The sequence below is a fragment of the Erpetoichthys calabaricus genome, chromosome 9, assembly GCF_900747795.2.
Source record: "Erpetoichthys calabaricus chromosome 9, fErpCal1.3, whole genome shotgun sequence".
NCBI classification, from domain to species: domain Eukaryota; kingdom Metazoa; phylum Chordata; class Cladistia; order Polypteriformes; family Polypteridae; genus Erpetoichthys; species Erpetoichthys calabaricus.
This window is the reverse complement of record NC_041402.2, coordinates 7,770,589-7,914,767: the sequence shown is the minus strand read 5'-3', so window position 1 is coordinate 7,914,767 and position 144,179 is coordinate 7,770,589. Positions and strand designations below refer to the sequence as shown.

The 144,179-nt window shown below is 40.5% G+C and overlaps 4 protein-coding genes across 8 annotated transcripts in view; 3 read left to right on the top strand and 1 right to left on the bottom strand.

The window, feature by feature from the left end:
• ciz1a (cdkn1a interacting zinc finger protein 1a) overlaps positions 1 to 32,163 on the top strand; it is a 104,649-nt gene extending 72,486 nt beyond the window's left edge. Inside the window, exons 12-17 of the mRNA XM_051931696.1 lie at positions 1,759 to 1,872; positions 4,213 to 4,362; positions 16,211 to 16,289; positions 18,160 to 18,281; positions 27,717 to 30,613; positions 31,503 to 32,163. Of these exons, the coding sequence (XP_051787656.1) occupies positions 1,759 to 1,872; positions 4,213 to 4,362; positions 16,211 to 16,289; positions 18,160 to 18,281; positions 27,717 to 28,415 (1,164 nt within the window). The 3' untranslated portion in view covers positions 28,416 to 30,613; positions 31,503 to 32,163. The remainder of the gene's footprint in view (positions 1 to 1,758; positions 1,873 to 4,212; positions 4,363 to 16,210; positions 16,290 to 18,159; positions 18,282 to 27,716; positions 30,614 to 31,502) is intronic.
• An 8,751-nt stretch (positions 32,164 to 40,914) lies between these two features.
• Positions 40,915 to 50,354, bottom strand: bbln (bublin coiled coil protein). Its single transcript, XM_028809123.2, has 2 exons — positions 50,070 to 50,354; positions 40,915 to 41,144 (listed from the first exon to the last, which is right to left on the bottom strand). The coding sequence occupies exons 1-2, from the start codon at positions 50,137 to 50,139 to the stop codon at positions 40,963 to 40,965; spliced, it is 252 nt and encodes an 83-aa protein (XP_028664956.1). The 5' UTR covers positions 50,140 to 50,354; the 3' UTR covers positions 40,915 to 40,962.
• A 302-nt stretch (positions 50,355 to 50,656) lies between these two features.
• Positions 50,657 to 73,990, top strand: cdk9 (cyclin-dependent kinase 9 (CDC2-related kinase)). 4 transcript variants are annotated; one of them, XM_051931985.1, is made up of 8 exons: positions 50,657 to 50,774; positions 61,354 to 61,467; positions 66,428 to 66,509; positions 68,307 to 68,397; positions 69,684 to 69,850; positions 71,736 to 71,907; positions 72,712 to 72,860; positions 72,979 to 73,990. In XM_051931985.1, the coding sequence occupies exons 2-8, from the start codon at positions 61,376 to 61,378 to the stop codon at positions 73,342 to 73,344; spliced, it is 1,119 nt and encodes a 372-aa protein (XP_051787945.1). In that variant the 5' UTR covers positions 50,657 to 50,774; positions 61,354 to 61,375; the 3' UTR covers positions 73,345 to 73,990. The 4 variants fall into 4 exon arrangements, with proteins under 4 accessions (XP_051787945.1, XP_051787942.1, XP_051787944.1 ...); XM_051931982.1 differs by lacking the exon at positions 50,657 to 50,774 and adding an exon at positions 60,850 to 60,994; XM_051931984.1 differs by lacking the exon at positions 50,657 to 50,774 and adding an exon at positions 60,875 to 61,190.
• A 6,718-nt stretch (positions 73,991 to 80,708) lies between these two features.
• Positions 80,709 to 143,931, top strand: fpgs (folylpolyglutamate synthase). 2 transcript variants are annotated; one of them, XM_028809120.2, is made up of 15 exons: positions 80,709 to 80,888; positions 106,949 to 107,077; positions 107,421 to 107,474; positions 111,149 to 111,213; positions 118,532 to 118,646; positions 119,258 to 119,335; positions 124,075 to 124,136; positions 125,107 to 125,209; positions 126,689 to 126,766; positions 128,646 to 128,793; positions 130,192 to 130,296; positions 131,301 to 131,451; positions 131,826 to 131,901; positions 136,617 to 136,683; positions 142,361 to 143,931. In XM_028809120.2, exons 1-15 carry the CDS (start codon positions 80,739 to 80,741, stop codon positions 142,750 to 142,752), a joined length of 1,773 nt encoding a protein of 590 aa, XP_028664953.1. In that variant the 5' UTR covers positions 80,709 to 80,738; the 3' UTR covers positions 142,753 to 143,931. The 2 variants fall into 2 exon arrangements, with proteins under 2 accessions (XP_028664953.1, XP_028664954.1); XM_028809121.2 differs by lacking the exon at positions 80,709 to 80,888 and adding an exon at positions 105,540 to 105,674.
• Positions 143,932 to 144,179: the final 248 nt, after the last annotated feature.

Genomic DNA, 144,179 nt, shown 5'->3' with positions numbered 1-144,179 from the left:
CTGGAATGGATTAATTGTATTTATGTACAGTCTTATGGGGAAATTATGTTCGGATCGCGTCCAGAGTTTTGGAACGAATTATGGTCGTGACCAGAGGTACCACTGTACACTTCTTTGGGTCTTCGTAACACTTAAGAAATGAACGCCCGGCCGGGACGCCCAGGAGGACCGGAGGAGGGCTTGTGGATCCTCCGGAACACGAGGGGGCGTCCTCCCTGGTTGCTGTGGGGGCCACGGGTACAGAGCTTGGAAGCTCATCCCTGTAGGGGCCCGTGGTCACCCCCAGGGGGCACCCCAATGCCTTGGGAGTGTTGGACCTCAGTACTTCCGCCACACCGGGAAGTACTGGGGGGAAGAGACTTGGAGACACCCGGTGGACTTCTGGTTTCACCGCTGGAGCTTCCGCCACACAGGGGTGTGGCTACGAGCCCCAGGATGCAGCTGGAGCCCTTCCAGGGTGAATAAAAGGGGCTGCCTCCCTCCAGTCGGGGGCAAGAGTCAGGTGGAAGAAGGACGAAGCTTGGTAGAGAGGAGTGGAGGCGGTCCAGAGACTAATAAGGCATTGTGTTGTGGCCAGGACTTAAAGGGGTTATTGGTGCTTCGGCACTGGGTATGTGCACTATAAATATGATAAATAAACGTGTGTTGGGTGAAACCATCGTGTCTACCTGTCTGTGTCCGGGCTGTTCCCCACAATCAGTAAAGTGTTTATTCATCTATGCAATGTGACCAACTAACAAAACTTCACTGAGTGGTCCGAGGTGGCCTGAGATACATTTCTCTTGATATTAAATGTTTAGTGTAAGGCCTGTGAATCCTTCATGTTAACAAGGCATTTTACCATCATGTCAATGTGACACACTACACAGATGAATGACTGATATACGGATGTTTTATAAGTGTTACGAAGACCAAATGAAGCCTTTGTTAAGGTCTTGTTACATAAGAGTAAATGATTAACAATTGAATTTTTGCAATACCTAAACTAAAGTTTTACCATTGCTACAAAGGGTAGTGAAGGGTTTTTTTTTGTGTGTGTGTGTAATATATATATATATATATAATTGTCCCAGATGGATGGGGACCCTACCCAGCTGGGACGCCTGGATGGTCCCCGTGATGGACAATACCTCCCCTGGGCCATGAGGGGGCAGCCGCCGGGTCTGCTTATGGGCCACTGGACCGGAGCTGGGACACTCATCCCTACCAGAGTACGTGGCCACCGCCAGGGGGCGCCCAGACAGCTGTGAGATCCTGGATGGCAGCACTTCCGCCACACCAGGAAGTGCTGCCGGAGGAATTCCCAGGGGCACCCGGAGTGCTTCCGGGGGCTCTCTTGACACTTCCGCCACACCAGGAAGTGTCATCAGGGGGAGAACCTGGAGCTCATCCGAGTCGGTATATAAGAGACCGCCTCCCTCCAGAAGTGGAGCCAGAGTTGGGAGGAAGGAGACAAAGCTTGTGAGGAGGGGAGAGGTGGTGAGAAAGAAGGAGTTGGTGGAGGAAGGCATTGTGGTGCTAAAAGAAAATAAAAGAAGTGTGTTTTGGACATTCTGGTGTCTGTCTGTCTGTGTCCGGGGGTATGCTTTCCACAATATATATATATATATATATATATATATATATATATATATATACTGTATAATATATATATATATATATATATATATATATATATATATATACACAGTATATTTACGGGATATATTTCACTGATGTCTTTTTTTCTTAATGGTATTATTCTTATTGTCCATACAGTTGTCCAAGCATTCCTCACGGCCATTCTGTACTGTCTGCAAGCGACATGTCAGAACACCACGCAAGTTTGTTGAGCATATGAAATCTGCAGAACATAAGCAGCGGGTTTTGGAGGTGGGTTTGCTGATTATAAAGCATGAATGTTTTCAACAAACTCTTTAAGTGAAACGTGCAAAGGTGTGAATACTAATTTATCTCATTTCTGACACTCTTGCAGCACTCTGTACTATTGACTTTGAAATAGCTGTTCATATTTGAAAGAAAGATGAATGTTGTAATTTGACCAACTGAGCTCTTCATCAGCACTGCTTGACTGCTTTGTTTCTAAGGCTACATGCACACTCCTGCTTGAATCAGTTGCTATTTTTAGTATGCTTTTTGGTTTAAGTGTTCAAATCAATTTTTCGCATTTTACATCCAGTAGAGCGTGTATACAGTAGACATCTACCCTGAATGTGAACCATATGTGCAAAATTAATCTAATGTGTCAGACGAATGTAGTCTTACAGAGCAAACAACAACATGGTTGCTGCATTAATCAGACATTTTTTTCAGTGGAGTCTTCAGGTTACGATAGTAAGGTGGAAAAACTGAAAATGAATTATCATAGCTGTTAATTGGAGCACAGTTATTATTGCCACCTCTGTTCCTGGTGACCTGTGGACACAAGAGAAATCAGGACTTGTAGGTGCTTTGATTGATTTCAGACAGTGTCCGTCTATGAAACTCTTGGGGGAAAATGTGTTTGAAGTGCTGCCGTCTCTTTTCTTAAAAAACATATGCCATTTAAGGCTATATTGGCTGTTGACTGGCACAAAGTAGTGCACGCTGTCCAGTATCTGTAGTGTCAGCCTGGAAGTGTGATTAACTGTTAGTTTTCTGTGCTAGACCTTATGCCATATTGTAATGAAAGACTATATACTGTACTACTGCCTTGATTATGAATTGATTGGGTACCCTACTGTTTTCTTCAAATGTTTATTAGTGATTTTTAAACTCTTTAAAACCCAATTTTCTGGACCCCCCCCCTCCCCCCCCTTGGAGAATCAGAGATGCAAATCATAATGGAGCAAGGGTATTTGCTAATGCTGCCCATAAACCTAACACAACCTTTTGTGTTTGGTTTTGAATCCCAATTCTGCACAACTCAAATGCAGAAAACACGTGACTCATAGTGTAAGAGCCTATGACTTATTACATCCACTGCTTCATTGTCCTTTCACTGGCATGCTGAGCCTTTGCTTATTTTGATTCTCAATGCACAGTTATAACAAAGGTCACATAAAATGCACAGTGAAATCATTTGGGCTGTGTAAATTACCAGACAATCGTAATGTAAAAACTCGGAAGCAAGCGACATGCAAGTTGAAGTAGTGTCTGTATTGGATTTAGTAGCATATGTGAAAGTATTCTAAACAGTTACGTTTCTATGTACCATTTTTGGTTCACACTTACCTGAAAAGATCAGATCTTTGTTGCATATGGGTGAAAAAACTGGAATCACATCTAGCTACTTAGTGAATGTACCCTGAAAACTCAATGTCCAAAGCCTATTGTGATCTGTTCATATCACACTTACCACTGTTTATGGTTTGTAAGTCTTATTTTACTGCTTAAGGCTCTGGGGTTGACAAAACTGAAATTACGTTATGTTTTAAATATCCTGTGAACATGAATTTGTTTTCTTAAAGAATATGTTCTAATGTATGAGGTCTGACACAAATAAACAAGACTGGGGCTGTAACTATTTTTATTTAACAAATTAAGAAAATTAATTATGATCACCTTCAAAATAGTTCCCTTCTGAGATGACACACAGCTGCATCCAATGCTTCCAACGTTCAAAGCAATTCCGTATTGTCAATTTTCGGAAAGGCTGTTAAGGATATCTGTTGTTTTTTGCTTTCACATCTTCTATCAACAAAAGATGTGTTCCTTTGAGCACTGACTTGTGCCATTCAAAAACACGTGCTTGAGACGTGCACTCTTCATCCTAAGCCTCTGTCAATAATTGATAAGTTTCCATTGTGGATTTCTTCAGTTTCCCAAGAAACTTGATGTTACCTCACTTTTCAATCTTGCTATCTTACATTTTACAAACAAGGGTGAAAAACCGTCTGTGTTTGAACACGCGTCCACTCGTACTGAGTGAAGTGATCGAGTTGAGTCCTTTCTCACTGTGACAAGTTAAAATGTGTTCTAGAACAATCTCTTTGATTCTCCCCTCCCACTCTTGGTTCCCGAGCTCAAGGGTTAGTCTTGTTTTATTTTGTGTTAGAATCTGCCATATTTACAATACAGAATTAAAGGCAAATTGTGGGTTTTTGTTGACTGCAGTGAGTCTTTAATGAAACAGAGGGTGTACTTTATCATAAAGATGTGGGGATGCTACTTAGATGTATTTCATTATTTAATACCAGTCGTAATTTGTTTTCCCCTCTTGTCTGTGTTTAGTTGAGAACTGACTCTCATGGCATCCCAGAAAACCCAGAAGATCTGATTACTGTTGATGCAATTGGGTGTTTTGAAGGAGAGGAGTATTGTGAAGAGGATCCAAGTGAAGAGGAAGATGATGATGAAACCTTTGAAACAGAAACTCAACAGGTTAGTTCACTCTCTTTATTTCATTTACAGACTTAAAGGAAACGTGATCATCTTTTTAGTTACATTGGACATACAAATAAAATGATTTAGATGTAAAAGCTACGAGAAGCTATAGTATAAACCTTTTATATTTTGAATGCAAATATGCAAGACTACTTTCGTTGAAATGTATAAAGCTACTGTTTTCTCAAGGGAAATGCACATTAAAGACTCTATGCAAAAAAAGCAGAAATGGCATCTTTCACCTGGTCACTAATTTATTTAATAGCCATCCCTCGTGGCTTCGCCCATGTATTAGTGAAACAGGACAGTGAGGAGGCCCCTGCCCAGTTCCCCACTCTTGACGTCACGCTGCTCCCCACCCTCCCTGGGCCCGCAGCCTCTGTCTCAGATTAGCGCAAATATATCGCTCCTGCAAGCGAACTATGATACTTAGCGCAATGAGAGAAGTCGCAAAATCAACCGGAATGTTCAAGCAAATTATAGAAAATAAAAGATCTAAATCTGTTGAATAGTTCTCTTGTTTGCTAACTAAGCAGAGTTAAGGTTTCGCCTCAAGGCAGATGTGTGAGTGAGGAAGGCCCCGCAGCCCTATGAGTCTCTCTCGGATTCACGCTAATAAATCGGTACCGCAAGCAAACTATGATACTTAGCGCGATTAGAAAGTCACAAAATAAATGGAATGTTCAAGCAAATTATAGAAAAAAACCCAATCTAAATCCATTAAGTAGTTCTCTCGTGAAAAGTGGACAGACATACAAACGGGTCTGAAAAAACTCTTAAGAAATTCCGCGCTTGGACCACGAAATTTTTTAAACCGTTTCTTAGCGAGCACCTATGGGCCAAGGGTAACCTACATTCCAAATTTCAAGTCCCAAGTCCTTATGGTTCGGTAGATTTCGTGATGACTGTGTCAATAGTATTTGGCTTATATATATATATATATATATATATATATATATATATATATATATATATATATATATATATATCTCAATCATGAAATAAGGCGCTTTATAGACGCTTGACCCAGCACAGATTCACCCTGAGGCACGTGTAAAAGCACAAAGACTTTTTATTTTTCTTCACTTGTAGGGCACGTCTTCCCCGTGAACCCCACAGGCAATACACAGTCCCAAAGCACTTCAGCTAAACACACAAGCAAACCAACCCTTCCTCTGGCACCACCACTCCTCCCCAGGTAACCTTGTCCTCTTCCTCCTGATTCTGGCTCCTGAGTGGTCGATACTGGCCCTTTTTATAGCTCACCCGGAAGTGCTCGATCACTGTTGCTAATTGCACTTCCGGGTGGGGCTGTAGAGGTGGCCAGGCTGGCTCCGGGATCCATGTAGCACCCCCTGGCGGCCACCCCAGATCCCCACAGGGTTGTGGAGAACTCCATTTCCTATGGAGCCCTGAGGGAAAATGAGGCACCATCGTCACCCAGGGAGGCTGCCACCAAGCGTCCGGGGGGAGGTACTGAGGAGCCCATGGCTGCTCCCCCGGAACATATGCTGCAGGGGCGACCTGGCTGGGCATGGGACCCGGCCGTCCATTACAATATATAGATTAATCCCAGATGAAAACTAATAAGTTTAAGTAACACTGATCAAAAAGCAGGAACACATTCTGAATGAAACATGACTCCTTTATAGGGCATGTACTGTGACGGATGACTGTTTACAAGACGAATTTGAAATCCATTTAGATGGAATGTACTTCAGGCAGGTACCAAAAATTTGGCAGTATTGTACAATAATGCATTGAAATTGGTTTCATGTATTAATTGGTGTAAATATTTCATATAGAGACCAGCAGAGATATTTTTGGAACCCAACCTGGAAGGAAGATGTGAAAACTTAACTGTTTCAGCTAAAATTATTCTTAATCTTTGGCCCTTACTGAAGTATCATTTGAAAAAAACTAACTCAAGTAACTCAATTTGTATGTTTATATTTTTAATCTTACCTAAAGGACATCCTGATGGGGGAATTTGGAGAAATGTAAAAGGGGGCTGAACTAGCCCCAAGCTAATGGCCAGCTATTGTGCTTCTGATGACAAAAGTAAACAAAAAAATAATTTCAATGTGAGCGTCAGTAGGCTTTGCGTCCTAAGAGCCAAGTTACTCGAACTACAATATTCTATAACATGTCAGTAATTATTTACCACTCTGAGGTTGATCTTTCTGATCATAAAATAGGTCAATACAATAGTAGTTAACGTGAAGAGTTCATAATTAATTGCAGAATTACGGTATTTGAGGGTGCCTCTTTCTCATGCACGATTTGACTCAAAATCAACTCATCATTGCCTCCTAACAGGCTTAAGTTCCGAGTTTGGTATTTTTCCCTCTAGACCGTCCTCAAGAAACTGACACACAGACACACACCCATCATCAAGATATTTTGGTGTCAGGGGACCCTAAAACGTTGAAATCCGTTGAAAAGCGGAGATCGAAATTTTTGACACATTTAAAGCTTTCGCTCCTCCCCCATAGACGATAGGTTATGGTGAGGGAGGGCGTTAAGCAATAATATATTATAAGATTGTAAGGACTGGAAAGTGGCATCTAAATATAGGAAATATGATGTAAATATTGAATTAGAGGACAACATTTGTTTAAATTTGCAAATAAGGTAAAATAAGTTAATTCTGTTTAAAGCAGTTATTAACATTAGAGCTGGGGTCAAAATTTCAGAAACATTGCTTTACAGTTGTGCTTCTCCTAGTTCTTCTGAATTTACACACTACTGTGCTAGTCAGACCCCTTGCGTCCATAACGCATGTTGATTCTAGGGTCATATAGCAGAGGCTGGAGCCGGCTAATTCTAAACAATTACTCAGGACAAGGTGACATTGCTTCTTTCAGAATTTATTGTTATAGCATGCTTACTACTCATTTACACTTGTGACCTGCGCTTATTGTTGTAAGCAGCCAAGTTAATTTAATGGAAATGAATTTTTCCATGCAAATGTTCACTTAAGTGCACACAGGTGTATAATGCCTTTGCATATACATATGTTGAGATGTGATGAAACATGAATAATGCATAGCAAGCAGTAGTAATCTAGCACGAAGAATGTGTGTGCCCAAGTAATACAATTGTACTGGACATACATGCCTACCCACCCCCTAAAACTCTTCACATAAAGAAATACATTTTTCTTTTTACTCATTTTTGCTACACGTGCAACATTTGAGTTTGCCTCAATGGTACCCTCTTGAATCCACAAATGATATATGTGTTTCCAGCAGGGGGCGCTTGCTCCCTGAGATTGTGCTCGTTATTAATGCAGAACAGACACAAGCCTTATTCACATCCCTTTAGTAAATGTGTTGGAAATAAGCAGATGAGAGAAATATAGTACAAAAAGAGAGATATGTATTTAATTTGCTTTAAAATGTAGCTTCCACCCCAAAACACAATGTAGTATAAACATTATACATACATTTCCTCGCCAGAGAGAAGCCTTTAGAACAGTACATTTCCATCTATTTCTTCAGTGGAAAATGCTGATAAACGTGCATCTTCCAATCTGGCAGCATGTAAGGCAGCATGTGGACAGCTTCTTGCTTCCTGGTGATTCTTTTCCAATATAAATATTCACATATTTGCCTGTTCATTGAGCTTTTTGGAAGAAACTTGGCTATTTTATATTCTTCTGAGACCCAGCTAGTACACAGTGCACCTGCTGTAATCACTCATGGCCTCTGCCTGAAAATTACCATCCCAGGGATTGTTCACGGAGAGAACTTTGAATAGAAAACAGACACCCCTGGGCAACTACCCTGCCTGAGTCGTCTTCTACCTGTTTACTTCCAGGTTTCTGTCAGTTTCACCTTGTCAGCGTATTAATGGTTTTGAAATAAACTTCACAGATTACAAGGCACACTTCAAACTTGGAACCTCGGTTTGCGAGTAACTTGGTGTTTTGCAAGATGAGCTAAAATTTTTAATAAATTTTGACTTGATAAACGAGCGAGATCTTGCTGTACGAGTAGTATGTATACGCTTTGTCTGCTGAACGTCATGTGATCACAACTGAGCTGATGGTTCTTCTCTCTCTCTCTCGCTGCGGGATTGTGGGCAATTGTTTCCTATTCTCCATCTGAGTTGGCGTGCCTCACTCATATAGTCAACATCTGTACGAGCGTATACTGTTTACTACAGCATTGTGTGTGTGTGTGCGTGTGCGTACGCGCGCGCGCATGCTGTGACGTGCGAGTCCCTGGCTTGCACCCCAAAACACGAAGCGGAGTCTCAGTACTTTAGCAACACCAGCTTCATTCAGCTTGAAACAGCAACAGCGCGGTTATTTATTGTAGCGGGATCTGCCACTCTCCTATACACAGACACAGCAGTCAGGCAGGGTCGTGGCCAAGTAGTACTGTGCCCTGAGCATTTATAATGTTCCTTGTTCCTTGTATCACCCATCGACGGCAGGCGCTTATAGCATGTCCGATCTTTTCGGATTCGCTTTTACGGCGAACTGTTACAGCGCTGGGAGGCTGCGATTGCTTTGGAACGCTCTTCAGCGTGTCGTCCCGTTGGGTGGAATCCCACAAGAGTTTAGAAACTCACTCACACCAGCCATGATTCCTTTCAAAGGTAAAGTGCAGGTTAATTTGTTTTATGTATTTTTACATTATATTTTGTATTAATCATTTTTATATGAATAGTTTTGGGTTGTGGAACGAATCATCTGAGTCTCCATTATGTTTTATGGGGAAATTCACTTTGATATTCGAGTGCTTTGAACTGCGAGCACGTTTCCGGAACGAATTATGCTCGCAAACCGAGGTTCCACTGTACTACAATATGTACATAGTATCTGATTGACTTAAACTATATAGCTAAAATTACAGGGACACTCCTCTAAATGATTGAGTTTAGGTGTTTAAGCCGCAGCCATTGTGAACAAGTACACAGATAATCACAGGAATGTTGGAACAGAAAAGGGTCTTCTGCAAACTGTTGCCACAAAGTTGGAAGTGTAAAATTGTCTAAAAATTCTTTGTCTACTATCACATTAATACTGGAACCAAGGAGCCCAGCCCAGCCCAGACCCTGCCATAATCTATCATCCACCAAACTTTACAGTAGGCATTATACAGTCTGGATGTAAGCGTTCTTCTGGCATGTGCTAAACCCACATTCCTACATCATACTACAAGGTGGTGAAGTGTGATTCGTCACCCTAGAGAACATGTTTCTGTTGCTCCAGAGTCCAGTGGCAGCAAGCTTTACACCACTCCAGCCTACACTATACATTTTTGCATTGTGAACTTGGGCTTGTGTGCAGCTGATCTTCCATGAAAAACGATCTTGTGAAGCCCCCAACACACAGTTCCTAGATGCAGTTTGGAACTTTGTTGTGAGTGTTAGCACAGAGCAAATGCCATTTTTAGCCACTTCAGGACTCGAAGGCCCTGCTCTGTGAGTTTATGTGGTCTACCACTTTGTAGCTGATGCTTCCTCTTCACAGTAACAGCACTTACTGTTAACTGGGGCAGAGCAAACATTTCACGTAAAGGTAGCATCCTATTACAGTGCCACATTTAAAGTAACCAAGCTCTTCAGCAAGTGCTAAAGTGTGTCAATAGGGACTGCATGACTGTGCGCTGATTTGATGTACCTGTTAACATTTAAATTACCTGAGCTCAGTAGTTTGGAGGAGTGTCCATGTTCTTTTTGGCCATATAGTGCATATTTACCACAAGTGATTAACCAGAGCGCCATCACATGTGTGCTGCCAAATGGCCCGTGTGAATATTACTGAAAAATGAGAAGTATGGAAATGGATGCCAGGATTTTCCCGAGTTGCTTCTGGAATTCCTGCACCAAACGAAATGAGTAATGTGGTTCATTTATGGTTCTTTTTTGCGAGTGATTCAAAAGAGGATAGCGCTCAAAAATGGCCTGACCAGTTGTTGCTCCTAACCACTTCCATTTGACAATAATGGGACTTACAGCTGACCAGTGTAGATCTAGCAGAGCAGAGATTTCACATACTGACTAGTGGCAAAGATCTCATCCTATGACAGTCATCTTCTTTCGGCTGCTCCCGTTAGGGGTTGCCACAGCGGATCATCTTTTTCCATATCTTCCTGTCCTCTACATCTTGCTCTGTCACACCCATCACCTGCATGTCCTCTCTCACCACATCCATAAACCTCCTCTTAGGCCTTCCTCTTCTCCTCTTACCTGGCAGCTCTATCTTTAACATCCTTTTCCCAATATACCCAGCATCTCTCCTCTGCACATGTCCAAACCAACGCAATCTCGCCTCTCTTACTTTATCTCCCAATCGTCCAACTTGAGCTGACCCTCTAATGTCCTCATTTCTAATCCTGTCCATCCTCGTCACACCCAATGCAAATCTTAACATCTTTAACTCTGCCACCTCCAGCTCTGTCTCCTGCTTTCTGGTCAGAGCCACCGTGTCCAACCCATATAACATAGCTGGTCTCACTACTGTCCTGTAGACCTTCCCTTTCACTCTTGCTGATACCCGTCTGTCACAGATTACTCCTGACACTCTTCTCCACCCATTCCAACCTGCCTGCACTCTCTTCTTCACTTCTCTTCCAGAATCCCCGTTACTCTGTACTATTGACCCCAAGTATTTAAACTCATCCACCTTCGCCAACTCTACTCCCTGCATCCTCAACATTCCACTGACCTCCCTCTCATTTACGCACATGTATTCTGTCATGTTTCTACTGACCTTCATTCCTCTCCTCTCTGCAGCATATCTCTACATCTCCAGGGTCTCCTCAACCTGCAACCTGTCGCTACAGATCACAATGTCATCAGCAAACATCACAGTCCACGGGGACTCCTGCCTAATCTCATTTGTCAATCTGTCCATCACCATTGCAAATAAGAAAGGGATCAGAGCCGATCCCTGATGTAATCCCACCTCCAACATGAATGCATCCGTCATTTCTACCACAGACCTCACCACTGTCACAATTCCCTCGTACATATCCTGTACAACTCTTACGTACTTCTCTGCCACTCCAGACTTCCTCATACAATACCACAGCTCCTCTTTTGTCACCCTGTCATATGCTTTCTCCAGGTCCACAAAGACACAATGCAACTTCTTCTGGCCTTCTCTAAACTTCTCCATCAACATCCTCAGAGCAAACATCGCATCTGTGGTGCTCATTAATCATCACCTCCATTCTTAACCGAGCTTCCACTACCCTTTCCCATAACTTCATGCTTCAGCACCAGTACACCTCTTCTCCACTGCTCAGGCATCCTATGACAGTGTCATATGTAAAGTTTGAGTCATTTTAATATGTGTTTGATTTTATTCCCCTGTTAACAATGAAACATCTGAACTTAATAATTTGCCGTGCCTTGTCTGCATACTTTCAGCCATACAGTGTATTTTAGTAAAAACAAATAGGGTACTTTAAGACACTTTGGTTGTATTTGAAATTCAAATGTTGAATAAATAAAAGTATTAAAGCATGCATAAAGTGTTTCCTATTTGTATAACTGCAGTAAGAGCTCAAAAGCAAAATGACACGGCAGAGTGTCCTGTTGCTTGTGTTAAGTGCCACAACAAAACAAGGTACAAGAACATGGCATGTATCTGTACATCCTCGCTGCATCAGTACATACAGAGTGGCAAAAAAGAGATCATGTTGGGCACAGATGCTTTCAAAAATAGAATAATTTGCAAAACCCCGCAAAGAGATTTAACTATATGACGAGCAAGAGCGTAGGATTCCATTATGATCTTGTGTTTAAAAATAAATAAATAAAAACCCACAGTATGGTGTCCAATCCCTCTCTAGCCTGCAACTGTCCTTAAAGCAGCTTATCTTTTAAAGTGGGATGTTTTAGACTTATATTTAGGATTATTAGGCATGCATGTGGAGCCTTCTTTTAAGATTATTTGAACAACAAATCCCCTATATAGTGAGTTTCATTTTGTGTACACATTTATAATGCCATGAAAAGCACATTCATCTCTTGTTTGATTTGTATGCATTTATTTTACATTATTACATATTCTTGGCGGTGAATGTTACTGCAATAATGAAAAGCTTCCCCTTTTCTTTTGTTTGGTGAAATTACATAATGTAATTAAGTTATGCAATACCCTGTCTGGAGTGGGAAAAAATAACTGAAGTCAATAAGTGTTTGCAGAACCTTTGATAGAAAAAACTGCCACGGGACATTTCATGGTATTATTAATCTTTCACATGTTCTCACTATGAGATCCCTGCAGGATATCCCAGTCTGTAGTTCCAAAACATTCTCTGAGTATTCTCAGCCTCCGGGGTCCACTTCCTGAATGATCGTGTGGTTACAGGTAGGACTCTCACTTTTGGTTTATAGTGAGGCTGAAGCAGAACCAGGTTATGATCTGGGGGTGGTCCCTTAATGGTGATGGATGGGTGGACCCGCATCTTACGGATCCACTCACAAGATATGAGAGCCATAAAAGAACCGCAAAATACACAGATACCACATAATATCTGTAAATATTATTCTATTTTATTAATACATAATTAGACAAATACTAAATTAACTAAATGATACTATAAAAAATAATGGAAAACAGTAAAAAATAATAGAGTGAACAAAAAATGAGGTAGCTGGAAAGGGGTATGTGGTGCTCCCAATATCTATGCAAAAGGACAAAGGTCCAAGTCTTTAGAGTCCTGGTGCTCCCTGTTTGTGAGACATGGACGCTATCCAGTGACCTGAGACAAAGACTGGACTCCTGTGTCTCATCAGAGGGTCCTTGGGTCCCGCTGGTTTGACTTTGTGTTGCTCATGGAGTCCCAAATGAGGCACGTGACCTGCATTGTGAGGGAGCGTCAGTTACGGCGCTATGGCCATGTGGCGCGATTCCCCGAGGGTGATCTGGCTCACAAGATCTTCATCGTTGAGGACCCGAGTGGCTGAACCAGGCCAATGGGACTTCCACATAACACTTGGCTGCGCCAGAGAAAGGGTCATTTTCGGAGGGTAGAACTGGACCACGTGTCTGCATTTGGTGCCAACTAGGATCCTGAGTTGTTTCGTTATGTGGTGGGTGCAGCAACGCATTGTACCAGTGCATGCTCCCTGACCTGTACAAAAAAGATAAACAAGCCATTTCAGGATAAGTCGAGGGAAGAATGCTAGTTTAACCATAACAGAATTTTTAAAATATTAAGTATAAGTATAACCTTGCAGTAATACTTGGCACATATGTTCTTCCTAAGCCACTGTGATTTTCATGAGAAAATATTTTAAAAATTATAAAATTGTGTAAAATTGTTCATATTCAATGTCTAGTTTTAATTATGCTTGTTTTTATCAGACAAAACAAAAACCAAATAGTAAACCAGGCAGCATAGTAAGCTTCCACTAACATTAAACTCATATCCAAATCTGTTAAGTGTACAGTTCTGTCTGATTGTGACACAAAACTAACTCTGTAGGCGCTCCATGTCATAATAACTAAAACTAAAACTGAAACTAATATATATAAAAATAAAATAGAAATGTCTTTGTGAAATAAAAACTAAACTAAAACTACAAATACACGATGAAGGAAAACTAAAACTAAACTGAATTTCCAAGTAAGGTCAGAAAAAATATAAAAATAAAAACTAATATAAAAAGGCAAAACTATAATAACCTTGGTCTGCTAGCTCACTCATTCTCCTTCTCTCTCACCGGCCTTCTCTTCGCTGCTTCCTGCCTTCTTCCTTAACCTCTGTTTCTTTTTATTCCCCTTCTAGCTGCCTCGCGCTTCTGTTTATTACAGGGAAATGGATCAGATGTGGCAATTAGCAGCTCCCGGCGTCAATTACGGATGTGGGCAACTCCTCACCTGTGCACTTTAGTGAGGACCATCCGCATCACCTTGGAACTGCTGTTGCCACACATACCACACCCCCTCGCTAAGCCGTGGGTGCGGCGATTATTTATTTAAAAAGTGACCCTGTTGACTTGAGCTGTGGACCCGCTACACCACACAAGCCTCTCTGCTGCTTTCTAAAATCCGACGGCTCCCTGGCTTATCCTCTTCAGATTCCGGAGCACGAGAGGGCTTCAAACAGCAGACCCAGACAACCCTTTGATTCCTCTCGGGACCCCGTTTCTAGTCCGTCATTGTGTGCAGGGCAACAAACCGAGCTTTACTTCCTCTGACTGTTGCTGTCATTCTCCGACCTTGCTGGGGAGTTCTCCTGCAGTGTTTTGGTTGCTTCTGTTCCCAGGCTTCACGTCAGCCACACGCTCCTTCCCCAGGGCTTGTTTTCCCATCAGCCGGCTTCCCCTCTGTCTCTCACCAGCTCCATCTTGTTCCTTCCCTTCTCTCCATTACTTTTATTTCTTTTAACCTCCATGTCTTCCTTTTTTCAATCTTTCTTTCTGTTCCACCTCTGTCGTGCACACTCCTTATTATACGGCCTGACTGGGCGCAGTTGTGGTGCTTTGTCCACACTGATCCGCTCACATTTGCATGTGTATGCACAATCGGCCAAGCACCCCAATCAATCCCCGAGTGAAGCACACCTGTGCCCAATCTGAGCCTGCACTTCATGGGACGCGATTATTTACAGTGGGTACGGAAAGTATTCAGACCCCCTTCAATTTTTCACTCTTTGTCATATTGCAGCCATTTGCTAAAATCATTTAAATTAATTTTTTCCATCATTAATGTACACACAGCACCCCATATTGACAGACAAAAAAAAGAATTTTTGAAATTGTTGCAGATTTATTAAAAAAGAAAAACTGAAATATCACATGGTATTGGACAAGTGATGAGCAGTGCCTGGTTGTCTCCACACATACTGCTTAGAATTAAGGCCAAAAAGTTCTATCTTGGTCTCATCAGACCAGAGAATCTTATTTCTCACCATCTCAGAGTCCTTCAGGTGTCTTTTAGCAAACTCCATGCGGGCTGTCATGTGTCTTGCACTGAGGTATGTGTGGAGACAAACAGGCACTGCTCATCACTTGTCCAATACAGTCCCCACAGTGAAGCATGGCGGTGGCAGCATCATGCTGTGGGGGTGTTTTTCAGCTGCAGGGACAGGACGACTGGTTGCAATCGAGGGAAAGATGAATGCGGCCAAGTACAGGGATATCCTGGATAAAAACCTTCTCCAGAGTGCTAAGGACCTCAGACTGGGCCGAAGGTTTACCTTCCAACAAGACAATGACCCTAAGCACACAGCTAAAATAACGAAGGAGTGGCTTCACAACAACTCTGTGACTGTTCTTGAATGGCCCAGCCACAGCCCTGACTTAAACCCAATTGAGCATCTCTGGAGAGACCTAAAAATGGCTGTCCACCAACGTTTACCATCCAACCTGACAGAACTGGAGAGGATCTGCAAGGAGGAATGGCAGAGGATCCCCAAATCCAGGTGTGAAAAACTTGTTGCATCTTTCCCAAGAAGACTCATGGCTGTATTAGCTCAAAAGGGGGCTTCTACTAAATACTGAGCAAAGGGTCTGAATACTTAGGACCATGTGATATTTCAGTTTTTCTTTTTTAATAAATCTGCAACAGTTTCAAAAATTCTTTTTTTTGTCTGTCAATATGGGGTGCTGTGTGTACATTAATGAGGGAAAAATTAATTTAAATGATTTTAGCAAATGGCTGCAATATGACAAAGAGTGAAAAATTGAAGGGGGTCTGAATACTTTCCGTACCCACTGTATTTAAAGACTGCACTGCACCATGGACCTCTCTTACAATTGGAGAATCCATGTTTTGTCTTGTTAAAGTTTTCCTTGCACAACAAAACAGTTTGAAAGGTGGGCCCTTCCCTCTGATTAACAGTTAACCACAAATTCCTTGGTGTCTTTGTAGGGAAGTACCCCAGTGCCGAAGGAAGTAACACTTGAAGATATGAATGAAAATACTCAGTACAATTCGGAGACACAATATGGTAAGTTTTATTCTCTCAAAACTATGACATATTTTTGACCACATGGTCTTTCTGCAACAGACCATAGCTGAAAATCACTGTAGCTGTCCATCCAAGCCTAAATTTTGGCAGTCTGACTGCTGCTGCAGTATTTTTTGTGAAAGTGTAATCTTTAAGGGGTACCAACAAATTTGTCCATGTTTGTCCATCTCCAAGAAAAGTTTTTGTATCATTAGACATTTCAAATTCATTACTTTTCAATATTGTCTACCTGCTTCTCATTACACTTAGAGCTGAGGTCTGCCATCTTCTGAATGTGTTTTTTTTTCTGTGATGTGATGCCAGTTATGTGGTACGTTTTTCACCTCATTATCACCTGCAAATAGACAACAAGTTGTAATGCAAATCTCTTTATCGTTACTCTTTTATTAGCAAGAACAATAGCCTTGCCTTTGTGTGGCCTCTCAATAATGAGTGATGTCGACAGCCTTTCCAAAAGCTCTACCTCCCAAAATATGTGTTTTTGAACCTATCAGTAATCCACTTATGTGCAGGATGCTTTGGTGAGATCCCCATACTAAGTGTTTTAAATGAGCAAATTTTTAACATCTTCTGCTAACAAAGGCTGACTGGGCAGAGCTGAAGATGTTTTTTTGTTGATGAGTTTATAATGTACTGGCTGAGCCAAAAAGAAATATCACATTTCAAATCTTTATTCAACAAAAATGCTACATGGTGGCCATCATTAGCAATACACTCTTCGAGATGATTTCTGAACGCTCTCATGACTCATTCAGCCATTTCAATGGGATTAGTGACAATTTTGTGGCGAATAGTGTCCTTGAGGGCTTCAAGGTTTAGAGGTCAGTGTGTGTATACTTTTAACCTGAGATAGCCCCACAAGAAGAAATCGCATGAAGATCAGGCGAACGTGAAGGCCACCCGACATCACCGCGCAGGGAGATCAGCTTTCCTGGAAACATCTCCCACAAAACTTGCATGGATCTGCGCGCCGTGTGAGCTGTTGCTCCATCCTGTTGAAACCAGGCATCCACCAGATCCATTTCTTCCAGCTGGGACCGCAAAAAGTTCTCTAGCATTTCAAAGTAACGTTCTGAACTGACGGTGACCTTCGCTTCCCCCACCTCAAAAAAGTAAGGGCCTTCAATGCCAAATTCTGCAATGGCGCACAAAACTGTAACACGCTCGCTGTGCAGGGGTCTCTCATGAAGTTCACGAGGATTGGTTTCAGCCCAATTGCAAAAGTTTTGCTTATTTACGCAAACCATTCAAATGGAAATGTGCCTCGTCACATGACGATGGCATCTCGATGAGCGGTTTGCAGAATGTTTGCGCACATCTCTCTACGGGTCTCCCAGTCTCTCTTAGTGAGCTCCTGCACTGCCATCATTTTATATAGATGGAAATTAAAGTCCTCATGCAAAATCAAAGACGTGTTGGAAACGCCTAAGGCAGTAACGCGTTGAACATCTACGAGATTGTAAAATTGATGCCCTTGCAGCCTGGATGTTTTAAGGTGTTCGTTCAGTCTCAGGATGGCCTGGGGATTTTCTGTTCAATGTTGTACCCGTCTGTCTAAATTTAGCCACCCACTGAAGAATTGTTTTCTCGATTTGTGATGTCACCGTTAGGAGGAATCCTGAAGTGCGTTCGGAAGGCGCGTTGCGTAGTGATGATGGATTCGTTGTTTCTGAAGAGCGCTTTGACAGCAAAAAGCACAGTGCGGAGCTGACCAAGGCTTGTTGGTGACAGAAAACTACAAGGGATCACCTATCAAAGGACCTCAACCCACCCATCAGCCTCTAACTTGTGCAATGACCTTGACAAATGTACTACTTTCTCTAATTTTGTGGCATTTTTATATTTCCAGGGTCCAGCTTTGTGATTCCCGTTGCTGGCTTCCTCTGCAGACTTTGCCACAAGTTCTACCATTTTGAGTCAGCTGCTAGAGTGTCACACTGCAAGTCTCTTGCACACTTTGAAAATTTGCAGGTGAGAAGTCTGGTAAAGTTTATAACATTATATTTAGTAAACTGTATACATTTTGTAGGGCAGAGTGGTACAGAATATAAAGCAGAAACTGGGTGCATCTGCTTTTGTTTCTAAATATTTGTTTGTTTACGTGTTAAACCACGGATTGATGATGTTCATGTTGTAATCTGCACTTTGCAAAGTGCCTTATCGTGGTACATTCTGTGGGAGCACGGCGGAAGTAAAACGATAAGAAGGGAGATGAGACTTTCCTTCCTTGTGCAACAGTCTCCAGCTACTCCTGGGGGAATTCTCAGGCCTGATTAGATGTGTAATCTTTTCTTCCTCTCTTAGGTCACATATCTGGTGTAGTGCCAACAAAAAGCATTTAGATCCCTTCATATTTTTCACATTTTATGATGTTGCAGTCTTAAGATTAAAATCTTTTTAAATTCATTTTTCCCCACATCAAGCAACCTCATTACCCCAGAATGACAATTTGAAAATAGTTTTGTTTTTTAAATTCTAATTTAATCTAATTTCTAAACCCTAATTTGTTGCAAATTTACTAAAACAAAAAAACTGAAATATCACATTGACAGAAGTATTCAGACCCTTTACTTACGGTGTACTCACACTTGGCACATTTCTTCCGTACCGTACCCAAACATGATCAAAACAAAGACGCTGATGACGAGGTGCGAGGGAATTTAAGGTGGCCCGGCATTACAACTTTTTTCGTAGTGCTTCAGGGATTCTAGTGTTCACATCTCTACACTCCAATGCATGAGAGCCATAAATTTCTGTAAAAATAAAGATGGGTTGTTTAACCGTTAAACTGCCACATACTTGTGGGTTAATGCACCCCTGGACGCCAAATACTTTTTTGCTGTACTTTTTAAGTAAACGTCACAATTCACAAAGAAAATGTGAAATTTTATTGGAACACGTATTTTTTTTTCATGCAAAGAGCATCACAATTACTGCAACACTGATTATTTTATACACTGCCAATGAACTGTAAAAACTATTTAAAAAAACTACTGCAACAATCTATCATATGTACAAGGTGCAACTGATGCCATTGATGAAATTCAGTAAATCACCGAGCCAACTGCGCACACAAGCACACAGAGGTAAGCGCCGATGCTGGCAGGCTAGTCTAGTGCAGCGGCTGAATCCCAGGGACAGTGAGGCTGCAGGGGGCGGCAGTGGTCACGAGCTGGCTGCTCGACGAATCTACGGCACTGGCTGATCAGCTTCGGCGTGCTGGCAAATTGCACTGGGAAGCGACTAGCGCCAGTTGTGGCGTTCAATGGATGTACGTCACCAAATAAACTCGGCCCCTGCGTGCTGGCAAATTATTTAATTAATTAATGTTTAATTTTTTTAAATTTTTTTTGCATTTATATAGCACTTTTCTCACTACTCACATCGCTCAGCAATTGCAGGTTAAGGGCCTTGATCAAGGGCTCAGCAGACACTGGGAAACGACTATAGCTGCTTGCGCCATTCCATGAATGTACGTCGCTGAATATACTATGCTCCGGCATGCTGGCAAATTGCACTGGAAACCGACTTTTAGCCAGTGGCGGCGTTCAATGAATGTCCATCCATCCATCCATTTTCCAACCCACTGAATCCAAACACAGGGTCACGGGGGTCTGCTGGAGCCAATCCCAGCCAACACAGGGCACAAGACAGGAACCAATCCCAGGCAGGGTGCCAACCCACCGCAGGACACACACAAACACACCCACACACCAAGCACACACTAGGGCCAATTTAGAATCGCCAATCCACCTAACCAGCATGTCTTTGGGTTGTGGGAGGAAACCGGAGTGCCCGGAGGAAACCCACGCAGACATGGGGAGAACATGCAAACTCCACGCAGGGAGGGCCCGGGAAGTGAACCCGGGTCCCCAGGTCTCCCAATTGTGAGGCAGCAGCGCTACCCACTGCGCCACCGTGCCGCCCTCAACGAATGTACTTTGCTGAATATACTCGGCTCCTCCATGCTGGCAAATTGCATTGGGAACCGACTATAGCCGGTTCTGGCGGTTTAAGGGTTAATATATAGAAATTGACTTCAAGTAAAATAACATGCCAGTGGCATCACCACACTTTTCATCTATTTGGTCTGAAAATAAAAGAACACAGTATACAGTATGTATTGAAGAAATGAATTGCTAACAGTGCCTTTTCTTTCCAACATCACATGACCCTCTCCAGTTTCCCTATCACCCTGATTAATCCATTGACAATACCAAATCATCTAGTCAAAAGAGAGACTTCTGCTAGAATTCTGTTCATAGACCTCAGTTCAGCATTTAACACCATCATCCCATAGAAGCTCATAGGGAAGTTAGGCTTGCAAGGCTACAACAGCTGGAGCTTGGACTTCCTGGCAGAGAGATTCAGACAGTCCACATCAGTAGCACCATCGTGCTAAGCACTGTCACCTCCCCAGACCTGCTTACTCGGCCCACTTCTGTTCACTGTGCTGACTCACGACTGTATTTCTGCATAAAGCTTCAATGCCTTTGTTAATGTTTGCTAAAGACACAACGATGGTGGTTCTCATCAGCAATGGAGATGAGTCAGCGTACAAGATGGAATTACAATGATTGGCAGACTGGGGCAACAATTTGTCTCTTAACATGAAGGAATGAAGGAGATGATTGTTGGCCTCAGAAAGGCCCATGCTGTCAAAACCCCCTGCACTTCAAGGGTTCTATTGTGGAATTGGCCAAGAGCACCAAAGTCTGTGGTACATACAGTGGGGCAAAAAAGTATTTAGTCAGCCACCAATTGTGCAAGTTCTCCCACTTAAAAAGATGAGAGAGGCATGTAATTTTCATCATAGGTATACCTCAACTATGAGAGACAAAATGAGAAAAAAAAAATCCAGAAAATCACATTGTCTGATTTTTAAAGAATTTATTTGCAAATTATGGTGGAAAATAAGTATTTGGTCACCTACAAACAAGCAAGATTTCTGGCTCTCACAGACCTGTAACTTCTTCTGTAAGAGGCTCCTCTGTCCTTCACTCGTTACCTGTATTAATGGCACCTGTTTGAACTCGTTATCAACATAAAAGACACCTGTCCACAACCTCAAACAGTCACACTCCAAACTCCACTATGGTCAAGACCAAAGAGCTGTCAAAGGACACCAGAAACAAAATTGTAGACCTGCACCAGGCTGGGAAGACTGAATCTGCAATAGGTAAGCAGCTTGGTGTGAAGAAATCAACTGTGGGAGCAATTATTAGAAAATGGAAGACATACAAGACCACTGATGATCTCCCTCGATCTGGGGCTCCACGCAAGATCTCACCCCGTGGGTTCAAAATGATCACAAGAACGGTGAGCAAAAATCCCAGAACCACACATTGGTTGGGGGGCGTTGGGGTGGGGATTGGTCCTAGTGAATGACCTGCAGAGAGCTGGGACCAAAGTAACAAAGGCTACCATCAGTAACACACTACATCGCCAGGGACTCAAATCCTGCAGTGCCAGACGTGTCCCCCTGCTTAAGCCAGTACGTGTGCAGGCCCGTCTGAAGTTTGCTAGAGAGCATTTGGATGATCCAGAAGAGGATTGAGAGAATGTCATATGGTCAGATGAAACCAAAATAGAACTTTTTGGTAAAAACTCTACTCGTCGTGTTTGGAGGAGAAAGAATGCTGAGTTGCATCCAAAGAACACCATACCTACTGTAAAGCATGGGGGTGGAAACATTATGCTTTGGGGGTGTTTTTCTGCAAAGGGACCAGGACGACTGACCGTGTAAAGGAAAGAATGAATGGGGCCATGTATCGTCAGATTTTGAGTGAAAACCTCCTTCCATCAGCAAGGGCATTGAAGGTGAAACGTGGCTGGGTCTTTCAGCATGACAATGATCCCAAACACACCGCCCGGGTAACGAAGGAGTGGCTTCGTAAGAAGCATTTCAAGGTCCTGGAGTGGCCTAGCCAGTCTCCAGATCTCAACCCCATAGAAAATCTTTGGAGGGAATTGAAAGTCCGTGTTGCCCAGCGACAGCCCCAAAACATCACTGCTCTAGAGGAGATCTGCATGGAGGAATGGGCCAAAATACCAGCAACAGTATGTGAAAACCTTGTGAAGACTTACAGAAAACGTTTGACCTCTGTCATTGCCAACAAAGGGTATATAACAAAGTATTGAGATGAACTTTTGTTATTGACCAAATACTTTTTTCCCACCATAATTTGCAAATAAATTCTTCTAAAATCAGACAATGTGATTTTCTGGATTTTTTCTCATTTTGTCTCTCATAGTTGAGGTATACCTATGATGAAAATTACAGGCCTCTCTCATCTTTTTAAGTGGGAGAACTTGCACAATTGGTGGCTGACTTAATACTTTTTTGCCCCACTGTACTTGGCATGTGACCTTATGTGGTCAATCAACACTACTTCCATAGCCAAGAAGGCACAGCAGCATCTCCACTTCCGATGCCCACAGTATTGTGGAGTGCCGCTGTCATCCTTCCCATAGTCTTTGTTATACTTTTATTGGGCCGAAGGTGTGCTGAATTACTGAGCCAGTTCTGCCAAGTTTTGGCAACAGCTTCTACCTCTTGGCTGTCTGTACTCTGAAATCTGCTCCTAGTAGTTTATTTATATTGTACACTATATTTGTTACTACTGTTGTTCTTACTTATTATTAACTATTTTTAAGATACTACCTACTAATTATCTATTTATAATATGTGAACACCAGGTTGCCCCATTAAACTCAACAGACAGACACTCGGGACACCAGGTAAAAGCACGAAGAAGATGTTTTTAATTATTATTTTTTCTTTAAACAGTGCTCCCCAAGCACCACAGGCAAGTAAATCACAAAGCACAATAATCTCTCTCTATTTTCTACTTCACACGCAAGTGTTGTCCACCTCCTCCCTGACTCACTTGCTGGGTTCACAGCAGTCCTTTATTTAGTCCATGACCCGGAAGTGCTTCTGTTCTTCCTCCCACCTGACTTGCCAGCACTTCCGGGGTAAGATGGAGAATTCCAGGACTTTAATCAGCCTGGAAGTACTTTGGGGCTTCCGTCATCATGACTTCCTATTCCTTCCGGGCTACAGTGGTACCTCTGGTCACAACCGTAATTCGTTCCAAAACTCTGGACGCGACCCGAACGTAATTTCCCCATAACATTGTATGTAAATACAATTAATCCATTCCAGACTGTACGAACTGTATCTAAATATGTATATATTTTTTTAAGCACAGACATAGTTAAATATACCATAGAATGCACAGTGTAACAGTAAACTAAATGTAAAAACATTGAATTTAACGCTGAGAAAGCCTTGAAAAACAGAGAAAACTTAACATTGTAAGAGTTTGCACTACACCCTTACAAACCGCTCACTGTAAACACTTTTTTTTAATGAGTTTTAAGCACAGGGAAAAAAAATTAAATGCCACTTCTCTTGCGAAACTTTCAAATCATCCGCTTCTGGCTTTAAATTCCTCACCTTCGCCACTCAAAGAAGGATTTTTTTTTTCAGCAAATCACCATGAATCTTCCTGGCTGTCTCACATATGATCGCCTCGCTTACGCTATTCCCTGCAAGTTGCTTCTCATTCAATCACACTAGCAACAGTTTTTCCACCTCTTCCAGCACTTGAGGCCTCTGCTTGGTTAACATTGTAACTCCTTTTGCAACATCAGCTGCCTTGTTAGGCCCTGTATACGCAAACAAAAGAAAATGGGAAACGGAGAATGGGAAATCATTCAATCAAACACGAACGCGCGTAGGGAAACTGGCTGCCAGTGTTTTTGTTCGCCACCACAGTGTGTGGTCGTGAACAGATGCCAAATTTTGGCAAACTTTTTGATCATAACCCGATTTGTACGTGTTCGGAAACGTTCGTGACCAGAGGTTCTGCTGTATAAGGAAGTCCTTTCACAGCACCCCCTGGTGTCACCCGTGGCACATAACAGGGTTGAGAAACTGAACTCCAAGTCCCAGGATGCCCTACACTCCATGGGACCTGCCATCTAGCGTGTCCAAAAGTAGCTGCCTTTCCCCCATCCTTCCATTTCAGGGGCATCCCAGCCAGGCTGAGCTGCTGGCCGTCTTTCACAAGTATATTTCTTTACCTGTCTTGCACATGTGCTGTTTTTATGTATACAGTGGTGTGAAAAACTATTTGCCCCCTTCCTGATTTCTTATTCTTTTGCATGTTTGTCACACAAAATGTTTCTGATCATCAAACACAATTAACCATTAGTCAAATATAACACAAGTAAACACAAAATGCAGTTTGTAAATGGTGGTTTTTATTATTTAGGGAGAAAAAAAAATCCAAACCTACATGGCCCTGTGTGAAAAAGTAATTGCCCCCTGAATCTAATAACTGGTTGGGCCACCCTTAGCAGCAATAACTGCAATCAAGCGTTTGCGATAACTTGCAATGAGTCTTTTACAGCGCTCTGGAGGAATTTTGGCCCACTCATCTTTGCAAAATTGTTGTAATTCAGCTTTATTTGAGGGCATGAACCGCCTTTTTAAGGTCATGCCATAGCATCTCAATTGGATTCAGGTCAGGACTTTGACTAGGCCACTCCAAAGTCTTCATTTTGTTTTTCTTCAGCCATTCAGAGGTGGATTTGCTGGTGTGTTTTGGGTCATTGTCCTGTTGCAGCACCCAAGATCGCTTCAGCTTGAGTTGACGAACAGATGGCCGGACATTCTCCTTCAGGATTTTTTGGTAGACAGTAGAATTCATGATTCCATCTATCACAGCAAGCCTTCCAGGTCCTGAAGCAGCAAAACAACCCCAGACCATCCCACTACCACCACCATATTTTACTGTTGGTATGATGTTCTTTTTCTGAAATGCTGTGTTCCTTTTACGCCAGATGTAACGGGACATTTGCCTTCCAAAAAGTTCAACTCTTGTCTCATCAGTCCACAAGGTATTTTCCCAAAAGTCTTGGCAATCATTGAGATGTTTCTTAGCAAAATTGAGACGAGCCCTAATGTTCTTTTTGCTTAACAGTGGTTTGCGTCTTGGACATCTGCCATGCAGGCCGTTTTTGCCCAGTCTCTTTCTTATGGTGGAGTCGTGAACACTGACCTTAATTGAGGCAAGTGAGGCCTGCAGTTCTTTAGACGTTGTCCTGGGGTCTTTTGTGACCTCTCGGATGAGTCGTCTCTGCGCTCTTGGGGTAATTTTGGTCGGCCGGCCACTCCTGGGAAGGTTCACCACTGTTCCATGTTTTTGCCATTTGTGGATAATGGCTCTCACTGTGGTTCGCTGGAGTCCCAAAGCTTTAGAAATGGCTTTATAACCTTTACCAGACTGATAGATCTCAATTACTTCTGTTCTCATTTGTTCCTGAATTTCTTTGGATCTTGGCATGATGTCTAGCTTTTGAGGTGCTTTTGGTCTACTTCTCTGTGTCAGGCAGCTCCTATTTAAGTGATTTCTTGATTGAAACAGGTGTGGCAGTAATCAGGCCTGGGGGTGGCTACGGAAATTGAACTCCGGTGTGATACACCACAGTTAAGTTATTTTTTAACAAGGGGGCAATTACTTTTTCACACAGGGCCATGTAGGTTTGGATTTTTTTTCTCCCTAAATAATAAAAACCATCATTTAAAAACTGCATTTTGTGTTTACTTGTGTTATATTTGACTAATGGTTAAATGTGTTTGATGATCAGAAACATTTTGTGTGACAAACATGCAAAAGAATAAGAAATCAGGAAGGGGGCAAATAGTTTTTCACACCACTGTATGTGACACCGCGGTACTGGAGAACGTTATTTTGTGCCACGCTATGATGCAACACAATGTATGAATGAAATGACAATAAAGTCACTTGACTTTTCAAATAATTTGAGGTTAAGTTTATTAGGTTTATTTTCATTTCCTGTTGCACCTTTATTTTCATGTACCATCTTAAAAGTCTTAAGATATTAGAATTTATTAACTCTTTTAGGGTGGATGTCGACTTTTGTCGACAGGAGGGGTTGAAGGCGAATGTCGACAAAAGTCGACATCCAGGGATAGGGGGCGACAATCAGCTGTTAATGGCGACAAATCTCACTGTCACGTCACAGGCATTCCCTCTGTGCTTGGAGGAATGCTAGACTCATTGACTCAGCAACTAAACCTTGCGTGTGCGTGAGTTGCGAAATGTAAACAATGGCAAGATGGCATCAACATGTGAAAAGGCAGCAAAGCAAGTGCAGAAAAGAAAACACTCGGCAGACGATGTTTTGCGCATTATCGCGGAGTCAGACTCTTGATTTTTCAGAATTGGATTTTATTGGCAGTGATCAGGAGATCGAGCAAGAGAGTGAGAAGCAGGCATCAGCTGATCAGACACCAGCCGATGCCGCGCCAGCGGATCTGCTGCCAGCCGAGTGCCTTCGCGCAGTCGATGCATCTACGGCAAGGTTCGCATGGGATAAATACACAAACATTGATCCGTTGAGAGCCGATCTGGCTACCAGAGTTTACAAGACGGCATGGCTTGCTGTTGGACACGACAGATCACCAGCTGCTGTACTTCAGGCTGCTCTCTCCTGATGCTGCTTTTCAGCTACTGTCAGACGAGACAAACAGGTAGGCAGAGATTTTTTTTGAATCGCAGGCTGCGTTTGCATCGCATTCTCGTTTTTCAAAGTGGAAACCCACAACGAAAGACAATATGAAGCGCGCTGTGGCATTACAAATAGAGATGGGACAGAACTGGTGATATAACTTCAGGGAGCATTGGTCCAAACGTGTTTTGTCCCCTGGTGGCTTAGGTACGTGCTGCTGCAAAGTTTTATTCACTTCTGTAATAAACAGAAGCAAATCCCATGGGGTGAGCCAGGCTATAATGCCATACATAAAGTTCATAAAGTTTCAGAAGATGAAAAGAGGTGACAATACGGTTTTCATGCAGGCAGAAAACTTGGTGGCAGTGGCATGGCACGATGGCAAATGGGTGACTTGTCTCTCTACAGTACACACTAACAATATATGTGAGAAAGTGCAGCAACAGACAATTGAAAAATAGGCACCAAAGCAACACGTATTGTAAGGAGTGCAATGTGGCAATGACTGAAATTGGCTGCTTTGAGCGACATCAGACTTTGCTGGGTAAAATGTATGTGATATGTATGTGAAATCATAGAGTATGCAGGCTCATACAACATGCAAGACAGTAACATTTGTCAAAAGTAAATATTTTTTGTTGATTTGATATGTTAAACAATTGCTTTGTGTTCTTTTTTAAAAAATGTTAGTTTTTGGAAAAATATTCAGCCCTGGGAGAAAAGAAACAAAAAAAAAATTAGCCCTAAAAGAGTTAAACAAAATATACTAATGTTAAAAGCTTCTGTTAACAATATTGATGGGATTTCCACTTTATGAAGTATTTACCTAAGTTTTTATTGTCTTGTTATGTCCCTACACAGAAATACAGATCTTCGAGGCAACGGGAAGAGCCTACAAATAAGGACCCGGTCACCAGGCTTGGGAAGCCACATGAATGCTACTGTGAGGAAGCCGACAGTAAACAGCAGTCAGTGCTTGCCGGTCCAGAAACTGACATTAGTCAAAACAAAGAAGTGCAAGACTGTGATGGGGTGAATTCAGACAATATAGTGTTAACTAGAGCAGAATCGAAACTCCTGGACCATACAAATGCTATCCCTAACGACTTGAACAAACAAAGTGGTGACAACAAGGCCACAACCCCAGGCAACCATGTGAAAAATCCAAAAGATGATGTTTTGGATTTACAAAATGTAGCTACTTTGTCCTCTCCCACAGAGGGAAGGACTGACGCAGAATGCTGCTCAACAGAAAAAGTGAAAGAAGATCAGAAAGAAACAGACTGTGGGGCCCAACAGTGTACTGACAGTCCAGTGGCTAAAAGGCCAATAGAGGAGAATGCAAATAAAGACTGTACTGTGGCCAAAGAGATGGCCACTGCTCAGCTGGATGCACCTGCAAGCATTGAAAGTAAGGAAGCAACCGAGTCTCTCGAACCATTGAGTGAAAACAAAGAAGCTGAAGATGAGAAAGAAACGGTGACAGCCGGGCGGTCCCGTGGTGCCGTTCACCCTGCTCAGAGGAAACGATCAGCGTGGACGGCTAGGAAAACACGCTGATGTCTGTTTCCGGAAAGAAGAGTGACAAAAAAGACTTTTGGCAAAATGTAGATAGAACCATTTTTTTTTTTTTAAACCTTTTATTCATCCCCACCCCATCCTCAAGTGGTTGATCTCTTTTCTTAGATATCAGGCTGTAGATTTGCACACAGCTCATTAAGCCACCATTTTCTCCTTTGACATCCACAGGGATGCCATGTGCATTGAACTGCCGACTATAGTGTCAATAGTTTGATCTTTTTTGAGGATTGTTTTCTCCGTGGCCAGTTTTGAAAAACTGGATTAGATTATTATAGTGGGAACTGGCACTGTGGCACATATCTCAATAGAACACTTACCTTTTATCATGTCAACTGCTGGCCAGTAGAAAAGTGATGAAGTGAACTTTGAAAAGCTCCATTTTTATTTGGGGGGGGGGGTGAGGATTAGATGATGTAAGGATTCCCCCCCCCATCCATTGTTTTTTTTTTTTTTTAAAAAAAGAAGAAAATCACACACTTGTATGCATTTAGCTCCATTGCAGGTGATTGGCGAATGCTAATATGTCATAAGGACATTAGGTGTGTGAGGAAAATGAATTCCAGCAGCCATTTGAAGGACCCCATCATTGTTGACCTGCCGCCCTTCTTAGTAGATGCTACAGTATGTGATTGTTAAGCCATTTTGTGACTTTTCCAAAACCTCTAAAGGCTTTGTTGAAGGATGCTGGTTTAAAAAGAAAAAGAAGAAAAAAAAAAGTCACGGTTACGGTTTAATGTAAAATGTATTTCTTAGTTACTAGTGCTACGAACTAGGTACAGACTAGTAACCGTATACATAGACTGTTGTCTGAATGCGTTTCAAGAATACTAGTTAGCGTGACCAGAAACATTTTTATTTAATGAATTAAATATTTTTTACCATCTCATCAAGGTACAAGTCTGATGGGGTGGAAAAATACCTTCATAGATTAGTAGGTAATTAATGGTTGCATACTTAGTATGCAATGAAGTTGACCGAGACACAGACAGTTTAGGACCTTCTGGCACAGTGCAGTTCAGATAAATGGAGGAGGCGGAGTGACTGTTAGGTTCCAGGATGCTAGACTAGTTAACTGTACATGTGACTCAGAAACGGTGTGTGTGTGTATGTGTGTAATGTGTTGCTTGAGGGTTAGCAGGAAAGCCCCCGCAACCCAAGCACACTTGATTGGTCTCGACGTCTCCTAAGCATAACTCAGCATGTTACTAAAGCAGGATATATATATGTTCTGTTTGTATAGGGTTGACCGTAAAGGCCCATGCTGAATACACTTGGTTAGTCGATACTCAGAAACGTCTGCTCATTTTGAATTTTATCAGTCAACCTAATGTGTACTTCTTACAGGTTAACCTCCTTAGCGTTATGTTTTTGCCCAGAAAAACAAGGCGAAAATGTTGAATTTTTTTTTCAATACGAAAATATGTGTGACGGAAACATTTAAATATCAACATAAAAACCGTAAGAAAGGTCTGTCGAGTGTCCTTTGCTGTACTAATGCAGATTCCGTACACGTCCTTCGCGGGAACTGTTTTGAAAAACAGTCGCCAACACACAGCCCGACATCTCAATCGGGACAGTACAAGCGTCCGTCTTTGCAACCTTTTTTTTTTTTTTTTCGCTTGCTTGTGCATGAGAAGGTAGTATGTCAGTGTCTGATCTGCACGCCCGCCTATTGTGTTATTGCAGGCTTCCACATTGACACTTTTGCTGCATTGTGAAAAGTGTATAGGGTGCTAATGTTTTTTCTACTTTACCACACACCTACTTTGCACCACTGTGAACTTTCAGGCAACCAAAGTCCACCAGGCATATCACGGAGGTTCGGTCGTACAATGCCACTCTTGTTAACATCTGATGACCACTTCACATTATTGTCACCACTTTCACTTGATTCAGCTAATGCTTCAGCTTCAGTTTGTTCTAAAACTGGCTTTACAGCTTCTCGTTTACATGCCATTGTGTTTTATTTGAACGCTGAGCCCCCATATTGATTGACTGATCTTTGACTGGCAGAACACAGAGATATTTATGATTTCTTTGCTGCGTAATGTTATTTAATCCACTAGATGGCAGCAGAATACTTCCCACGACTGTTAAAACTGTAAATCAGATCATTGCGTGTCAGCCCAAACCCTGACTTGGGTTTAACCGTAATTACATAGAATTCAGATCATTGCGTGTCAGCCCAAACCCTGACTCGGGCTCGGAATTCTATGTACAGTAATCCCTCACTTATCGCGGGAGGTAGGTTCCAAGGCCGACCGCGATAACTGAATTTCCGCGAAGTAGGGACACTATATTTATTTAATTATTTAACGTGTATTTGGACGTTTTTAAACCCTCCCTGTATTGTTTACAACCCACCGTTTACTCTATTAAAAACAGGGACAACTGCTAAGCAATATGAAATCGGTAGATAAGTTTACACTTACTGTATAGCGAAGTACACGTAGCAGCTTGTAGGCGGTCATGACGTCGTCGACCTTGTTGCAAAGATTCCTAAAGCAGATTCCATCCAGACTACTGCCTTATCACGTCCACTTGCAACTCGTTTTGCGCCCTGGTTAAAGGACACTGCGTAGATCTTATATGCTTTTCCTCCTTTTTAAATAAAAAGAATTGATGTCCTGCAGCGGTGTAGCTGTTCACTTCCTTCAACATATCCAAAACTTTTACGTTTTCTGCAATCATTTGCATCTTCTGTTGGTGCTTGGACACGGCCCCTGAAGCATTAGCCCGTTAATGATGAATGAGTGAGATGAGACTTCCTGGTTAATGCAACACTCCATCGCTGAGCCAATCAGCAGCACACAGGAACTTAACTGCGTGCTCTGATTGGGTAGCTTCTCAGCCATCCGCCAATAGCATCTCTTGTATGAAATCAACTGGGCAAACCAACTGAGGAAGCAAGTAAAAAGACCCATTGTACGCAGAAACCAGCGAAGCAGCGAAAAATCAGCGTTATATATTTAGATATGCTTACATATAAAATCCGCGAAATCGTGAATCCGCGAAAAGTGAACCGCGAAGTAGCGAGGGATTACTGTAATTATGGTTAAACCCGAGTCACATTTGAGTTAAACGCCAAGGAGGTTAATAAAGAGTCGCACTGGGACAATCCTCCAGGTGCCCTCTCCATTGCAGCCAGCAAACGGAACATTCCGGTGAGTGAGTGGCAGAACATTTTTAACAGAAAAGCTTGTCATGCATTTCTGACGTCTGAAGGCCACCTTAGGTCTGAAACTGCAGTTGGGCCTCTTAAACAAGCAAGCTGAGTTTTAGGTGTCGATTTGGCCACTAACTTCCTAATTTGGGCAGATTGAGTGCTGTATCAATTACGGTTTAGAATTTAGCTTGACAATATGGTAACATTGCCAGAGATCGCTGGAGGAGTGATGATTTTCCTGTCCTCCAGCAAACAGAACCTTTTAAAAGTATATTTTCTGAATTCCTAGTTTGTTTTTTAAAGATAGCGAGAATATACCTAATTGTATTACCTGTCAGATACTTGAAATCCTTGAAAGGAATCGGCTGACCGTTGAAGATCTACTCTGTTTGATTGTCGGTTTGCAAAACTTGAATTATCAGGTGGATTTGCTGAATTCGATTTAAAACAAAAAAGCAAACAGTACTGACTGCATTGCATAGACGAACAGCTGTTAGCGTTTCACATCATAGACTTGGATAACACAGAGTTCATTAAACAGTATGTTGTGTTTGAAATGCTTCTACCGCTGCACGTTCTTTGAAATAATCAACGTCACTTGTGTCAATCTGGAGTGGCCTGTTTCTGATGCTGTTGTGTGTTTCATGTCTAATCATTCAAACCGGTGTTCACGTTGCTTCTTTTATAAGATGACAGTTTTAAACTGTCACACTAAAAAAAAGATCACACTAAAAAAAAAAAGAAATGGGACATTGAGCAAAATTATACACCGCTCCAAAAAACGAATCAGACATTGGATCTCAATGAATGAAATAGTCAAGAGGAAAATCTTTTCCCGAGTAATCCTGTGTAATTCATTGAGAACAAAATGATGAAACAACGGTCAGTGGAAACCAAAATCAGCAACCCATTGATGGCTGATTGAACATCTCACCGAAAATCTGATTCAAAAACTGAAATCCCAGGCTGATCCAACTTGCGTGAATTTCATCTCAGAGACCCCTAATTGTGACTTGGCAGTGTGTGTGTGGCCCCCACATGCCTGTATGCACTCCTGACATCTGGGCATGCGACGGTGAATGGTGTCCTGGGAGATCTCCTCCCAGACCTGATCAGGGCATCAGTGAGCTCCTAGACAGTCTGTGGTGCTACTTGGTGACGTCAGATGCACCGACTCATGCCGTCACAGAGGTTCTCATTCAGGTCTGGGGAACATGTGGGCCAGTCAATGACATCAATTCCTTCTTCATCCAAGAACTGCCTACACACTCTGACCACATGAAGCCGGACATTGTCCTGCACCAGGAGGAACTGAGGGAGCACAGCACCAGTGTGAGGTCTGACAATGACTTGAGAATTTCATCCCAGTACCTAACTGGTGGAGTTCTGTGTGACCCTCCCAAGGATAAACTCTACCTCCACAGACGATCACTGACCAACCACCAAACCGGTCAAGCAGGGTGATGTTGCAGGCTTCATAATGTTCACCATGGCGTCTCCAGACTCTTTCACATCGGTGACATGTGCTCAGTGTGACCCTGCTGTCAACTGTGAAGAGAATGCGGTGCCAATGGCAGAGCTGCCAATTGTGTGTTTTCTGATGAATGCCAGTTGAGCTCCACGTTGAAGGGCTGTGAGCGCAGGTCTCACTAGAGGACATCGGGCCCTTATGGCACCCTCGTGCACACACACACACACACACACTGATAAGTGAATCAAATAGAGAATATATTAATCAGTAATGAGTGAGAAAAATGTTGCACAAAATTGCATATGCAAAGCCCTCTCCAGTTTCCCCAATAACGATAATTATTTACAAACATGACACTGAACGAAACAACAGGCACTACTCAGATACTTAATACTAACAGTAAGGTTCAACGCAGTAAAGAACATCAGAAGCCGATGATGATGGAGTGTGGAATGAAAATCCCTGTGAACAGCCCTCTGTAGGAATTGTAAAGTTTGGTCCTACCAGGTTCCCCGTGCAGTGTGAAAATTTGTCATGATTGGGGGGTGCCCCCCTCAAGACAAAGACATAAGGACATGGGACATCATTTGGAAAGAAACAAATCCATTGTAGTTATAACCCAATAGTGTGGTGGTGCTTGTAGACGAATACTGCAAAGAAACTCTGCTGATATTCGCATTTGCGCTCCATGAGAAACCTCAGTGCCAGGATGTGGTCAATGGTAGACTTCTTAGGCGTAAAACCAGACTGTTCCGGTTGCTGGTAGGTGAGCAGGTGATCACGGATCCTGTTGAGGACAACCCTAGTGAGGACCTTACCCAGCACCGAGAGCAGCGTTATCCCCCTGCAGTTGCCCAGACACTCAGACTCCTCACTCAGTCTCTTGAGAGCCCCGATCAGAGCCTCCATTAGCTCCGTGAAGATCACAGCATCATCAGCAAAGTCAAGATCCGTGAATCTTCCTTCACCAACAGATACCACACGACCCTGCCCAACACCCAGTCCATGCCAGCATTGAACAGAGTAGGAACAGAACACACACCTGATGGACCCCAGAATCTACTGGGAAAAACACAGAGGGTCTGCCTCCACTCTGCACAGCACTCACAAGTCCCAGTGTACAGGCCGGCCATGATATCCAGCAACCTCGAGAGGATCCTGCGAACCCTCAGGATGTCCCACAGGGCAGCTCGATCAACTGAGTCGAACGCTTTATGAAAATCGACAAAGGCTGCAACGAAACTCTGCTGATATTCATGTTTGCGCTCCATGATAACCCTCAGTGCCAGGATGTGGTCGATGGTAGACTGCTTAGGCGTAAAACCAGACTGTTCCGGTTGCTGGGGGGTGAGCAGGTGATCACGGATCCTGTTGAGGATGACCCTAGTGAGGACCTTACCCGGCACTGAGAGCAGCGTTACCCCCTGCAATTGCCCAGATACTCGGACTCCTCACTCAGTCTCTCGAGACCCCTGATCAGAGCCTCCATTGACTGCAAACATCACAGCATCATCAGCAAAGTCAAGATCCGTGAATCTCTCTTCGTCAACAGATGCCCCTCAGACCCCAGGACCTTCCCCAACACTCCATCCAGGCCAGCATTGAACAGGAGCAGAATACACACCTGATGGACCCCAGAATCAACTAGGAAAAACGCAGAGGGTCTGCCTCCACTGTGCACCACACTCGAGTACCAGAGCACAGGCCGGCCACGACGAGTGATCCAAGGTACTTCAGTTCTTTGAAGTGTTTGACGTGAATGCCTTTGAGATGAACGAGGATGACTTGTGTTCTGTTTTGTGTGTCGTGTATTGTATTGACCCCCTTTTTTTGTTTTTGACACCCACTGCATGCCCAACCTACCTGGAAAGGTGTCTGTCTTTGAACTGCCTTTCCTAAGGTTTCTTCCATTTTTTTGGGGAATTTTTCCATGTCTTCTTAGAGAGTCAAGGCTGGGGGTCTGCTGTCAAAAGGCAGGGCCTGTTAAAGCCCATTGCGGCCCTTCTTGTGTGATTTTTGGGCTCCGCAGAAATAAAGTGTATGAACGCTGACCATAGAGCCATCAGTTGTCAAGACTTTGGTCTTCTCTACATTGATCTTCATGCCATCGGACTAAGCGACACGGGGAGCACCGGTCACATACAAGATGGTGCCATCGCTGGCAAACGTGAGATCAGTGATTTAACAGTTTATGTCATTTTCGACCCATGGTTTGCCATTGAAGGCTCTCCTCATAATGGCATAGATCACGATGTGAAATGGCGCATCACCCTGACGAACCCCAGTTTGGATGGACAATTCTTCTGACAGCTCGTTTCAGATATGGGCACAGCTGGCATTGCTTGAAGGAGGCCAATGGGTGCAGTCAAAGGCAGGCTTAAAGTCGATAAACATGAACATTGTGTTCTCAGTTGCAGGCTCCACCCCACTCATGAATATTGATGAGATACCTTAGAGTAGCAAAACACATAGAAATATCCTGGTTTGTGATGTTACTTCAATAGATGGCAGCAAAATTCTGTCCCGGGGCTTAAAAATGTAAAGTGGGCTCATTACACATCACCCTGAGTGTGACTTGGGTTTTACCGTATTTACGTGGTCGCACTCGCTGTTAACACCAAGGTGATTTATTATTGCCCACATATTGGAAATGGGACATTTTCATCTGTTTTTACTATTTTCTTCTAGCCATTCCCTGATTTGTCGCACATCACTCCAGTGTTCTTGGGATCGTCGTGACTAACGGAATTTGGCCTGTGCGTTACCTCATAGACAGGAAGACATGGCTGACGCCTTAAACGTTCCTACTCACTCAGAAGAACCCAATCTTCTATTCTGTATTCATAAAACTGTTAATTCATGTCCGTCTCTCTCTCATCTGGCCTCTGGAGCTTGATCTTGGTCTCAATGGCCGAGGCAAGTCCAGATGCAGACCTCTGCGATTCAGTAAGCGCCGCTGGACAGCCAATCGGATGGCAGATTTTTGTCACCTGGTTTACCTGACTCGAGTCAGATGACCTTAATCTTCACCACATCATCGTCATGTCATTACTGATACTTAATAACAAGCGACACCAACCTCGATGGGGTGGAGCTCTGGAGGTCCGCTGTTAAGAGTCTACTGCAGCGGACAGCTTATGACGTGACACACGTAACGCGGCCCACCCGTTGAGCGATCGCAGAACAGAGGAACTGAATTTGGGCTTCATGTTCCTCTCGCAGCTGGCGCACTCTTCTGTTAGTTATGACTTTGTAGGGGATGCCAATATCTGCGGCACACACGTGCCTTGTTTTTTGATGAGAACTTCATTTTCAATCATCCATCCATCCATTTTCCAACCCGCTGAATCCGAACACAGGGTCACGGGGGTCTGCTGGAGCCAATCCCAGCCAACACAGGGCACAAGGCAGGAACCAATCCCGGGCAGGGTGCCAACCCACCGCAGCATTTTCAATTATTAAACGTCAATTTCTGGTTAGAATGTATTATTAATATTTAGATTGAAAATTAAAAGGATAAGGTTTTTTTTTTTTCACAGCCAATTTTGTTTTTATTTTCCAAGGGTGGTAATTCACTTTAGTCGAGGACACAGCAGAACATCAGCACCCCGTTCAGGTTTGGCCTCCAAAAGCTTTGCTCGCCCCTCGGGCTCCACAGCTGTTCACGTACCTCACAGGACCTTCCTGTATGCAGGGCTGGCACATCTGAGGCTCATTGTTGGTCAGAGAGTCTATAAAATCGCTTTGGTTTTAAACAGGTAGGCCACATCTGGGACGCTTTAACTATCATTTGATCAAAGTCCTTTCTCTTTAAATCCTTGTGTCACTGAACAGAATAGGAGTTGTGGCCTGCAGGGGGCGCACCAGCACCCCAAACTCGACAGAGACAGACAGAGGCACAAATCTCTGCAACACCCAAGGAAACACTTTTTTGCTCGTTTCCCACCAGCACCAAGCGCAATTCATTTCTTTCCCTTTGTGTTTTCTCTCTGTTTCTCTTCTTCTGCCTTCACTCCTCCTCCAGCAAGCTTTGTCTCTCTTCCTCCTGAAATGAGGGTAGTGGGCTTCTTTTATGCTGCACCCGGGAGTACTTCTGGTGGTCTGTTAGCGTGGTGGGGCAGAAGCCTGACAAAGTAGGGCTCCACAGTCCCTGTAGCACCCATGGAACCCACCTGGGCTGTGCTAGACTCCAACTCCCATGGAGTCGTGGAAGTGCTGCAACTCGGTGGATGGGGCGCCATGTAGTGCTCTGGGGAAGTGAATACCCTGTGCATGTGCTCTCACCCCTGGTCCTTCCTTTAAGACTTGCATCCCGGCCAGGTAAGGGCCCTAGGCCGTCTGCCATAGTGTAAAAAAAACCTTGAAATTGGTTCAGGTTCTAATGTGATGTCGTTCAGGCTGGGGTGGCATGCTGGCACTGGAAATGTTCCCAAAAAAATCAAAAATTTTAAAATGGTACCATAGCAGCATTTCGAGATTTTCGGCACGGGAAGTAAACGTTGGCTTTCCGCTTCAGTCGATTGCCCCTCACTATTGCTGCTGTGGAAAAACATCCGCCAGTTAGAGATGACGAATCGAAAAAGCGTGGAGCCGCCCATCCCTGACCCACTACTGCTTAAATGTGATGGGGTCTTTGAGAGGGGCAAATGCTTCAATGCCATTGGAACTTCACGGTTTACTGGAGGGATGCGATGCGCAGTCCAGTGCAACGACGGGGCACACTGAGGAGGTTGGAGTAAGATGGGTGGGGGGTCTTGGCCTTAACTGTTATTTGTTTTACAAAAGCTGGTATCGGAATTATATTATTGATCCAAAAGCAGGAAAATACGCAGCCAGGGAGCAGGTGTTAACTAACCCCTGTGTTGGCAATTATCAAAAATCGTGAATCTCTGAAAACTCCCCGCTGCTTACACTGCCGGTCAAAAGTTTTACAACACCTCAGTTCCCCCCCCCCAAATGTAATCAGTTGAAATGCAACGAATGACCTAAAATGGTGAAAAAGGTAAGCAGGAAACTCCCAGAGATTTAAGTGTAAAGTTTAGGTTATTAAAAACTGAAAAAAAAAAGGCATTTCAGAATATTACAAATGGGCCTTTATCAGGAAACAACTAATAGGTCACAACCTCCAGATGTTCAGCATCAATGAAACTAAATGAAGCCTTGCCAGTTGAAGCAAACAATTTGCACTGGTGTCCAAGTTCTGGTGATTACTTAAGAACACACGGAGTATCTTAAGGCAGAGTTGGAGAATACTGTGTTACTACACGCTCTGAAGTACAGTGAATGACAATGAAGCCTTGCAAACAATTTGCACAGGTGTCCCAACTTCTGTTGATTACTTAAAAACCCTCTGTGTGTCTTAAGACAGAGTTGGAACAAACTGTGTTACTACACCCTCTGAATGTAGAGAAAAGCTAAGCAAAATGACACCTTTTATTGGCTAACTAAAAAGATTACAATATGCAAGCTTCCAAGGCAACTCAGGCCCCTTCTTCAGGCGAGATGTAATCATGAAGAAGGGGCCTGAGTTGCCTCAAAAGCTTGCATATTGTAATCTTTTTAGTTACCCAGTAAAAGGTGTCATTTTGCTTGGCTTTTCTCTACATTCATAATGGCTAACACGGTACAACACCCTAGTACTACACCCTCTGAAGTACCACTTAAGACAATATTACAGGGATAATGGCATGAAAATGGCAATTAACAAATGAAATGAGAGCATTGTTACCGTTAGAAGTGTAGGCCTTTCATTACGAGAAATTGCAAAGCAAATCAAATCAAAGTGTCCGTCGTGTTGTACACAGTGCAAAGGCACTGGAAGAAACTCTGAGAGGAAGAGATCTGGCAGAACCAAAGTCACAAGCCAATCAGAAGACAGGTTTCTGAGGGTCACCAGCTGGCCTGATAGGTGGGCGCCTCCCAGCACCAGAGCTTCAAGCACAGCTTAGCAATACAGGTCGACAAAAGCAGGCGGCAGGCTTTGTGCTGCAGGTTTGGTGGGGCGAGTGACAGTAAGAAGGTCATTCTTAAAGGACAACACAGGGCCTTGAAATAGCGGCTGTGGACTACTGCAGACTGAAAAAATTAATTTAATCCATTTTGGAATAAGGCTGTAACATAACAAAATGTGGAAAAAGTGATGCGCTGTGAATACTTTCCGGATGCACTGTAGATTACTGTAATGCTATTCTATCTGGCATCCCACAAAAAATTATCCATCGCTTACAACTTCTTCAAAATTCTGCTGCCAGGATAATAACCTACTGTTGTAAATCCACTGAACATATTACACCGATTCTCTCTCAACTTCAATGACTCCCTGTTCACTACTGAGTACAATACACAATACCGCTCTTAACATTTAAAGCTCTCCACAACCTCGCTGATCTCCAACAGACTTACACTCCGCTCGCTCACTCAGATCTTGTAATTTGAGAGTATTCAGTCTGGCAATATGGTGCAGCCTTAGTTTGTGGAAGACACAACTAAATACATGAGCATAAAATGATGGTTGTCAATTTCAAACTGTGTTTCCTCGATGAGCTCCTTCATCTGAACCAATCTCACCCCGAAACAAACTGAATGATCATAGATACACTGACAGCTTGTCCTAATGTCGACTGTTGGATAACACGCTCAGCTACTTTGACCACCTTGACTGGACCCTCAGAATGAATCATCAAACCTCCTTTGTTTTTTAATGTGAGCGAGTGGTAGCTTTGATCATATGATGCCAGTACAGCATCTGTTACGAAACTAGCACGGCGCACATCACAGGACAGCTTTCTCAAAATCCCGTCTAAGAGCTACCTCCCACTGCTTCCTGGGGTGAATTTCTTTGCGAAACCTTCAGAGTTTGAGAAACAACAACAATCTACATAGTTAGTGACCAAATACGTTAGCCAAAACGTTGTTTGGAGGCTCACTTGAGCACATAAATGCATAGCTTTACTAGCTTAGGCTGGCGTAGCTAAAGTTAAGATTATAAAACGGGATTTTCTAATGGCCAAATTTAACCAACAATATTGTTCAGCCTTACCTATGAAATGTAATGCCCCGGGATCTGGTTTGGAGCGTACAGCGGTTTGCACAATCCCAAGCAGCACGTGTGAGGCATCTTTATCCATTACTTCACTCCGCAGCAGTGGCACTCGCAATATCGCGGTGACATTGACGTACGATGCTGCTGGTCATGAGGTGTCTAGTAATTCTATATGTATGCCCTCAACCCCTTATGTCGACACATCCGCCCTAAAAGAGTTAAACAGCACACATTCCATAAAAACTGAGGGTTTCTAAAACGTTTGACTGGCAGTTTATAAAGGTGGTTGTTTTCCATAAATCGTTACGCGCACCGAGTGGGACTGGAGGAGGCCGCAGCCCACCATGACCCAGTAAAAGAATAACTGAATCTTAGGAGAGGCCACAGCCTGTCATGACGCAGCAATGGCAACACTGGATTATGGGAAATAAATGACATTTTTTATTTAAAGAAACACAGAAGATGACATAAACGGAAACAAAGTAAACCAACTGCCTAGTTCAGCCTTCAATATGGCAGGTCCAGCCCTTGGTTAATGGAGGATCTTCTAGAGAGTGAAACACCACCAAGTGTCTACAGTCAGCTCAATAACAAGTGGAGTGCTCGATCTCGGGTAAAGGACAACACCCAGAAAATGAACTTTTAAATAATATTAGAGGACACACAGAGACGAGAGCATCAAGGCGAGTGAAGCCCAGATGATACACGTCATTTACATGTTTGGAAAGATCATCTACAGGTGGATGTTGCTCCTCCATTTTTTTTTTTGGTTAGGAGCCGCCAGCCACCCACCCAGCCAGCCAACCTCCTTCCTACCCTCAGAGATAATCGAACGTCTCCATTGACGCTAGTCGGCCTGCTCGACGTCTGGGCTCGCTGCCTGGTTTAGGTGATGTCTGAACTCCTGCCTGGCCTGACGGTTGGACTCGAGCAGCTCCTTCAGCTTTGCGCTCAGGCTGTCATTGCGCTCCTCCAGGTCGTCGAGGCAGGAGTTGATTTGGTCCAGCATGGAGTTGATTGCCGCAAACTCTGAGGAAGAGAATTAAAATAGAAAAAAAAATATTATAAAGATAAGCAAGAAAAGTGAAAGAAATAGCAAGACGTATGACATCTTAAAAGATTCTAACACGGGAAAAGCAATATCCACCATCTTGGACGTTTACACAACTTCTTATCATACAGCTTTGAATGTCGGTGGATTTGACTTTTTTTGACACAGAACAGAAACAGATCGCTGCAAAGTGGTCTAAAATAATTACAAATATAAAATACTTAATAACTGATCTCATAAGCATCAAGCTGCGGACCCCCAGAGCTCCACTCCACTGAAGAGTTTGTCGCTTTATATTATTACCACGTGTCTTTTAACTTCACAGACACTTTTTTTGTCTGGTACAAATCTTGTACAGTCATCCCTCACCTATCACAGGGGTTACGTTTCAGAGCCCCCCGCGATAGGTGAAAATCCTCAAAGTAGTGACCTTATATTTATTTTATTATTTATATATATATTTTAAGGCTTTATAAACCCTTCCCACACTCTTATAAACCTTACCGCCTTATTACGTCCACTTACAACTCATTTTGCGCGCTGGTTAAAGGACACTGCGGTTGTAGATCTTATATTATTTTCCTCCTTTTTAAATAAAACATATCCAAACCTTTTACCTTTTCGGCAATCGTTAACATCTTCCGTTGGCGCTTGGGCATGGCCCCTAAAGCAGTAGCAGGAGCAGATCGTTTTGGAGCCATAATGAAGGGCTTGACTATGCACAAAGATAAACACAAAAGAGCACAAAAGTTAACTCTTTACACAGTGAAACACGTTGATGCTGAATGAGCGAGACGAGACTTCCTGGTTAACGCAGTGGAATCGAATTCAGCGTACCGTCGCTGAGCCAATCAGCACACAGGAACTTAACTGCGTGCTCTGATTGGGTAGCTTCTCAGCCATCCGCCAATAGCGTCCCTTGTATGAAATCAATTGGGCAAACCAACTAAGGAAGCATGTACCAGAAGTAAAAAGACCCATTGTCCACAGAAACCTGCGTTATATATTTAGATATGCTTACATATAAAATCCATGATACAGTGAAGCTGCAAAAGTTGAAGCGCAATATAGCGAGAGATTACTGTAATCGATATTTAACCCACTTTCTATTGTCCAAATGACTTGAAATTTTGCACACTTCCGATGACAATACATGAATCAATAATCAGTTTCACTACTTGATCAATTAATCCATGTTAATTAAGAAATGAAATTTTCATATGAAGAATAGTTCAAGATTTCACCAATAGATGGCACTACTAACGGATAGAAATATTAAAGGAAGTGTTAAAATATTGATTACAAAATTATACTAAAACAAACCCAAGACTAAAAAGTTGAAAATTATATATATATATTACACTAGACAAAGAGCCCGTTTCGACAACGTAAGATGAAACGGGCACGAGTTTGTGTCACCAGTGTATGAAGAACAAATGATAAGTAACGAAGAAGTTGTTTTGTAATGATTGTAGTCCGCTTTACTCATTACTGTACAGGCTTGTACTGTTAGTTGATGAATTTTCCAGGCCTATAGTATAATATTGAATGATGAATGTTCCAGTACAATATGGAATAGTAATAAGTATAAGCACCACAAACCTGATATACGTGTATTGAATGAATGTGTAATTGAATCAGAATGCGTAATTAGGCCTGGCGCTGTAGTCGAAATCGCCTTTCAGGCCTCTAGAGCTTTAATCGAAGTCGCCTTTCTCTTTGAATTTTTGCGGCCGTAAATCTGCCGCGATGTTGGGGTTGGATGTCGGTCTCGTAAGGTTTTTCGGGCAGCTGCGCAGAAGGCGACTGCGCATTCGGCTTCGGACGGACGTGAGTGAGTGAGTGAGGAGGCAGGCGAATTATGTATTAAGATTATATTATATATACACACACACAGTATATAAAAAAATACTTTTTAAAACCCATGCTTATATTAAGTTAAAAGCGTACTAAAAAGTACAAAATAAGTCTGTCATACATCACTTGAAAAAAAAAAAAAGCGTGGGCCCTTTTGCTAAGATTTTATTGATGGATGAAAAGCACCCACACTTATTTTACGAGTGATGTATGACAGACTTATTTTGCACTTTTTAGTATGCTTTTAACTTAATATAAGCATGGTTTTTAAAATTTTTTTTTTTTTATATATAAACAAAGTTTATATATATTATATATATATATTATATAAAATTATACTTTGGTTAAGAGTAGCACTGGGGGAGCGAAACCAGGTGACAAAAAACCTGCCATCCAATTGGCTGTCCACTGGAGCTTCCGACTCGTGGAGCTGTGGAGGTGTGCAGTTGGACCCATCTCATTCACCCCATTCAAGGCAGGATTAGTACTATAGAGTGCCGCCACACCAGCCTTGAGTCGGCATGCACAGGTCTCTCTCTATCAATCATCATTCTCCATTCTTCTTCTTCGTCAAACTGCTCTGCTCTGTCAGGTGTCATGGGGCTCATGAGTGAAGTCCAGCCACAAATTCTGCATTGGACTGAGATCTGGACTCGGATTTGGCCACTTCAGGACATTTACACTGCTGTGCTGAAGCCATTCCTGAGTAGTTCTGGTTTGATGCTTCTGCTCATTGTCTTCTTCCAAGTTTGCAGGCTTCTTGCAGCTTTTTCTCCAGAATTTCCTCACAATTTTGCTGCACTGATTTTATCCTCAGAAGCCTTCGGCCTGCCACAGAGAATCATTCCTACCAGCACCATGCTTCATGGTGGGGATGGTGTGTTTTTAATAACACGCAGTGTAAGCTTCATTTTGGTCTTATCAGATAGCTGAATCTTCTTCGAGGGGACTTAAGAATCTGCCATGTATCTTCTGGTGAACTCTACCCAAGCTATGATGTGTGCCTAGATAAAGTGGCAGACAGCCATGAAAGGCACTATAGACAACACTTCAGCGATAGAGAAACACATTAGAGAGAGAAATAAAGGCACTATACAACATCAGAGAGGTGATATCTACATAAATGGCACTTTGTACTAGAAAGACTCATGATTAGGTGTGGCTGTTGGCCAAGGAAAAAGAAACCATGAAAATTTCTGAATCTGAAAGAGAAAGTTGGTTAACATTACCCAATAGCAGACATACAGTGGTGTGAAAAACTATTTGCCCCCTTCCTGATTTCTTATTCTTTTGCATGTTTGTCACACAAAATGTTTCTGATCATCAAACACATTTAACCATTAGTCAAATATAACACAAGTAAACACAAAATGCAGTTTGTAAATGGTGGTTTTTATTATTTAGGGAGAAAAAAAAAAATCCAAACCTACATGGCCCTGTGTGAAAAAGTAATTGCCCCCTGAACCTAATAACTGGTTGGGCCACCCTTAGCAGCAATAACTGCAATCAAGCGTTTGCGATAACTTGCAATGAGTCTTTTACAGCGCTCTGGAGGAATTTTGGCCCACTCATCTTTGTAAAATTGTTGTAATTCAGCTTTATTTGAGGGTTTTCTAGCATGAACCGCCTTTTTAAGGTCATGCCATAGCATCTCAATTGGATTCAGGTCAGGACTTTGACTAGGCCACTCCAAAGTCTTCATTTTGTTTTTCTTCAGCCATTCAGAGGTGGATTTGCTGGTGTGTTTTGGGTCATTGTCCTGTTGCAGCACCCAAGATCGCTTCAGCTTGAGTTGACGAACAGATGGCCGGACATTCTCCTTCAGGATTTTTTGGTAGACAGTAGAATTCATGGTTCCATCTATCACAGCAAGCCTTCCAGGTCCTGAAGCAGCAAAACAACCCCAGACCATCACACTACCACCACCATATTTTACTGTTGGTATGATGTTCTTTTTCTGAAATGCTGTGTTCTTTTTACGCCAGATGTAACGGGACATTTGCCTTCCAAAAAGTTCAACTTTTGACTCATCAGTCCACAAGGTATTTTCCCAAAAGACTTGGCAATCATTGAGATGTTTCTTAGCAAAATTGAGACGAGCCCTAATGTTCTTTTTGCTTAACAGTGGTTTACGTCTTGGAAATCTGCCATGCAGGCCGTTTTTGCCCAGTCTCTTTCTTATGGTGGAGTCGTGAACACTGACCTTAATTGAGGCAAGTGAGGCCTGCAGTTCTTTAGACGTTGTCCTGGGGTCTTTTGTTACCTCTCGGATGAGTCGTCTCTGCGCTCTTGGGGTAATTTTGGTCGGCCGGCCACTCCTGGGAAGGTTCACCACTGTTCCATGTTTTTGCCATTTGTGGATAATGGCTCTCACTGTGGTTCGCTGGAGTCCCAAAGCTTTAGAAATGGCTTTATAACCTTTACCAGACTGATAGATCTCAATTACTTCTGTTCTCATTTGTTCCTGAATTTCTTTGGATCTTGGCATGATGTCTAGCTTTTGAGGTGCTTTTGGTCTACTTCTCTGTGTCAGGCAGGTCCTATTTAAGTGATTTCTTGATTGAAACAGGTGTGGCAGTAATCAGGCCTGGGGGTGGCTACGGAAATTGAACTCAGGTGTGATACACCACAGTTAGGTTATTTTTTAACAAGGGGGCAATTACTTTTTCACACAGGGCCATGTAGGTTTGGATTTTTTTTCTCCCTAAATAATAAAAACCACCATTTACAAACTGCATTTTGTGTTTACTTGTGTTATATTTGACTAATGGTTAAATGTGTTTGATGATCAGAAACATTTTGTGTGACAAACATGCAAAAGAATAAGAAATCAGGAAGGGGGCAAATAGTTTTTCACACCACTGTAAGTGGTTATTAATTATGAAAGTGACTGAAAGGGAAATCTGCAGCCTCAGAGTGTGACACCCTGACAGACAGATAAAAAGCATTATATGATAGATATATAGTGCCTTTCATATCTACCTAACAGATAGATAGTTAATAGTATAGTTGGCAGGATTAGATAGAGCATTACACTGTATAACATAGATATGAAAGGTATTATGGTATGCCTTTGGATTGCATACATTGGATGGTACAATGTGTTCAATTATTAGAATGATGGATGTCAACGGTACTATATAACATTCGACAGATAATAAGAAAGGTACTATGTAACACGGGCAGCACGGTGGCGCCGTGGTAGCGCTGCTGCCTCACAGTAAGGAGACCCGGGTTTGCTTCCCAGGTCCTCCCTGCGTGGAGTTTGCATGTTCTCCCTGTGTCTGCATGGGTTTCCTCTGGGTGCTCGGGTTTTCCTCCCACAGTCCAAAGACATGCAGGTTAGGTGTATTGGCGATCCTAAATTGTTCCTAGTGTGTGGGTGTGTGCCCTACAGTGGGCTGGCGCCCTGCCCAGGGATTGTTCCTGCCTTGCACCCTGTGTTGGCTGGGATTGGCTCCAGCAGACCCCTGTGACCCTGTGTTAGGATATAGCAGGTTGAATGATGACTGACTGACTATGTGTAACACTGGAGAAATGGCCTATGCTGTATAAGTACTATGTACTAGACAAGACATGAAAGCCACTATATAATACTAGCCAACCCGCGGCGTAGCATACGCAGCATAATTATGTATTGATGGGTGAACACTTCCTGAAAGACACAGTTGTCCAAATGGGGTGGGTTTGAGGATACGACTGTAGGTGAATGAAAAGATGGAACTCTGGAGAGGGCAACATACAATTGTCCGTGACTGACAACTGGAGGACCGCCGTCACACGCTCATTCAGTGATTCACATCCGCGACAAACAAACTGTTTTACACGCTGCATAGAGCAATTCACATCCGCGACAAACATGATTTTTCTTGGATGGTCCTGTTGCATCTACCCTCGCACTCGAAGCATACACACTGTCTGGTCATGTGCCCGCTCGCAAGAGCAACTCACAGAGACCCACCCACCAACTGTAAAACCATGGGATACCCCTCGCAAACTGTTTTACACGTCACATACAGCGATTCACATCCGCGACAAGCATGCCTCTTCTTAGATGGTCCTGCCGCGTCCACCCTCATTCTCGAAGCATACACACCGCCTGGTCATGTGCCCGCACGCAAGAGCGACTCACGGAGACCCGCCCACCAACTCTAAGATCATGCAGTGTAAAACAGTTTGCGATGGTGGACGCGGTCGTGCCTCGTAACCGAAAAGAATAATGAAAAGTCAACGTGGCTCAGAGGTGCATGTGGAGTGTGGCAGAGACAAACGTGAATGACGCCCTGTTTTGTGAGTTGCTGAGTCTGAGTTGGTGGGCGTGGCTCTGTGAGTTGTCGTCGTATCCAATGGTCTTAGAGTTGGTGGGCGTGGCTCCGTCCTGCGTGCTCCATGGGTGTCTTGCTCGCTGGCGGCTTAGTGAATTATATATATATATAGATTAGATCAGTAATAAGAAAGGTACTATGTAACAACACTTGTCTGATAGTATAATATATATATATATATATATATATGAAATAATAATTGCATTTATATTGTGTTTTTCCAATCTACTCAAAGTGTTTCACAGGAGAAGCCAATTCAACCACCAAGTCAAGTTGGGGAGCATGCATTGGTACAGTGTGTTGCCGCACCCACCACACAACTAAACAGCTCGGGATCGTGCATGCTAAGCTTCAGATAGATTACCTGCCGTGAAGTGCAAGTGGTAGGACTACTGTATCATGTACTAGACAGACATAAAAGGCAAGATATAACATTAGATAGCTATGAAGGGCACTTTATAAGAATGGCACCATATCTCTCTCTCTATAATCTATAAAATCCAACGTCTGTCTGTATTTCTGTCTGCTTTTCATGAGAGAACTACTTAACGGATTTAGATCGGGTTTTTTTTTTTTTTGTTTTAGGGAATTTTCTTGAACATTCCGGTTGATTTCCTGTCTTCTCTCATTGCGCTAAGAATCATAGTTCACTTCCAGGAGGGATATATTCGAGCTAATCTGAGACAGAGGCTGCGGGCCGAGGGGAGATGGAAGAGTGATGTCAGGAGTGGGGAGCCGGGTGGGGTTCTCCTCACTGTCGTGTTTCACTTCTATGTGGGCGAAGCCATGGGGGGCAGCTATTAACAGATAAAAAGACATGAAAGGTACTCTACAACAGAAATGAGTGGTGCCTCTGATTATGAAAGGTACACTATAGTGGATAGAAATGAGACTGGAGCTATGGAGTGCACTAAATAAGAGACAGCTAAATGCTAAACATGAAAGACATGAGAAGATTGAACTTTACTAATCCCTTCTTCTTTTGGCTGCTCCCATTAGGGGTCGCCACAGTGGATCATCTTTTTCCATCTCTTCCTGTCCTCGTCATCTTTGCTCTGTCACACCCATCACTTGCATGTCCTCTCTCGTTACATCCATAAACCTTCTCTTAGGCCTTCATCTTTTCCTTTTTCCTGGTAGCTCTATCCTTAGTACCCTTATCTCAGTATACCCCTCATCTCTCCTCTGCACATGTCCAAACCAACGCAATCTCGCCTCTCTGACTTTGTCTCCCAACCATCCAACCTGAGCGGACCCTCTAATGTCCTCATTTCTAATCCTGTCCATCCTCGTCACACCCAATGCAAATCTTAGCATCTTTAACTCTGCCACCTCCAGCTCTGTGACGCCACCGTCAACAACCCATATAACATAGCTGGTCTCACTACCGTCGTGTAGACCTTCCCATTCACTCTTGCTGATACCCGTCTGTCACAAGTCACTCCTGACACTCTTCTCCACCCACTCCACTCTGCCTGCACTCTCTTCTTCACTTCTCTTCCACAATCCCCATTACTCTGTACTGTTGATCCCAAGTATTTAAACTCATCCACCTTCGCCATCTCTACTCCCCTCATTCTCACCATTCCACTGACCTCCCTCTCATTCACACACATGTTTTCTGTCTTGGTGGTCCTACTGACCTTCATTCCTCTCCTCTCATATCTCCACTTCTCCAGGGTCTCCTCAACCTGCTCCATACTATCACTACAGATCACAATGTCATCAGCAAACATCACAGTTCATGGGGACTCCTGTCTAATCTCGTCTGTCAACCTGTCCATCACCATTGCAAATAAGAAAGGGCTCAGAGCCGAATCCCACCTTGATCTGTTAGATTTTTAATTTATTACCCAGATATGGCTGCAAATCACCATTTTCAGAAGCCATTCCTTCAGTGTCCTAATGGCTAAATCCCTTAGATTATCTTTAAATAGTCCTGTCTAAATGCTACTTGGAAGTTAGGAAAACCTTTGGAAATTTCATTAGCACCACTGGCACCTGTTAGTCGGTTTACTTTGGTCGCAAAGTACTGGCATTCATAAACTTCAGTTCTGGGTTCAAAAACAGCCAAAGTGAAGCAGCTATCTCAAAAAATATTGCAATTTTTTTTTTGCAGACTGAATGTCATTCCATATTTTTGACTGTATAATGATTTAATAAAAACGAACATTTCTGGGGGTGTGCAGACTTTTGAATAGTAGTGTACATTTCACATAATGCTTCTCTCTTCTCCTGACCGGTTATGTCTCCCTGTGTGCCCTTGATCGTGTCACTTCATCTGCCAGTTCGAACCGCTGTCAAGCAGAAACTACCGGACAACATTTGTATAGGCCACTGAAAGCTTATTAGATATGGAAAGGAGCTACATAAATAAAACATGACGATCGGGGACGTAAGGTGTCTCAGTTTAACACAAGGTTAACGTTTCAAATCCATACGTGACCTCATCGAGTCTCTTCCTTTACTGGGCAGGATCTAACCGATCAAACCGATAGACAGATATATCGATATATACATTATTCATACCAAGGGGAAATTCACATACTCCAGCAGCAGCATACTGATACAAAAAACAATTATTAAAGAGTGATAACAATGCAGGTATAAATAAAAATACGGAAACAACTCCCATTATGTAACTGATCTATGTGTCACTTTCGATAATAAAGAAAATGTTTGAATAATTATCAAATGTGTAAGCAGTGCAACAGTCTGTACCTTCTTCGTTGAATTCGTCGTCTCCGTCCACTTCGAGCGAGACGCTGGGATCTCCATTCGGCCCAGACATACTGGTTCCAGTCCGCACCGAAATCGCCCGTCTATCGTGACAGTTTATTCGGTCAAAGAAATAAAGGTGCTCATTCAAAAAATAAAAAAGGTTGCACGCTTAAACAACTGTGCCGTTCTGCAAACTGTCCGATAATACGAGACTCTCCGTTGAATACTAGCATACCCGGTACCCTGCTCTGTCTCTGCAGCGGTCACGCAACATCAACACACAGCGAATCAGCTGATGAAGCCCTGACGCGCGAAGCTGTCTGTGTCGCGCCTGAATTAAAAACAAACTAAATATTTCTCATGGCGCTCACAAAAATAACACACTTGAACAAATTTGATGATTTACTATGTTGTATTACTTATGTATTGTGAACAAAGAGAAAATAAAGCGAAACTTTTAGACTACAACACCGGCAAAAGTATAGGCAAGCGGGGTCCTCAGCCGATACGACTACAAATACAACGGAACGGAGAAGGTAAAGAAACCGGCAGATCCGTGTGCGCCTGCGCGATTCAGGGAGCGAGCCTGCTCGGGACATGTAAGTAGCGTTAACGGCTGGGAGTCGAAGGCATTACGGCAGTAACGGACGGGCACTTCAAGTGGGCAGTGCGACAAAAAGGACTACAACTCGGGCCCCTCTAACCGTAAAGTTTTTATTTTTTTACCATAATGATGACTTAGTATTATAATATCAGTTTTAGATATAAATAGAGTAATATACAAGTACAACGCATAATAAAATATACATGTAACACAGCATAACATTATCAAATCTGCTTTCTTCAATTCAATTAAGTCTAGTTTAATATTTGCATCTTTGACAGTAACCATTCTGTAAAAAGCCTAATTTCTCCCTGGGAACAAATAAAGTTCTGTCTATCTCTCCGTCCTTAAATCTACCAAGGTACAGTTCTTTTGCATTTGGCCATTTTCTTTTTAGGTATGAATTTCTCAGCTGATTCAAAGGTACATTTGCATATGTTATTCATTTAAAAAAAAATCTAATCTTTAATTTGCATAACTAATGGGAGGTTAGAATCACAGCAAACACAAAATTCTTTTCATTATACTGTTGTTAAACACCATTTCACAAAATCTGTTTTCTGTCCTGCCATTAGAACACTTTCTATTGTAATCACAATAGAGTAAAAATTTTACTTCCTATCAAATACAGAATTTACTAGCTCTACCCCCAAAATATTTCCCAAGCATGCTATTAGATACAGTAAATCTATGCAGGATAATTTATTTGATGTTACGTCTATCCTTGTACATTTCTCATCATTTAAACAGAGTATATAAAATGTAGGCATACTGTCCTTTTTATTGAGATGATCTACCATAATTGTTTTCTTGCTTTACCAAATCGTATTGTGGGCATTGCAAAAAAATAACTGCATAGATAAATATGAATGGTGCTATATGATAGATAGATAGATAGGAATGACAGTATATACAGTCATATGAAAAAGTCTGGGAACCCCTCTTATTTCTTTGGATTTTTGTTTCTCATTGGCTGAGCTTTCAAAGTAGCAACTTCCTTTTAATATCTGACATGCCTTATGGACACAGTAGGATTTCAGCAGTGACACTAAGTTTATTGGATTAACAGATAATATGCAATATGCATCATAACAAAATTAGACAGGTGCATAAATGTGGGCACCCCAACAGAGATATGACATCAGTACTTAGTTGAGCCTCCTTTTCAAATCTAACAGCCTCTAGACGCTGTCCTCCTATAGCCTGTGATGAGTGTCTGATTCTGGATGGAGGTATTGTTGACCATTCTTCATACAAAATCTCTCCAGTTCAGTTCAATGTGATGGACAGCCTGCTTCAAATCATCCCATAGATTGTCGATGATATTCAAGTCAGGGGACTGTGACGGCCATTCCAGAACATTGTACTTCTCCCTCTGCATGAATGCCTTTGTAGATTTCCAACTGTGTTTTGGCTCGTTGTCTTGTTGGAATATCCAACCCCTGCATAACTTTTAACTTTGTGACTGATGTTTGAACATTATCCTGAAGAATTTGTTGATATTGTGTTGAATTCATCCGACCCTCGACTTTAACAAGGGCCCCAGTCCCTGAACTAGCCACACAGCCTGATGGAACCTCCACCAAATGTGACAGTAGGTAGCAGGTGTTTTTCTTGGAATGCGGTGTTCTTCTTCCACCATGCAAAGTGCTTTTTGTTCTGACCAAATAACTCCATTTGTGTCTCATCAGTCCAAAGCACTTTGTTCCAAAATGAATCTGGCTTGTCTAAATGAGCATTGGCATACAACAAGCGACTCTGTTTGTGGCGCGAGTGCAGAAAGGGCTTCTTTCTCAACACCCTGCCATACAGATGTTCTTTGTGCAAACTGTGCTGAATTGTAGAACGATGTCCAGATACACCATCTACAGTAAGATGTTCTTGCAGGTCTTTTTAGGTGATCTGTGGTTGTCTATCACCATTCTCACAATCCTGCTCATATGCCACTCCTGTATTTTTCTTGGCCTGCCAGACCTGCTGGGTATAACAGCAACTGTGCCTGTGGCCTTCTATTTCCTGATTCCATTCCTTACAGTTGAAACTGACAGTTTAAACCTCTGAGATGGCTTTTTGTAGCCTTCCCCTAAACCAGGAGACTGAACAATCTTTGTTTTCAGATCTTTGGAGAGTTGCTGTCACTCTTCAGAGGAGAGTCAAAGGGAAGGAAGCACAACTTGTAATTGACCACCTTAAATCCCTTTATATCTCATGATTGGACACACCTGTCTATGAAGTTCAAGGCTTAACGAGCTCATCACACCAAGTAATCAGCATTGAGCAGTGACAGGCATTCAAATCAGCACAATGACAAGGGGACCCACATTTATGCACAGCCAGTTTTTCACATTTGATTTAATTTCATACAACTAAATACTGCGTCGCTAAAAATCTTTGTTTGGAAAACACTGCAGTACTCAGATGTTCCTAGGAAATGAAAGACGTACCACTGTTATCTTTATTGTTGAAAGGAGAGTCAATTATTATGCAGGCTGAGACGGGTTCACAAACTTTATTCACACTTTAGCGTGTTGTAGATTTATTTTGAAATTGATAAATGTACCATTTTTGCCCATCAATCTACACTCAATAACCCATAAGTACAAAGTGAATACACATTTTCATATAGTTTTGCAAATTTTTTTCGTGCCTCCTTAATGTCCAGTACTGTGATTCCCTCCACATTCACAACACTTAATCTCAGCCCCTTCTCCACATTTCCCATATTCATGTTTTCCATCATGTCCACCAAACTTTTTTTTTTGCTCCTACATAATGTAGCTGTACGAGCAGATCTTAGACAGTTAAATCAGTGAAGGGGAATGTTATAACATAACATTACAAAATCTTAATACATAATTCGCCCGCCTCCTCACTCACTCACTCACTCACTCACTCACTCACATTCGTCCGAAGCTGAATGCGCAGTCGCCTTCTGCGCAGCTGCCCGAAAAACCTTACGAGACTGACATTAGGGCAGGCGGCGGATTTACAGCTGCAAAAATTCAAAGAGAAAGGCGACTTCGATTAAAGCTCTAGAGGCCTGAAAGGCGATTTCGACTACAGCTCGAGGCCTAATTACGCATTCTGATTCAATTATGCATTCATTCAATACACCTATATCAGGTTTGTGGTGCTTATACTTATTACTATTCCACTTGTGCCCATTTCATCTTACGCTGTCGAAACGGGCTGTTTGTCTAGTAATGAATAATACTGTAATGAACTTTTAACTTTAAAGTGTAAGACAACTATACAGTAGTGTTTTCTTGTGTGACACTAGAGGTCGCTGCTGCACCTCAAACCCAATAGACAAACGTCCTAGACGCCAGGTAAAAGCACAAAAAGGATATTTTATCCCTTCTCTTTCAATAGAACATTAGAGAGATATTACTATCATTAGACGCAGAAAAAGCATTTGATATGATTGAATGGAATTATCTTTTAACTGAATTGGAGAAATTTGGGTTTGGCCCGAATATTTGTGCATGGATCAAACTACTGTATACCAATCCAGAAGCTTCAGTTTGTATTAATAACATTTGCTCAGACTACTTTGTATACCAATCCAGAAGCTTCAGTTTGTATTAATAACATTTGCTCAGACTACTTTAAGCTAGAACGTGGCACCAGACAAGGATGTCCCTTGTCACCACTGCTGTTTGCAATCGCCATTGAACCACTGGCAGTTCACTGTCAAAATTCTTATCAGATAAAGGGGATTATCGGAGAAGGACTGGAACAGAAAATTTCTCTATATGCAGATGATGTGGTTTTATATATATCAGACTCAGAAAACACTGTGCTTGTAGTTTTAACAGCACTCGCAGAATTTCAAAAGATATCCGGTCTTAGAATTAATCTAAATAAAAGTATACTCTTTCCAGTGAATTCACAAGCATATAATTTTAGATTGGACACCCTACCTTTTACCATAGCAGATCAGTTTAAATACCTAGGGGTAAATATCACAAGTAAACATAAAGCTCTTTATCAACAAAATTTTGCCGTCTGTATGGAAAAAATTAAGCAAGACTTGCATAGATGGTCAACCCTTCATCTCACTCAAGCCGGAAGAATTAACGTTGTTAAGGTGAATATCCTTCCTAAACTTCTTTTTTTTATTTCAAAACATTCCAATATATATCAGTAAATCATTTTTTAAGAAATTAGATTCAAAATAACCTCATTCATTTGGAACTCAAAACACCCACGTATCCGAAGAGCAACCCTACAAAGACCTCAGGCAGAAGGTGGCATGGCTTTACCTAATTTTCAGTTTTATTACTGGGCAGCAGACATACAAGCCATAAAAACCTGGACAGAAACAAATGAACATACACAGGCTTGATCCGCAATAGAAGTAAAATCCTGTAGTACTTCTTTATATTCCCTGCTCTCCTCTCCAATAAATGCGAGTTATCGCAAATATACTAATAACCCAATTGTGCTTTACTCACTCAGAATGTGGAACCAACTTAGAAAGCATTTTAAGATGGAAAATCTTTTATCTGTGGCACTTCTGCAAGAGAACCACCTCTTTCAACCCTCGCAAACATATCCGGTTTTTAATACCTGGAAAAGATTTGGGATTAAAATGCTCAGAGATCTTTGTATAGACAACATATTTGCATCCTTTGAACAATTCCATTCCAAATTCAACCTCCCAGCTACACATTTCTTTCACTATCTTCAAATTAGAAACTTTGTTAAACAGAAACTGCCCGATTTTCTTCACCTTGTAGCCTCCACCGTGCTGGAAAAAATACTGCTCAATTTCGAGGAATTACACACCATTTCCGCATTATATAAAATCTTATTAGAGTCCCTACTTTTCAAAGACCCAAGAGGACATTGGGAAGTTAATCAAAATGTCAGAAAAGGAGTGGAAGGTAGCAAAGCAGAGAATTCACTCGAGCTCCATATGCGCAAAGCATAGAATTATTCAACTAAAAATTATATATCGAGCTCATCTGTCTCGCTTAAAACTGTCCAAAATGTTTCCAGGGCAAGATCCAACCTGTGAACGCTGCAACCAAGCTCCTGCCTTACTGGGTCACATGTTCTGGGCCTGCACCAAACTAACATCATTTTGGACCAAATTTTTAAGTGCCTCTCAGACAGCCTTGATATCACAATCCCTCCTAACCCACTAACAGCTGTGTTCGGTGTTCTTCCAGACGGACTTGAAGTGGAGAAGGACAAGCAAACGGTGATTGCATTCACTACACTTTTGGCACGCAGACTTATTTTGTTAAATTGGAAGAATCCTAACTCTCCTCTGATAAGTCAGTGGGAAACCAATGTTTTATATTATTTGAAATTGGAAAAAATCAAATTCTCAGTTAGAGGATCTGTACAGAACCTGGCAGGATCTAATCAATAATATTTTAGAATAAGAGAAATAACTATTACTACATTTATTTCCCTTCTCCATTTTTTTTTATTTACCTATATATATTTCTTCCTTTCTTTTGTTTATTCTTGCCCTATTAAAAAGCCTTAAGCAATTCTCCTTTGGTTAAGCTCTCCTTCTCAAGGGTGGGGTCTGATTTGTCTTCAATTCTTTTTTGTTATAAATTAATCTATTTGTATGGAATGATTACAATAAAATTAATAAATAAAAAATAGAAAAAAAAAATAGAACATTAGAACACTCTAGACGAGAACAGGCCATTCAGCCCAACAAAGCTCGCCAGTCCTGTCCACTTATTTCTTCCAAAAAAAACATCAAGTCGAGTATTGAAAGTCCCCAACGTCTTACTGTCTACCACACTACTTGGTCGCTTATTCCAAGTGTCTATCGTTCTTTGTGTAAAGAAAAACTTCCTAATGTTTGTGTGAAATTTCCCCTTAACAAGTTTCCAACTGTGTCCCCATGTTCTTGATGAACTCATTTTAAAATAACAGTCTCGATCCACTGGACTACTGTAATTCACTTTATAATTTTAAACACTTCAATCAGGTCACCTCTTAATCTCCTTTTGCTTAAACTGTAAAGGCTCAGCTCTTTTAATCTTTCCTCCTAACTCATCCCCTGTAGCCCCATAATCAGCCTAGTTGCTCTTCTCTGGACCTCTTCTTGTGCTGCTATGTCCTTTTTGTAGCCTGGAGACCCAAACTGCACACAGGACTCCAGATGAGGCCTCACCAGTGTGTTATAAAGGTTGAGCAGAACCTCCTGTGACTTGTACTCCACACATCAAGGCGCTATATGACCTGACATTCTGTTAGCGTTCTTAATGGCTTCTGAACACTGATGGGAAGTCGATAGCTTAGAGTCCTAATTCTTCTCATAAGGTGAACTGTCGATTTTCAGACCACCCATTGTGTATTCAAGCCTTACATTTTTACTTCTTATGTGTAATTCTTTACATTTACTGACATTAAATTTCATCTGCCACAAATCAGCCCAAGCCTGTTTGCTATCCAAGTCTTTTTGTGATGATATAACCGATTCCAAATTATCTGCTAATCCACCTATCTTGGTATCATTTGAAAACTTAACCAGCTTGTTACTTATATTCCTATCTAAATCCATCCATCCATCCATTTTCCAACCCGCTATATCCTAACTACAGGGTCACGGGGGTCTGCTGGAGCCAATCCCAGCCAACACAGGGCACAAGGCAGGAACCAATCCCAACCTACCACTGGACACACACCAAGCACACACTAGGGCCAATTTAGAATCGCCAATCCACCTAACCTGCATGCCTTTGGACTGTGGGAGGAAACCGGAACGCCCGGAGGAAATCCACGCAGACACGGGGAGAACATGCAAACTACACGCAGGGAGGACCCGGGACGTGAACCTGGGTCTCCTAACTGCGAGGCAGCAGCGCTACCCACTGCGCCACTGTGCCACCCATAGCCTAAATCACACTTTCAAAACGTTATTAAAAATTTTGAAATACTGAAAAAAGTACATAAGTTCCATTAATGATACTGAAATGATAGAAAACTTGTGGCGAATGCTTGCTGGCTTGAGTTCCCCCACATTCCTGCTCTGGATATATGGGTTTAGAAAATGGATGGATTGATTGACAGATACTGTTGTTTTTCATTTCTGTGGCTTTCTACTTTGTTTTTGATGTATTTGAACAAATCTGTGTCCTGATATGTGATAGTTCGGGATGTAGTGAGTGCTTTTATCTATTCTTGCGTTTTGCCTTGTGAGTTGTCATGTTGCTCTGTGCCTGCCCTTGGTGAGGAGCGCTGTGTGTTGTGTCGTATTTCTGAAGTGGCCATGATAGACTGGCCATCTAGCTCTGTGAAGAGGATTACTTGTGCTCTGTTTGCTTTTCTTATCCCAATTTTTGACACCCATTGTACACCCAACCTACTTTAAGGGGGATCTGTCTCTGAATTGCCTTTCTCAAGATTTCTTCCTAGAATGTTTTCTTTTCAGAGAGTCAAGGCTGGTGGGCCGACAGAAAACAGGGCCTTTGAGGTATTGCTTGTCTGAATTTGGGCTTTACAAGAAATAAATTGTTGTTGATGGAAACAATTTTGATTTATTTCATCAAAGAAATGTTTTTGTTTATTACATATTCTGTCAAGATTTACTCAGACCGCTGCGCCGCTCTCTAGACAAGTGGCATGTTCACGACCTCAGCACTCAGATATGCAAGTGAGACTTTGCAGTTAGGAAAATTCTGAATTCAAAATCCATCCATCCATCCATTTTCCAACCCGCTGAATCCGAACACAGGGTCACGGGGGTCTGCTGGAGCCAATCCCAGCCAACACAGGGCACAAGGCAGGAACCAATCCCGGGCAGGGTGCCAACCCACCGCAGGACACACACAAACACACCCACACACCAAGCACACACTAGGGCCAATTTAGGATTGCCAATCCACCTAACCTGCATGTCTTTGGACTGTGGGAGGAAACCCACGCAGACACGGGGAGAACATGCAAACTCCACGCAGGGAGGACCCAGGAAGTGAACCACAGGTCCCCAGGTCTCCCAACTGCGAGGCAGCAGCGTTACCCACTGCGCCACTGTGCCACCCCTGAATTCAAAATATACAAAAAAAAAGTAAAAGTGACTTCTCTAAAGCTGAATTGAAATCAGTAATCTTTACTATATGTAGCACAGAATGTTCCTCTGTTTTAAGGGTGATATTAGTTTAGTGTATTTGTTGATTCAAAAGTCACCATAACCTATTTACATTAGCTGTGGCCTTATAAAAACTTTTGAAGAAAATAAAAGTTATTCAAGATTCATTTTAGTAATATAATGCATCTTCTCCTGTGGACTGTGATGTTTGCTGATGACATTGTGATCTGTAGCGATAGTAGGGAGCAGATTGAGGAGACCCTGGAGAGGTGGAGATACAAGAGGAGAGGAATGAAGGTCAGTAGGACCACCAAGACAGAATACTTGTGTGTGAATGAGAGGGAGGTCAGTGGAATGGTGAGGATGCAGGGAGTAGAGTTGGTGAAGGTGGAGGAGTTCAAATACTTGGGATCAACAGTACAGAGTAATGGGGATTGTGGAAGAGAAGTGAAGAAGAGAGTGCAGGCAGGGTGGAATGGGTGGAGAAGAGTGTCAGGAGTGATTTGTGACAGACGGGTATCAGCAAGAGTGAAAGGGAAGGTCTACAGGACGGTAGTGAGACCAGCTATGTTATATGGGCTGGAGACGGTGGCACAGGAGACACAGCTGGAGGTGGCAGAGTTAAAGATGTTAAGATTCGCATCGAGTGTGACGAGGATGGACAGGATTAGAAATGAGGACATTAGAGGGTTAGCTCAAGTTGGACGGTTGGGAGACAAAGTCAGAGAGGCGAGATTGTGTTGGTTTGGACATGTGCAGAGGAGAGATGCTGGGTATATTGGGAGAAGGATGCTAAGGATAGAGCTGTCAGGTAAGAGGAAAAGAGGAAGGCCTAAGACAGCGTTTCTCAACCTTTAAGTACAGTATTTGCGACCCAAGTTTTCATAACAGTTTTAATCGCGCCCCCCTAACGTTTTTTTGAAACCCAAATAAAATGTATTCCTATATTTTTTTGCTGCCGATACACCGCTACAAGTTTAAAATCTTCCTACGAAAAGCGAAATTACGCCACATGTGGCAACATTCGGGCGCGCGCCACAGTTTGAGAACCGCTGGCCTAAGAGGAGGTCTATGGATGTGGTGAGAGAGGACATGCAGGTGACGGGTGTAACAGAACAAGATGACAAGGACAGAAAGATAGGGAAGCAGATGATCTGCTGTGACAACCCCTGACGGGAGCAGCCAAAAGAAGAAGAAGAAGAATGCATCATCCCTTAGACTGTGCCAGTGTTTCCATATAAAGTTGTCCCCCATTTCTTTGATAACCTGTAGCATTAATTTTCAGACGGGTCTAACAACGCACCTTAAGCTGCTGTACACAGTGCAGTCCATAAATAACATTATTGTCATCCTAAATTACCACCGTCCTGGAGTACTGTTTTGGATTAGTGGCAAGCTACTCAAAGCATCTCCATCTTAACCATTATAGAGAGAGCGTTCAAGTTGATGTTACAAGTAGCTTTGTGCTGTGTTGCTTTTGATATGTCTTTAGTCCTTATGTTGAGTGGCAACAGGAACAGATTCCATAGGAACCAGTCTTGAATTACCTTTCCCACAGGTCAATTGACAGTTCTTTTCCATTTGCCTATAGTATACCACAATAAGCGCACAGCGTCATGGTGGCGTTGTGCAATTGCTGTCTGGTAGTAAGGTGACCAAGTTTTGCATGTTCTTCCCATGTGTACATGTGTTTCCTCCCACAGTCATGGTTAGGTGAAATGGCGATACTAAATTGAAGCAAGTGTGGGTGTGCTCGCCCTGCGATGATCAGGGTGTGATCCTGCCTTGCGCCCTATGCTAGATGGAATAGGCTCCAGTCGTCTCAAGCAGAACTGATCTGAATTAAGCAGGCTCGAAAACGACATGACCCGACAACAAACGCGGCAGGGCGATCACAGAGCTCAGGCGCACTAATTAACTAAACCGCGGGAAAGTTTTAAGGAAAGCATGCGCACGAATTGCATAAAATCGAGGGGACGTTTTAATTAAAACGGGTGTACAAACTGTAATATGTCACCAAAGTTTCTTTTTTTGTATTGTCCTTTCCGCGGCTCCGTAGAACTGAAAGTTGTGAATGAAAATTGCCTTTGCGCATGTGTAGTTTCCTCCTATAGGAACGCGCACTCCCTCATCTCGCGAGATTTGCGTTAGACGGGAAGAAGACGTGTGTCGCCACCCATTTCGCACCGGCACCGCTTTAGTTGTGTTGTTTTTCCGAGTTTTATTTGACTAAAAGCCCATACGAATGGATAAAACGTAAGCTATTGTATTTTTTTTCTATCTTGAAAAGCAATTTAGAAAAAAAACGTTATAGAGAGAATACTTGCTGTCCTTTAAAGGGATAATACCGCGTTTTTAAACGAGTGCGAATTTTAAAAAGACAGCAGCAATCTCAAGGCAGAAAGAACCCCAACTTCCAAGATGCAGAAAGAGCGCACCGGAAGCTCCGGAGGTACAGAGAAGTATGTAGTACCCAGAAAAGAAAGAAAGTAGATCAGCTTTCTACTGGGTTGGTTCACGTCGCACGGTTTGACTGTACAGTACAATTTACAGTAGAAACACAGGACACAACGGGCTTGTAAGGAGTCTGAAGTGTGCGTTTGCTTGTTTCGCAGGCCCGACCGGGAGGCCGCAATCATGTCCAAGTATTATGATGGAGTCGAGTTTCCTTTCTGCGACGAGTTCTCAAAGTACGAGAAGCTGGCGAAGATCGGACAAGGAACTTTCGGGTAAGGTTGCTGTCACAAAGCTTTATGTGGTCCTTTCTTAATCTCGCACTTTTCCTCTGTGCAGAAAACAAATGTGAAAGTTAAACGAGCTCTTTGCGCTCTTGAGCTTTTAGCACACAAGTCCAAATGTGAGGAAGGTTGAGAAGAGAAGGAGGTAACACAGTTGGAACAGGACGACAAAAACCAGGGAAAATGGATGGGGAAAGGTGACTAGCGAGGCTGAAGTTAGCCATTTATTCCCTTCCAGTCAGTTACTTATTCACACAGCTTCTGCAATCCAGTTGCTTATTCATTGTTTATAGCAAGACATGTGCCTTTGTTAAGTTAGAGTTGAGTCTGCCCCGGGCCAACGCGGGTACCGGGGTCACATGTTCTGGCGAAGCTGGTACCTTCCCATATCTGATGAATAGGATTTACTGTGTTTAATTGGTAATGTAAAGGGTAAAATGAGGCCAAGTCTCTTGTCATCTTCACAGTTTTGAGAAATGACAGATGTTTGTTAAGATGCAGTTGAGATTTGCCAGGTCCATGCGGGTAGCTACATGGGTAAGATTAACTGGCACTGCTTTTTATTGTAATGGTAATACTTCATATTTTAATTTCTTATATTTTTATGTTATTGTTGTGCTGAATCCTTGTGAAAATTCATATACAAAGTAAAAAGTATTTGAACCCTTTAGAATTATCTGGTTTACTGCATGAATTGGTCATAAAAAGTGATCCGATGTTCATCTAAGTCACAGGAACCGATATACACAATAAGCTTAAGCCAATGACACACAAAAAAATCTCTTTCATGTCTTGATTTTACAAACGCATTCAACGTTCCCTGTGGTAGTGGAAAAAGTAAGTGAACCTTGGGATTTAATAACAGGTGGACCCTCCTTTGGCAGCAATGACCTCAACCAGGCGCTTCCTGTAACTGCAGATCAGACCTGCACATCGTGCAGGGGCAATTTAAGCCCATTCTTCCCTGCAGAACTGCCTTAACTCTTCCATATTCTTTGGTTGTCTTCTGTGTATGGCTCTCTTCAAGTCATTCCTCAGCATCTCAATAGGATTGAGATCTGGGCCACTCCAAAAGGCAGAGGTTGTTCTTCTGAAGCCATTGTGCTGTGGATTTGCTGTGATGTTTGGAGTCATTGTCCTGTTGCATCACCCAACCTCTTCTGAGCTTAAGTTGACGGACAGACACCCTCACATTATCCTGGAGAATTTGTTGATAAACTTGTGAATTCATTTTCCCCTCAATGATGGCAATCTGTCCAGGCCCTGATGCAGCAAAGCAGTCCCAAATCATGATGTTCTCTCCACCATACTTTGCTGTAGGGATGATACTTTGATGTTGATATGTAGTGCCCTTTTTACGCCAAATGAAGTTCTGCTTGTTCCTCCCAAACAGTTCAATTTTGGTTTCATCACTCCACAAAACATTTTCCCAGTACCGTTGTGGAGTGTCCAAGTGCTCTTTTGTAAACCTCAGGTGTTCAGCAGTGGCTTCCTTCTTGGTGTCCTGCCATGGACTCCTTTCTTGTTCAATGTTTTGCGTATAGTTGACTTGTGAACAGAGATGTTAGCCAGTTCTAATGACTTCTTCAAGTCCTTTGCGGTCACTCTAGGGTTCCTCTTTACCTCATTGCTGACTTTGTGTTGTGCTCTTGGGGTCATCTTGGCAGGGCACCCACTTCTAGGCAGAGTAGCCACAATACCAAATTGTCTCCAGTTATAGACAACGTGCCTAACAGTAGACTGACGAATATCTAAAATCTTTGAGATGACTTTGTAACCCTTACCAGCCTTATCTACAGTAGATTAACAATTCTCGATCGTAGCTCTTCAGATAGCTCTTTTGTGCGAGGCGTGATTCCCATCTGGATATGCTTCTTGTCAAAAGCTCAAACTTAAACTTCATAGTGATTTTTATCAATTAAAGTAATTCTAGGCCGCACCTCTGAACTCGTTTCATTAAATGGACTCCAGGTATGCGAAATTCTGACTGCAATGAGCTTTTTAAAAAGTCATTAGCTTAGGGTTCACTTTTTCCAACCTTCAGTTTCTATATGGTCAAAAATTCTCTGCAAATCTGTGTATCTTTCGTTATAGGAGACTGTGTTTGTTCATTATTGTGACTGACATGAAGATACAACCATGTTTTATATGGGAATTAGACATAAATATAGAGAATTCCTTGGGGTTCACATACTTTTTACTTTGATTGTACATTGATAAAGAAAAAAATGAGCGTTGCTTGGTCACTCACCTATATCTTATCCTGAGGTGATACTGGCTAGTTGGAATGAAGATTCTGACAGCTGCTTGGCTAATTTCCAGTGATATATCTCTTGACAATATTAATTTGCTGAAATGAATTTGCTTTTTTCATTTTTTTTTATTTGCCCCATTTTATGTCTATATGAAATACATTTCATTTTTATTTATGCTTTACAGTGTTGTACGAATTCAAAGCTCAACTTGTTTAAAAAGCATTGTGTTGTGACCTTATACAGTTTGTCCCATTATGATCCCTTTTTCCTTCCTTAATCTGTCAGTTTGGTTTTGCTTTTATAAATGCTCTGCAGTGTATTGCTGTATGTCACCACTACTACTAGTGTTCCTTGGTGTAAACAAACCAATACATCACACTGATGACTTCAAGAGGACCGAATCTCTTCATTCCCAATAGAACATGAGGCATTCCTCTATTACCAGCAATGGAAATAGTATCATGTATTTGGTCAAATTAATTAGTTGTTACTCATTTGGTCAAATATCGAATGTGCAGTTTTTTGCTATGTTTGGTCGAATATAATATTTACTGTGGCCGAAAATTAATTTTATTTCTACTTTGACAATTGAAGGAATCCTTTTCAAGCAGAATGTCCAAGAAGAAGTGGAATTCAGCCATTCACAGAATACATTCTGGTTTTGTATGTGCTAAGCATGCTGTACTTTAACTATAAGACATTTATTTATTGTTTACATCCATCCCTGCCTCAATTTTCTTAACCCGCATATCTAGAGCAGGGTTGTAGGACAACCCTGGAGCCTATCCCAGCAATCCCTGGGTGCAAGGCAGAAACTTTAACCCCCTAGGCTGGGTGAACTTTAACCATATCAGGTTGGGCAAACAGGCATGAGGAATGCATGCAAACTCCAAATAGGGAGCTCCAGGGATATGAACCCTGGTATCTTTATTGTGAGGCGGCAGTGCTACACTGCACCACCATGCCATATTAGTTATGCAGGGCAAAATCCAACCTGTTTCTGATGTCCTCAAGTGTCAACCTGGGTATGTGGACAATGTGATACACTTGAACCATTTTGGGGCAAAAATTGTATATCTCTTTTCTAGCACTGGATCAAAAAATAATTTTGATTCCTTTAACAACATTTGGAGTAACACCAGATGGGATAACATTATACAGTGAAAAATCTGACGTGATCTGCTTTCACGAAGACCAAACCAACATTTATTTTGTTTGCTGTTTTATCCATCCACCCATTTTCCAATCTGCTGAATCCGAACACAGGGTCACGGGGGTCTGCTGGAGCCAATCCCAGCCAACACAGGGCACAAGGCAGGAACCAATCCCGGGCAGGGTGCCAACCCACCGCAGGACACACACAAACACACCCACACACCAAGCACACACTAGGGCCAATTTAGAATCACCAATCCACCTAACCTGCATGTCTTTGGACTGTGGGAGGAAACCAGAATACCCGGAGGAAACCCACGCAGACACGGGGAGAACATGCAAACTCCACGCAGGGAGGACCCGGGAAGCGAACCCAGGTCTCCCAACTGCGAGGCAGCAGCGCTACCCACTGCACCACCGTGCCGCCCTTGCTGTTTTTGAGGCAGCAGCGCTACCCACTGTGCCACCGTGCTGTTTTATTCTTTATGCAAAACCGCTTTAGATGGACTTGCTTATAGCTGTTTGAGTTGGTTATTGCACCTGCTGTCTCTTTGTTGTATTTTGTTATCAGGCTCGGTTCTTTAAATAAATTAAAAAAATAAAAAGCCATTACTGGCTTTGAGAGACCTTTTAACCTAATGAGTCAGATGTGTTTTTGGAAATTGTAAGTGGTTTCACTTATGTTCAAGAAGTAATATAAATCAGAGTATATCACAAGTTTGTGCCATCCTGGATGATTTTAAAATGACCACTGGCATTGAATGAAAGTATGGCATTGAAGACATAGTAATGTGATGGAGTGATTCAGAGATCTGGAAAGGTCAGACTAGGTTTGTTCTTTCTTTAAAAAAAGGACATTTTACAATAAATGACATGAGAAAGTATTAAGGTGGAATAGGACAAAAATGAATTATGCATTTATTTTCTGGTTCTTTATTACAATGGCAGAAACAATTTATTACATGGAATATCACCATTTTAAAACATGGCATTGCTTATTTGCTAGTTTTCATAATTTCAGGAAATTTGGCATTTAAACTGAAAAAAGAAATTGAATAATTGGTTAAGCCTATTATAATCTGGCATAAAGATCATCTGACAAGTGTATAGCAGTAACTGGTTGTAATTATTCTGTAATAACCTGTGCAAGAAAAAAAGGGTCTGAGAAGATGAAGAAGCAAAATTGTGCTAGAATACTCGGAGTACTTCGGAGCATGTGATTTTTGTTTATGTTCTTTTATTCTGATTTTTTTTTTTTTTTGTCAAATTTGCTTAACAGTATAAAAGTCACAGATTCGCATATACTACTTACTGTCTTTTAGTATCATGGGTACACACTCAAGATGAGGCCACAATCCCAGTTTAAGAACAAGCTGTCATTAATTTAATTTACATTTATTTATTTAATTATTTATTTATTTTTGTATATGTGTTCAGTTAGAGCATTTGGAAACATGGTAGTGATTTTTAGTTTTCTGCCCATTTCTTTGCATGAAGTCAGTCATAAAATATTAACATTGGGTTGTCTTTTTCAACTGCAGGGAAGTATTTAAAGCGAAGCACAGACAGACTGGCAAGAAGGTAGCATTAAAGAAAGTGCTGATGGAAAATGAGAAGGAAGGGGTAAGAAGAATTTTGATATTTTATGCCAGTGTTGTCTTAGAGTGGTCTTCTTTTTCAGTGTTTGCCAAAACGATATATATGCAGACAAGCACTTTTGATATAGGCTCATAATAACCGTTGCTTGTGACCGTATATGCTCAAACATTCTGTTTTGGATATACAGTATATTTACATGTCAATTGTACATCTCCAAACAAACTTGTGGCAGGCTTGAATTATTTGTTAAGACCTTGTTAGTGCACCTCTATGGTGTATTCTTTTGCTATGTTCATGTTATATTCTCTAGAAGTGGAATCAAGTAATTGTTGCAGTAATGCTTTGTAGATATGAGTTACACGGTAAGCCAGCTTAAAGCCTTGTCACATTAGGGGACTTTTAGTTGTTGGGGGGGGGAGCTTAATATTAAATACCTTCTGCTCTGAAGCCGTAGAAAGGCAACAAGACATTTAGTTTCTCTGCGTATGAGTTTGTAGTGTTTGTTCTTTGATGGGTGAAATTTACAAAAAACTTTGGTCTGCTGTATTTAATTTTTTTTCCCCATTAATTCACTTTTCACTGAGTTTTCCCTCATTGAGTCTCAAAGTTATTTGACCACAAGCAATTCAGATAGTTGTATGCAGATGGTACTTTACAAATGTCATTTTACTGTTGTGATCATTTCTGTGCAAACTCGAGCATGGTTGACGTATTTGATTAATAATGAAGGAGGTGCAGCGGACATTGTTAAAAGCTTTACACTGACTGAGTGAGGGTTCTTGCCACTGCTCAGTAGCAGGATTTGTGAATGATCATTTCAAGTGAGTACTAAGTAGGCTGGTGGTCTCTTCTGGTTTGAAATTTAGGCTTAGTATGTCAGTGGATTAAAACTTTTGTTTATTTTACATAATAATGCAGTAAACCATTGAGAGTTGCTGGTGTGACTTTCACATGTTTACTATAATCTTCATGGTTTCCATGTCCAGCTGAATGTTTATCTTCACACAATATTGGGTGCAGTATTTTGTACCCAATTTGACTCTATGGTTCATTTTTAATCTAGAGCAGGGGTCCTCAGTCAAAGTCCTGGAGGGCCGCAGTGGCTGCAGGTTTTTGTTCTAACCTGGTTGCTTAATTGAAAGCAATTCTTGCCAATAATTTAATTTCCTGTCTTGTTAGTGCTTTAACTCTGCTATGCCAGGTAATTCTTATATCCTGGATTTTTTTTCCCTTTCTAAGGATATCATCCAAATGAGTTGAAGGCTAAAATGGATGAGTAATTCTCAGTCCTTCACTTCAATTTCCTTCCAAGTATTTAATTTAACCCAATAGTGCATGATTACACACAGGTGTAAATGGTAACAAGCTAAATGGAGAAATGCTAATCTCTTTTGTCATTTGCATGTTATTGCTAATTAGGAGCAATTAAAAGCCAAGAATATGGCTGTTTAAGACTAAAATAAGCAATAAGGGTTCAAAATCTTAACGAGCGAGACAACTAAAGTGAAACAGAAGTGTTACTTGAGCAATAAGTGCTTCTTATTAAGCAATTGGGTTGGAGCAAACACCTGCAGCCACTGCGGCTCTCCAGGACTGTGATTGAGGACCCCTGAGCTAGAGAAAAGAAAAATAAACCTAAATATTTGTAACTTTCTAGTTAAATATGGTAATCTACAAGATTAGCACAGATGCTGTGTGGTGAGATGAGGTCTTTTATTTTTTTGTTGGACTATTGCCCTTTTATAGCAAATCTCATATTTTTTTTAGTGTAGCTGAATTAAAACTGTATCGTTAAATTTGTTTCTTTTTTCGCATTTCTAGTTTCCAATAACAGCCCTTAGAGAAATTAAGATATTACAACTTCTGAAGCATGAAAATGTGGTCAACTTAATTGAAATTTGTCGAACAAAAGGTAGGCTTTCAGTACCTGTTCAAGGATTTACCTGGTTTAAAACAAAAGGAAATTTTACAAGATAACTCAACAATTATCCACAATTTTGTGACTGTTTTGTTTGGGTTGGCCATACAGCTTTCCCTGCACAAGTGTACAAACACCGTTTGTCTGCAGGCACGGTGGTAAAAGTTCAACCTTGACCAGTCAGTTTCTGGGTTTTTTTTTGTTTTTTCTTTTCTTCCTAGGAGTAAACACAGCCACTCCACTCTCAGTGTGCATCAAAGAAGAGCAGAATCAGTGATGCCTTTTACACCTTCGGCTCATAAAAAGTACATCAAAATCCATAGAAGGCTTTCTGCACAATATGGAGACAGTGTTTTACCAGGGTAAAAGTATTTATGCATGAATTGAGAAGTTCAAAAATGATTGAACAAGAACGGATAAAGAGCAGGACCCCTATCCTCGTCCACTATTGATGACAAAACTGAACAAGTTCATATCATGATTCTGAAGAAGAGATGAGGATTTCACCTCCTGGTACATCTTCAGCCCATAAAAAAGTGGTTCAGTGCAAGTGGTGCAAACAGAGAAAAGAGTGGCAATGTTTACTTCTATAAATCAACAAGAATAACAAACTAAGGTTGCAGCCTCGCCACTGTGACCACAGGCACTGTATGTCCATATGTGTATGGCGAAAGCTGTACAACCAACGCAAACAATGATCTCAAAAGTGCAGCTAATCATTAACTTAACCGCATACATGTGCTCATTTTAGTTTTTTTTAATATGAAATGCATACTGTAGTTGTTGCCTTTTATTTGAATTTGAATACAAATAGTTGTTGTAGTAGCAGTGTTATATTATTCCAAATTTCAAGTATTGCAAGTGTGAGCAAGTTGTTAAGGATCAGTCTATCAGTGTCGGGAATTTAGCTGTAACTATTAATTATTAATCAATAACTTAAAATAACATTATCTTAGCCACTAAATGGCTGCCATGACTGTCTTTCCTTTTAGTTGTTAAAAAAAAAAAAATGAAAAGTAATCTTTCAATTATTGAAATGCAGCAGAAGAAAAACAGCAATAATTTACAGTAAAAGAACAAGCATACATCTATGAGCTCAAAATATGCAAGATGTATTTTTTATGAGTAAAGTGAATGCTGTTCCAAAAAGTAGTAAAAGATTTTTGTAATTGAATTGTTTGAGGAATATATTTTTGTGATGAATGCAAAAAAATACAAAAGGCTGTTTATGATGTACAGTGTAAGATATACAGATTTTTCTTTTCACTTTTCTTCCACAGCCACTCAATTCAATCGCTATAAAGGAAGCATATACTTGGTATTTGATTTTTGCGAGCATGACCTGGCTGGCCTACTCAGCAATGCCAACGTCAAATTCACTCTGGCGGAGATCAAAAAGGTCATGCAGATGTTGCTGAATGGGCTGTATTATATACACAGAAATAAGGTATGACTGCAGCAGAATAATAAAACTGCAACAAATATTGACTACAGAATTACAGTGGAATCAAATGTGTTGAAGACTGTTTTTTGTTATCATTAGGCAAGATTCGGTGCTGCTACCTTTTAGTTGAAATTGAACTTATTTATAATTAATTGGTATTTCATGCCATTGATAAAGTATTCTCTCTACTTGAGCAAGTATGGGAGAAGTTTTAATAGTGTAAAGCAATGAGGGTACTTCTTACACATCTGGACCCTGTAGTTCTTGGCCTTTTCTTTGGCAGTTACTTAAAGTTAGTGTGGGGTACTGTTCTTGAACAGTAATTTCCAAATCCACCTACACATTCTAAGTTGGACTGAGGTTCTTGCTTTGCTTGGGCCACCCAAGAATATTGGGTACGGCCTTAAAAAAACAAAGAAGCACCCTCACATTGGTGGTTTGCCATGTGTTTATCAAAGGGTCAGATTTGTGTCTATTTACATACAGTCTTCCAGTTATTGGGGGGGGGGGGGGGCTTCCTGCATCTTAGTTGAGATTTGCTATGAAATTATTTCAGTAATACTGTAAGTAGTTATTAGGACTTGTTTTTCAGCCTCATAATGGCTTCTTTGAGTTTGATTGGCACAGCTCTTGTCCTCCAGCGGTAGTCAGTTGGAAGAAGCAAGCCAAGGTATCTTATGCCTGCACTAATGAAACACACCTGAGTAATTACACTTGTCCCAAGCATTATGGTGCCCTGAAATGGTGGGACGATGTTGAAAAACTGTGGTATACAAATTCCGTTAAATGAAAGTCTGCAATGTGCACTTTACTTTTTGATTTGTAATGTTAAACTTTCAAGCAGAGGGGAAATGAAGGAAAAATGTGTCTTTGTGTCCCAAACATTGCGGAGGGCACAATATATAAATTTTTCAGCCAGTTGTCTGGAGTGGGTTGTGTTTTGGGTTATTTATTTATTTATTTATTTATTTTTTAATTCTCAGACTCATCTGTAGAGCATTACAATATGGTATTATATACAAGATGCTATTTTTCTGCTAATTATATATCGTGCGTATGGATTGTTTTTTAGTTACTTATACTACATTATAATTATTACTAGTTTCTTTTTATCTTGTGACTTTCTCTTTGGCATGTTGTAAAGCACTTTGTACTACATTTTATGAATGAAAATGTGCTTTAGAAATAAATGTTATTGTTGCTGTGTTCAGTTTACTGATTGTGGAAAGCATCAACAAAAAACTTGTTTTGAACTTATTCCTAGAACGTGCTGCAGTATGTTTTTGTATTCAGCGTTTTTTTCTTTTTTCTGTTTTGCTTTTCTTTTTGTGCACATTTTGTGTTTTATCAGTGCTAAATTTGTGTCTGTAGCTCTCTGGCCTGGAGGCAAAGATCCCAGTTAATCCTACAATGATTCCAAAGTGTTATGTAACAGAATGTGAAAAATCCAGCTTTTGTGTCCACCATATTATACACTTTTTAGTTGCCAGTATAGCCTGTTTTTCCCCACCATTAGATTTAGTTTAATTTAATATTGGTAACAGGTCTTGGAAAGACCACACTGTGAGTTGCTGCATAAATCCTCTAATTGTCTTCAGTTTGTAGAATTTATCTTGCACAAATATAATTTGTGTGTGTGCACTGAGTATATGCAGGTAACCATCAGAGTGGTTAATAAAAATGGCGAAGGAATACATCTAAATCACCTGTTTTTAAAGTCTCACAATAGGACCCGATACCTGTGGTGATAAATGAGAATATTTCAGCGTGTGTTTTTGCATTACATTTATTTCAGTTATTATGGTTTTACATTTGTAATTTCTTTCGTGTCTTTAGTCAAGGTAGAAATAATGCAATGTTTTTCCATACTTTTTTTCTGAATTTTTAGATTTTGCATCGAGATATGAAAGCTGCTAATGTCCTCATTACACGAGATGGTGTGTTGAAACTGGCAGATTTTGGACTTGCTCGAGCATTTAGCCTTGCTAAGAACAGTCAGCCTAATCGATACACAAACAGAGTGGTCACATTATGGTATCGACCTCCAGAACTACTACTCGGTAAGTAGGTCAATGTGGAAATATTTATCAAAGGGACTGTAACAAAAGTGAGACATGAATTACAAAAGTTTATCAAAGATGAGCAAATAGCTACCAAGACATCTGTAATCTGGTTTTGGAAAATATTAGAAAAGGCTAACACTAGATATGTACTTTTAACACATTTACAGTTGGAAATCAAATATTTCTATACACTTCGGGTGAATTCTTTAAAACTCACTTTATAATTAGTTTAAATTAGTTTTCAATCTTACCCTTTTTTTTAAATAAGTGCCCTGTTTGTGCTGCTAATTAACTTCTTGTGAATTCATTTTGATATATAGTGAGGAAAACGTTAACATTTATAAGAGCTGAAAGGGCAAGAAGTGTGTCTGACAAAAACATTCACACGAATGAGAGGTGAGAGGACCGTGGTCTTGTATGAAAATGTTTGAGAGGAAGGCGTGACTTGAAAAAATCTCAAGGCAAAAGTCTCGTCTCGCGGGACTTGAAAAAATCTCTCTTCCAAAAAGTCTTGTCTAGGCTTGAACTGGGAGAACTTTGTGCCCTTTCTGCGGCAGTGGGGGGATGGAATAGTAGCAGGCTGCTTGCTGCTTGTCTTGATCGACGCATTTACAAGACAAAAGACGCTGATGGAGAGGGGCGAAGGGATTTAAGGTGGGCCAGGTTTCCGAGTTTTTTTTCGTAGGCTTTGGTAATTCTAGTGTTAATGCTTGCCAAATATTTCATTTTTGACAAAAGTGCATCATTTTTTTAAAGTTGTAACCCTGAATCTGGCTAACTGTTCTTTATTTGTTTCCCTAGGAGAGCGGGACTATGGTCCCCCAATTGATCTTTGGGGGGGAGGGTGCATAATGGCAGAAATGTGGACACGTAGCCCCATCATGCAGGGTAATACTGAACAGCACCAGCTTACGCTTATCAGTCAGTTGTGTGGCTCAATTACACCTGAGGTATGCAAGAAATGTATTAATATTACAATATTTATATACTAAAATTGAGAACTATTTGTATATTAAGAAAAATTTAGAATTTTGGGTTATAACCATATATATATTTTTTTTATTTTAGGTGTGGCCCAACGTTGATAAGTATGAGTTATACCAAAAACTTGAGTTGCCCAAGGGTCAGAAACGAAAAGTAAAGGATCGCCTTAAGGCCTATGTTAAAGATCCATATGCTTTGGACTTGATAGATAAACTCCTAGTTCTTGACCCATCCCAAAGGACTGATAGTGATGATGCCCTTAACCATGACTTTTTCTGGTCTGACCCTATGCCATCTGACCTCAAAAACATGCTCTCCACCCATAATCAGTCCATGTTTGAATACCTCGCCCCACCCAGACGCAGAGGAGGACATGTACCACAGCAGCCTGCCAATCAAAGCCGGAACCCAGCTACAACCAATCAGACAGAATTTGATCGAGTGTTTTGACAAACAAAACAGAAATGGCGCAGCCTTAGTAGGCTGAATTTGTGAAACATAAAGTACCACCATTCCCGTGAGTATCAAGACAGATGTTAAAAGCTTGTCGGCCTGAATTTTTTACATGGCACTCACCCTTTAGCTGAAGATTGCCTGCTTTTTCATTGTAGGCTCAAATGTGACTACGGATTTCAATGTGCTAAATCACTTTTGGGCACAGTTCTCTGTCACTGTTTCTGTGCTATGTGTGGTATTTGAAGGAGGCTCATTTGAAACCGTAAATGGCAAGCTATTTATTAGAATCGTTTTTTGATTTGGAGGTGGCTTCTAGACTGGTGGGTATAAAAGCTTCAGTTTACATGTGCAGAAACTCATCAAGCCAGAGAGTCGAGCTTTAGCTCAACTTGCACTGAAGAGTATTTTATAAGCTGCATCTTTAAAAGCAATACAAGCAAAACCACCACGGCACATGTGTTTACCTGGCAGTAGACTGTTTTAATCTGACCTGAAGGAATGCCACTTTCTTTGGTTTGTATGGACACAGGAATTTGGTTCAGAGGTGCAAATGCATATATTGTAGTGGGCAGGGCTCACTCTATATTTCTTAAGATTTAATTTTAGTACTTGAGATAATGTGGAATAAACTGCTTGCTTTGACTAACTGTGTGGGTGGATTTGTAATGCTCTAAATAAAACCGCACACAATTTGAAGAAGCTGTATTATTTAGTGTTAGAACATCACGTCTACTGTGGTATCCAGTTAATTTTGAAGGTCCCTAAAGTCCTACTGCCGTGTATTCCATGTGTCTGTGGTTCTCTGTAGGGGGGTGGGGCAAATTCCCAATGTTTGTGTGAAATATACCCTGAAGTTTCCAATTGTGTCCCTGTGTTCTTGATTTAACTCATTTTAAAGTCACAGTCTTGATCCTCTGGACTAATTCCCTTAATTTTAAACACTTCAGTCTTGTCTCTTAATCTCAGTTTGCTTAAACTGAAAATGCTTCTCTCAATCTTTCCTCATAACTCATCCCCTGTAGCCTTGAAACAGCCTAGTCGCTCTTCTCTGGACCTTTTCTTGTGCTGTTGTGCCCTTTTTGTAGCCTGGAGACCAAAACTGCACACACGACTCCAGACAAGGCCTCACCAGTGTGTTATAAAGACTTGAGCAGAACCTCCTGTGACTTGTACTCCACACATCAAGGCGCTATATAACCTGACATTCTGTGAGCCTTCTTAATGGCTTCTGGACAATGTCTGGATGTAGACTGTGACAAGTCCACTACGATGCCTGAATCCTTTAACATTTCCTCATAATTCATCCCCTGTAGGCCCATAATCAGCCTAGTTGCTCTCCTCTGGACCTTTTCCAGTGCTGCTATGTCCTTTTTGTAGCCTGGAGACCAAAACTGCACACAGGACTCCAGATGAGGCCTCATCATTGTGTTATAAAGACGTGAGCAGAACCTCTTGTGACTTCTTCTCCACACATCAAGGCGCTATGTAACCTGACATTCTGTTAGCCTTCTTAATGGCTTCTGAACGCTAGCATGCAGTTGATAATGATGAGTCCACTATGACTTCTAAATCCTGCCAGACCTTAACTGGTGGAATATGCTACACAAGTTCTGGTCCAGGCTTTGGTCTTGTCACGTCTGGACTGCTGCAGCTCACTTCTGGCAGGGTACCTGCATGAGTTATCAAGCCCAGCACCTTATCCAGAATGCAGCAGCTCGTCTTGTATTTAACCAGCCATGATGGGCACATGTCACTCCTCTCTTCAGGCCACTACATTAGCTCCTTGTAGCAGCACACATTAAGTTCAAATCCTTGATGCTTGCCTACAGAGTGGTCAGTAGCTAAGTGTATGGAGACGCTGGTGAGGTGCTATACACCTGCTCACCCACTCAGGTCTGCTTGGGAACAACATCTGGTGATGCCACCTCTGCATAATATCAAGTCTCAGTCCAGATTCCTCTTCTGTGTAGTTCCTAGATGGTGGAACCGGCTGCCCACCTCCATCCAAACCCATCTGTTCTATGACCATCTGTCTAATTGATTGGAAAAAACCCCAACTTTGCTCTGGGATCTTTCAAACTGTTGGTTGATTTGTTGTTAAATGAATGGAGATTGCTTTAGCGATTGTTAATCTCTGATTGTAAATTTATTTATGACATCTAATCACTTGTGGCAATCCCACTTTTGTTACCTGTCCTACTACACTTGCTGAACAAACAGGCCCAGCCTAATGTTACTCAGTTATGTTGACATCTTTTGTAAGTCGCTTTGGAGAAAAACATCTCCCAAGGAAATGAATGTAAACTAGAGAAAAAAAAAAGAACAATAGTAGAATAAAATCACAATCCACATCACCCAGTGGAAACCAACAAGCACCTGGAAGAAGTTCCCCATCTAACTGTTAATATTCGTTGAAACTCAGTCATTCATTCAGACCACCCAAATAACTGAGAACTTGGAAACGAAACGTCGCATAACAAAAATACCAAAGGTGACGGTTAACTTCAAGATGAGTTTCCTCCTGTGTATTCTGAGACCAGTGTGACCATCACACATATATACGAGCTTGTAGGGCATTAATACGGAGTTGTAGTTGCCCCCCCACCACGAACCTTCATAACAGCCTCCACTCCTCTTTCCGTGAGAGTTTGGAGTGCGTCTGTAAGAATGTGCGAGAGCATGGAGTATGGTCAGGTACTGAATGTTGAACGAGAAGTCCTGACTTGTCAATTAATCCCAAAGGTCTTTAGTAGAGTGGGAGGTTAGTGGTGGGCCTACATTTTATAGGGTCCTGAAACTTGAAATGTTTGCAACCAGCAATGCAGTCCAGGTAAGCACTGTTGTCTTCTTCAATGGGATTGTTCCACGACAGATCACCACAAATTTAAAAAAGAAATTTGATTAAAATTTGTGTGCTGTATTACACTCTATTGTTGATATTATTTTTTTAAGATCCCTTCTCATATAGTAGACACACCATTATTAAGCAATGTGGACTAATGTCGATTCTGGGGCCCATCTGGGATTAGCTTAACCCTTTAAACTCAACCTCATTTTTGGCAACTTGATCACGTGATCACTTGCTCACCTACCAGCGACCGGAGCAGTCTGTTTTTTTTTTTTTAAGTCTAAGAAGTCTACCATCGACCGCATCCTGGCACTGAGGGTTCTCATGGAGCGCAAACGCGAATATCGGCAGTGTTTCTTTGTAGCCTTTGTCGATTTTCGTAAAGCGTTTGACTCAGTTGATCGAGCTGCCCTGTGGGACATCCTGAAGGTTCGCAAGATCCCCTCGAGGTTGCTGGATATCATGGCTGGGCTGTACACTAGGACTGGGAGTGCTGTGCAGAGTGGAGGCAGAACCTCTGTGTTCTTCCCAGTTGATTCTGGGGTTCATCAGCGGTGTGTTCTGCTCCTACTCTGTTCAATGCTTGTATGGACTGGGTGTTGGGCAAGGTCGTAGGGTCCAGCGGCTGTGGGCATCTGTTGGTGAAGAAAGGTTCACGGATCTTGACGATGCTGTGATCTTTGTGGAGTCAATGGAGGCTCTGATTGGGGCACTTGAGAGACCGAGTGAGGAGTCTGAGTGTCTGGGCTTGTGAGTGTCCTGATAAAAACCAACATCCAGGCCTTTAATGATCTCTTGGGCACGGCCATCAGCAGTGTGTCTGTCTGCGGAGAGAGTGTCGACCTCGTCATTGAGAGGTTTACTTATGTCATCAGTGACATTCATGTCTCTGGTGACTCGTCCTATGAAGTCAGTAGATGGATTGGGAGAGCATGGAGGGTCATGAGGTCGCTGGAAATGGGTGTGTGGTGCTCCCAATATGTATTCAAAAGGACAAAGGTCCAAGTCTTTAGAGTCCTGGTGCTTCCTGTCTTGCTATATGGTTGCGAGACATGGACGCTATCCACTGACCTGAGACGAAGACTGGGGTCCTTCGGTACTGTGTCTCTCCGGAAAATCCTTGGGCACTGCTGGTTTGACTTTGTGTTGCTCACGGAGTCCTGAATGAGGCACATTACCTGCATTGTGAGGGTGCATCAGTCATGGCCATCTGGCACGATTCCCCGAGGGTGATCCGGCTCACAAGGATCCTCATTGCTGAGGACCTGAGCGGCTGGACCAGGCCAAGGGGACACCCACGTAATAACTGGCTGCAGCAGATGGGCGGCTATTTCCGGAGGACGGGACTAAAACGTGTTGTAGAAGCAGACTGTTGTGGGCACACTCAACCCCAAAGAAGGCGCTCAGAGTCTCAGGACAGGCAGCAGAATCAAGATTTATTGTATGGTGCAGAAACAGACTCACTTAAGATGGAATGAGTGTGTAGCCATAGGTATGGCTTTCAATTATTACAGTTCTTATCATACAAGTCATTATTCATCCTCATCTGACTCCTAACATTCCCCTGCTCTAGTTCTGCCCCTATTTAATTCCACCATTATTTCTCGGCCGAGGGGGTGTCAAACCCCTCTCTGTCCATCATGTCTGTCTGACAAGGCCTACCCGTACTCCTTACTAGTTCAGCACTTGCTACCATTATTTACAGCCAAAGAGTTCACATTCCCTCTCTAAGCGAGAGGCTCATCCTTCTCCGGCTCTCCTGCACGTCTAACCTTTGGATTATGAACTATTGGTGGTTTCTAGCTCATACAGAATATAAACGATATGTAGCCATAAGTCTTTTTAATCCTTAATCCTTATCTTAATACTTAGTGAAATATAGTATTTACTTTTCTCATGTGCTTATAATACTTTTCTAATACGTGGAGATTACCAATTTCAAGAATACACTGTTCTGTATTGTCTGCCTGGGAGGTTGCCAGCTGGGATCCTGAGGTGCATGCTCCCCAACCTGACCTGACCTGCAAGAAAGAGTTGCAAAGGTAAGATACAATAAATTCTCATATTCTTTGATTATTTACATAATTACATTAGATGTGGCCTTAAAAATATTTCAAAAAAAACCTAAGGAAAAACAACCGTTTTTTGGAGGTTGATTTTGGTGGCGCATCTGTTGGTTGGCTCACCCTTAAACTCCACATATGTGTGAAATTATGTTTATATTAAAATTTCTAGTACATCAGAACTTGTCTATGGACGGAGGACAGTCTCACATGGTAATTTTTTTCAATTAAAAAGTGACAGCACAATCAAAATTCATAGGCACCCAGCCTTACGAATATTGCAGCAATGCAATAACCTGCAGGGATCACATAGTGAGAACATTGACTGCACTACTGACTACATCAACTTCTGTATGGACAAAGTAGTTCCAGTAAGAACTGTACGCTGCTATGCTAACAACAAGCCATGGATTACAAGTGACATCAAGGGCCTTTTGAACCAGAAGAAAAGGGCTTTTAAAGGCGGTGATCAGCATGAGCTCAAGTGCGTGCAGAAGGAACTCCGAGTCCAGCTCAGGGCGGCGAAGGAGCAGTACAGGAGAAAGCTGGAGCAGAAGTTGCAGAATAACAGCATGAAGGAAGTGTGGGATCGGATGAAGATCATCACTGGCTGCAGCTAGAAGCGGGGTGCCACCATCGAGAGAGACGTGAAGAGAGCAAACCAAATGAACAACTTCTTTAACAGGTTTGACCACCCTAACCCACTCTCACTCTCACCTTGGAGTACTGCACCCTCCACATATCCTTCTGCTGATACCAGTATAGGAGAGACATCCCCACCCATAATTACAGCAGCGCAGGTGAGCAGAGAGCTGAGGAGACAGCAAAGTAGCGGGTCCAGATGGAGTATCGCCACGACTGCTGAAGGTCTGTGCATCGGAGCTGGGGTGTCCTCTACAGTGCATCTTCAACCTGAGCCTGGGACAGGGGAGAGTCCTGAGGCTTTGGAAAACATCTTGCATCACCCCAGTCCCAAAGGTATCACGTCTTAGTGAGCTGAATGACTTTCGGCCTGTTGCTCTGACATCACATGTGATGAAGACCATGGAGAGGCTGCTGCTTCACCACCTTAGGCCACAGGTTCAACATGCCCTTGACCCTCTGCAGTTTGCATATCAGGAGAAGGTGGGAGCGGAGGATGCCATCATCTATATGCTACACCGATCCCTCTCCCACTTAGACAGAGGCAGTGGTGCTGTAAGAATTATGTTTCTAGACTTCTCTAGCGCCTTCAACACCATCCAACCTCTGCTCCTTAGGGACAAGCTGACAGAGATAGGAGTTGATTCATACCTGGTGGCATGGATCATGGACTATCTTACAGACAGACCTCAGTATGTGCGTCTTTGGAACTGCACGTCTGACACTGTGGTCAGCAGCACAGGAGCGCCACAAGGGACTGTACTTTCTCCGGTCCTGTTCAGCCTATATACATCGGACTTCCAATACAACTCGGAGTCCTGCCACGTGCAAAAGTTCGCTGATAACACTGCTATCGTGGGCTGCATCAGGAATGGGCAGGAGGAGGAGTATAGGAACCTAATCAATGACTTTGTTAAATGGTGCGACTCAAACCACCTACACCTGAACACCAGCAAAACCAAGGAGCTGGTGGTGGATTTTAGGAGGCCCAGACCCCTCATAGACCCAGTGATCATCAAAGGTGACTGTGTGCAGATGGTGCAGATCTATAAATATCTGGGAGTGCAGCTGGATGATAAATTAGACTGGACTGCCAATACTGATGCGCTGTGCAAGAAAGGACAAAGCCGGTTATACTTCCTTAGAAGGCTGGCGTCCTTCAACATCTGCAATAAGATGCTGCAGATGTTCTATCAGACAGTTGTGGCGAGCGCCCTCTTCTACGCGGTGGTGTGCTGGGGAAGCAGCATTAAGAAGAAAGACGCCTCACGCCTGGACAAACTGGTGAGGAAGGCAGGCTCTATTGTAGGCATGAAGCTGGACAGTTTGACATCTGTGGCAGAGCGAAGGGCGCTCAGCAGGCTCCTGTCAATCATGGAGAATCCACTGCATCCACTGAACAGGATCATCTCCAGACAGAGGAACAGCTTCAGCGACAGACTGCTGTCAATGTCCTGCTCCACTGACATACTGAGGAGATCGTTCCTCCCCCAAACTATGCGACTCTTCAATTCCACCGGGGGGGGGGGGGGGGGGGGGGGGGGTAAACGTTAACATTTAACATTATACAAAGTTATTGTCTGTTTTTTTACCTGCATTATTATCAATCTTTAATTTAATATTGTTTTTTTGTATCAGTATGCTGCTGCTGGAGAATGTGAATTTCCCATTGGGATTAATAAAGTATCTATCTATCTATCAATGTACAGTATACGCCACACACGCCAGCCGCTTGCCCCTCACAAAGATGGCGCTCGGTGACGTCACGCCACTGTAGGCGGGGCGCGTGACGTCCGCAGGTCGCGGCGTGGACTGCCTCTCAGCTGTGTAACCCCATGATGGCGCGCCCGCTCCGCTTTTGGGAATCCTCTCTTTTCGCCGCCTTCCTCTTTAGGCAAACCGGTGGTAGAGCTGCAAAGAGTACGTGTTACACCATCAGGCGATTGAGTACCCAGCCGGCCAGACTTCCCAGAATGGATTATCAGGTGAGTTTTTTTTTTTTTTTTTTTTTAACCCTGCTGCGCTGGTTCGCTGTCAGTAGCCGGGGACAGCGAGAGGCACTGCGTGTATCGATAACTGTAACCGGGGAAATTGTTACATCATTCAGGACGGCAAGTTGCGCGTGGCACGGAGCCACGCGCGAGCACGTGCTCCGATGTAGCCTGTCGAGTTTACTTAAACTCGTGTCGTTTCTTTGTTACGAAAATCAAAGGAAAGAAATCGAATTAAATAATTACGACGCGAAATGTTGAAACTGAAACTTTTTGAGGCGTTTAAAACGTAGTCTTGCTCGTTCTTTAATTTATCGGCTTGGTGTTATGAATTGTCTCCCGGTATCTACACAGTTTCCAAACTCAATTTTTCATTGGAAACAAAGACTTTGATCTACTTACTCGAGAATGTCTTGAAAGTTTCCCTGATGCCGAGTGTTTAGGCAGAATTCCCCGCAGTCGACTACAAACGGCGCGCGCCGCAAGTCCGTACACCTGACGCGATCCGCTCCGTGAGTTCCCACCCCGTTGCTCTTCGTCGTCTTCCTCAGCTAGTAGCGCGCGCACCATACGTTGGTGTGATGGCAACTTAGAAGTTCTTCCTCAATTTATCATGTTTGAGTAGCCATACTTGTAACTTAAAATGTGTCGGATTATAAAATCGCTTGAATCGATGGGTCAGTTCCCTTTACCCTCCTCAGTTTACTTTATGCTGTGTTGGCCATTCATCAGCGACACAAATTCTTGTCATGTGCCAGATTTTCTAACGGGATATATATATATATATATATATATATATATATATATATACAGTGCATCCGGAAAGTATTCACAGCGCATCACTTTTTCCACATTTTGTTATGTTACAACCTTATTCCAAAATGGATTACATTCATTTTTTTCCGCAGAATTCTACACACAACGTGAAAAAAGTTTACTTTTTTTTTACTTAAAAAGTTTTATTAAAAATAAAAAAACTGAGAAATCCCATGTCCATAAGTATTCACAGCCTTTGCTCAATACTTTGTCGATGCCCCTTTGGCAGCAATTCCAGCCTCAAGTCTTTTTGAATATGATGCCACAAGCTTGGCACACCTATCCTTGGCCAGTTTCGCCCATTCCTCTTTGCAGCACCTCTCCCTCTCAAGCTCCATCAGGTTGGATGGGAAGCGTCGGTGCTCAGCCATTTTAAGATCTCTCCAGAGATGTTCAATCAGATTCAAGTCTGGGCTCTGGCTGGGCCACTCAAGGACATTCACAGAGTTGTCCTGAAGCCACTCCTTTGATATCTTGGCTGTGTGCTTAGGGTCGTTGTCCTGCTGGAAGATGAACCGTCACCCCGGTCTGAGGTCAAGAACGCTCTGGAGCAGGTTTTCATCCAGGATGTCTCTGTACATTGCTGTAGTCATCTTTCCCTTTACCCTGACTAGTCTCCCAGTCCCTGCCGCTGAAAAACATCCCCACAGCATGATGCTGCCACCACCATGCTTCACTGTAGTGATGGTATTGGCCTGGTGATGAACGGTGCCTGGTTTCCTCCAAACGTGACGTCTGGCATTCACACCAAAGAGTTCAATCTTTGTCTCATCAGACCAGAGAATTTTCTTTCTCATGGTCTGAGAGTCCTTCAGGTGCCTTTTGGCAAACTCCAGGCAGGCTGCCATGTGCCTTTTACTAAGGAGTGGCTTCCGTCTGGCCACTCTACCATACAGGCCTGATTGGTGGATTGCTGCAGAGATGGTTGTCCTTCTGGAAGGTTCTCCTCTCTCCACAGAGGACCTCTGGAGCTCTGACAGAGTGACCATCGGGTTCTTGGTCACCTCCCTGACTAAGGTCCTTTTCCCCCGATCGCTCAGTTTAGATGGCCGGCCATCTCTAGGAAGAGTCCTGGTGGTTTCGAACTTCTTCCACTTACATATGATGGAGGCCACTGTGCTTATTGGGACCTTCAAAGCAGCAGAAATTTTTCTGTAACCTTCCTCAGATTTGTGCCTCGAGACAAAGTAAACTTTTTTCACGTTGTCCTTATGGGGTGTTGTGTGTAGAATTTGGAGGAAAAAAATGAATCCAGTTTGGAATAAGGCTATAACATAACAAAATGTGGAAAAAGTGATGCGCTGTGAATACTTTCCGGATGCACTGTACCTACAGCAGTGCACCTTTCTAGTGTCTCATTGCATTGCACTTCTATATGCGCTGCTCTTTGTATCCAAACCTACACAGAACTTTGTTTTCCTTTTCTCTTTTTTGTTAATTCTTGTTTGTGTTTGAGGGAGATTGTTGTTATTGTTTGTTATAAAAATGGTACATAACTTCAACTTTTACAGAAGCTAAAGATATGTCCGGCTTGTCTGTCTGTCTACCTGGACAGTGTACATTCATTGTTTGTTTGTTTATGTATTTATTTTTAACCAGATGGAGCACAAGCAGTTTGTTTTGTGCCTAAGCTCTCGCTGGGATTTCTAGGTGGAAACTGAACCAGCTCCCTTGTGGTTTAACGTCATTAGATGCCCTTTAGATCAGTGGTTCCCAAAGTTCAGTCCTGAAGGCCCTTTGTGGCCGTATGTTTTATGTCAGAGCAAAAGTTTGCTTTTTGTTGGACTCCAGCCTTAATTAAGCAAGTTATTACCAGTTTCTATGTTTTGGTGTACATCCAGAAATTTATGAACTGGGTTTACAAAATTTTTTATTGGAATGCATTATGCATTCCAAAATTCCAACGGTCTAAGACAGCTGATCTGATTAATTTACATTCTTAATATCTTTATTGTGCAAAATAAAAATAAAAAACTGAACAAACAATACGCAAACATGTATTGCACATACCATTAAAAAGACACAGTCTTTAAAAATGTGTACTGTGTAGACTATACTCTAAAAAGAATGCAACAAGATTGACAATAAATATTTAAGGAGCTGTCCTTCACAATTCCTTTAGTTACCCATTGAACAAAAACAAGCAGTTTAATATTGCCTTTCAAAATTTCTTTATGAACGTGAAGAAAAATGTATATTACGACAAACCAAAGAAAATGTAGGTCCTCATTGACTGAGTACCGCGTCAGCAGTACAGCCTACTGAAGAAAGCTTTCATACTCACATACTACACAACTGACTTTCAAAATCCTATTTCTACAGAAATTGATATTGGTGGACATTATTTAAATTATATTCTAATTGAGAAACATTTGCATGAAACAAAGCAACTCCCATTCCATTGTTTTGTAAGCCTGAAGGTATACAGCATATCAAAGTACATGGCTTGAAAGATGTACAAATAAAGGTTATTGCTGCTTACTTATAATTTTATTTATACTGAAAGTTTTCTCCTACTTTTTTAAAAACTATGTGGTGCTCTGTGTGCTGCTTTTCTTAGTGGTTAATCTAGCGCTACTTTGTTATACATGTAAAGAATCATTATTATTATTATTATCATCAGAGTTTGAAGTGGAGCAAATAACTGTACTGTGTCCTAAAGGCGGCTTATTGGCTTTTTCAATGCTTGTGTAGGTGGGGGAGTGACCTTCTTCAGAGTCTTGAGGCTTGATCAAATCTTGATCAAAATAACTTTGTAGATTAAATGGGGGGCATGGGGGTATGAGGGAAAGATAGGGGTCCTATTCATCAAAGGTGACTGTGTGCAGATGGTGCAGACCTATAAATATCTGGGAGTGCAGCTGGATGATAAATTAGACTGGACTGCCAATACTGATGCGCTGTGCAAGAGAGGACAGAGCCGGTTATACTACCTTAGAAGGCTGGCGTCCTTCAACATCTGCAATAAGATGCTGCAGATATTCTATCAGACAGTAGTGGCGAGCGCCCTCTTCTACGCAGTGGTGTGCTGGGGAGGCAGCATAAAGAAGAAAGACGCCTCACGTCTGGACAAACTGGTGAGGAAGGCAGGCTCTATTGTTGGCATGGAGCTGGACAGTTTAACATCTGTGGCAGAGCGAAGGGCGCTGAGCAGACTCCTATCAATTATGGAGAATCCACTGTATCCACTTAATAGTATCATCTCCAGACAGAAGAGCAGCTTCAGTGACAGACTGCTGTCACTGTCCTGCTCCACTGACAGATTGAGGAGATCGTTTCTCCCCCAAACTATGCGACTCTTTAATTCCACCCAGAGGGGTAAACGTTAACATTCAACATTATACATAGTTATTGTCTGTTTTTCTGTTTTTCACCTGCATTGTTATCATTCTTTAATTTAATATTATTTATTGTATCAGTATGCTGCTGCTGAAGAATGTGAATTTCCCATTGGGATTAATAAAGTATCTATCTATCTATCTATCTATTCAAAGTCTGAAGATGCGATTGTACAGCGTTTCAAATGGATGGGTTGTGGTTGTGTGTTGCGAGAAGTGCTGGCTGTGTCAGAAGTTAATGAAATTAATGGAATGCTTGCACCACGTGCCTTGTCTTTTGTGACAACTAACGAAGGCGGTTTCCTGATGTCTTCAACTGTTGTCTCATGTCATCTGCTATGCCGCGCACCTCTAGTTCTAAGGCAGCGACAAACTTTACTTTTGCAGATAAATGTTTTTGATTTTGCATTTGGTCATAGCGAGAATTGGGAAGGACATGAACTGGTGGTTGGTACATTTGGAGAGAGGTAATATGGCTGCAGTGAAGAAAACCTGCTCAGAAAAATATCCATTGAATTCTGGGTCTGTGACTTTGAACCCCACCTCATGAACCTTGGAATCCAAACTTTATCCATTCCAGAACCCCGTTTTGAGTTCCAAGACAATTTTTCCCCTTTTAAATAATAGAAACTGGATTAATCCGTTCCTGGGTCCCACAAACTCGAATTTTCAAAATGATTTTAACAGTAAATACACTGGATTTTAAGGTAAAATATTAACAATAATAATATTTGAATAAAAATGTAAATTAATAAAATTAAAAATATTAAAATTTGTTTTTCATTAATCCAAACTAAGAGAAATTTTTCCACCTGTTCCGTACTTTTCAGTCTCCTAGAGGTCAGTGTTGTAAACCCTTTTGCCACATCAGCTGCTTTGATAGCTTCTTTATTTTTCAAAATCGTACAAACAGTCGACTTAGGCATCCCGAACATAGTAGCGAGGTCAGCTACACATGTACCTCTTTCATGCTTAGCGATAAGATCTTTCTTAACTTCAATTTCAGCTCTAACAGCTCTCCTCTTACTCTTATTTTCACTTTTTTTTTTACACTAAGTTGTTATTATATAAAAAAAATAACACAGAAAAGGCACAAAAGCATAAATTTAGAAGCGAAAATCACACGAGATGCTTTCCTACACCTTCTGACAACGAACTGAACGACAAAGCGTATGGGTGGCTCGAGCACTGGGGAAACGTATGCACAAACACACACGAACAACGTGCTGGGCGTTCAGATTCCAGGGAAAAATTTGCTTGAATTTCACATTCGGATTCCAAGTTGTTAGAGTTCTGGGGCGTTCGGATTCTGGGGGCAATACTGTACTCGCATATTATTTAAATCAATGGATTCATACGCAGCCTCTTGGAGCCTAGTTGTATCTGCCATAACGGTTCTCATATGGCAAAGTGGCTGGGACCTACCCATGATGCCTTTATCTGTGCCAGTTTGGCAGTGTGTTAGAATTTGGTGGTGCATGGCTACTGGTTGGGTGATAGTGGATTTATCTGTACCTGTTGACAACAACAACAATATTTTTTATATAGCACATTTTCATACAAATAATGTAGCTCAATGTGCTTTACATGATGAAGAAAGAGAAAAAAAAGACAAAATAAGAATTAAAATAAGAACACTAATTAACATAGAATAAAAGTAAGGTTCGATATCCAGGGAGGACAGAAAAAACAAAAAAACTCCAGACGTCTGGAGAAAAAATAAAATCTGCAGGGGTTCCAGGCCATGAGACCACCCAGCCCCCTCTAGGCAATCTACCTAACATCAATAACCTCAATCAGTCCTCATTGTATTCAGGGTTCTCATGGAAGGACTTGATGATGACGGTCATGTGGACTTCAGTCCTTCAATCCACCAATGTATGACACCTGTAACTAACCTCCAGATGAGTGAAGAACAGATCAGTAAAGCACGTCAGCAACCCTGGGGGAGTGTTTGATCCCTAAGATCACAGTAACTGCCAGCAGTCGCTCTCAATGTGGTTCCCTTTCTGGGTGCCTTTTACACCTTGCCTGGGAAGTCCAGCAGATGTAACGTGCACACATCATTTGCATTTGTGCTGCACTTGTAATCATTTTTACATTCTACCATGATCTATCCGTCATGTAAGTTTTGGACCAGTATGGTGTGTTTTTTTTCCCAGTGCTGAAATTTTAATTGCCATGTTGTGTATATACAGTATAAACATACTGGAAGCCAAGTAAATTCCCTGCCTTCTTCAAAACAACTCTGTTATCATCTTAAGTTTACCTCACCACCTGCCACTTGTTCACACATTTTAAAACAGATTAAGTTTGGGTTTGCTGCCTGCTTACTACCTTTTCTGTTGCATCATATTTTTGTCCACCCTGTTCCAGTGTTTTTTGTTTAAAAAAAAAAAAAAAAGAGAGAGTACCCCTTGTCACTTTCTCTTGAGGCCTTTTGCTGACTAGCTTTTGATTTTAGTGACTTTGGTTCAGAGCCATGTCAAAGTCAGGTAAAATCATTTTTATACACAGCTCACAGTGTAGCCCCCACTATCGCTGTCATGAATGATAAAAGACTCAAAGGATAGCCTTTGTGAAGACTCATTGTCACCCCAAGAAGCTGCATTGCTATCCTCTGCCTACCTAATCATCAATATTGCTATTAACACAAAGCATTCATCCATGTCCGACCTTGCTACAATTAATGGCAACCTGTCTTGATACTGTTTTGTTGCGAAAGAGTCATATGGTGGCCATATCCTTGCTTTAAGAGTTTTATAACAAGATATGAGGATTGTTTACATCTCTCCGACTGACCCTGACATCCTGACTACAGATCCACCTTGTATGGAAAACTCATCAAAATCTTCAAAAGATTTTATTGGACAGTCCTCTTCTCAAAAGATCTTGACTAGACATTGTTCTCCTCTGTTGCTAAATAAATCTTAACATGGAGAGGACTATTAATTTTTCATATCTAAGATGTCTCACTTAAAGGTTGTCCAATGCTGTACCTGTCCTAGTGTCTATATAAACTCAGGGGATTTCAGTTTCTGTATTACATCTTGCCTGAAGAAGAGGCCTGAGTTGCCTTGTAAGCTTGCATATTATAATCTTTTTAGTTAGACAATAAAAGGTGTCATTTTGCTTCACTTCTTATTAAAGTGCCAAAAGCAAAGCAAATGGATATGACAGTTTATAACCGTTTAAACCTGGATGGATTGCAGCTGTTCTTGCTAGAAGTGGCTCTTTCTGTTTTGCATAGTGCTTCTGAGCCGACAGATCTTTGATCTGACATGGTCTGTGGATGGCTGAGCCTTCTATTTATGCCAGCCTTGTTTTTCCTTACTCAACTCCTTAGACCAATGGGGCATTGCACTTTAGGGCGCAAACTTTCTTCCCGTGTTCAGGCCTCATTCCTTCTGGACCAATCTTGGCTAGGTCACCACCTATGTTTTTGAACATTTTACCAATCAGTGTTCTATCCATTATTGCCAGCCTCCGTTCGAGTCGGTCTACCTCGTGCCAAGTGTTAGAGTACACCTCGCCTCTGCTTAGCTAGCGCTACCTGTTTATTCAACAGACATTATCATCTACAGATTGTTAAGGAGTAATGTTTGACATTTTTGAGAGATAGAGAGAGATCAGAGCTCCATGTATTTTAGAGGGTAGCTGCTGATTGCCAGAGATATCATGGCCATGTGCTTTTCTCCCCACATGGGGGACGCAATCTCCTGTCAGAGCTGAACATGGTCAGATATAGTGCTAACGTTTGACATTGGAGTGTAACTACCTTCAGCTTGGCCAGAATTACATTTTTTAAAAAAAATTATTTTATTGATTTTTAAAGTTTGTCCTCTTTCAGTACTACATGGGTGGAGCCGCAGGGGACAGCTAGTTAAGTAATAAAAGGGAAAATAAAGAATAGGAATCTGTTAAAAAAAAGAAAAGCTAAATAGGTAATTTGTTAAGGTAATAATGTGTTTCAATTTACACAAGTTTCGATAAGTCGTCTTCGGCATTTTTTCTTGTCCAAAGAATATTTGTACTTTTTCTTATTCCATAAAATCAAAATGTTTTGAAAGATTTCGCAATAACAGCAAGGATTCAAATGATCAAAAGTCATCTGTGTTAGATGCATATTTACATGCTCGTTGCTCTTTTGTTTTTCTTCAAAAAAAAAATTTGCAAGGAGTGCAAGGGAACTTTTTGTGCCTGACCTGTTATGAAAAACACCAGACAAGCAAGTTTTGTTTTTCAGCATACTCCCCATCAACACTTAACGAAAAAAAACAATCTTATCTTGCTTGCCTAACCATTCTTCTGCAACTGACGATGTCTTCATCATTAGCATAGCATGCCCCATGGAGGTAGTAGCCTTTTACAATGGGGATAGATGGCAGTCATGCAAGGTCAGGTCTGTTGACTGTAGTGGGTGTGGCCTCTCTTTGAATGTACAGTTTTACAGAGAAGCCTTAGGGATATTTTTGTAAAGCACAAGGGGGTGATGAGCAGGTTTCCTTACTGCTTTTTCCCTTATTGACTGCTGCAGATGTGCTTTTTGAGGTATGTAATCAGTGTGGACTGCACTCTCAACATCATGAAAAATTGTGCATAACGTATTGAATTTTATTGGCTTTGGAGACTCACTGTGCTTCTTGTGCCTTGTATTTTGTTTGAAAACTGGGTCACTGGTAATGTGACGTATCTTAACTTTAATCTCCAGTCACGAAATGCTGCTTAAGCTTCTTCCAGGTTCCCGTTCGAACTTTGGTTGTGGTGATGCTACATTTCAAGATTCAACACTCCGAACACCTAATGTGCCCAAACCTCTCTCAAGCTTAATTGTTCCTGAAGAATGGATTCTGCTGACCCATAACTAATTCCCAACCTCTGTCAAGTCTTTGATTCTTCTTTACAATTCATTTGACAGTAACTTCATGTTTTGTGTAACGCTGTTCACAGAGTGCAGGCTCAGAATGCTTTAACAAGTTCACAGATTTATACAATTTCAGACTTTACAAATTGCTAACTATGTAATGAGTAGGGCTGTCAAATTAGCCAGACCGTAAGGTTTGGATGTTCCAGTAAAAATATGTAAATAGTTATATATGTTCAAGCTTAGGTTTTTATTGTTCAGTGCATTATACAGGTGCTGGTCATAAAATTAGAATATCATGACAAAGTTGATTTATTTCAGTAATTCCATTCAAAAAGTGAAACTTGTATATTAGATTCATTCATTACACACAGACTGATGTATTTCAAATGTTTATTTCTTTGAATATTGATGATTATAACTGACAACTAATGAAAGTCCCAAATTCAGTATCTTGGAAAATTAGAATATTGTGAAAAGGTTCAATATTGAAGACATCTGGTGCCACACTCTAATCAGCTAATTAACTCAAAAGCCTTTAAATGGTCTCTTAGTCGAGTTCTGTAGGCTACACAATCATGGGGAAGACTGCTGACTTGACAGTTGTCCAAAAGACGACCATTGACACCTTGCACAAGGAGGGCAAGACACAAAAGGTCATTGCTAAAGAGGCTGGCTGTTCACAGAGCTCTGTGTCCAAGCACATTAATAGAGAGGCGAAGGGAAGGACAAGATGTGGTAGAAAAAAGTGGACAAGCAATAGGGATAACCGCACCCTGGAGAGGATTGGGAAACAAAACCCATTGAAAAATGTGGGGGAGATTCACAAAGAGTGGACTGCAGCTGGAGTCAGTGCTTCAAGAACCACCAGGCACAGACATATGCAAGACATGGGTTTCAGCTGTCGCATTCCTTGTGTCAAGCCACTCTTGAACAAGAGACAGTGTCAGAAGCGTCTCGCCTTTGGACTGCTGCTGAGTGGTCCAAAGTTATGTTCTCTGATGAAAGTAAATTTTGCATTACCTTTGGAATTCAAGGTCCCAGAGTCTGGAGGAAGAGAGGAGAGGCACAGAATCCACATTGCTTGAGGTCCAGTGTAAAGTTTCCATAGTCAGTGATGGTTTGGGATGCCATGTCATCTGCTGGTGTTGGTCCATTGTGTTTTCTGAGGTCCAAGGTCAACGCAGCCGTCTGCCAGGAAGTTTTAGAGCACTTCATGCTTCCTGCTGCTGACGAACTTTATGGAGATGCAGATTTCATTTTCCAACAGGACCTGGCACGTGCACACAGTGCCAAAGCTACCAGTACCTGGTTTAAGGACCATGGTATCCCTGTTCTTGATTGGCCAGCAAACTCGCCTGACCTTAACCCCATAGAAAATCTATGGGATATTGTGAAGAGGAAGATGCAATACGCCAGACCCAACAATTCAGAAGAGCTGAAGGCCACTATCAGAGCAACATGGGCTCTCATAACACCTGAGCAGTGCCACAGACTGATCGACTCCATGCCACGCCGCATTGCTGCAGTAATCCAGGCCAAAGGAGCCCCAACTAAATATTGAGTGCTGTACACGCTCATACTTTTCATGTTCATACCTTTCAGTTGGCCAACATTTCTAAAAAATCCTTTTTTTGCATTGGTCTTAATTGATATTCTAATTTTCCGAGATACTGAATTTGGGACTTTCATTAGTTGTCAGTTATAATCATCAACATTAAAAGAAATAAACATTTGAAATACATCAGTCTATGTGTAATGAATGAATCTAATATACAAGTTTCACTTTTTGAATGGAATTACTGAAATAAATCAACTTTGTCATGATATTCTAATTTTATGACCAGCACCTGTACATGTATATTTGTATAGGCTTTTAAATTAAAAAAAACCCTAACCCTAATTATAGTAGCGGCAACACAAAGAATAAACTCAAGCAGAAAAAAAAATCCTAGCAGTACTTGGGCAACTGTTATTTAAATAGACGTCACAATACTTTTACAGCACAGGGACAGCTGAGTGCTATAAGACTTGCACAACATAAGAACCTTGTGATTTGGAAAAAAAAGTAAAAAAAAATATTAATAATAATGTAGCAGAGCGCAATGCCTGCATGTGTGGCTCATATGCTTCTTTTTGTGGCTTCTTTTATGGCTTGCTGTCCTGACAAGGTTCACGAGGAATACAGGTCAGTAATGCTGTGCTCCATTTACCTTGGAAGTCTGATGTCGGAGCTGGAAATAATGTCATACCTGAGTTGACTGTGTTACAGTAAAATATTTTGAAAACCAATATGGACACACCCTGGAAAACCTTTCTTGTGCTTGCTCCATTGGAAAATAGCAGTAGATAATGCATTACGCAGTATTTTGCATATTCAAACATCGTAGCCACATGTCTACAGATAGAGGTTGGACAGTACTATGTGTACGACTGATTTAATCAGACACAAACAGAAGAGATATCAAACAGTATAATGCTATGGCTTTCACTAAAGTTTGCAGTGTATGTCGCCATTTTGGATTGATGTCATGATATGAAGTTGGAGAAACTCAGAAATGACAGACCAGCTCTGAGTTTCCAAGTTGAAATCCGTCTTAAGGGGCCATTCTAGTTGAAAATTCTAACTATAAACTCAGAAATTCTGACTTCCCACTTCAAGTGGAACACATCATAAGAACACAACAGGGTGAGAATAGCAAGCGAAGTAAAAGAGCAGGTAGGAGGCGGGCTACTGGTCTCCAGTAGGCAGTGGCCATTAAAAGCTAGTCATCATTTGTGGATTCACCCAGTAAAACAGCTCCTGTGTGGCTTACGGGATTGTCAGGGTCCACATAATCGACTGCTTTTTTTTCTCCTTTACAAACGCAGCAATTTTTAATACAGGTGGCCTGAATATTTTTAATCACACCTCACTGTTTTAGGCTTTATGTATCAAACCGTTATCCACATAAGACAAAGACTTATTTATTGTAGGACACAGCATGTTGGCCTTTTAAAGTATTGTAACAAAAGCGAAATCATAATTTGAGTTATGTTCCATTTGCTTTAATGGAAATGTCTTAGAATTAAACAGACAGGGATCTCAGGTTTAAAAGTGGATGGTGCAGAATCAGTCAGTCATTGTCCAACCCATTATATCCTAACACAGGGTCACAGGGGTCTGCTGGAGCCAATCCCAGTCAGCACAGGTCACAAAGCAGGAACAAATCCCAGGCAGGGCGCCAGCCCACCGCAGGGCACACACACACACACACACCAAGCACACACTAGGGACAATTTAGGATCGCCAATGCACCTAACCTGCGTGTCTTTGGACTGTGTGAGGAAACCGGAGTATCCGGATGAAACCCACACAGACACGGGGAGAACATGCAAACTCGACACAGGGATGACCCGGGAAGCGAACTGAGGTCTCCTTACTGCGATGCAGCAACTGTGCCACTGTGCCGCCTGGTACAGAATCAGATGCTAAGTAATACTTTAGAAAAACTGTTTGTGTGATTGAACAAAAAGAAAAAAAATTTGTGAAGCTAATTATTTAAAATTAAAATGGCTGAATGTGGAATCAAAGTTAAAAAAATAGATGAGTAAAATAACATAGCTTTTCATAGAGTGCCTGGAGAAACTGTGTCAAAATCAGTGTGGGTAAAACAAACAATCGTACTTGTACAATCAAATGCCAGCTATTGCCTTCAAATAAGAGCTTTTTTTCATTCAGTTTAAATTTTACAGTAATCCCTCCTCCATCGCGGGGGTTGCGTTCCAGAGCCACCCGCGAAATAAGAAAATCCGCAAAGTAGAAACCATATGTTTATATGGTTATTTTTATATTGTCATGCTTGGGTCACAAATTTGCGCAGAAACACAGGAGGTTGTAGAGAGACAGGAACGTTATTCAAACACTGCAAACAAACATTTGTCTCTTTTTCAAAAGTTTAAACTGTGCTCCATGACAAGACAGAGATGACAGTTCTGTCTCACAATTAAAAGAATGCAAACATATCTTCCTCTTCAAAGGAAACAGAGAGGAAAGCAAACAAATCAATAGGGCTGTTTGGCTTTTAAGTATGCGAAGCACCGCGGCACAAAGCTGTTGAAGGCGGCAGCTCACACCCCCTCTGTCAGGAGCAGAGAGAGAGAGAGAGACAGACACAGAGAAAAACAAAGAAGCACAAATCAATACGTGCCCTTCGAGCTTTTAAGTATGCGAAGCACCGTGTAGCATGTCGCTTCACGAAGCAGCTGCACACAGAAGGTAGCAACGTGAAGATAATCTTTCAGCATTTTTAGACGAGCGTCCGTATCGTCTAGGTGTGCGAACAGCCCCCCTGCTCACACCCCCCTACGTCAGGATCACAGATAGTCAGCGCAATAGAGAGAAAGAAAAGTAAGTTGGGTAGCTTCTCAGCCATCTGCCAATAGCGTCCCTTGTATGAAATCAACTGGGCAAACCAACTGAGGAAGCATGTACCAGAAATTAAAAGACCCATTGTCCTCAGAAATCCGCGAACCAGCAAAAAATCCACAATATATATTTAAATATGCTTACATATAAAATCCGCGATAGAGTGAAGCCGCGAAAAGCGAAGTGCGATATAGCGAGGGATCACTGTATTCACTTAGTGATGTTCCATCTGACAGACCTAATAATGAATATACAGTGCATAAATACACCTATTTTTTAATAGGCCACAAAAAAAAGTACTTTGAAACTAATTAAGACAAGTGAAATGTACAGTGGGTATGGAAAGTATGCTCATCACTTGTCCAATACAGTCCCCACAGTGAAGCATGGCGGTGGCAGCATCATGCTGTGGGGGTGTTTTTCAGCTGCAGGGACAGGACGACTGGTTGCAATCGAGGGAAAGATGAATGCGGCCAAGTACAGGGATATCCTGGACAAAAACCTTCTCCAGAGTGCTAAGGACCTCAGACTGGGCCGAAGGTTTACCTTCCAACAAGACAATGACCCTAAGCACACAGCTAAAATAACGAAGGAGTGGCTTCACAACAACTCTGTGACTGTTCTTGAATGGCCCAGCCAGAGCCCTGACTTAAACCCAATTGAGCATCTCCGGAGAGACCTAAAAATGGCTGTCCACCAACGTTTACCATCCAACCTGACAGAACTGGAGAGGATCTGCAAGGAGGAATGGCAGAGGATCCCCAAATCCAGGTGTGAAAAACTTGTTGCATCTTTCCCAAGAAGACTCATGGCTGTATTAGCTCAAAAGGGGGCTTCTACTAAATACTGAGCAAAGGGTCTGAATACTTAGGACCATGTGATATTTCAGTTTTTCTTTTTTAATAAATCTGCAACAATTTCAAAAATTCTTTTTTTTTTGTCTGTCAATATGGGGTGCTGTGTGTACATTAATGAGGGAAAAAATTAATTTAAATGATTTTTGCAAATGGCTGCAATATGACAAAGAGTGAAAAATTGAAGGGGGTCTGAATACTTTCCATACCCACTGTATCTGTCCATGAATTAGATGTTGCGCAAAAGGCTGACAAAAGACAACAAAAGATGGAAAACAAAACTATGGTCGGCACCGTCTGTAGAGAAAGAAAATTTCTGGGGTGCATGGTCTTTTTAACAGACAAAAGATGAGACAATTTCAGTCACAGACCTGGAGGCCGCCCCTTCTGAACATTCCTTAGTAGAGTCTGTGCAGAACCATCACATCTGATAACAGAATCTTTCTACCCGTTGATTCCAGTGTTCCCTGTGTCTCAGATATCTTTCCATGGACTGTGAAAGAACTTAGAATTAGAGCAGTGTTGTCAATTACCACAGCAGGACACAGAGATGAGAAACAAAAGAGGGTCAGAAACTGTTTATAATTATTGTATTATTTATATTTTTGTACAAACAAATACAAATAGAGATGAAATATGCACAGGTAATGAGCAGCTCTAATCAAGGTATGCTATACTAACATTGTGAGTGTTCAGCCGGGGCTGAAAAGCTAAGACCAAATGAGAATCTCTTCCATAAGTAGGCAAGTTAATCCACAGTTTTGGGGTCCCTATAGATAAAAGCTTGACCTCCCACTATTATTTTGTTAATCCTTGGACTATTTAGTTGGCCAGCATCTTGATGTGTGCTCTGGTTTGTATGTACTGTATATACTCAAGGATAAGTTCTCCCACAGAGAAGTCGGGACTTGATTTTACTGTATAATTTCTGGTATTTTATAATGTCGGTCGTATGAGTTGAATGAGGAAAACTGACGCTATTGGTCCAAGAGATTATGATATGCTAACGCCCACCTGAGAGAGTAACCGCGGAGCACACTGTCTTTTTTTCTATGTGGGTGTGACAATGTGCTGTATCAACATGTGCTCCTAACCTCTCTCTCTCTCTCTCTCTCTCTCTCTCTCTCTCTCTCTCTCTCTCTCTCTCTCTCTCTCTCTCTCTCTCTCTCTCTCTCTCTCTCCTACAACAAAATTCGATGTCTCTGAGAAACTGATGTAAAAAAAAAAAATGTAAGTGTTGTATTTTTGAACAGGCATATAAGTCGGGCTCTGATTTTATGATCAGTTTTTCGGGTTTCGAGACCAGACTTATACATGAGTATATACAGTAATTTGATAAGTTCAGGTAGGTATTAGGACGTTAGCAATTTACGGCTTTATATTTAAGATGGGCATTTTTGAAATCTTTCCTAAGCTTAATTGAAAACCAGCACAAAAACTGAAGTTATGTGATTGTACTTCCTAATTCTTGTAATGATTCTTATAGTAGCATTTTATTCTGCATTCTGTCCTGTATGTTGAAAGCTGGCCAGACCCTGGATTATATTCAAAAGCAATTTCCCTACACCAGATTTCTGTACCCTATCACTTGAGTGCAATATGAAGATAAATGGTTGTGGTACATGTTGTCTGAGCAACAAAGAATTTCTAAATTTGTATTTTTCTCTACAGTTAGTATCTTGATTTCTTCTATTGTCAGTACCCACGTTGACTTAGTTCTAAAACTAGAAACATACACTATAAATCACAAGTGACAAAAACTTGTAACTCAAATATTTCAGTACACAGAACTTAACCTTATACCATGTACAAAATCAGCATCAGTCGAATACACTTTTCAACTTCAGGCTTAAAAGATTTTGAACACCATTGTACATGTATGTTTCTTTACTTTGTTAAAAGCAGTATTTACATAAACAGAAAAATTACAATTATAGCAGCATTTTTTTCTACACTTCAGGTTTTTATTAAAAATTATAATTTTCATTTTTGCTGAAGTATTTGTGCTATACTTGAAGCTAATTTACTTACACTACCGGTCAAAAATTTTAGAACACCTCAGTTTTTTTTTTTTTTTTTTAGTTTTTTATGGAAATACACACAGTTTAATGTCTTAATGTTTCATGAGAGCAAGGCATAGAACAAATAAACAATAGCAAATCATAAAACAAGTCAAGGAATCATTAAATGCACAAAATTTAATTCAAATTTTTGATTAACCAAAGTAGCCATGCTTGGCTAATATAACGGCCAAACTGCGGTAACCCTTTTGATTCAGACTGCCACTCACTCTGTGCAAGTTATTGTACAACTTTGCCTCAAGCAAAAGAACCCCAGACCATCACACGTCTTCCTGTAATGTTTGACAGATGGTGTCACACACTTAGGCACAATCCTTTTACTGATTTGATGGCAGACAAAATCTTTGTGTGACAAGGCTTGAAGATTTCAGATTTTCATTCATTAGTCCATAACACATTCTTCCAGTCTGCAGTTGTCCACAGCTGCTTTTTCAAGGCCCTATTTTGTCCCTTAAGGAATGGCTTTCTTCCTGCCACTTGCCCTGTCAAACCTGTAGCACAAAGTCTCCTCTTCACAGTACAAACTGACACTTTCTTTTTTTTTTGACCTGCACTGTTAAGCTGTGCTTGAAGCTGTTGTGCTATGAGGTGCCTGTGATCACACAAGCTGGTGACCCTCAGAAACTTGTTTTCTGATTGGGTTATGACTTTGGCTCTGCCAGATGTCTTCCTGTCAGAGATTCTTCCAGTTTCCAGTTGCCTTTGGATTGTGTAGGACACCACTGGACTCACTGACACTTTTGTGTGTTTTTTTTATTTCTTTAATTTCTCTAACTGAAAGGCCTACACGTCGTAAGAGTAATAATGCTCTCTTATTTCATTTAATTGCCATTTTCGTGCCATTATCACTGGAATGTTGTCCAAGTAGTACTTCAGATGCTATAGTAACACAGTCTGTTCCAGCTCTGCTTTAAGACAGACAGGGGTTTTTAAGTAATCAACAGAAGTTGGGGACATCTGAGCAAATTATTTGCTTCAACTTGTAAGGCTTCATTTACTTTAATTGCTGCAGAACATCTGTAGGTTGTAACCTATCAGTTGTTCCTTGACAAAAGCCCATTTGTAATATTTGGAAATATCCTTTTTTCACTTTTTACCAACCTAAATTTTAAATTTAAACCTCTGGCAATTTACTGCTTACCTTTTCACCATTGTAGTTCATTCATTGCATTTGAACTGATTAAATTTGAAGAAAAACTGAAAAAGCAGGCTGCAGAACATCTGTAGGTTGTAACCTATCAGTTGTTCCTTGACAAAGGCCCATTTGTAATATTCGGAAATGTCCTTTTTTCAGTTTTTGCCAACCTAATTTTTCAATATAAACTTCTGGCAATTTACTGCTTACCTTTTCACCATTGAAGGCCATTCATTGCATTTCAACTGATTAAATTTGAAGAAAAACTGAAAAAGCTGAGGTGTTCTAAAACTTTTGGCCGGTGATGTACTTGCTACTATATAATGGTAAAAGTAACCTTAGTCCTAGCTGCTGGGCTGCTGAAAGTGTCTGGCCCAGCTAAATTTCTTAGTTTGAAAATCTGGCCTGAATGAATGAATGAATGAATGAATTGAATAGCCCTGACACAGATAGTACAGACGACTTCCATTCAAATAAGAAGGTGATTTCCTCTTTCATCCTTAAACAAAGAGCCTACTATAGAATCACACTTTGTTTTTCAGTTTAAAATAACCCTGTGAATATTTATTAAATGAGAAATTCAGATTTATTTTAGATTACATTAGGAAGCATTGTACAACATGACTCGATAAAACAAATGTTGCGTTTCAGTGCTTTTCAGTTGCATAACAGAAAACAAAGAGCCTTGAGTTGTTTCCCATATAGCTGTCTCATCTTGCAGAAAGAATGTGATTACACAATGAAAAAAATCTTTTCTTTTTTTTTTTTCTCTGGTCCTCCAACAGAAGAAACTGGCCAATCAAGTGTGTGGCCTGTGGTTAACACCCACTGTGCAAAGCAGCATGTTTTTAGAAGCACTAACCTGTTTTTATGTTTTGATATGTGTTCCCTTGAATTGCATTTTAGCACCTTACATAAAGTAAATTGAGCTTTATTGGTTGTAGTGATCAAGAGTAGTAAAATATTAAAAGCATATATACCTTTGGGCAATTTTTCATTTCATTATAACACATCATTCTCAAACAAGCATAATCTAATTTAGGGTTGCAGTTTACATGAGATATACTGGAAATATTGGGCATATGTCACTGTGTCTGAAAGTGTGTGTGTATATACACTCACTGAACAAATTTTTAGACCCACTATTATAATATTGGTAGAGCCTCCCTTTGCTCTTAAAACAGCTTCAGTTCTTTGTGCCAATGATTCCACATAATGTTTGAAGCATTCCTTTAAGATTCTTTTCCGTGTTGACATGATTGAATCATGCAATTTCTGCAGATTTGTCAGCTGCACATTCATGCTGTGAATTTCCCATACTACCATGTCCCAGCAGTGTTCATTGAATTCAGTTCTGGTGACTGGGAAGGCCACTGAAGAACACTGAACTCATTGTTGTGTTCATGAAACCAGTTTGAGGCGACTTTTGCTTTGTGACATGGTGCATCATTATGCTGGAAGTAGTCATTAGAAAACGGCTCAATTGTAGCCATGAAGAGATGCACATGGTAGCTCAACGATACTGAAATTGGCTACAGCCTTCAAGCAATCATTGATAGATAGATACTTTATTAATCCCAAGGGGGAAATTCACATACTCCAGCAGCATCATACTGATACAAAAACAATATTAAAGAGTAAAAAAAATGCATGACTCCAAAGTGTGCCAAGAAAACGTACCACCACCACCAGCAGCCTGGACTGTTGACATAAGGCAAGTTGGGTACATGGATTCATGCTCTTGGTTCCAAATTCTGACTCTCCCTTCAGTGTGTCTCAGTGGAAATTGAGATTCATCAAAGCATGCTACATTTTTCCAGTTTTCAACAGTCCAATTTTGGTAAGCCTGTGCCCCTTGAAACCTCAGCTTTCTGTACTTGGCTAACAGGAGTGGAATCTGACGTGGTCTTCTGCTGTTGTAGCCAATCCACCACAATGTTTGCCGTGTTATGAATTCTGAGATGCTTTTCTGCTCCAGTTGTTGTGAGTTGTTATCTGAGTTGCTGTGCCTTTCCTGCCGGCTTGAACCAGCCTGACTGTTCTCCTCCGATCTCTGTTATCAACAAGTCGTTTATGTTCGCAGAACTGCCCCGCACTGGATGTTTTTAGTTTTAGTTGCTGAGTAAACTCTAGAGACTGTTGTGTATGTGAAAATCTCAGGAGATCAGCAGTTACAGAAATGCTCAGACCAGCCCGTGTAGCACCAACAATCGTGCCATGGTCAAAATCAATGAGATCACATTTTTTTCGCCATTCTAGTGTTTGATACATTAACTGAAGTTACTGATCTGTATCTACAGGATTTTATGCAATGCGTTTCTGCCGCACGATTGGCTTATTAGGAAATTGCATGGATAAGCAGGTAACCAAATCGTATTTTGTAATATCATCTACTGTTGAATTCTGCTCTTTACTTGTAATATTTGTATTGCACTATTATATTGAGGATTACTTGTGTTCTGTTTTGTGTATTGTATTGTATTTACCCCCTTTTTTTGACACCCACTGTATGCCCAACCTACCTGCAAAGGGGTCTCTCTTTGAAGCGCCTTTCCCAAGGTTTCTTCCATTTTTTTTTCCTTGTCTTCTTAGAGAGTCAAGGCTGGGGGGGCTGTCAAAAGGCTGGGCCTGTTAAAACCCATTGCGGCCCTTCTTGTGTGATTTTGGGCTATACAAAAATAAATTGTATTGTATTGAACTGTGTACAGGTGTTCCTAATAATTGACTTGCTAAGTGTGCATTTTATATTATTTTCATATTTAATTCTTTAAGGTTCTTTACTTGTTTGTAATATAGTTTCTTTTTTAAACCTCTGTTAATTGCTACAGTTTTCACACCAAGCACTGTTTTATTTTTTTGCCGCTACTAATACCAATCTTGTATATTTTTTATTAAAAAAAACTGAATAATAACCATGTTGTAATATTATATGCAGCAATAAGTAAATATGAAAGAGTAATAATTTACATAAAGATAGTTAGATAGATAGATAGATAGATAGATACTTTATTAATCCCAATGGGAAATTCACAATTTAAATTAAAGTGTATATAATCTAATTTAAAAGATGGAACAGGTCAGGTTGGGGAGCATACACTGGCACAGCGTGTTGCTGTACCCACCACATGACGAAACAGCTCAGCAACCCCCCCAGGCAGACACGCGGTTCAGTCCCACCCCCTGGAAATGACCATCTATCTGTCGCACCCAGGTGTTATGTGGGTGTCCCCTTGGCCTGGTGCAGCTGCTGGTGTTCTCAACAGTAAGGATCCTGCGAGTGGGATCACCTTTGGGGAATCGCACCACATGGCCGTAGTGCTGTGTTTTGTCTTGGTAGAGTTCTTTATTACTCTGCTTTCCCATTTTGTATTATTAATGTGAAACCTTTGTCAGAGTGCCTCTGATCCCATAGACTTACCACTGTTTATAAGGTATTGTACTTTATAACTTCTCCCCGCCTTCCCTTCTACATCTGTAACCTCAGACAATTACATAGAGTAAAAGACAAGCAAAAGTTAAGTTACAACTTTAAATAATGTATTATTGATAATATTCATTAAATGATAACAATAAGCAAAGTACATTTGAATACTACTGGTAACCATACAACCTGATAAATGCTGATGTGTAGTTTCAGGCAGCACACACACTTGTTAGTTACTTAAAATGTCTCTAGTTAAGTATCATTATTAGTCCTCTTTCTTCAGAATAGGCCACATGCCTGTCTCAGTATGGCTGCTAAGTTGTATTTCTTAGCATGGTCTTCTTTTCAATCCATGATGTGTGAGATACTCCATCATGATTGTGAGAGAGAGAGGGAGGGCAACCGAATTTATACATTCTTTGTCCAAATCCTTATACCAATAGGGCATCGTGCTACAGAATACTGTATTGATTCAAACCAATCCCAAACAGCCATACTTCAGACCAGTGCGGACAAAATACCTTTCACACTTTCCCACAAAACCATTTGTTGAGCTGATGCTTACCAGCAAGGTAGTTTGGCTTTCCTGTGGGAGATGACTGAGAGAGTCCTGCAGAGAATCACTTGCCAAACTGGTTTTAGGCACTTCCCTTGACCCTGTCATAAAATTCACTATCCTGACTCAGTCCTAAATTAGGGGAGGGTGTGGTTAGTTAAATATCAAACCATTGCTGATGTTATCAGTGGTATTAAACTGATATTACATTACTTTGTCTAAGTTACAAATAAAGACATACAAAATATTCATTATTTTCACTTTTACTTTAAAGCTTCATTAAAAACAATATTTTTTGGAGACACATTGTGACAACGCAACGTAGAACTGCCTGTGAGTGAATATTGTTTCTGTTTCTGTAATAAATAATCCGAGTTTTTCTGTTTGTCCCTGTGATTTATTGATTGTCATAGCAAAAGCTATTCTCATGGTAAACTGTAAACATTTTACTACGAATGGCATATCACGATCTCCTTTGGTGTGTAATGTTATTCGCGGAATATATACATCACCTTTCTCTTTGCCTGTTAAAATTTGCATCGCTTCTCCAAGATCATCAATATACACCTGACCGAATTGTGTACTCTTTGAAATTTAACTTGTCTTTCCTTTACCTGTTGTGGGACCACAGATTCTCATAGCATATGGTCCATTATTGTGTAAATCCACGTTTTGTCCATTGAATGATGCGAATGCGAAAAGACTTTGTTGTCTACTCTTTTTTTCAGACCTCAGTTTGTCCTGGTATTTTTTCAATTACACCTGGTTCTGATGATTAATCAGCTTTTGTTTGCGGTAATGCAATCGTTTCTATCTTTTCTTTGATACTGTAGTGACTGACATGATAAAGTGTCACAAAAGTTTTACTTGAACAATCGCTGACTTCCACCCATCCATCCATTTTCCAACCCGCTGAATCCGAACACAGGGTCACGGGGGTCTGCTGGAGCCAATCCCAGCCAACATAGGGCACAAGGCAGGAACCAATCCCGGGCAGGGTGCCAACCCACCGCAGGACACACACAAACACACCCAGCACACACTAGGGCCAATTTAGAATCGCCAATCCACCTAACCTGCATGTCTTTGGACTGTGGGAGGAAACCGGAGCGCCTGGAGGAAACCCACGCAGACACGGGGAGAACATGCAAACTCCACGCAGGGAGGACCCGGGAAGCGAACCCAGGTCCCCAGGTCTCCCAACTGCGAGGCAGCAGCGCTACCCACTGTGCCACCGTGCCGCCAATCGCTGACTTCCTAACCCCAAACACAACTTTCTAGCACCCTCTCCAATGCCCCCCCTTACCGCATCAAATCAATACCCTGCTATCAGTCCTCCGTGTTGTACTCCGCCTTCCCTCAATCGGACCTAACAGTCACTTAAAACCAAAAAGCCCTCAACCTGGCTGGGACGCTACAATACTTTCGAATTTTACCGCTTACATATTCTGTACCTTTGTCTGCATGTGTATCGCGCCATCGTTTGTTTGAGCCTTTCAAATTCCACTGCTTTCATAATCTCTTATCTGCCTTTTTTTCTCTCCAATGCCTTTGGGTCTCTATTCTCTGTATTGTCCTTATACGCTTTATATGCGCTGAGAGCACATGATTTGTGTGTACTATGTGCTTTTACACGATTGATTTTTTTTGATCGGTGTGCTCTTATATATTCCGTACTATCTTTGTGGACCTTTGCGGACCCCGTGGTGTGTTACGTTTGACTCTGGGGTGCAGTGCAGAATCCTCTTTTCTGTGTGGCTGTGTCGTTAGTCCTCAGCTATGGGCGCGTTGTTTATCCAGGCGGGCGCGTGTTTGTATATCCGTCAGTCGAGCTCGTTCTTTTGAACCCGTGCCTGCTTTGCTTCCGCAGTTTCAGACGCGTGTTGTAGGCGCCTGCGTTCATTGATCTTATCCAGGTGGGCTCGTGTGTGTATCGTTGAGCTGTATTGTGTTTGAATTTGGTGTAAAGCGTTCAGCGGTTTGTACAATCCCAAGCAGCACATTATTCCTAACTTCACTCCGCAGTAGTGCCACTCACAATATGGCGGTGACGCCTGCGCCTCGGGTTTCACTATGCTGTGTAGTGTGGACGTTTGCGGCATCCGTACTCTCTCCGGTTTGACTTTGGGCGGGGCACCGAATCCTGTTGTGTGTGTTTGTTCTGTGGCCGTTCTCTGGGGCCGTGTGTTAGTTGAGCTGTATTGTGTTTGAATTTGGTGTAAAGCGTTCAGCGGTTTGTACAATCCCAAGCAGCACATTTGTTTTATTTGTTATTTCCGTTAGTTGAGCTGTACGAGTCCGCGCAATACGTCTCATGGTCCCATCGCCATGTACCTGCGTCCATGCCATCCGGTTTACCATTCTCGGTTAGTAATATGGATAATTAGTAATTTATGGACAGAGTATTCCTTTAAGGAAAATTTTTATATAGCACCTTCATCTATATGAACACTTGCCAAAGCTTGTTCAAGCGAACATAAATTACTAATTTAAGCAGTTGGAGCACAAACAAAACTACAGACATGTTATCATGCATTGAGCCAAAACTCCTGCTTTAACCCCAGACATTGGCAGACAAAATATACATATGATGGTATAATTAAATAATTATTACAGTGTCAGTAGATACCGGCATAATATGTTTGGATATACTTTTCAGGCTGAAATATATTTTTTATAAACGTGTAGCTGATTCATTTTCAAAACGTTTACCTGTTTCCCAGTAAAACGCTCTGCTGCTGAAATGTGTCTGACAGAAGATATTCACCTCTGTTGCACCAGTAATAGTACTGCTTCATTCTGTGTTTCTCTCTCTCTCATACTGAAGTCATACACACGCAGAGCACAAGACGGCGCTTTTCCTGTTAAACTTGATTCAATGATCAGGTTGAACCCCGAATATTCTGGTTAATATTCTTAAAGGGGTAGACTCATTTATGATGCACAGTTCACATACAAGTCCATCCACAACAACATTACCTTTGAGAAACTGTGATGTTGGGGAGGATCTATTGACCGTCTGAAAAAAAAAGTTTTTGTTTCTGGTTTAGTGTCAGTTTCTATGCATGCCAGTGAACTTTTTGTTTTCCTCAAATATAATGGAACTTGACCTTTGAAACTGTCAATATGGTAAATGATTAAAATTCAGAAAACCCATGGTTGGGATTAGGAGGAGTATTTACAACAGAAAGCATATAGTGTATGTGTTGAATGCTGTATTCATGTACTTGAACAACATTTGTGTGTGAATCACAGAAATGTGAGAAGCTGAGAAGATCTTTTAAATACAACAGACTTTCCTATGGTGAGATAGTATGAGAGTAGAATTTTGACATTCTGTTACAACTATGTGTTCTAGTAATGTCAACATGGGGGCTTGGGCTGATAACAATCTTTGTATTTAATTTTTTTTACTGCAGGGTATTTAAAAGTAAATCTGTAAACATGGGTTACTTTACAGCAGACCTTCATTTTAGAAAGTAAATGAAAATATTTATAATTTTTAATAAATATCTGTAAAGAATGCTGTACTTCTATACTAAGCGGTATCATACTTTGAGATGGCGCTTTTTAATGAAAATTGCTTTCAGAAAGGACACACAGAATTAGAGAACATGTAATATCCAATTAAACCTAATGTGATTGCAGTAGTAATCTGTGAATATCTAAAATGTGTAAATATGTGTATTGTTTTAACTGCTTTAGCAGATATTTAAAGAAAGTGCAAATATCTGTACTAGTCTGCAGTTAACTGAACAAAGGTTTCTGTGGAAGTGTTTTATTTTGCCATTGGAAACAATGTTGGGACAAATATATTTTTAAATGTCTGCATCAGTAAATATATTGTGGCATCCTTTATAATCTGACAGATGTTGGTTTAAAAAGTTAAAACATTAAATGAATAAACAAGTTTTGGTCATATGGCAGTTTTGATTCGCCTGTCTATAGCAAAGTGGATCAGGTTTAGGTCTGATCATGGCAGTAATGTTGTGCTCACATTCTGTCTGTCATTAGAGTGCCTTTCACATGTATCCATGCAGCCGTCCTTTAAATGCTGTGTTTTTCATTGATTCAGCTCCGGAAGATATTCCTGTTTTGACAGTGAATGGCACACATAATCAGCTGCCAATGTAATTTTAAAACGTTTTCTATCATTTTGACACAGAGAGAAAAACTGGATGTTTTCAGTTTGTTTTTACTTATTTTAACATGGTGCAGCTTGAGCAGCTGGTTGTTTTAGTAGAGGCATACCCTATGCTATGCAACAAGTAACTTTTTAAATGTTTAGAGCCCTCACTCAGCTTGTAGAATTTTTCACTTATACAATGTGTTAATCAAGACCAATCATTAAATAAGTTAATTGGGCAATATGGATGATATAAAATGTCTTAATGACCACATCTGACTCTGTTGATAAAGAATCTGGACACACTGGCAAGTGGAGATTTATTTCTTTAATTTGTTTGTGTTTTTATGTGCCCGTACCTGCACTGTACCAAAGTAAAGTTTTACTTTGTATGCAAGTTATCATGAAACTAAAATTAAGCTAAGTTAAAACTTTTTTGTTTTTTTCCACAGGATGCAATTTGTACACTCAACACTCTTCAGACTAATGCCAGCTTCTTGGAGCAAGTCAAACGTGAGAGGGGTCAGCCACAGATGCAGCTTGAAGCAATGCGACTCTTTCTACAGCGTGTTGGCTTGAAGGTAAGTTTTTCAATAGGTCAGATGTTTGCATGAAAAGATGTGTAATGTTTGTTTCTTTTTTAAGTCTTGATATACCTTTCTAATTTGTACTGTTTCTGTTAGACACATCTTAATAACAAATTTGAATAAGATGAACTTAAGCTGCTTATTAATCTTTCATGTTTTACTGTACTGGACTATTCAATATTTTTCTTGAAGAAGATTGTGTTATTTGATAAAATAAAATAGTAAACATTTATTCATGATTGAAATAAATTTGTATACTTTACTCTTTTCTCTTCTAACTTTATTACGCTATTTTTATGATCTTATGATTTTTATGATCTTAATATTGTTTTTGTAGGTGGAAGACTTAGATCAGCTCAATATAATTCATGTGACTGGGACAAAGGGAAAGGTACATTTTTTCAGTTTTGAAAGATAGATAGATAGATAGATAGATGAGTAAGAAATACTCTCCATCCATCCATCCACACACATGGGGTGTGCAAAAGTAGGATTACAGTTGTTGGTATGGAAAAACACATGCAGGTTATGATTGCTACACTCAAGCATACTTTAATAATAATAATAAGAGGACAAATAATACTGTATATAAATACAAAAATAAACTTTGTGTTTTGCATACTCACGTGTATGTGTGTGCATGTGTATATTCTATATGTATGCATATGAGTATATATGTGTGTGTGTGGCTGCCCCAATTAACCGGTGGCCCACTTAAGTGGAATCGACTGTATTTAATTTTTGGGAAACAAAAATTTTTCAGTTAAACATTTTTGCCATTTGTATTTGGTAAAATAAATCAGGTAGATCGTAACATTCTTTGCAAAAGTTCTGGCAAAATCTTTCCATTTGTAGTCAGATTGGGAAGGACACAAACCCTCTTAGCTAGCTACAGTTAGGTCCATAAATATTTGCACAGAGACAACTTTTTTCTAATTTTGGTTCTGTACATTACCACAATGAATTTTAAATGAAACAACTCAAATGCAGTTGAAGTGCAGACTTTCAGCTTTAATTCAGTGGGGTGAACAAAACGATTGCATAAAAATGTGAGGCAACTAAAGCATTTTTTGAACACAATCCCTTCATTTCAGAGGCTCAAAAGTAATTGGACAATTGACTCAAAGGCTATTTCATGGGCAGGTGTGGGCAAGTCCGTCGTTATGTTATTATCAGTTAAGCAGATAAAAGGCCTGGAGTTGATTTGAGGTGTGGTGCTTGCATGTGGAAGATTTTGCTGTGAACAGACAACATGCGGTCAAAGGAGCTCTCCATGCAGGTGAAAGAAGCCATCCTTAAGCTGCGAAAACAGAAAAAACCCATCCGAGAAATTGCTACAGTATTATGAGTGGCAAAATCTACAGTTTGGTACATCCTGAGAGAGAAAGCAAGCGCTGGTGAACTCAGCAACACAAAAAGACCTGGACGTCCACGGTAGACAACAGTGGTGAATGATCGCAGAATCATTTCCATGGTGAAGAGAAACCCCTTCACAACAGCCAACCAAGTGAGCAACACTCTCCAGGGGGTCGGCGTATCGATATCCAAGTCTACCATAAAGAGAAGACTGCATGAAAGTAAATATAGAGGGTGCACTGCAAGGTGCAAGCCACTCATAAGCCTCAAGAATAGAGACGCTAGATTGGATTTTGCTAAAGAACATCTAAAAAAGCCAACACAGTTTTGGAAAAACATTCTTTGGACAGATGACACCAAGATCAACCTCTACCAGAATGATGGCAAGAAAAAAGTATAGAGAGGGCGTGGAACAGCTCATTATCTAAAGCATACCACATCATCTGTAAAACACGGTGGAGGCAGTGTGATGGCTTGGGCGTTCATGGCTGCCAGTGGCACTGGGACACTAGTGTTTATTGACGACGTGACACAGGACAGAAGCAGCCGAATGAATTCTGAGGTGTTCAGAGACATACTGTCTGCTCAAATCCAGCTAAATGCAGTCAAATTGATTCATGATACAGATGGACAATGACCCAAAACATACAGCCAAAGCAACCCAGGAGTTTATTAAAGCAAAGAAGTGGAAAATTCTTGAATGGCCAAGTCAGTCACCTGATCTTAACCCAATTGAGCATGCATTTCAGTTGTTGAAGACTAAACTTCAGACAGTAAGGCCCACAAACAAACAGCAACTGAAAGACACTGCAGTAAAGGCCTGGCAGAGCATTAAAAAGGAGGAAACCCAGCATCTGGTGATGTCCATGAGTTCAAGACTTCAGGCTGTCATTGCCAGCAAAGGGTTTTCAACCAAGTATTAGAAATGAGCATTTTATTTCCAGTTATTTAATTTGTCCAATTACTTTTGAGCCCCTGAAATGAAGGGATTGTGTTAAAAAAATGCTTTAGTTGCCTTACATTTTTATGCAATCGTTTTGTTCACCCCACTGAATTAAAGCTGAAAGTCTGCACTTCAACTGCATCTGAGTTGTTTCATTTAAAATTCATTGTGGCAATGTACAGAACCAAAAAAAGAAAAAAGTTGTCTCTGTCCAAATATTTATGGACCTAACTGTATGTTGGATATAGTTTAAGGGAATACTAAACCCAGAAATATTTTTGTTACTTATCCGATATATGTAGTTCGCAGTGATGGTTTAGAAAAAAAAAATTAATCTCATGTTTTAATTGTTGAATAAATAGAACAAAGTTTCTGATAGAATAGGCATCTATGGTGACCAACTCTGGACAACAGCAAGCAATATCAAAAATATCCATGAAAAGCTCTGTTACTCGTGTCACATAATCCACATGTCAAATTGTCTAGTCATAAGCTTGCAATGGGGCAAAACATGCGTATTTTTACTAAAAAGCTACTTTTGGAAAACAGTCTCATAGACAAAAATGGAACACACTGAAACACAACTCAGCATTTGAATTCAAGACATTCATGGTTAAGACAGGTGGGGAGAGAATCCAAAACTTGCAGTTCTGGCCCATTGAGAAATCTGCATGCTTTCACTATAGCTGTTTTTTTTTATGCTGAAAAATTAATGATTACACAGGCATAAATAATATACAGTAAAAGCCAAGCAGCTAAGAAAGTGAGCTACAGACCACGAGGCTGCTGGTTTAGGTTTATTCAGCTTTTCACTATTTAGATTTTTTCATTTAGCAAATGCTTTTGTCCAAAGCAATTTACAAGTGAGGTCAATATAATCAAGTCCACATCGGTTTAGGAGTCTATTTTGAAACAAGTGTTACAAGACTAGGTTGCAAAAATAGACTAAAACAAGTGAAAAATGCTCCAGAGCTTCAAAGTAAGTTACCATTGATCCAATTAAAGCACAAGACTAATTAGCCTTACTTTTAACTACAACAAGCACTAAGCATTACAATTCAGTAGTAATTAGGTAACTTTTCAGAAAACTAGATGGTCTTCAAATGCTTCTTAAGCACACTTAAGGGAATGAGCTGTTCATTTGAATGTATGTAGCTTATTCCACCATTGAGGGGTTCACTTGAAAACAGTCTCAGCTGAAATTTGATTCCATGCACAGGTCTTATCATTAGACATGATTGGGTGGGAAAGAGCACAGGACCTAATGAGGGCCTCCAAATAAGTAGATGCTGTATTGCTGACTGCCCTTTAAGCAAACATCAATAACCTGAACTTGATGCCTGCCACTACAGAATGTCAGTGGAGTGACAAGTGTTCACCTCTACCAGTTTAAAAACAAAAGGAGCTGCTTTATTTTGGAGCACCTGTAATGGACTGATGGTACATGCTGGTACCCTAGACAGTAAGGAGTCCATGTAGTCAAGGCATGTTGTGACTAGTGTCTGGGCAAGAACTTGAGTTGAATGCTCTGTTTTTTGTAATTTAATGTAATTTCTATTGTCTTGTTAATGTGTTTATTGAATTGTAAAGTGTCCTCGAGTGTATGAAAGGCGCTACATAAATAAAACATTATTATTATTAACAGAAAATATCTTTTATCTTTGTTTCATTCATTGAAATAATAATAAATAAATGTGACACATACATATGTTAATATTTTCACTGCTTTTTCTTATTGTCTCATTGCTTCTCCCCCATTCTAAAAGGGATCGACATGTGCATTTGCTGAAAAAATTCTTAGGAACTATGGGCTTCGCACTGGATTTTATAGGTTGGTAAAATTTGGTTGCTTACTCAAAATCTCTTTAAAGTGTGAAGCTGCTGAGAAATGTTTTATTTTCTGGGTCCTGGATCTCAGGAGGATCAACAGGTATCTCACAATGTATGTTTGTGTGTACAGGTACATAGAGTAGCCCAGACAAGTACTCAAGTAACAGAACAGTGACTTTTTTTTAAAATTGCCTAAATAGAAGTAAAAGGACACGTTCAGAAAACCACTCCAGTCCTCAAGTTATTTTGATATATAAATAAAATGTAACAACACTAAGATTTTAAACACTTCATAAAAAGGCCTAGTGCATGTCTTTTCCGTTAAATGTGCCACTTCCAACAAACTGTAATAGTTAAAAAGAATAATTAAGTACAAAAGTAAAACAACCTCAATTACTTTTTTGCACAAATCAGTTAATTTTATAACTGCTCAAAAATCTTTTCACAAGCACTTGGCTGTATGCAACTTAAAACACAACCTTTTGCATTTTAGACCAAAAAAACTGTTTTTAACATATAGCCTTCCATGGAAGCGTACTATCTCCATTCAAAAAATAAATTTGATGTTGTTTCACAAAGAGATTGCCTGCTTACCACTGGCTTTTGTTGTTTTGTGACACTGAGATTCATCAGGCATGTAGAATGCAATCAAGCAACGGGAACAGTATGGGGACTGGAATGCTACAAACTTAGCTGACTATGTTGTGGCTATGATGAGATCCTGCACTTTCAAATCTGAGGTCTTCTCTGGAAAAGGAGTGGCTTGTTTGTTTGTTTGTTTTTTTAACTTAAAGCTGGTGTTACCCTACAATTGGAATTCACATAATGTATGTCAGATTTGCCGATGCACAGTCACCAATCATTTTACTGAACCATGTCAGTTTAAGCAACTGAAAATTGCTGCCCAGTTTACATTTAGCAATCGCGTGCTGATCATCCATACAGACATGGGTTCCATTTTTTTCTGACAGCCAATCGTAGGCTTGCCTGTCAAAGCTAGCCCTTTATGAAAGGTTTAAAACTCTGCTGAGTTCAACAGCAATTTTGGCACTCTGCACACCCTACCCCCCATTTTGTCATAGAATTTAAAACACAAGACATCAGACAGATGAGCTTGTCTTCTGTTTGTGAGGTCCAAACTCCCCACATTCCTTATTCCGTGCCACTGCCTTCTGTGTATTGGCCTTCCGGTTGAGCATTCACTGGTTGTCAGCTGTCATGCCCACAGAGCCCGCACATACAACTAAAAACATAATCAAACTGTTTGACTTAATCAGAGTGAGTTGTAGGCTAGTTGGAGTGGGTTGTGGCCTATGCCATATTACATAATTGACTTTGTAGAAGCATGCCGTCAACTGCCTCTCTCTCACTGTGGTTGTGTAAATGTAGGCTATGACTGAAAAACACGGGAAATCATCTAATGTGACATAGGTTTAAGGAATGACTAACTATCCTGGGTGGAGTAGCTCAAGTACCACTAAGTCTTATTTACAAGCCAGATAAGAGTTGATTGCGAAATTCACCAGTTAATTGGTATAGCATTAGTTGCTTTCAACCAGGACATACTTGGAGGTGTTACACCTCTCAACTGGCCTGGGAGTGCCTGAGAATTCCCTGGAAGCTGTTGGATGAAATTCTTCTTCTTTGCATTTATATAGCGCTTTTCACACTACTCACAGCGCTTTGCAATTGTAGGTTAAGGGCCTTGCTCAAGGGCCCAACAGAGCAGAGTCCCTATTGGCATTTACGGGATTCGAACCGGCAACCTTCCGATTGCCAGTGTAGATCCCTAGCCTCAGAGCCACCATTAAAGAAATTAAGGATATGTTGGTCTAGTCAGCTCAGCTCAAGTGTGTATGTTGCTACTGCAACCCTCATCAGGATAAGTGGAGTGAAAATGATTGTTGAAATACCGGGCATACACAAAATGTTCGTGGGAGGTAGAGAAAGGCTGCGCCATCATGGAAATGAGCAACGTTTAAATCCAAGTTGACATTTCTAAAAGCTTGAAACCACATATTGTTCATTTTGAGTTTATCCACTGTTTTAAATTGTCAAAATGGTGTTTGTAACTTTTTGCACTGTGGAATAAATCTTGAAACATAATAACTTGTTTATTCTTTGTAGAAATGTAATTATGGTTTTGTGTTTAGCCTTGTATGCCTTCAAGGAAATCAAAAGCAATTACCTAAATACAGTGCATCCAGAAAGTATTCACAGCGCATCACTTTTTCCACATTTTGGTATGTTACAGCCTTATTCCAAAATGGATTAAATTCATTTTTTCCCTCAGAATTCTACACACAACACACCATAATGACAACGTGAAAAAAGTTTACTTGAGGATTTTGCAAATTTATTAAAAAAATTGAGAAAGCACATGTACACAAGTATTCACAGCCTTTGCCATGAAGCTAAAAATTGAGCTCAGGTGCATCCTGTTTCCCCTGATCATCCTTGAGATGTTTCTGCAGCTTCATTGGAGTCCACCTGTGGTAAATTCAATTGACTGGACATGATTTGGAAAGGCACACACCTGTCTATAGAAGGTCCCACAGTTGACAGTTCATGTCAGAGCACAAACCAAGCATGAAGTCAAAGGAATTGTCTGTAGACCTCTGAGACAGGATTGTCTCGAGGCACAAATCTGGGGAAGGTTACAGAAAAATTTCTGCTGCTTTGATGCCTCCATCATCCATAAGTGGAAGAAGTTCGAAACTACCAGAACTCTTCCTAGAGCTGGCCAGCCATCTAAACTGAGCGATCGGGGGAGAAGGGCCTTAGTCAGGGAGGTGACCAAGAACCCGATGGTCACTCTGTCAGAGCTACAGAGGTCCTCTGTGGAGAGAGGAGAACCTTCCAGAAGGACAACCATCTCTGCAGCAATCCACCAATCAGACCTGTATGGTAGAGTGGCCAGACGGAAGCCACTCCTTAGTAAAAGGCACATGGCAGCATCATGCTGTGGGTATGTTTTTCAGCGGCAGGGACTGGGAGACTTGTCAGGATAAAGGGAAAGATGACTGCAGCAATGTACAGAGACATCCTGGATGAAAACCTGCTCCAGAGCGCTCTTGACCTCAGACTGGGGCGACGGTTCATCTTTCAGCAGGACAACGACCCTAAGCACACAGCCAATCAAAGGAGTGGCTTCAGGACAACTCTGTGAATGTCCTTGAGTGGCCCAGACAGATCCCAGACTTGAATCCGATTGAACATCTCTGGAGAGATCTTAAAATGGCTGTGCACCGATGCTTCCCATCCAACCTGATGGAGCTTGAGAGGTGCTGCAAAGAGGAATGGGCGAAACTGGCCAAGGATAGGTGTGCCAAGCTTGTGGCATCATATTCAAAAAGACTTGAGGCTGTAATTGCTGCCAAAGGTGCATCGACAAAGTATTGAGCAAAGGCTGTGAATACTTGTGTGTGATTTCTCAGTTTTTTTATTTTTAATTTATTTGCAAAAACACAATTAAACTTTTTTCACGTTGTCATTATGGGTTGTTGTGTGTAGAATTCTGAGAGAAAAAATGAATTTAATCCATTTTGGAATAAGGCTGTAACATACCAAAATGTAGAAAAAGTGATGCACTGTGAATACTTTATGGATACACTGTAAATTACTTGTTTCATGTGAAAGTATATTATGACTTACAAAATGAAAGTGCAGTCATGTCTATCTCTAGTTTATTATCCTGTCTTTCTAAATAAAAATATAAAAGCCATGCTGCTGTCGAAGTTGTTTAATCTTGTTGCTAATATTTAAAGATTCTTGCAGAAATTTCCATATGCTGAAGAATTTCTCTGTGATGCCATGAAGTTAAAAAGTAACCATTTACAGTTTAATTAGCATAAGGTGAAAGCAATATACATTTCCAGTAGTTAAAATTAAACTGGTTTACAGCAGTTTGATACAAAGGTTAAATAAAAGGCATCAGAATCACATGAAGGTTAATGAAGTGAAATAAACATGTCAAAAGTTTAGTTCAATTGTGAATTGAATTTAAAGTTTTGCTTCTATTGTACAGTTTTTTGTTGAGATTGCAGTAGTTTGTTGAAAGCAAATGAATCTCAAAAGTAACTTGCTTTCCATAAACGTTGCTGTAGTCTTACAAAGTAATAAGTTGTCTCCTACCAATCGATCTTCTTCAGGCATTACTTTATTTTGTTTGTGACACCTGTTAACAGGACAACAGGACCAGACTTCCCTCTAAACCCTTCTAAAATAGCCTTGTCCATTTTTTGTTTCGTTCTTAATCTGTTCTTTGAACTGCTGCGTTGCATCTTCTGGAACCTGTCAGTTATTACCTTGGTTACCAAGGATTCCAAGCCAAACAGTTTGTTTAATTATAGGCCAGTAGGAATATCTGAACAGTATGATAATTAACAATTGACTCACTGTGGACAGGAATGCAGAAGATGCTATTAAAGATATTTATAATTATATCTAATCTTGGTATCAGTGTTAAATGCGTTATTTCTGAAGTTTTGCCAAGTTTCACATACTGGTTTATTGCAACAGATAATTCTTAATTTCGCAATGGTTGTGGGATGTTCTTTTGAAATCTTCCCAAGTATTAAAAATGAATACCGTATACTGTATATTCGCGTATAATCGATTGAAAAATTATACCCGACTTATACACCCGTTCAAAAATAGAACACTTCTTTTTTTATTTTTTTTTTTATTTTTTTATTTTTTTACATCTTCCTGCATCCTCCAATCTCGCACCAGTTTCTTAGGTACGTTGAATTTTATTGCAGCAGTGCAGTTACCAATTTCTTTCACCACTTCAATGGCTTTTAATTTAAATCCAGCTTCACGTTTTCTTCTGATCGAACGCTCCATCGTAGATAAGAGATGCTGTTACAATAAAGGTGTATGAGAGTGTGAGATACAAAAAACACAAATCAGTGCACACGTCACTTTGGAATAGTGCGGGTATTACTGTGTGAGCACGTAGGCACAATACATAGAAAACAAAAGTCCGTGTGCTCCGTGGTTACTCTCTCAGATGGGCGTCAGCATATCATAATTTCTTGGACCAATAGCATGAGTTTTACGCATTCAACTTATATGAACGACATTACAAAGTACCGGAAATTATACGGTAAAATCAAGCCCCGACTTACCCGTGGGAGAACTTAAACACAAGTATATACGGTAATACTCTTTCAAAACAAATTCCACCTGAGTTGTTTGTGTGCTACTCTGGGTTATGTTCCCTCTCTTTGCAGTTTCGGAATACAGTTATTTACTTTGCATTCTGTGGTAGTAATAATAATAATAGTAGTAGTAGTAGTACCACTATCATATAATACCAGGCATGTCTGGCAAACCTTTACATATGTCAAGTTGACAAGTTATATAACAAGATACAAAGATTGTTGTGTTTTTCTGATAATATTTGAGGGAAATCTGTCAGGTCATGACTTAATGATTCTAATAATGGCAGGAGATAGAGTAACAATGCACCGTAAATATCTAGGAACTCACATTAGTAATGGTTTTTAATGGGAACAGAAGTGCAAAAAAAAAATGTCCTTATTTTTTTTTTTCCTTTTAACTAAAGATTTTTCAAGTGGACAGATGTACCATGATAATGTAGACTCTCATTATTGCTCTTATTTTCAGTGCCCAGTTCAGTGGTTAAAATATTCATATCTGCAGAAATTCAAAAGGCTGTCTTGACAGGCAGCCCGAAATGAATGGTGCTGGTATGGGTGACCTTTTAAGCATGCATTTGCGGCCAGCGCCAAAAACTAGGAATCTTCTTCAGTTCGATGACAGCCGTTCATACTGTGCGGTATTTAATTTCTTTATAATAAAGAACTTGGTTTCCACACAACACAGTGACAATCTAGGAATTATTTTTTTACCCTAGAATTCTCAAAAAAGCAACACCTAAGGCTGCCCACATTAGCATTTTCCATAGGTCTAAATGAGGCCTTAAAAACAGAGAGATGAAATAATACGAAAATAATTTTTACAATATTAACAAAAATTGATCTTAATGTTGTTTAAATCATGTAGATGTTTTTGAATGTTTTATAAAATTTCATCTTCAGTCGTGTTTCTTGTTTATGGATGTAACTGAAAAAACAAATGTTATTGTTTAGCGTAAACACAATTAAATTAAAACCTTGCAACTGAGCTTCTTATGTACGAGTAAGAAATTCTCAGCTGTAGATATTATGTTCATGAGCATCTGGAGTTTACTGCTCATGTAACTTCTACATGAATAAACCCATACACATGCTGAGTTTGTGCATTGAGTTACCTAGAAGGAAATAGGGCAGGGATTAGGCAAGTCTGTTGTAAATCACATCAAGTAACACAAGTAAGCGCTCCTCATTTTAAGGCTTCAAACACTGGAATGAAACCCTCAAGTGTTATATTCCAATTGTTATATAGTCAATAGGCTTATTCTCCCAGTGCCTGTGTTAAATGCTGTATTAAATTCAGTATAGGTTTTTCTTTACCTCTCTCACAGCATTATTGAATTTGAATGTTTAGTTTTATATAGATTTATCCTTTGTTAAGCTTCAAAGTAGACTACAACTTTGCCTGCTGTTTCATGCGATTAAAGTGATTGTTTAAATCCCACACAAAGAAATTACAGGTAAGCATTCCTAATCCAAAATACCTGGGACCAGAAGTATTTTGGAATATTTGCATATACATAATGAGCTGCTGTATCTTGGAGATGGGCCTAAAGTCTAAACACGAAATTTTTTTCTTTCATATACACATACTGTAGTACATATGAAAAACTTGTGTACAGTAGCCTCAGCGGGATACCTGTTAAACAGTAAAATTAGCAGGCTTTCAGCCTCCACCTTTGATTCTGTGTTTTGATTTAAAGGTTACTGTTAACATAAAATAAGAGAAAAAAAGCAGTGAATAATGCATGTAGGTCTTGTAGGTGACAATGGTTGATGATAAACGTGTGCAAACAGGGCGTCAGAGGCTCAGCTCCCCACCTGGGCAATTGAGCTCAGCTGTGGAATTTTCCACTTCTTCATCATGTCAATAAGTTTAGAATTTTGGAATTTCAGATTAGGGATGCTCAACCTGTATTTAATTACCTGACTTAATTGATTAATTAATTCTTAGAATATATGTTTTCACATAAGCTCTGCAACGTATAAAAGTTTTTTTTGATGTGTCATTTCGATTATGCAAGTTTTGTGGCTTATCTGAAATGTAATTCATATATATGAATGATTTGGTGACTTTTTATAGGAATTTTTTATACATAAGATTTTTTTTGGATAAAAAGAATATTTCAATTTGTAAACATTTCCCCCTTCCTGCAGTTCTCCCCATTTGGTGCAAGTAAGAGAGCGAATTCGAATAAATGGGCAGCCAATCAGTAAAGAGCTCTTTACAAAGTACTTTTGGCAGGTCTACAATCGACTAGAAAAAACTAAGGTAAAGAAATATTTCTGTTCAGTAGTCATGGTGATGATATAGAACTGAGCATGCTTGAGGTTTAGGGGGTTTGAGAAAGCTATGTTAAGATTGTCTCAAATTCTTGTTGATACCTTATAATTTATATCAAAATATTTCCAATTACAGTATACACCTGCAATTAAGTTTTATAATTTCACATAGTGTATTATCTAGTACCAGTGAAATAAGGAGAGTCCAATATTCACAAAAACACACAGACCCAACCAAAAGTATAGGTACACTAAACATTACAATTGTCCATGATTTAAGTTGAAACTGACAAACATAATTGGAATCCACCATTCTTTATTCCATATTCGATTAATTTAAAACGTCATCAGTTGTTCTATTTATTAACTAACTAGTTTTATTATTTTATTAAATTGTGGATCGTATTGTTATTTATTTTTATTCTTCCACAATATAATAAAATAGTTGTGTTTTAACCTGTGCATTATTTTGCAGAGCTCTTTGCATGATACTAATAAATACAGATAACTAGAAATATAAATATATCTGGTAGGCTATTGTAATAAATTACCATCTTATATAGATCCTAATAAGTATTTTTTATTTCCTTCTCCAACCAGGATGCCCACTATGGTACAATGCCAGCATACTTTCGCTTTCTCACCTTGATGGCATTCCATGTGTTTCTACAGGAGAAGGTAATTTCTTAGCAAAGGCATATAGAAAAGCAGGGTTGTACTTAAGAACTGTGTTTTTGATTTCTTAAAGGATGAATATTTTAGTGCATAGTAGTTTTTTTAATAAAATATACATAAAGGCTATGCAATTAAACAGTGCTAATTACAACTGCCTCAAAAGTTATAATCATTAGATAGATAGATAGATAGATAAGGAATAGGTGTGGGATTCACACCTATAATATATCTATCTATCAATATGAGTTCACCTCATTTTGGTGTAACTTTTCCTTTCACATCTCCAAAGACATTTATATCAAGCTGATTGATTATTCCTAATGGCCCAGTGTGTGTTTGAGTAGACCATGTGATAAGTTTCCTCTTTCCTTGTATCCATTGATGCTGGGATAGATTCTAGATCTCTGAATTAAATTATCTTCTATGGACCTAATGCTAATTTAAAATAATCTTAGATTTTAAGAATTGGCTTTTAGCCAAGTTTTGATTTTTTTTTTATTTTTTTTTTTTGATTTTTGTTTTTTTATTGAACTTGAATCTTTTAACATACAAGCTTGCATGTCTAAAGCAGTATCAGTTTTATAGGTTTATATTTCCCAGCCAAAATAAAATTGCCTTTTTAGAAGTATTTCTACATCTTTAAGTGCTTCATATGTACAGTTTTGGAAATTGATAAGGTTTTAGGATCAAAGAAAACAAATTAAGGGTAACTAGTAATGTTATACCAGGTAGACTTAAAAAAAAATATATATATATATACAGTAATCCCTCGCTATATCGCGCTTCGCCTTTCGCGGCTTCACTCCATCGCGGATTTTATATGTAAGCATATTTAAATATATATCGCGGATTTTTCGCTGCTTCGCGGATTTCTGCGGACAATGGGTCTTTTAATTTCTGGTACATGCTTCCTCAGTTGGTTTGCCCAGTTGATTTCATACAAGGGACGCTATTGGCAGATGGCTGAGAAGCTACCCAGCTTACTTTTCTCTTTCTTTTGCGCTGACTTTCTCTGATCCTGACGTAGGGGGATTGAGCAGGGGGGTTGTTCACACACCTAGACGATAAGGACGCTCGTCTAAAAATGCTGAAAGATTATCTTCACGTTGTGATCTTTTGTGCAGCTGCTTCCTGAAACGACATGCTGCACGGAGCTTTGCATACTTAAAAGCTCGAAGGGCACGTATTGATTTTTGATTGAAAAACAAACTCTGTCTCACTTTGTCTGCTCCTGACGGAGGGGGTGTGAGCTGCCGCCTTCAACAGCTTTGTGCCGCGGTGCTTCACATACTTAAAAGAAAAACAGCCGTATTGATCTGTTTGCTTTTCTCTCTATCTCAGTGACAGTCACTGCTCCTGACAAGCACTCCTTTGAAGAGGAAGATATGTTTGCATTCTTTTAATTGTGAGACGGAACTGTCATCTCTGTCTTGTCATGGAGCACAGTTTAAACTTTTGAAAAAGAGACAAATGTTTGTTTGCAGTGTTTGAATAAAGTTCATGTCTCTCTACAACCTCCGGTGTTTCTGCGCAAATCTGTGACCCAAGCATGACAATATAAAAATAACCATATAAACATATGGTTTCTACTTCGCGGATCTTCTTATTTCGCGGGTGGCTCTGGAACGCAACCCCCGCGATGGAGGAGGGATTACTGTGTGTGTATATATATATATATATATAATACACACACACACACACACACACACATGAGGTGAGACACAAAAATAACCGGACTGGGCTTGGGGCTTTCCTAGAAAACTGTCTGGAGGTCAGCCGGATGTGAATCATAGAACTATATCCCCTCCTACACACCCTCTCAAACCGCTGACCGGCTAGGTTTATCCTGCGAATAGCTCAGTCAGTATTTGCACAACAATCGCTACACAAGTTGCCGCTATAATGTCAGATGAAAAAATCAAACCGCGAGTCACCATCAAATTTCTCGCGAAATTGAAAAAAACTGCTACAGAAACTTATGAAATGATAAAAACAGTGTACGGTGATAACAGTTTGTCTTGCACACAACTTTTTGAGTGGCACAAATGTTTCAAGGAAGGACAAGAAAATGTGGAAGACGTTCAACGCCCAGGTCGAGAGGGGGTGGGTGCTTCACCAAAACAATGCTCCTGCGCACATAATGCTTTTTCCATAAAGCAGTTTTTGACTGACAGAAGCATTCCTGTCCTCAATCATCCTCCCTATTCACCCGATTTAGCTCCCTGTGATTTTTACTTGTTTCTGAAAAGCAAAAGTGACCTGAAGGGAACACATGTTTCTTCAATGGATGAAGTAAAGAAAGAAACGGCAAGCCTGTTGAAGAGCCTCAAGCAAGCAGATTTCCAACACTGTTTCAATTAGTGGAAGATGCGTATGGAGCGGTGTAGAGATCAGGAGGGGGAGTATATAGAAGGTGACAATGTTTAGAATTATATTTAGAAATTCATAAATAAATAAATATTTTTTTTTTTATCAATCCGGTTATTTTTGTGTGTCACCTTGTGTGTGTGTGTGTGTACAGATGCACCTCAATAAATTAGAACATCATTGAAAAGTTATTTCAATAATTCAATTCAAAAAGTGAAACTCATATATAGATTCATTACACACAGAGTCATATATTTTAACTGTTTATTTCTTTTCATTTTGCTGATTATGGCTTACAGATAATGAAAACTCAAAATTCATATCTCAGAAAATTACAATATTACATAAGACCAATAAAAAAAAAAAAAAAAAAAAAAAAATGATTTTTTTATACAGAAATGTTGGCCTACTGAAAAGTATGTCCATGTAAGCACTCAATACTTGGAAGTACATTTGAATTGTGATGTTCAATCTGACAGCCTTGACACACACTTGTATGATGTTTTTCCCCTTGTAGATTCTGCTGTTTTAATGCACTGTGTAACCTGCAGTATGTGCCCAGTTCTAATGCCTTATAGAGGTAAATGCAGTTGGGAGCAGAATAAAACATTTGGCCAGAATAGGAGAGAACTGGCAGAAAAGGAGTAGAATTTGGTCAGAAGCTGTTGGGAGTGGGATCAAAAAAATCAGTACAGCATAATTTTAACTTATATATGTGAAGACTAACATTTAAAAATTGCTGAAGACTGTATACAACTGACAACGTTCTCAAGTAGCTGACTCTGGCCATACAGAGATGGGAACTTGCATGCAGTGATAGTAAATATGTTAATTTGTTCGTTATAGTGCACAAAGCTCTCATCAACATCATTTGTTTCTGTAGCACATTTCCATACACAGGATATAAAAGTGCTCTAGAAGTACACTAGAAATAGATACAAGCAAAGAAAAACAAATTACTTAGTTATGAATTAATAACATAAAAAATAATAACCACTTGCATAAGATATGTGTATAATTAATAGAGAAGTACAGTCCTTATATATTCAATCGTTTTTTAAGTCTCTAAAGATGAGTCCAATGGTAAGGACAGATGGCTGGGGAGAACAGAAGAAATAAAAACTCCACATAAGCTGGGGGAAAAAATCTGCTGGGGTTCCAAGGCCAAAAAACCACTCAGCCCCCACTGGGGCATTCTACCCAACTTAAATGATCTTAAGTGGTTTCTTATTGTTTTTTGAGCTTCATCTTAGAGGTTTCAATGCTGTGTGTCTCGTGGGAAGTTGGGGTTTCTGCTTTCATTCAAACATCACAGGTGGCTGCACAGTTCTCTGATCAGGTGGTGGTGGTGTACAAAACTACCACATAAAAAAGGAATAGAAATCGGAGAAAAGTAGAGAGTAATAATTGTTACAAATTCATTGAAGAGTGTGATAATTCGATATATATATATATATATATATATATATATATATATATAATTTATTAAGAGTAGAACTAAAATACAGTGATGAAAACAGCCAATTAAAAAAAATGGGTTTTTAAAGAGTTTTTTTTTTTTTATTTTTATTAAATGTTCCATGCTGTTACTAAGGCATATCTCTATTGGTAAAGGTTTCCCAATTTTTGGTGCATACCATCAAAAGTCTGCTTCACTACTTATTTTATGCTTGGCTCTTGGAATAATAAGCCAACCACTATTTAGAGATTTGAGGTTACAACTTGAAATGTAAGGAGAAAAATTGTTTAAAGTTTTATATACCATTATATTTTAAATATTTTAAAGTCAGTTCTAAAGGACACAGGTAACAGTGCTAAATTTGGTGAGATATGTTTTCAGATTTTCTTTTTTTCTGCTTAAGATTTTTGCTGCCACATTCTGAACTAACTGCAAACGATTGATGTTTTTATTGGGTGGACCTGTGAGGAGTGCATTATAGTAAGCTAGATGACAGTTGGCTAAAAACAAAAATGCAAGTTAATTTCTCCGCATCATGCAGTGTTATAATAGGTCTAACTTTTATTAGTTTCCTTAAATGGAAAAACGCAGTCCTAGTAATATTATTAATATGTGATTTAAAGTTTAGGACAGAGACCATGATTACACCTAAAATTTCCAAATTGAATTTTAATGCTTAGGGGTCAAGTTTATTTCGATAATGCTCATTATTTCAGTTTTTACCAATAACTAAGATTTCAGGTTTTTACTTATTTAGCTTGAGAAAATTACTAATCAACAATTTGAAAATGTATATTGTAGTAATACTAGAATTTGAAAGAATGTTTTCTTTTATTGGTATCAGCAGATCTTTACTTTGGGTTTTGCTTGGACTCCAATAAAGCATACATTTTTTTGTCTGTTTCACCCCTTACAGGTTGATTTAGCAATAATAGAAGTTGGAATTGGCGGCGCCTATGACTGCACCAATATTATCAAGTAAGACGAAAGCAAATTCTGTTTGATTTATTTAGTCACTAAGCTTTGCATAACAATCCCTTCTAAATAATGGAATTGCTTTTCAGTTGAAATAAAGCAGAAAAGTGTAAAGTGAGGGAAAATCACTGCAGTTGCTTGGTGGTATAACTAGTTTGTTCTTCAGATTTAATTGTTTATAGCTTTCTTTTGTCTGTACTGCAGAACTACAAAGTAATTAATGTTTGTCTTTGTCTTAGTAGATATTTTTTTTCCATTTTATACAGCATTTTTGCAGCATATTGTTAAAGTGTCCTTTAATTTTATGGTCAATGTTTTTTTTCTGTTATTAGGTTGAAAAGTCTATAAGTGCCGTTGCTGCATATGGAATTCTGAGTTAATGATTTCATTTAAAGTATCATTTTTATATATTAATGGGACGTGGGGCTCAGGGACACTTTATGGTGAATGGGACATTTTTGTCCTTGTAGTTTCCTATTCTTTAAAATCCACTTCTGAAACTTTGAATTGTATATTTTACCTCCTCACCTCCTTAGAAAGATTGATAATAAAAATAATAATAATGGTAATAATAATAATATGTTTTATACAGTACGTTAGTGCCACAGTCTCTAATAAAAGTAGCCATTTGCCAGCAGCTGATTGGGCCATTGAGCATTATTCTTTATGGCAACATACTGTGTTTGTTTTAATTTTATCAGGTGAACACTGAGATAAGAAATTCAAATATGAGGCTTAAGGGTGGCTGTTGGTCTGCTGAAATTGTTGCATTATCATATCATTATTATGTTGGAAAAAATCGGATTGATTTATTATTTCAAACTTTTTGCTTCCTTCTTTAAAACACTGATTTACATTGTATTGACATGGTACACATTAATAATTTCAAATTTAATGTATCATCATGATCTAATTTATTATTTTTAGATTCATGACAATGCAGACAAGTTGCAATTTCTGTCTCCCTTTGTAGGACACCATGGGTTTGTGGAGTAAGTTCACTGGGAATTGACCACACAAGCATCCTTGGAGATACAATTGAAAAGATTGCATGGCAGAAGGGGGGGATATTTAAGGTAAGGTGTTTTTAGAAGACACTTTAGATTTTAAACGTGGCAGTCCAACTTTTTGAATACTGATCCCATACCCTCATGAATTATAATAATGTGTAGTAAATACCCATATTATGTGCATTTGTTCCTGATTAAAGTAAATATAGAAAGACTCCCAGTTATTCAGTGTTGTGCTCATTCCTTTAGGTTCGAAAACTGATGAAAATATAATTCTTTCATACGTAATATTTTTAGTTAAACTGTACTTCAGTGCTTTACAATTTGTCAAAAAATAATTGTGCCAAAATTAATTTAGTTTAGTTTAAACTATATAGTTACCAATGCTGGTAATTTTAAAAATACATTTGCTAAACTTGATATGAATACTGGTAGGGGTGAACTAAAAATGATTTTTTTTTGTGAACAGCTGATGTCAGATACTACTTTAACGCTATTAGTAAATACTAAATACTGATGTATATACTTTTATTAAAAATAAAAGAATGATGCTAAAACATGGAAGGAGACAAAGTCCTATGCACTATTCCACAGTGAATGAAACTTTTTTGTTATCATTTATTAAAATCTTTGCTGTTGCCGGTCTCAAGCTCTGAAAGAGAATGGAGGAGGGTTGGGTGTCAGGCCAACAACCCAACCCCATAAAAATAGAACCACTACAGAAATGACAAGAAATCCCTATAGAAATTCTGATCATTGCAGAGTATTGGATTCAAGCAATATGATGGTGATGGGCAAACCATTCATGGGGTCCAGTGCCCAAAGTGGAAGGCAATCTTCTATGCCAAGAACATCACTAAAATCAGAACGTGGAATGTGTGAATGCTATACTAAAGTGCAACTCCTGTGGGAATTTGACAACTACCGACTGAACATTCTTGGGGTGAGCAATGTACAGTGAACTGGAAATGGCCGAATCAACAGTAACTTGATAATCGGAAATAGAGAAGCAATTTCTCTTGTCGTTTTGTATCCCAACTGCAATCGAATAATTACAGCCTGCTTCACCAATGGGCACACTTAAGATGACAGTCATGCAAGCCTATGCTGGATGTGCAGCCTTTACATCACAGTTGTCCAAAGAAGAATACGCTTGGCTGGTGACGTCCATGTGTTTGCCATTATACACTTAGGCAACACTAGGTGATTAAAACACATTTAGTGAAAAGTGGTCACTGCCATCTCATTCATTACTACAGAGGTTGTGTAAATACTGTGTTTGTTTTATTTTCATGGCATTTCCCATAAATGATCAAACAATTTCAACTGCTTAAGTCATCCATATGTAGTCCTATAATGGGAGTGGATTTAGTGAACACGTTGTGTCACTGATTGGTATGCTTGTAATTACATAATGCACCTCAGTTTCTTCTATACACTACACCTAAACTAAAATAAGACTATATTGTGTATGTATATAGATATTTTTATTTTTAAAGCTAAGTTCCTTGTGCTTAACCTTATTCTTGTGGTGGTCCTTTATAGCTTGGTGTCCCCGCATTCACAGTGAAGCAACCTGAAGGCCCAATGAGAGTACTAGCAGAAAGAGCCCAGGAGATTGGGGTAATATTTTGTTTTCTTTCAGGCTTTTCCAATAATGAATTAAGTAAATTGTACACTTTTACAATAAAGGATTACACTTTTTGTTACTTGTCACATAGATGTTTTATTTGTTATACTTGACTAGTTTATTATTTGAAAAAGCTTGCCAAGCTTTAGAGGTTTTGTGGAGTAGTATTGTGTGAATTTCCCATTGGGATTAATAAAGTATCTATCTATCTATCTATCTGTCTTTGCATTAATTGGCAGTTTCATAGAAAATAGCACTTTCTGTGAAAATATTACAATTTGATTTGTAAGGAAAAAATGAAAAATAGAATTTTCAGGGTTCTTGTTGGTTGCAAATAACTTTGCAAGCAAGCAAACACAAGTTTGGCATCTCAGATTAAGGCCTTGAATTTCAGGTTACTTATTTTGTGCTCAAATTATCCCTTCTTACTTTTCTTTTGATATTATTGAGGCTTTGTTAGGTGAAAATGTGTGCATGCGTATATAAATAATTTTTCTCTTGTAATAAAAATTTGCACACTCTGTATTAAAATTACATTATATTGCGTCAAAGTTACCATAGTTTAAAGGGGAACAGTCATGTTTTTCTATCTTTTAATTGTGAGAAATATTCCTTCATGTGGTATCTTTGAAAAATACTGGCAAGAAATGATGTAGCCATTTTGGTATAAATCTCAAATTGGTGGCACCTCTGCTCTAGTTTTGAGCTGGTAGAAGAACTTGAATCTGGTCAACAGTCTGCTGTTCTCTGATGATTTAAATGAAAATGAGTTTGTCTTCATGCTTTGATGCTAGTTATGTGTTATACTTTTGTGTTGTAAATTGTGCTACATGAAAGACTACTTTTCACTATTAAAAGTTAAGAAAATGTGACAGTTCTTCTTTAAATAATTGTCCTGTTTTATGCAAATGTTCATAATTTCTACCAAAATAATGTTGAATATGTGTAAAATGTCAATGCTTTTTGTTCTTACCAACTATTTGCTTTATAATTCTGCAGAAGGGTTTGTTTGTGCCATCTCTATTACAGTAAAACAGTTCTAGTAACCGTAAAAGATACAAAATGTCTGAATAGCCATAAATGTTTAGATTTGATACTTGGGAAACCCAATTGTGGACTATCATTCTGATATCTAACAGTTAACAGAGCTATCTACAACTCTGTTTATGACTTTCTTTATTTCATATTGATAATGAAAACCTGTTTGTGTTTGTATAGCAAGTCAAAATTAAACTGGATGAAGAAAATTGGGCAATAAAAAAATCAAAGCAATAATTGCCAACTCTGACTTCTATAAAAGTAAAAAATTAATATACATAGTGTGTCTGTTAAAACTGTGTTGTAAATTCTGTCTGTGTCCACTTTTATTTTGTAGCAAAAACAATTTTTGAAAATCACTTCTTACTACACTTTAAATTGTCATTATTATTAATACAGTGCAAAATCAGTAATGTGTCATGTTGTAATTATTTTCCTGTTCTAATGACAGAAAACAGAATTCATTAACCAGTTTTGTCATTTATATCTGAAATCATTTACAAGTTGAAATGTATTCTCAGTATTAGTTTAGCAGTCATATTGTATTTTAATATTTAAATCAGCATTCATGTTTTCATTCATTTTTTACAATCTGTTTTATACATTCATTTGGAGAATTATGTGATAGTGTCCACTTTAGAATGTATGGCTTTCACCATTGATCACCTTAATTCTTATTTTCACTTTATGATCTATTTGGTATAAATTTGTTTTTTTACTTATTTTTTAGTTAAATGTCTTATTTTTTTTAATGTATTTCTTATTGTGGTCTAAATATTATAATCAAGGGTTTTATAATCCCGCTTATTTTATTCTGTGTTGTGTACTGTTTAGTGCCCTCTACATGTTTGTCCAGACTTGACTCAGTATGAGTGCGAAGGCCACAGACTGCCTCTGGGACTAGCAGGAGCTCACCAGAGATCCAATGCTTCATTAGCACTGCAAATATGCCGCAGCTGGCTCCAGCATCGAGGATTTTATGGTATGTTTATATGGTGATGTTTTGTGTATATCATGGGCTTTTAGTTTTTTCAATTTATTTTTGCCTTGGGTTGTGGAAGTTAATTTGTTTAACACAAAATTTTGCCAAAGATTGCGCTAATTTGCTTTAAAGATTTGACTGAGAAAAGTTTTTGTGGCATTGTGACACTTCACTCAGTCTTGCGAATGTCTGACTTTTTTTGTGTTGGTGAAAGATCAACAGCCAGTGTGATACTTGGCATCATTATTTGGGTACATATAGTCACATGTGTAGGGGAGAGTGAATGTGCTAACGGACATGCAGTATGCCTCTACTGTCTGTCCTCCTTAATTGTAAAATCTCAGAACAGTTTAAAACACTAATCTTGGGAGACAAATTAAGTTTCATTCAAATGCTGATGACACTTCAATTATTTTGAAACCCTGATCTTCTTTGCCCAGTTGCTTTTGAAAAGTGTTTTAAAAGTGAAAGCTCATATCAGGAGCACATTACTAATTTTCTCCATGGTTTTTCACTTGAATGGAAAGGCTTCCTTTCATGTTTGAGCAGTTTATTTTGCCATACCAAATTACAAGTTCACCTAGTAGTTATGTAAAGTGAAAATTAGGAATGGGGCAAATAACACACATACTGTGAACAAGTGTGTATATCTGTAAGATAGGATTTTAGATGGATAGAACCTTACCTGTCCTGAGGGGAAAATGCATCTTTTTACAAAAGTTCAATACATTATATGTAAATTATGCACAAGTCACACTGCCCATCAAAGTTGTAGAATATTTGAAGGATGTCACTACCCCCATTAAAGGAATTCAGTCTCTTAAGAAGAAAGGGTCTGTTTTACCCTTTCGTCTATAGTTTGCTGTGTTTTACCAGACCAGTCTAACCTTTTATGATGTGGAACCCCAGACGCTAACAGCAATGTTATGAGTCGGCATAAATTTCCTGAAGATTAACCAGACATAGTGGCTGTTTGGTGCAGCAAAAGACAATAACCAGTTTATTAGTTTTGCTGATGTTAAGTTGCATACAGGTCTTTCTGCATCAGGGAACAAAGTTCTCCACTTGAGCCCTATATTCTGTGTCATCCCCCTTCTCAGTATACCCCATAAGAACAGAACATTTCTGCAAGTGACATGAACTTGTGCAATATTCATAGTTTGAGGTGTAAAGAGTGAACAGAACAGAAAACAAGACTGTTTCCTATGGTTCCTCAAGTGTTGCTCACATCTGTATCAGAGAGACAGACCTTGAACTTTACAGACTGTGATCTGCTGGACAGATACATAGTCCAGTACCCTCCGACACTATTGGCTCATCCACCTTAATATGTATATATAATTTAAAAATATGTGTATATGTATCTTTTTGTTTATATTTGTTTTTCTTTTTTTGCAGCTGACTTTCCTTCTATTGAAAAAATGGAACAACCCACTCAGGCTTTGTTGAATAGCAGGCCAGCCATGGCTACTGCTTTCCTGCCCAGTTCTGCAATGGCAACTGGTTAGTGTTTGGATGTAAATGTTTTTATATGTTTTATGTGCAGGTTGCCTCATAGAGTTAGAAAGCATATTAAAACAAAAGTATTGTACCTTAATCTTTCTAACACCTGCTTCATTCAGTCTGTATATGTTTTTTACTCAGCTGTTCACAGTTATCTTAATCACTGGGCATACTCTTAAGTAAACTAAATGTAGCTCTTGAATTTTCTTTTTCTTTAACTGTTACAATTGATTATTTTTCGTGTTTTGGTTCTTATAGCACCTTTTGCTTACTGTGCCAGCATGTATTAGTATCTTTATTTATTAGCAGCAAATTGGCTGCCTTTAAAAAGAGTAATTAATAACATTTGTATTTATTTGCTTAGCAAACGTTTTTATCAAAACGATTTACAAAACAGATCAACATAATCAAGTAACAGTCTAGGTAACTCTTTGGGACAAATTATGAAAGGCAAAGTTCAGCAACTTATTGTGAATTATGTTCACTAGGTTTTCACTTTTTTAAATCTCTTTGTTTATTTGGAAATATCAAAACATTATCGAATTACTTCCACATGAATTACATTTACACATTAAACAGAAGAATTGCTACTCAGGTTTCCAGGCTCAAGTGTTAAAATTTCAAAAGGAAATCCTGCTCTCTTACCTATGTTTCCCAACTGTAAAGTACAGTAAAGTACTGTAAATACAATCCAAACCTAAGGTTTGCCCCTTGCTGGATGTTATTGCCCTTACAATCATACATTTGTTGTTTAGTTTTCAGTTTATGTTACTAAATATCAATGCTTTATTATTTTGTAGCCAAAAACATTAATTTGAAATTTACATTTTTTGTTTATACCAAGTTAGTTAATACTTAAGTTTATTCTTTTATTCCAGCCAAGCGTGATGTTTTATCTTACCCTTGGATCATCATGTATTATTTTTGCACTTATATTGTTACTGTTAAAATATTGAATATTCATGATTTTCTGTTTTGAAACCCACTGTCTTCACTACTGTCAGGACTGAGGGAGACGGAATGGCCAGGTCGAACACAAACTCTTAAACATGGCCCAATTACTTACTATCTGGATGGGGCACATACTACAAGAAGCATCCAAGCCTGTGTTGACTGGTTTAGGGAGACTGCCATGTTGGAGGAAAAGACCACTGTGTAAGATTAGCAATCTCTTATATTAAAGCAAGAGAAGCACTCATTTTGGTGGGTTATTTATTGAAAATGTACCTTAACACAGTATCAGCTTTGTGTTTTGTTAATTACATATATTGAGGTAAATGATTAGAGGTATTAGTCATTTGTATTTTAAACATATTTGCTTAATAAGCATTTGAGGAAAAGGCATTTGTTTTGCAATTGTTTTATGGTATTTGATAAATAACAGAATGTGCTTTTCCTATTTAGTAAGGCAACTGCATTGAACAAAAGCCTTTTCTGACCATTTATAATGGAATCAAGATGCTGTGTGCCTAAAAACAATAATCCTGTACCTCAAGTAGTACTCACATAACGCCTCCCTCTACTTTCAGTGGTTCAGTTGTTCGTGTGCTACTGTTCAATGCTACAGGTGAGCGAGACTCCCCAGCTCTGCTTAAACTTCTCGTGGTGAGTCATCGTTGATCCCACTTTTACCTTGATTATCTATCTTAAATGTCCTTACAGTCTAAAAAGTAACATTTGCATTTTTGTATTGAATTCCAAATATGTTCTTTGTTATCAGCTATTCATTTAAGTTCCGTGTTTTAAAAGGATTTTTTTTTTTTTTGTTCATTATTTTATTTTATTTTTTTGTAAAAGTTTGCATTATGCACAGGGTTAACAAAAACCAAAGAAGCATAGGTGGAAAGAAACAGCAGTAATTTTTTTTTTATTTGAAAAAAGGTGAGACAAGCAGCCAGTCAAATGCAGGATGAGAATGGATAGACACAATCCAGTGAAAACATTTTCATTCATTTATTAATTAATTCAGTTGGAGTTGTATTTATCATAGTTAATGAGTGGTGCAGAGGGGAAAAGTTTAAAGTCCTCCTTTATCGTTTACCCACTTGTATTTTTTCATATGTCCTTTATTGAACTTTGTATGCACTAAAATCTATGTTTCTTATGTTGATATCAATGTATGAAATTGAGATATCTTTGCTGTATATTTCAATTGATCAAAAATTTAAATTCCATTTTTAAGGAGATATTTAATGATCAAATTTGTTGTAATAATATCCTAGGAACTTGGAGCCTATACAGAGTCTGATATTCAATTTTGGCGGGGGTTGGGTGGAGATTTGTCTCTAAATGTTAAGCAAGTACAGATTATTTATGGGCAGTTTCTGCATAGGATTTTTATCAATGATGTGGTCATCATTGAATACATAACTTAACTTACCATGCCCATGTACTAAATTTATTTATTCATTGACATTTTCTGTTCTGTAACTAAAAAATAAATACAGTTTAATGTAATATCTGTTTATATAAAATCCCTGCGTGCGTCCAGGTGTCCGTGTGTGGGTGTCTTCTGGTGAAGTGCGCATGCGCGGGGCACGGTGCGATGCGCGATATTACTGTCAGAGAAAGTTAGAGGTGTTTTACGGAAATACAAACCAGTATTACTGCGAGAGGAAGTTAAAGGTACACAATACAGTGACGCATATTACAGCCACATACAAGCCAGTATTACTGTCAGAGGAGATTAAAGGCATATTACTGACGCGCACGCCTGTATTACCGCCAGAGAAAATTAAAGGTTTATTACGGACGTACAAGCCAGCAGACGTACAAGACGGTATCCTTCAATAAGGGCGCGCACAAAAAGGCGAGCCTCAAAAGGGCGACCTCAATTGGGCGCAGCGAATAAAGGCACGCGTAAATAAAGATCTGCACCTTTGTTGCTCTTCACATATTCCAGAGCCATTTGAACTAAATTATCTACGAACGCCTTTATTCGCTGCGCTCAATTGAGGTCGCCCTTTTGAAGCTCGCCTTTTTGTGCACGCCCTTATTGAATAGAACCGTACAAGACAGTATTACTGTCACAGAAAAGTAAAGACACACAATACACGGCGGCAGCCCACGAAGAACGGTCAGCTCAGCAAGTAAACATCAACAAAAGAAAGGCTGAAAGAAAGAAAAATACGACCAACAAAAAGAATGAGGTCAAAGTCCATTGCCATTTAATATAGACTGTTCCTACTAATGTTTATGCACTACTGTTCTAGCGCCCGTTATTGTAACGGGCTAAATGACTAGTTAAATAATAAAAATTCAAACAGTATTGTACTGCCTCATGAATTAGTGAACAACAAGATTATTTATGAAAGTATTATTTTGCACAGACTGTTCTAATGACCTAGATTTAGTTTTTCTGGTTCATTTCCAGCAATTAAGTATGTTGTTTTAGTAGCTCTATTAAATATGGGTCTTTGTAGTTGTGTGTTTCTGTTAATACAATTACATGCATGATTAGAGAGGTTTGCCTTGTGCTTCAAAGCATTATGAGCTGAGCCACACAATGCCACATAACCAGCAGCAAATGTTTTGGGAAGAACTTGGAGCCCCAGCCACAGGTACAGAGAGTCACTAGATTTGAGTCTTGTCTCAATTCATTACTTGTTTAGACTGTACCTGGCACTGCCTTTGCGGAGTTTAATCTGGATATTCTGGTTTTCCTTCCACATGCTAAAGACATGAAGGTTAGATTGTCTGATCACTCTAAATCGTGTAAGTGTAGATATTGAGAGTGTGGTGCAATGTCCAAAATTAGTACCTGCTTTGCAACTAGTGCATCTTGGATAAGAACCTGCTCCCACAATCCTGAACTAAATAAACTTATTAGAAAACAGATGAATGGTTCGATGGACTACTGTTGCCACGACCATTATATTCAGAGGATAAATGTAAAGCCTCTGTTCCTTTATAGGGGCTATTAATCAGGTTTTTATTCCTAACTCTCTCATTCACTACTAACTGCTCACATCATCATGCTCTTCAAGCATGCCTGAATAATGTTTAGTTACATTAAAAAATTAGCTCAGAGGTAAAAAAGTGGGAATTCTGTAAGCCTTGAAAGCCTTTAATACTCCTTATTCACTTATGACTATTTGGCCAGGCATAACTCCAGCTTCATCATTAAATTTGCCGATGACACCACCAACATAGACCTGACCTCCAGCAATGAATAACTTACAGAGAAGAGGTCTGCCTGCAGATTTAGTGATACCATAAGAACAACCTGATTCTTAATGTCAGCAAAACCAAGCATCTGATCATAGATGTCAGGAAACAGACCACACTGCCATCTACAACACTAGCACCTCTACTTTCTCGTATATCTGAAGATGGCTTGCATTTCCCTGTCTATCCCCACAAATGTCTGCAGGTGCACAATGGAGTCGATTGTGAATGGCTACATCACATCCTGGTCGGGATCCTGCTCGGCTCAAGATTTTAAAGCACTGCATAGGATGGTGAAGGTGGCACAGAATATTACTAGCACCCAGCTGTTCTCATCAGGAAATACACAACACTTGCTGCCTTTCTTAGCATTGTTAGCATGGCATAGCTTATGCCACCGTATTGATTCTTACGATTTTGAGTTCTACCACCAGCTCAATACTAGAAGAGTGACAGTATTGGTTCTTTTTTCCTGATGATGTATTCAAAAATGGCTTTATCGTTTCACACCACACTTTTCTCGAAGCACCCACATGAAGAAGTAATTTTCCCTATTAAAAATAGAAAATTGTGCCTGTTCCCATTTGATGCAGAATCCAGGAAATTCCCAAGGGTTCACAATTTTTTTTTCAATTGTATATATAAATCATTTATAGTGACAAGGTAAGCAAAATGACATCTTTTATTGGCTAACTAGACTTGATTGCATCTTGCCTGAAGAAGGGGCTTGAGATGCCTCGAAATCTTGCATATTGAAATCTTTCTAGTTAGCTAATACAAGGTATCATTTTGCTTAATTTCTCACTACATCCATAATGGCTAAGACAGTACAACACCCTAGTACTACATACATCATTTATACAAAATATTTTTGGAATGGAAAATATAGAATTTTAAAGACCACAGCCCATTATCTCTTATTTTCAGTCTTACTGTGTGAGCAGCTTTAGAGCTTCTTGCTAACAGTTCCAGGGATCTGGCATGTCTTTGTAAAATTTTCACACTTCTTACTAATGTGAATATTCTTCCATTTACTTAAAGAAGTGCATGTTAATTGATGACATGCATGTATGTCAATGTGCTGTGTACACTGAATTTCTGTACTCCCTGGAATTAGTGTCTACCTTATACCTAATTTTGTTGGCTAGACTTCGTTCATCAAACTCGGTAATGGTAGAGAACAAAGTCAGAAACTGCATATCTTGTTCTTCACGAATGAGTGTTTTGTGGCAAATTCCAACACTTGAAAGAATATTCAAGGTAACTTTAGTTAAATAATAATAATAATAATAATAATAATTCATTTCATTTATATAGCGCTTTTCTCAGTACTCAAAGCGCTAAAGCGCTTTTGCAGCTAGTTTCTGCAAAATAAATTGATCTGACATGTGAAAGCAGGTATGGAAGCTGGTTAATAATGTAGTTGTTTACAAATGATTGTGTAGGTATCATTATTGTTCCTATGTACTTAATATATAATATCACAAAGAAATTATGCAATAGATTGTGCTTTGTTATCTTAAAGGTTGAAATTCAAGTTTTAAATCACTTTTCTAGACTCCAGTATATTCAGAACAGCGCTGCCAGGATCCTGATGAGGGTGCGAAAGCATGATCACATCACCCCAATCCTGAAAACCCTTCACTGACTCCCTGTTTCATTCAGAATAGAGTACAAGGTCTCCCTTCTTACCCATCAGTGCATTTATGGACATGCCCCTCTTTATCTACAGGAACTCCTTACCCCTCATAACTCCTTACGTTCCCTCCGCTCTGTACACACTAACACTCTTCAAGTCCCCAGAACTAAGCTCAGCAGCATGGGTGACAGGGCGTTTTCATCTGTGGCGCCGAGGCTGTGGAATGCCCTCCCTGATTACCTGAGAGCCCCACAGTCGACTGAGGCCTTTAAGCGAAACCTAAAAACTCATCTTTTTAGAAAGTCATTTTGTTAAAGTATTTTATAGATTCTTCTGTTTTTTTATTTATTATTCTATTTTTACTCTGTAGCACTTTGGGATTGCTAAAATATAAAGTGCAATATAAATAAAATTTATTATTATTATTAATTGTAAGGGCAAAACTATAAACTTCATGGTTGTTTATTTTTATTCATTTTTCCTTCCTCATTATGCTTTCTAATTCTTCCTTTAGCCTTGCCAGTTTGACTGTGCTGTGTTTTGCCCTAACATCACTGAGGCAGTTTCTTCAGCTAGTGCAGGTAAGTCATAGTCAGCTTCTTCCCTGCTTCTATTTTTTAATGTTTCTCTTAAATTTACTGTAAATTGTGGCTGTTTTACAAAAACCAACAAAGGAGTCAAAAGAGAAATCCATGTTGTCACCTTTGCAGTTTTTAAATGTATTCCAAAAACTATACCTTTGCATTAACTGTGTTAAGTTTTCATGTTGTTCATGTATCTCTACTTGCAGAGATTTTCTTTGAGTTTTCTGGTTTTCTACACCCATTTATAAAGATGTTTGTGTTAGGCTGATTAGTGATTACTCATTGACCCAGAATTTGAGAATGGGCCCACCTAGATGGTCCATGTCTTAAGCCTGATGCATGCCAAGATAGGCTAAAACTACCTGAGAATTTTAATTGCATTGTGTTAGTTTAAAAATGTTAAGCTTGTTCTACTTTACCATCAATTTAAATGCGCTTTATAAAAAAAGATTTCCACACTTTAGTTTAATTTCTTTGGGGACAGTGTATGTTGCAGCATATGTTGCCCTGGCGGAGTCCAACTCTCACTGGAAACGGGTTCGACTTACTGCCGGCAATGCGGACCAAGCTCTGACACCGGTTGTACAGGGACCGAACCACCCTTGTCAGGGGGTCCGGTACTCCATACTCCCGGAGCACCCCCCACAGGATTCCCCGAGGAACACGGTCGAACGCCTTTTCCAAGTCCACAAAACACATGTAGACTGGTTGGACGAACTCCCATGCACCCTCCAGGACTCTGCTAAGGGTGTAGAGCTGGTCCACTGTTCCGCGACCAGGACGAAAACCACACTGTTCCTCCTGAATCCGAGGTTCGACTATCCGACGGACCCTCCTCTCCAGAACCCCCGAATAGACTTTTCCAGGGAGGCTGAGGAGTGTGATCCCTCTGTAGTTGGAACACACCCTCCGGTCCCCCTTCTTAAAGAAGGGGACCACCACCCCGGTCTGCCAATCCAGAGGCACTGTCCCTGATGTCCATGCGATGTTGTAGAGACGTGTCAACTAAGACAGCCCTATGACATCCAGAGCCTTGAGGAACTCCGGGCGTATCTCATCCACCCCTGGGGCCCTGCCACCAAGGAGTTTTTTTGACCACCTCGGTGACCTCAGTCCCAGAGATGGGGGAGCCCACCTCTGAGTCCCCAGGCTCTGCTTCCTCATTGGAAGGCATGTTATTGGGATTGAGGAGGTCTTCGAAGTACTCCCCCCACCGACCCACAACGTCCCGAGTCGAGGTCAGCAGCGCACCATCTCCACCATATACAGTGTTGACACTGCACTGCTTCCCCCTCCTGAGACGCCGGACGGTGGTCCAGAATCTCCTCGAAGCCGTCCGAAAGTCGTTCTCCATGGCCTCCCCAAACTCCTCCCATGCCCGAGTTTTTGCCTCAGCAACCACCGAAGCCGCATTCCGCTTGGCCTGCCGGTACCTATCAGCTGCCTCCAGAGTCCCACAGGACAAAAGGGACCAGTAGGACTCCTTCTTCAGCTTGACAGCATCCCTCACCGCCGGTGTCCACCAACGGGTTTGGGGATTGCCGCCATGACAGGCACCAACCACCTTACGGCCACAGCTCTGGTCAGCCGCCTCAACAATAGAGGCACGGAACATGACCCATTCGGACTCAATGTCCCCCACCTCCCTCGGGACATGGTCAAAGTTTTGCCGGAGGTGGGAGTTGAAGCTACTTCTGACAGGGGGCTCTGCCAGACGTTCCCAGCAGACCCTCACAACACGTTTGGGCCTACCCCTCTCTTCACCCGAGTGTCCAAGACATGTGGCAGCAAGTCCGACGACACAACCACAAAGTCGATCATCGAACTGAGGCCTAGGGTGTCCTAGTGCCAAGTGCACATATGAACACCCCTATGTTTGAACATGGTGTTCGTTATGGACAATCTGTGACGAGCACAGAAGTCCAATAACAAAACACCACTCGGGTTCAGATTGGGGGGGCCATTCCTCCCAATCACGCCCTTCCAGGTCTCACTGTCATTGCCCACGTGAGCATTGAAGTCTCCCAGCAGTACGAGGGAGTCCCCAGATGGTATGCCCTCTAGCACCCCCTCCAGGGACTCCAAAAAGGGTGGGTACTCCGAACTGCTGTTAGGTGCATACGCACAAACAACAGTTAGGACCTGTCCCCCCACCCGAAGGCGGAGGGAGGCTACCCTCTCGTCTACCGGGGTAAACCCCAATGTACAGACTCCAAGTCGGGGGGCAATAAGTATACCCACACCCGCTCTGCGCCTCTCACCGGGGGCAACTCCAGAGTGGTAGAGAGTCCAGCCCCTCTCAAGGAGATTGGTTCCAGAGTCCAAGCTGTGCGTCGAGGTGAGCCCGACTATATCTAGCCGGAACCTCTCAACCTCACGCACAAGCTCAGGCTCCTTCCCCTTCAGAGAGGTGACATTCCACGTCTCAAGAGCCAGCTTCTGTAGCCGAGGATCGGACCGCCAAGGTCCCCGCCTTCGGCCACCACCCAGATTTTTTCTTGAATAGGTTTTATAACATTAAAGATTCACACTCCTCTTCTACTTATAAACAAATAGAAGTTGTGTCTGTAGTGGATATAAAAAGTCTACACACCCCTGCTAAAATCTCAGATTTTGTGTAATGAAAAAATGAAACCAAGATAATTCCTGTTCGAAACGTATTGCAACTTTATTGCAAAATTGCAATCTATATAAAGAAAGTGTAAACAAATCAGAAACTGTTTAGTGAAAAAAGGAAGAAAAAAATCGTGCAGAAACCTGGTTGCATTAGTGTTTATAACCTTTAATAATCAAGGATGTGGCTGCGTTCAGAATCAACCATTCACTATAAGTCTCGTCTCAGAATAGTAGTTAGTACACACCTGACATCAATTAAAGTGGCTCAGATTGAGCTCAAGTATGGCTGTTCCTGTACAATTATTATAATATCCTTTTAGATATAACATACTCCAATAGCCATGATCCACAAAGAGCTTTTAAAATGTAAACTGGATGTCATCATTGTAAGGTATCAGAATTGTGGTACAAAAAAGTACCAAACATTAAACATCTCATTGAGCACAATGAAGACAATCATCAACAAGTGGAGAAAGTATTCCTCAACAGTGACTTTACCAGGATCAGGATGTCCCTTCAAGACTGATGAGAAGACCAGGAGAAAGCAGGCCTACAACAACATTAAAGGAGCTGCAGGATTTCCTAGCAAGTCCTGGTTGTTCCCTACATGTGACAACAGTCAGTCGTATTCTTCATATGTCTGGCGTGTCGGGTAGGGTAGCAAGAGGAAGGGCTTTCCTCACAAAAGGAAAACATCCAAACCTGTTAAACTTTGTAAAAAGGCATACCCAGTCTCCTATAGCCATGTGGAAAATGTATTATGGTCTGATGAGACCAAGGTTGAATTATTTGGCTATAACTCCAAAAGGTATGTTTGGTGCAAAAAATAACACAGCACATCACCAAAAGAACACCACAGGACCCACAATGAAGCACAGTGTGTAATGGTGGAGGCAGCATCATGCTTTGTGGCTGCTTTTCTTCAGCTGAAACTGGGGCTTTAGACAAGATGGATGGAATAATGAATACTTGAATGAGTAATGAATACAAAGCTCTCAATTTACCAGTTGATCTATTTCCTACCCTCACCTATGGTCAAGAGCTATGGGTAGTGACCGAAAGAACGAGATCACGAATACAAGTGGCTGAAATGATTTTCCTCCGCAGGGTGTCTGGGCTATCCCTTAAAGATATGTTGAGAAGCTCAGTCATCTGGGATGAGCTCAAAGTAGAGCCGCTGCTCCTCCGCATCGAGAGGAGTCAGATGAGGTGGCTCGGGCATCTGATCAGGAGGCCTCCTCGACGCCTCCCTGGTGAGGTGTTCCGGGCACGTCCAACCGGGAGGAGGCTCCGGAGAAGACCCAGGACACGCTGGAGGGACTATGTCTCCCGGCTGGCCTGGGAACGCCTCGGGATTCTCCCGGAAGAGCTAGAAGAAGTGGCCGGGGAGAGGGAAGTCTGGGTATCTCTGCTGAAGCTGCTGCCCCCGCGACCAGACCTCGGATAAATGGAAGAGGATGGATGGATGGAATAATGAAGCTCCAAGTATCAGTCTATTTTGGCTCAAATCCTTCAAAAGCATCTCCTAGGAAGCTGAAAGTGAAGAGGAAATTCATTTTTCAGCATGGCAGCAACCCAAAACATACATCAAAATCAACAAAGCAATGGCTTCATCAAAGGAGGTTCAATGTTCTGGAATGGCTCAGCCACAGAGCTCACCCAGACCTATGGGGTGACCTGAAGAGAGCTGTGCACAGGAGAATTCCTTGTAATTTGACAGCTCTGAAGATTTTTTGTTAGGAGGAGTGGACATAATCACCAAGTCCAGATGTGCCAAACTGATAAATTCTTACCCAAAAAGACTGAGTGATATAATAAAATCAAAAGGTGCTTCAATTAAGTATTCGATTAGGGGGTCTGAACATTAATGCAACCAGGTTTCTGTATGATTTTTGGTTTCCTTTTTTCATTAAACGATTTCTGATTTGTTTTCACCTTCTTTGTATAGATTGTAATTTTACAATAAAGGTGGACTAAGTTCTGACAGGATTTATCTTGGTTTCAATTTTTTTTTTTAATTACACAAAATCTGCAATTTTGGCAGGGGTGTGTACAGTGATCCCTCGCTATATCGCGCTTCGCCTTTCGCGGCTTCACTCTATCGCGGATTTTATATGTAAGCATATTTAAATATATATCGCAGATTTTTTGCTGGTTCGCGGATTTCTGAGGACAATGGGTCTTTTAATTTCCGGTACATGCTTCCTCAGTTGGTTTGCCCAGTTGATTTCATACAAGGGACGCTATTGGCAGATGGCTGAGAAGCTACCCAACTTACTTTTCTTTCTCTCTCTCTTGCGCTGACTATCTGTGATCATGTCGTAGGGGGTGTGAGCAGGGGGGATGTTCGCACACCTAGACGATACGGACGCTCGTCTAAAAATGCTGAAAGATTATCTTCACGTTGCTACCTTCTGTGTGCAGCTTTTAAGTATGCTGCGCGGTGCTTCGCATACTTAAAAGCTCAAAGGGCACGTATTGATTTTTGACTTTGTTTCTCTCTCTCTCTTTCTGCTCCTGACGGAGGGGGTGTGAGCTGCCACCTTCAACAGCTTTGTACCTGCAGTGCTTCGCATACTTAAGCCAAACAGCCCTATTGATTTGTTTGCTTTGCTCTCTGTTTCTGACAGCCTGTGCTCCTGACATACACACCTTTGAAGAGGAAGATATGTTTGCATTCTTTTAATTGTGAGACAGAGCTGTCATCTCTGTCTTGTCATGGAGCACAGTTTAAACTTTTGAAAAAGAGACAAATGTTTGTTTGCAGTGTTTGAATAACGTTCCTGTCTCTCTACAACCTCCTGTGTTTCTGCGCAAATCTGTGACCCAAGCATGACAATATAAAAATAACCATATAAACATATGGTTTCTACTTCGCAGATTTTCTTATTTCGCGGGTGGCTCTGGAACGCAACCCCCGCGATGGAGGAGGGATTACTGTAGACTTCTATCCACTGTATATAAATAATGGATGAGTTCAGCTGTTAGTTACTCTTTGACAACTTATTGGCTTCTGTTCAGTGGCGATAAACACCTTTTTCTTTGTTTCTCAAAACAGACCAGCACAACTATAACGTGACTGTGGAGAACATGCTGACACGCTGCTTAGACAACCAGAAGAGTTGGCGTTGGCTCAGTGAGAAGGAAGTAGTTCCGAGAGCAGAGCTACTTTTGCCAGGAGGTCTCCCTTTAATGACTGGGACTGTGCATCGAGGAGTCGAATCCCTAGTTTTTCCATGCATACACAGCGCTCTTAGGTGGATTACTCAGGGTAGAGATCCAGTTATAGGTTACTCTGGGAAACCCAGCACTCTGGCCACAATGCAGCCTGGTGCCATAGCAGGAGCTCGGACTCTGCAGGAGGCAGCTAATATACAAGTACTGGTGACAGGAAGTTTGCACCTTGTTGGTGGTGTTCTAAAACTCCTTGATCCTGTATTATCTCAATAGTTTTTGTTTTAGGTGCTTTTGTTTGCACTACTATTTATTACAAGGTGGCAGCTGGAAAAAAATAAAGAAAAAACTCAAACCAGGAGAAAATAAACCTCAGAGGATGTGTCTACCACAACATGGATTTTAGAAACAAGACGATTGAAAACCTTATGAAAACAAGTCCATCTTAATGTTTGCTACTCTTCCACACCTCTTGCTGCTGTGAAGGACCCCTGAGCCCTTGGAATTCATGTATATTGTGTATTTTCATATACTGCCGGGGTGTGCACTGCCTGCTCTGTAATTTTGACTTTTTGGGAAAGTTTGCTTCTACAAGAAGCTACATTTCAGATACATTGCATATCACAATATCCAGGGTGTCAAGCCTGTGCGGTCCAGCTTTCTGCTGTTGTCCTGATAAAAGTACTGAAGTTTATGGAGCAGCAAATTGTTCAGAATTCAGCTTTTGAAGTAGGTGTGCTGCAGCTTGGCATAATAAAAGTAGCATACTTTATAATGTTTTTTACAGCTATAGAATTGTGAAAGTTATTTATTACTGTAGCTGGAAAGCCGTCTCTTGGCTGATTATTTGCCTAAGACGACTTATTGCAGCATTTGAGATGCCTGCAGGCCTTTTTATCATAAAATAAATTAAGAAAAACTATAGATTTAATGACGATGATACAATTTAATTATTAATAGGGAAAATCTAATTTAGTGCTTATTTGCCTATAATGAATGTTTTGCAGTGACCTAATAGTTTTGCCAAATTTGTCTGAAGTAGTATTTATTTTGTTTTTGTAACCTATTTTAATCAGCAAAATCCACATTAGGAGCCAAGTCTCTTTGATTGTTATGTGCTGTAAGCTGAATTATTTTTAAAAAGTATGGATAAAATGGAAAGTTTTTTTTTTTTCTTGGAATGCCTTTGATACACATCAGCTGTAGTTTACAGAGCTTTAATCAAAAATGTCAGACCCTGAGCTCAGAAATCAAAATATTCTTTTACTCGTTTCTCTTCGTTTTCTCCTGTTTTTCCCGGTTTGCTGATTTGCTAATATCTCTGTGTTTTAAGTGGTTGCCTAGTTATGGAGTGACATTCCACCAGCTTTTTTTGTTTCCGAGACCAATGTGCCATAACTGTGTGCTGAAGTTAGACTTTACAAATAGGTTATAAAATTACACAGCAACTAATAATTGCTTTGGCAGAGTGTTTTTTTTTTCTCTCTCAAAAGATGATTGCATGTATATAGTAGGCATTTTTAAAATAATTTTAACTACAATCACTCGGTTTATGCCCAATATGCATGTGTTTAGGGAATATGATGTTCAGCATCCAGTCTTAGTAGGCAGTTCATGTATGAAAACCGGAGAACTTCTCACCCATACACCCCAGGCGGAGTTCTAAACCTCTTGTGTATTGTGACAGTGACTGCTGGTTAGAA

Coding starts and splice junctions, on each gene's coding strand:
- bbln (XM_028809123.2), bottom strand. CDS start 50,139: ATGTCTGGGCCGAATGGAGATCCCAGCGTCTCGCTCGAAGTGGACGGA. Junction 41,145..50,069: donor CGACGAATTCAACGAAGAAG/GTACAGACTGTT, acceptor TCTCTTCCTCAG/AGTTTGCGGCAATCAACTCC.
- cdk9 (XM_051931981.1), top strand. CDS start 61,160: ATGCAGAAAGAGCGCACCGGAAGCTCCGGAGGTACAGAGAA. Junction 68,398..69,683: donor TGAAATTTGTCGAACAAAAG/GTAGGCTTTCAG, acceptor TTTCTTCCACAG/CCACTCAATTCAATCGCTAT. Junction 71,908..72,711: donor ACCTCCAGAACTACTACTCG/GTAAGTAGGTCA, acceptor TTGTTTCCCTAG/GAGAGCGGGACTATGGTCCC.
- fpgs (XM_028809120.2), top strand. CDS start 80,739: ATGATGGCGCGCCCGCTCCGCTTTTGGGAATCCTCTCTTTTCGCCGCC. Junction 80,889..106,948: donor TTCCCAGAATGGATTATCAG/GTGAGTTTTTTT, acceptor TTTTTTCCACAG/GATGCAATTTGTACACTCAA. Junction 126,767..128,645: donor AAAGAGCCCAGGAGATTGGG/GTAATATTTTGT, acceptor TGTACTGTTTAG/TGCCCTCTACATGTTTGTCC.